Genomic DNA, 144,179 nt, shown 5'->3' with positions numbered 1-144,179 from the left:
GCATTAGCATTGGCTATGGCTATGGCAGGTTATATTGATTTTCCATCATGCCATCCAAATCTAATGCCAAAAATGGATAAAATGGTAAGAGTTAGCATCCTACCAGCTAACTTTGACAGCCCTAGTTTATAATATTGTAAATGCCAAAAATTGATAAAATGCAAATGATTAGCATACTTTCACACGGAAGTACCAAAAGCAGAAAGATAACACAAAGTACTAAAACTGCTACAGTTGTTTTACATCATTCCGTGTCATTTTACACCATTATAAACGCTGAATATATATATATATATATATATATATATATATATATAATAAACTTTCTGGAACGTGAAAGTGCTATGGTAGTTCTACAGTGATTTAACATCAGGTCATGTTGGTTTAAACCATTTCAAATGCTGAAAAAGTATGAAATGATGACATGCCAACAGTTAGCCTGCTACCACCTACAAGCTAAGCTAAGCTAAGCTAAGCTAGGCTAAGCATTGAAAGTGCTATGGCAGGACTGAGATTTTAGACTGACAATGCTATATAAAATGCTATCAAAAAGTATGCTACCACCTAGAAAAGTGCTCTAGCAGTTTTATAATAATTTCACGTCATGCTGTGTAGGTTTAAACCATTTCATTCATTCATTCATTTTCTACCGCTTTTACTCACAAGGGTCGCGGGGGTGCTGGAGCCTATCCTAGCTGTCTTTGGGCGAGAGGCGGTGTACACCCTGGACTGGTGGCCAGCCAATCACAGGGCACATATAGACAAACAACCATTCACACTCACATTCATACCTATGGACAATTTGGAGTGGCTAATTAACCTAGCATGTTTTTGGAATGTGGGAGGAAACCGGAGAAAACCCACGCATGCACGGGGAGAACATGCAAACTCCACACAGAAATGGCCGAGGGTGGGATTAAACCCTGGTCTCCTAGCTGTGAGGTCTGCGCGCTAACCACTCAACCGCCGTGCCGCCTTTTATACCATTTCAAACGGCCAAAATAGATTGAATGCTACGATGCTATAGCACTGCTCCTTAATCATACCTTGATCTCCCACGCAGCCCCAGCCTCCATGGTGAGCTCCATGCCATACACTCGGAGCTCCACACTCCGAGAGACGTTACCATCTTTTTGGGTTTGCTGCTGAAGCAACACGGAATAATCTGCCAGATCTTCTCCTTCCTCCACTTCCGACATTTGGAACAAGCAATTCCCCAGGAGAGGATAAGCCTGAAAAAAAACCCATAACCCACTAATTGGCTTTGTCACATAAACCTAGCATGTTTTGTTAGAAAAATGTGGAGTACCTGTCCGTCAAAGGATCGGACTGTTGAGAGTCCGTAGACAGAGCAGGAAGCAAAGCTTTTAGGAGCGCATGAGGCCGCCCCATCTGACAGGACGCACTCCTCGTTGTGCGAACAGTGGAACCGAGGGCTGCACTGGACTTGTCCGCTGTCGCCACACACACAGCGACTGTCACATGACCTTCCAGGATGGAACACCTGAGAGAGGAAGAGAGTGAGCGGCGACACATAAGCATCGCGTCCCGGTTGGTCTACGTACCTGTGAGTGCTGGTAATACTGTCCCTCGTACTGACAGCCGCACTCTGACAGTGGAACACACGTGTCGTGGCTCAGCATGAAGCCGTCGTCACACACACAGCCCTCCGTGCAGGGGGCGCTGTCATCACAGCCCTCGGGGGGGCCCAGACCGCTGCAGGTGGGCTGGCAGGACGGGGCGCACACCTCATAGTGACTGTTTGCACCACACGATGGTGCTGGTGGAGAAGCAGTGGAAAGGTTATTGTTCAACTCAACAATCATAGAAATACATATTATCTTCTTTTTAATTCAAGTTATTAAATACTTTATGTAAATTATGTTGTATTACATTTTATTTTGTAGTGCATTCATTCATTCATTCATTTTCTACCGCTTATCCTTACAAGAGTTGCGGGGGTTGCTGAAGCCTATCCCAGCTCTCTTTGGGCGAGAGGCGGGGTACACCCTGGACTGGTGGCCAGCCAATCACAGGGCACATATAGACAAACAACCATTCACACTCACATTCATACCTATGGACAATTAATGTGGGAGGAAAACCGGAGTACCCGGAGAAAACCCACGCATGCACGGGGAGAACATGCAAACTCCACACAGAGATGGCCGAGGGTGGAATTGAACCCTGGTCTGTGAGCTGTGAGGTCTGCGCACTAACCACTCGACCGCCGTGCAGCAAATGTATATTCATTCATTCATTCATTTTCTACCGCTTTTCCTCACGAGGGTCGCGGGGGGTGCTGGAGCCTATCCCAGCTGTCTTCGGGCGAGAGGCGGGGTACACCCTGGACTGGTGGCCAGCCAATCACAGGGCACATATAGACAAACAACCATTCACACTCACATTCATACCTATGGACAATTAATGTGGGAGGAAAACCGGAGTACCCGGAGAAAACCCACGCATGCACGGGGAGAACATGCAAACTCCACACAGAGATGGCCGAGGGTGGAATTGAACCCTGGTCTGTGAGCTGTGAGGTCTGTGCACTAACCACTTGACCGCCGTGCAGCAAATGTATATATTATACAAATTAAAACAAAATGTTTAATGTCTAGGGCGGCACGTTAGTCGAGTGGTTAGCGCGCAGACCTCACAGACAGGGTTCAATTTCTCCGGGTACTCCGGTTTCCTCCCACATTCCAAAAACATGCTAGGTTAATTAGCGACTCCAAATTGTCCATAGGTATGAATGTGAGTGTGAATGGTTGTTTGTCTATATGTGCCCTGTGATTGGCTGGCGACAGCTGGGATAGGCTCCAGCACCCCTGCGACCCTTGTGAGGAAAAAGCGGTAGAAAATGAATGAATGAATGTTTAATGTCTACAACAAAATAAATATAAATATCATTTTTATTTAGTCTAATTTCTCTGACACGATTTATTTGTATGTAGATAATATATTTTTAATTCATAATTGTTTAAAATGCTTCAAATGATTTAGTTTTAAATACGTGATAATTTAATTCCCTCGGTAACGCGTCTTGTATTTCTTAAATGGGTCTTACGACAAAGCTCTTGTGTTCTCCAGGTCTCCACAGTGGCTCCTGCCTCCTGGCAAGCGGTGCTGAAGGCTGAAAGGCTGTTACACAGGGCGGAGGCGTGGCCTTGGTACATGCACAAATCAAACACGCAGTCTGTCAGGAAACCAGCGTGGTCCAGTTTGCTGTGACAGCCGCTGTGTGGACAAATAAATACATTGGAGAGTTAAAAACACACCACTTCAAAATGAGCCGTGCATTAACTAAAAGGAAACTTAGCGTCCATAATACAAAGATGCTAACATAAGAGGGGTATAAAATGACGCTGGTACCTGAAAGGACCTGATTCGTCAGCAATGATGCCACAGTAGCTCCCCTGCTGGTAACGCAGGAGTAGTGCAGGGTCACACTCGGGACATTTACCACCAGGGCAGTCACTGGTGCAGCCGGGGTCTCCTCCTGCCTGCAGAAATTCACACAACACAAAGAAAACTCACAATGTGGAAAGGGAGAGTCGATAATAGAGAATAGAGAATAGCGTCGGGCCATTGTGAAAAATGAAAAGATGCAACTTTGCCACTTTGACAGTTTGTAAAGCAACACATGTAGATATGCAAATAAGTTTTTTACAAAAAACTTCTGCATCTCAGCTTTGTCATATACAGTAGATGAAAAGCCTATGATTAGTATCAACTTCACTCTTAGCTCTTTTGCCAACCCCGTCTTTGCAGGGTTTTTAAAATGTTCCAATTATTTAAACTTTCTTGTTAAAGGGGACCTAACAGCAACAGCAGAAAGGACACGCACCAGCAAATACAAATAGACGGTGTGGACATTGAAAGGGTGAAGGAAAATACATTTCTGGGGATCACAATAGATGAAAATATGAGCTGGAAACCTCATATTACAAATATACAACATAAGGTGGCCAGAAATATTTCAGTATTGAACAAAGCAAAATTTGTTCTCAATCAGAAATCACTCCACACTCTTTATTGCTCTCTGGTTCTACCATATCTTACTTATTGTGTGGAAATATGGGCTAATAACTATAAAAGCAATCTTCACTCGCTAAATGTACTGCAAAAAAGGTCAGTAAGGATAATTCATAATGCCGCCTACAGAGAACATACTAACTCCTTATTTCTAAAATCACAAATACTTCAACTTGCTGATATAGTTCATCTTCAAACAGCTAAAATAATGCATAAGGCTAAAAATAACCAATTAGCTAAAAATGTCATCCAATACTTCTCTACAAGAGAGGAGAAATATGATCTCAGGGACGAAGTACATGCTAGGACTATGTTAAAAAGCCATAGCAGTTCAGTATGTGGAATCAAACTTGTGTCATTGTATGGTCATATCACTTTGTACTTCAGTACAAGGTGCATTATTAAAAAAAATGTATTATGGAAAGCAGGAAGTGAACAAATGTAACAGTTAGTGATTGTAAAAGTACCAGATGGAGGGGTAGGATTTAATAAGCTTTGCTTCTTCCTACTCCTTTTGGACATGTGGAACTGTGAACTGATTATGGGATGCACTCAATTGTAATCTGATGCATGTTCAAATGAAATAAAACCATTAACATTACCATTACCTATTATGCAAATTTTTCAACCCATTGTATTTTGTGGACTCCTATAGAGCAGGTATATACAATAACCAGCACAGAAATCTTTGTCTTTTGTTGGTTGGTAATGAGGAACTCCAACCATGTGTGCCTTATGGTGGTATCTTTACAAATTGTAATCAAATGTAGCTTTCCCTTATACACGAAAAAACACTTTCTGGGAGACATTGCGAACAATGTTAAGAGAGAAGCAGAGAGCATATCTGGCCTACAGCGCATGCCCATATAAGGAAGCCTGCCCATATGTGACATCACAAACCACCAGTGTTAGAACGCCCTCTGAAAGCGAGCGTTTTGATCCATCCCAAACTTCTTTCAGGGCTCAATTCCAACTGCGGAAACCTCATTATCTGAAACTTTGGCATGGTTTAACACAAGAATGAAATATTCTAACTACATGTATAGGTCAGAAAAGTGGAAAAGGCATAATAGGTCCCCTTTAAAAACAAAATCATTCAATGAGCCTGAGAAATTTGTAGTAAAAAGTATCAGTATAATCAGTACAGACCGTGTATTGACTTATGTTTGTATTTTACTGATATAATGTATTGCTAAAAATATACAGTGCATAAGGCAGCCCTACTCCACATATAGATACCTTCCAGCTGTGACCAAATACGCTAGCGTGTTTAGCCTGAGTGCCATCAGGTTGCAACATGTCGTCACCCGCTTGTCCGTTGTAATTTCCACACAGTCCTGACAGAAAAACATGGAATCAATCAATCATGTTATGTCATCACTCGAGGAAGAAGAAAATGAAAATTATTTTGTAGGAAGAAAATGATTTGACTGGCTAAATGTACTGCAAAAAAGGTCAGTAAGGATAATTCATAATGCCGCCTACAGAGAACATACTAACTCCTTATTTCTAAAATCACAAATACAAATACTACATAAAATATGAACTGGAAACCTCATATTACAAATATACAACATAAGGTGGCCAGAAATATTTCAGTATTGAACAAAGCAAAATTTGTTCTCAATCAGAAATCACTCCACACTCTTTATTGCTCTCTGGTTCTACCATATCTTACTTATTGTGTGGAAATATGGGCTAATAACTATAAAAGCAATCTTCACTCGCTAAATGTACTGCAAAAAAGGTCAGTAAGGATAATTCATAATGCCGCCTACAGAGAACATACTAACTCCTTATTTCTAAAATCACAAATACTTTAACTTGCTGATATAGTTCATCTTCAAACAGCTAAAATAATGCATAAGGCTAAAAATAACCAATTAGCTAAAAATGGGAAGAACTAAATTTGAAACACTTCTATGCTAGGACTACGTTATGCTAGCCATAGCATTTCAGTATGTGGAATCAAACTATGGAATGGATTGAGTAAGGACCTCAAACAATGCACAACGATGAGCCAATTCAAGATGATCATATCACCTCGTACTTCGGTACGAGGTACATTATTAAAAAAACAAAACAAAACAAAAAAACCTTAAACTGTATTATGGAAAGCAGGAAGTGAACAAATGTAACAGTTAGTGATTGTAAAAGTACCAGATGGAGGGGTAGGATTTAATAAGCTTTGCTTCTTCCTACTCCTTTTGGACATGTGGAACTGTGAACTGATTATGTGATGCACTCAATTGTAATCTGATGCATGTTCAAATGAAATAAAACCATTACCATTACCATTACCAATTGAGCTTGAAACCTTTATTAGAATACCACCTCACAACCCATCGGAACTAGGGAAAGGTGATTTAATACAGTCGCAGTCTTTTGTGATTGGATGTGTATAATATGATAATCACACATATTAGTGGAAGTTGACAAAATCGCTTTTTCTCCCCCTAATTACAACAAATTAACTTGTCTTCCTTAATGATGCAGGACATTCTTAATGGCTGATCTCAACTGGTAGGAAATTTCTACTAGGATTCTGGCTTTTTGGTGATTTTGAAATGTAAATCTAAATACAAAAGTAAGCAACGGTGAGAAGACGGCCTTAAAGCAACAGCACTCTTCTTCAATCCTCTTCTTACCAGTCGTAGCAGAAGCGTAGGAACTAGGAAGGGTCAAGGCCACGTGGCTTTTCCAGTTGAACTTGAGAGTCAAGCCAAAGTATGTTGTCACGATTCCAAAGTAGCCTCTTCGGAAAAAGGACAGCTTGCCATCCTCAGATGTGTACGGTAGATTGATGGCTCTGCCGTTCATCTGGAGGAACGTGGTAATGAATAAAATATTCTTCATCTTTACACACACAGACGTAGATCTTTCATGCATTATTCACAGCCAGTCACCCAGAGGTTGTACCAAGTTCATGGAATAACGTCTTTACTACTTTGACATTGCCCCTCCTAAATAAAATATTTTTGGTGTAAATACTTTAAAATCTTAGGGTGAGGAGCTCAGCCATCCGGGAGGGGCTCAGAGTAGAGCCGCTTCTCCTTCACATCGAGAGGAGTCAGTTGAGGTGGCTCGGGCATCTAGTCCGGATGCCTCCCGGACGCCTCCCTGGTGAGGTGTTCCGGGCATGCCCAGCCGGGAAAAGGCCCCGGGGCAGACCTAGGACACGCTGGAGGGACTATGTCTCACAGCTGGCCTGGGAACGCCTTGGTGTCCTCCCGGTGGAGCTGGAGGAGGTGGCCGGGGATCGGGAAGTCTGGGCTTCCCTACTAAGACTGCTGCCCCCGCGACCCGGACCCGGATAAGCGGAGGAAAATGGATGGATGGATGGACTTTAAAATCTCAGATTAGTGAAAAGAAAAATGTTTTGTTGGCCAGTGCAGTGACGGCATCACTGCAGACGCTGCGCCGATCCGTCTTGAATTACTTGATCTTGAAGTACTTGAACGCTTTCACCTGGGTCAAGACCTCACTACCAACCCAGAGGCTGCAATCCACTCTTTTCTGACTGAGAACCATGGCCTCAGATTTGGAGGTGCGGAGTCTCATCCTAGAAGCTTCACACTCAGCTGCAAACCACCTGAGTAAACGCTGAAGGATGCAGCCTGATGAGGGCATCAGGGCCACTCGCAAGGCCCCCAAACTGGACCTTCTTGATGCCTTTCTGTCCATGAAAATTATGAACAGAAACGGTGACAAAGGGCACCTTGGAAGAGGCCAACGTTCATGAGAAAACCAGTTTTTCAAAGTCACATGCACATGTGACTGGTTGGGCAAACTCCCATGTACCCTCCAGCACCCTTGCAAAGGTGTAGAGGTGGTCCTGTGTTCCTCAACCGAGACCAAAACCACATTGCACGTTTAGTAGCCGAGGTCATACTCTTCTCTCCAACACCATTGAATAGACTTTCCGTAGTTGGAACACACCCTTGGGTCACCCTTCTTAAAAAGAGGGACCACCACCTTGGCCTACCAATCCAGAGGTACTGTTCCCGACGGTCCCTGAACATCCAGAGCCCTGAGAAATTCAAAGTGGAGCTCGTGCACCTCTGGAGCTTTGCCACTGTAGAGTGTTTTTGACTACCAAAGATACCTCAGCCACGGTCATGGAACTGTCCACATTTGTGTCCAGGTATGTCAGTGGGGTAGAGAAGGATCTCAAAGTATTCCTTCCACCGTCCAAGTATATCCTCAGTCGAGTCAACAGTGCAGACCGGGCACTGCTTCTCCTTTCTGAGGCGTCGATTGGTTTGCCAGAACCTCTTTGAGTTCTTCTCTATGGCCTCATCAAACTACCGCTAAGTCCATGTGCCACGTGGCTTTGCCGGTATCTGTCAGTTGTTTCAGGAGCCCCACAAATGCATAACTCTGTTATGTTACCCTGGGTAGTAACAAAAATACTCTCCTCATCCTGAAGTGAGCTGGAAGGTGCTAGCAAAGAAAGGCTTCTGGAGAGCAGTAAGTCAAATGCATAAAAGATATATTTATACGCTGCTGAATGAATAAATGAAGATAAATGAAGACGGAAGATTATATATCAAAGCTCACCAAGAGGGGATCAGACTTTTACAACAAAGTAGAGAAGATTTCATGTATTGGTCATGTATTTCAATCACAACAAACACCACAAATGTTTTTAAGTCAACAAAAAAAAATATGTAAATGGGACTAAGAAGTATTTGAAAACGGGCGGCACGGTGGATGAGTGGTTAGCGCGCATACCTCACAGCTAGGAGGCCAGGGTTCAATTCCACCCTCGGCCATCTCTGTGTGGAGTTTTCCTGTTCTCCCCGTGCATGTGTGGATTTTCTCTGGGTCTTCCCACATTCCAAAAACATGCTAGGTTAATTAGCAACTACAAATTGTCCATAGGTATGAATGTGAGTGTGCATGGTTGTTTGTCTATATGTGCCCTGTGATTGGCTGGCGACCAGACCAGGGTGTTCCCTCGCCTCTCGCCCAAAGACAGCTGGGATAGGCTCTTTGAAAACATTCTTTTTAAGAACCAATGTGAATTATTCTCTTCTTTTCTTGTTATCTTGTTAATGAGCAACCTGGATTAACATAAAAAAGCAGTCGGTGGCTCGCCAGCCATGAACCTCATCGCAGGTCACTGTCTGTTAGAACTCAAGGTAAAGTAAAGAAATACCAGACTTACCAGTATTCTGCCCGGGTTGGCACGGCTCATGCTGACAGTGTTTCCAAGTACAGTAAGGGAGACCGACTTGGTGTAGGAAACACGTTTGTTACGTCCTCTGTTGTCATTTTGGACAAGCACCTGAAAGGGTGTCAGACCCTGGTTTGCACCTTCACTGTGTTGAGACAGAATATAAGTACAAGTGCCCTGGAAATCAAATCTCCGTTTGTCAAAGCTTCGGTAGTGGGGGTCCCCGGTCGCCTGGCATGTGGCATAAGATACCGGGTAGCAGTCTCTCACGCCCCCCTTGAGGGCACAGTGCTCGTTCTTCTTACAGGTAACTGGGGTGCACTTTAGCAGAGAAACACAAAAGAGCAAACACGAGATCATGTAAACATTAAAGCTGGCAAGATGTATTCAACTGACCTTGACTTTGCCGCCGAGGCAGTGACACCTGGTTGTACAGGTGCTGTCAGCCCAAAAAGTGGAGTCAGATGGGTAATATTTGCCCTGATGCTGGCAACCACAGCTAGACTGAGGAACGCATCTACAGTGAAGAACAACAACATTTTAGACATGATATTGAATATCTGTCTCTTGAGGTTCTAATAAACCTGCCATGAAAGTGATGGCCTCGTCATATCTTTGTAAAAGGTACAGAATCTGCATTCAGGATTAAACACTCACTTTCCCTGTTCTGTAGTGTAATGGTAATGGTAATGGTAATGGTAATGGTTTTATTTCATTTGAACATGCATCAGATTACAATTGAGTGCATCCCATAATCAGTTCACAGTTCCACATGTCCAAAAGGAGTAAGAAGAAGCAAAGCTTATTAAATCCTACCCCTCCATCTGGTACTTTTACAATCACTAACTGTTACATTTGTTCACTTCCTGCTTTCCATAGTACAGTTTAAGGTTGTTGTTTTTTTTATAATGTACCTCGTACTGAAGTGTGAGGTGATATGAGCATCCAATGCCATAATGTGTACCATAGTGCGTGTCAATATAGTGATATATATAGCACATCATGACTGGTTCAAGACTCTTCATCCTTGTATTTAGCAAACATCAACTGCTTGTATTGTTTCTTGAATTGGCTCATCGTTGTGCATTGTTTGAGGTCCTTACTCAATCCATTCCATAGTTTGATTCCACATACTGAAATGCTATGGCTAGCATAACGTAGTCCTAGCATAGAAGTGTTTCAAATGTACTTCTTCCCTGAGATCATATTTCTCCTCTCTTGTAGAGAAGTATTGGATGACATTTTTAGCTAATTGGTTGTTTTTAGCCTTATGCATTATTTTAGCTGTTTGAAGATGAACTATATCAGCAAGTTGAAGTATTTGTGATTTTAGAAATAAGGAGTTAGTATGTTCTCTGTAGGCGGCATTATGAATTATCCTTACTGACCTTTTTTGCAGTACATTTAGCCAGTGAAGATTGCTTTTATAGTTATTAGCCCATATTTCCACACAATAAGTAAGATATGGTAGAACCAGAGAGCAATAAAGCAATAAAGTGTAGTGTCAAGTTTGATGAGCCAATTCAAGAAACAATACAAGCAGTTGATGTTTGCTAAATACAAGGATGAAGAGTCTTGAACCAGTCATGATGTGCTATATATATCACTATATTGACACTTACTATGGTACACATTATGGCATTGGATGCTCATATCACCTCCTACTTCGGTACGAGGTACATTATTAAAAACAAAACAAAACAAAAAAAAACCCTTAAACTGTATTATGGAAAGCAGGAAGTGAACAAATGTAACAATTGGTGATTGTAAAAGTACCAGATGAAGGGGTAGGATTTAATAAGCTTTGCTTCTTCCTACTCCTTTTGGACATGTGGAACTGTGAACTGATTATGGGATGCACTCAATTGTAATCTGATGCATGTTCAAATGAAATAAAACCATTACCATTACCAAGTTTGGAAAATTACATCTAAATGTGATGCTTTTGATACCCAAATACCTGTCTCCACTAAGTACAAGTCCTTCATTACACTGGCATCCCTCCTCACAAGGGGCATCACAATCCTCGCCACTATCTTTGGACCCACAGGAAGCAGGACAGGCAGTACCACACGCTTCATAGTGGCTCCCTGCTGGACAGGAAAAGGCTAGGGAAGGAAACATTGATAATTGTTAGGAAAACCATTGGGAAATATGAGGATTCTTGTCAGAACTCTGCTGAAATGAAGTCCAAACAGCGAACAAACATGCGAACATCACATCAGCGTTCATATTTCTGTATGTACAATGGTGTGGAAATGTGTGTGTCCCCTTCCTGATTTCTTATTATTTTGCACGTTGCTTGCTTATTGATATGCATGTTGTGGCCACATGGTGGAATTTTGGCCCACTCAATCATTCAGCCCCTTTTTAATAGGATCATCTCAATAGGATTCAGGTCAAGACTTGGACTAGGCCACTCCAAAGTCTTCATTTGGTTTTTCTTCAGCCATTCAGAGGTGGACTTGCTGGTGTGTTTTGGATCATTGTCCTGCTGCACAACCCAAGTTGCTTTCACCTTGAGGTCACCAACAGATGGCTGGACATTCTCCTTCAGAAGAATTCATGGTTCCTTGTCTTCCAGGTCCAGTAGCAGAAAAACAGTCCAAGACCATCACACTACCACCACTATATTTTACTGTTCGTTTGCGGCGTTACTTTTACGCCAGATTTAATGGGACACACACCTTTCAAAAAGTTTTGTATACTGTAGAGCAGGGGTGCTCACACTTCAGTCAAAATGATCTACCCACTACAAAAATGCAAAACATCTATTTATTTTCAAATGTATTGAGGATTATTTGTACGTACAATGTATGTTGATGTACCTTACATAACCAAATGAGCCAATATTGCAAAACACACATAATTAACTATTAACATTTTTTGTAATTACCTGAGTTTACTTTGATGACTTGCACTGAATTGAACCAGCCAGGGATGCATAGTCCGGACAGTAGCTGCTGATAGCCAGCCTCAAGCACACTTCCAAATGTTTATCAGTCATGGATAATATCCGTATCATAATATCCGTATAATATTCCATATCCGTATGGAAGTGATATGTTTTTGCCTTTTTACTTGGTCCAGTTTTTGCCTTTTTACTTGGTCCAGCTCCTTCACTCATTTTAGTGACCATAAACTTTAGCGAGGGCTTAAAATCTCGCAATTCGCCGACTAGCTTAGCACTTTGCATCATTGTTTACGCATGAGCGGTGACCTAAAGGTCAAAATTCAGTTGTCATCTGATTGGTTGTCCTGTATGTCAATCAAGTAACGGGGATGGATGATAGGCTGACATCGTAAGTTCTGCTGCACTTAGAGACGTTGTTTGATTTGATTGGTCGCCCGAAGGGCAACATTCAGTTGTCATCTGAATGGCTGCCCTGTATATCAATCAAGTGACGGCATTGATGCTGGGATGATATTCTTTTAATGTCACGCCGCGATCGACCAGCGATCGACCAGTACCACCTCCGCGATCGACCGGTAGCTCGCGATCGACTTAATGAGCACCCCTGCTGTAGAGTATTTTCCTAAAGTTCTTAGGGATCATCAAGATGTTGATGGCAAAATGGAGCCAAGCTGTAATGTTCTTTTTTTTCAACAGTGGTTTGGGTCTTGGGACTCTGCCATGGTGTCTTTCTTAACTAGAAACAAGCGAGGCCTGCAGTTCTTTGAATGTTGTTGTGGGGTCTTTTGTGACCTCTTGGATGAGTTGTCACTGTGCTCTTGGGGTCATTTTGGTCGGCCGGCCACTTCTGAGACTGTTCATCACTTTTCTATGTTTTTGCCATTTGTGGATATTGGCTCTCACTGTGGTTGGCTGGAGTCCGAAAGCTTTAGAAATAGTAATGGTTTTATTTCATTTGAACATGAATCAGATGAATCAGTAACTGTTACATTTGTTCACTTCCTGCTTTCCTAATATAATTTATGTTTTTTTTTCTTCACGTACTGAAGTATAAGGAGATATGAGCATCCAATGCCATAATGTGTACCATAGTGCGTGTCAATATAGTGATATATATAGCACATCATGACTGGTTCAAGACTCTTCATCCTTGTATTTAGCAAACATCAACTGCTTGTATTGTTTCTTGAATTGGCTCATCGTTGTGCATTGTTTGAGGTCCTTACTCAATCCATTCCATAGTTTGATTCCACATACTGAAATGCTATGGCTAGCATAACGTAGTCCTAGCATAGAAGTGTTTCAAATGTACTTCTTCCCTGAGATCATATTTCTCCTCTCTTGTAGAGAAGTATTGGATGACATTTTTAGCTAATTGGTTGTTTTTAGCCTTATGCATTATTTTAGCTGTTTGAAGATGAACTATATCAGCAAGTTGAAGTATTTGTGATTTTAGAAATAAGGAGTTAGTATGTTCTCTGTAACAAATGGCTTGATAACTTTTTAAAACCACACTGATACATCTCGGTTTTTTTCGAATTTGTTCCTGAATTTCGATTTAGATCTCGGCATGATGTTCAGATTTTGGGGATCTTGACTTTGTCCGGCAGGTCCTATTTAAGTGATTTCTTGATCGAGAACGGGTGTGGCAGTAATCAGGAAATTGAACTCAGGTGTGATAAACCACAGTTAAGTTATAATTTTAAAAGGGCCATGTAGCTTTGGAATTTTTTCTCCCTTAATAATAAAAGGTTTGAGTAAAAAACTGAAAACGATTGAAATGATCTTTCCATGCAGCGAGTAAGTTTTTCTTAAATTAAGAATGTCGTTACTTGGGGTATGACTTTTGGGATTTTTCAGGCATGTAAACATTGCCTGACAATTTGACATGGATATTTTTGTAACTTCCTGTTGCAAAAATGTTCTGTGGTCCAAACGATCCAGCAGAGATTGCGTTCAACCCATCGACTTACGGCACTTAGTGATCATCCTCCAATCGGGATTGATCTTCACTCCCTCTGCCAGACAGACGTCGCTATAACTCTTCAGGTTATCGCAGAGAAACTGTTTTGCGCCTGAAAAAGCACACAATCAAATCAACAGATTTCATCCAAACGTGCAGCACAGAGATGTCATGAAAAGGCCGATTCAGCAAATATGCAAAGACGACAAGGCAAAAATATTTCCAATAGTCTTTTTAAACCTGGGTTGCATGTGCCTGCATTGTTTTGCCTACCCTTATTGATGCATACGTCGTATAAACAGTCCGCCAGGTACAAAGAGGGGTTGAGAACTTTGTGGCAGGATGAAAATGGACCATCAGCCTTTGTGAGTATGCCGCATTTTGTGGTGAGGCTGAAGAAATAATGTCTCTCTGGTGGACACGTGGGGCAGCGTCCACCACAACCATCTTGGCAGAACGCATCTGAATCTTTCACTTTCCACTGCTGAATCATCTTTAGTACTGCTGAGCGGGGAGAGCCTGCAAGAGTTCAACAAAGAAACCAGAAAGCTTTAGTCTGGAAATGGTAATGGTAATGGTAATGGTAATGGTAATGGTAATGGTAATGGTAATGGTAATGGTTTTATTTCATTTGAACATGCATCAGATTACAATTGAGTGCATCCCATAATCAGTTCACAGTTCCACATGTCCAAAAGGAGTAGGAAGAAGCAAATCTTATTAAATCCTACCCCTCCATCTGGTACTTTTACAATCACTAACTGTTACATTTGTTCACTTCCTGCTTTCCTAATATAGTTTTTTTTTTTTTTTTTTTTTAAATTTTTTGTCAATACTTCAACTTGCTGATATGGTTCATCTTCAAACAGCTAAAATAATGCATAAGGCTAAAAATAACCAATTAGCTAAAAATGTCATCCAATGCTTCTCTACAAGAGAGGAGAAATATGATCTCAGGGAAGAAGTACATTTGAAACACTTCTATGCTAGGACTACGTTATGCTAGCCATAGCATTTCAGTATGTGGAATCAAACTATGGAATGGATTGAGTAAGGACCTCAAACAATGCACAACGATGAGCCAATTCAAGAAACAATACAAGCAGTTGATGTTTGCTAAATACAAGGATGAAGAGTCTTGAACCAGTCATGATGTGCTATATATATCACTATATTGACACGCACTATGGTACACATTATGGCATTGGATGTTCTTGTCACCTTGTACTTCGGTACAAGTTTTTTTAAATAATGTACCTCGTACCAAAGTACGAGGTACATTATTTAAAAAAACAAACAAAAAAAAAACTTTAAACTGTATTATGGAAAGCAGGAAGTGAACAAATGTAACAGTTAGTGATTGTAAAAGTACCAGATGGAGGGGTGGGATTTAATAAGCTTTGCTTCTTCCTACTCCTTTTGGACATGTGGAACTGTGAACTGATTATGGGATGCACTCAATTGTAATCTGATGCATGTTCAAATGAAATAAAACCATTACCATTACCATTACCATTACCATAACTTAATACTGTTATTTACAAATGGATGCCAAGCATGCTAGGTAGTCCAGCAGCAACAACAATAAGCTATGAACAACAAAACATTGGATATCAAAGAGTATGTTAACGTCCCTCCTTGCTTCCTATCCCGATGACCTCCTCAATGTTGGGAGAGAGTAGCACATGCCTACCCAACATGCCTTGCGACAGGACTATATGAGTGTAATTGTGGAAGAACTATATGAATTAGAATGCACACATGGTGCAGTATTGGATCATACGTATGTACCATGTTTTGTGTTCTTTGATTGTCTTTTTGATTGCATCAGATTTCCACAATAGCCCTGCAAGTCACGTTGCTGGATACAGCTTTGATGTGAAAGGTTTCAAAATAGGAATTTGGAAACGCCCTGTGGGATAGATAAAACCCTTGTCGGGCCTAATGCGGCCCACAGGCCACAGTCTGCCCACCGCTCGATGAGGATAACATATACTACCAGCACCGCTTGTGTACTTCCTGCTTACCTTTTGGCTCCGGCAGGTCATCTGCTTTGTCTCCATTGTAGTTTCCACAGAGGCCCCCGAGGTGTTTATAGTAAGAGGAGGGTACTGTGACGTAAAGCCGCATGTTCCAGTCGTATTTCACAGTCAGACCAAAGTGAGTTTTGAGGACGGCGTAGGTGCTACGATGCTTCACGGTGACTTTCCCGTCTAGCAAAGTGACTGGCAGGTACTGAAGTTCACCGTTGACCTGAGAATTGAACAATAAATGACAATTCTGTAGATTTTTTTCTGTGAATGTCATTTAGTGAGTTACCTGAACTTGTTTTTTATGCCTCCCGATGACAATGGTATGCCCATCAAGGTCTACGGTTACAGTCCTCACAAAGGAAACACGACGGTTGCCTCGATGGTCGTTCTTGGTGGTCACAGTGAACGGGAAGAGACCGGGTACCTTCTCTGCAAGTGTTGCCATAATATACGTGCAGGCACCCTGGGAGACATCCCGGACACACAAAAGCTTTAGAACTGGGAACAACTGAGAGAGGTATTTATAAAGTACCTGGGACCAGCAGTCCTTGGTGACCTGGTCTCTTGACATGAAAGGTTATCCCCAGTTCCCAGTGGCTCTCTTAAAATATCCTCGGCCACATAATGAGTCCTAAAGACTCAACTGAGTCTTTAACCTCCTCAACAGAACAGGCTTTGGAATGCGGTTTTTCAAAAAAAACTCCCAACGGGTTCTGATACTACAGACTCCAAGTGACGAAAAATGACCATTAAAGGTCCCCTTTAATAAGGAGACTTTGGATGTGAGAGCATATTGGTGGAGTCCAAGCAAGACTTCCACGGAGCCCGTAGGTGGACTCCAAGTGAAACAGCAGTCGGTGAACTTGGTTTCTGACAAAGGCTGCTCATCTCATGCAATGAATTCAGTTCTTTTTTCAATCCTTAAATGAAGGGACTGTAGATGAGTGATTTTCAACCACTGTCCCGCGGCACACTAGTGTACCTTGAGAAACCGTCAGGTGTGCCGTGAGGAATTATCCAATATCACTTTTTATAATTAACATTTATTAATCATCATTTGCAAATATTATGTTAATAGCCATTATGTCAATAGTATACATGGACCCAAATATTACAATTGCATTTGATTTATTTACTCAAACGGAAAGAATTGAACAGGGATGGAATATTCCTTTAACCCAGGGGTCTCAAACTCAATTTACCTGGGGGCCACCGGAGCTAGGTTCTGGGTGAAGCCGGGCCGCATCAGGTTTTCAAAAAAAACCCAAAACGCATTTATTAAAAACTGAAAAAAAAAATCAATAAAAAAAACTATCTTCAATGCTTTTGCCTCTGCTATACCCTACACTTTTTCAGGACTTTGGTTCCGGTTTTCCACACCAAAATATCTGATAAAACATTCCACTGTTCTCAAATATCTTAATTTTTATTTTTCTATACACAAAATAAGATAAAAAAAATAAACTAATTAAGAATAAATCAAATAAATCAATCAATCAGTAATAAATAAGTAAAATAATAATAAAACAGCAAATAAGAAAAACGTAAGAAACCACATACGGTTGGAAGAGAAATTATTTTTTCAGATTCAAATGTACAGTATTAACAGTTATTTAACCTTTAACATGAAAATTAATGAAACTTAATAATTTGACCCAATTAGCAAGTTAGCATCGTACTCAGTTCCATCTGGGAGCAGCGTCGTAACTTTAACATGTTTGATGAGATGCTTTATCTTGACGTGTATTTTCCCTTTTATTCCAAATCATTTCCTGCATTTATTTGTACCCAGCGTCATAAGCCTTTAGCTTCATTGCTAATCCAAAGCAAAACAGGGCGGGGTAACAGGGTAGGGTAACAGTATGGGCGGGGCAAAATCATGTTAATTGTGTCTGGTGTGCACACAGCTTTAAGCTGTAGTTTCAACATTAAACTTTGGTATCAAGGTGGGGGCCTCAAACTAGCGGGCCGCGAGTTTGAGACCCCTGCTTTAACCAATCCGATTGAGGTATCTTGTACCCGCTCAAATGGAAAGTTGTCAGGGTGCCTTCTTCTTCGTGGTGTTTTTCTTCTTCTGTCGTTTATTGGCGGTTGGCAAGTAGCTTTCGTGTGCATTAGCGCCATCTGTGAAACAGAATCTAAACCCTTCTATACTTTATTCACAAGTCCAGTTTTATTAAAAAAAAATATATATATCTATATAAAACATGTCCTGAGTTTAATTCTAAAATATTAGCAAGATTGAATTTGATCTTTTCCTGTTTAAATTGATCCCGGGTGCGTACTTTCAGCGCATGCTCAGATATGACGTAACACGCAGATCCAGACGTTCTTCACTTTTAAAAATGGAGGCCAGCAATCGGCACAGGACTAAGCAAAGTTTGTTTTTGATTCAAACTAAATTTCAAGACTGGACAGACGAAAAACTGGCAATACGGAGTTATTCCAACAAGTGAAAGAAAAACACGGGGAAGCCGGTATCACGTGATGTTGATGTTTACGTTTTACTGGGCATGCCCTATTGACTATTCTGTTTGATTTTCACGCCGCATGTAGACAAGAGATTGGAATATTCCTTTCCATGGATACCATTGTTTCCCAAATGAATAATCGATACATCGATGCGAGTGCATTGGCTCATTCACTTGGTACGCATGCAATTGACAGGTGAAATCGAGATTCATCGCGATGCGTTTGTGGGTATCGGTAAAATCCTATCCAAGTGCCGTTTTATTAATGTTCGACTTCACCCCATATGCTGTTCCCCAGGTGCAATGAATGCACCATCATTATTTGGCGTTTTGTATTGAATACGGACGGAAGCCGTGAGGCACATTCAACTACTAGTAAAACAGCATGGAGGAAGCAGCGAGGAAGTTTCTATATTCAACCCCCCCCCGCAACGTTTAAATGGTATGTTTGGAAACACTACGGATTCGCAAAGAACGTCGGAAAGCTCGACAAATTGTCTGTCATTTGCAAAGAATGCCGCGTTAAGAAGCCGTACAACGGCAGCACGACAAACCCCCTTAAAAAGGGGACAAGTCTACCGCGGCGGCTTTATGAATTATCCTTACTGACCTTTTTTGCAGTACATTTAGCGAGTGAAGATTGCTTTTATAGTTATTAGCCCATATTTCCACACTATGTTATATTCTGATTATAATCCTGATCAACAAACTAAGAGGAAAACCGCATTATGAACCACATTATGTATTTTTTCTGAGTCAGCGGCATGTCTCCACCTTACCTGGAAGTCGTAACGTCTTCCATCAAATGTCATGTAGTGAGGGTCACCAAGCGCGTGACAGGTCGCCGTGGACACATGAACACATCTTCCATCCACGCAGCGCTCCTTTTCTCTGCATTTGACATCTTCACAGGGATCCTTGGGTGGCGTAGGAGGAGGGGCGCCTGGAAAAGTACACACATACGTAAATCTACGTATAGCTACAAAGTTACGAAAGACTTAAAGCTGGTATTACATTTTTAGCTAATTGTTTATTTTTAGCCTTATGCATTATTTTAGCTGTTTGAAGATGAACTATATCAGCAAGTTGAAGTATTTGTGATTTTAGAAATAAGGAGTTAGTATGTTCTCTGTAGGCGGCATTATGAATTATCCTTACTGACCTTTTTTGCAGTACATTTAGCGAGTGAAGATTGCTTTTATAGTTATTATCCCATATTTCCACACAATAAGTAAGATATGGTAGAACCAGAGAGCAATAAAGAGTGTGGAGTGATTTCTGATTGAGAACAAATTCATTCATTCATTTTCTACCGCTTTTCCTCACGAAGGTCGCGGGGGTGCTGGAGCCTATCCCAGCTGTCTTTGGGCGAGAGGCAGGGTACACCCTGGAATGGTGGCCAGCCAATCACAGGGCACATATAGACAAACAACCATTCACACTCACATTCATACCTATGGACAATTTGGAGTGGCTAATTAACCTAGCATGTTTTTGGAATGTGGGAGGAAACCGGAGTACCCGGAGAAAACCCACGCATGCACGGGGAGAACATGCAAACTCCACACAGAGATGGCCGAGGGTGGTCTCCTAGCTGTGAGGTCTGCGCGCTAACCACTAGACCGCCGTGCCGCCCTTTGAGAACAAATTTTCATCTCCTAAAATGGACATCAGATCCAGACAGTGGATGCCCTCCGTGAAGGCATCTTCACCACCTGGATCAACATTCTTACTAGTCTCGTGGAAACTTTCGGGGAGTGTCAGGGTATTTTTGAGCTATGGTCTAAAACTTTTCATCTGATGAACTAAACTCCTATAAGCATGTTTTTGTCTCACTTCCATTTTTTGTTTGCATTTTGAACCTCTACGTGGCGGCACGGTGGTCGAGTGGTTAGCACGCAGACCTCACAGCTAGGAGACCAGGGTTCAATTCCACCCTCGGCCATCTCTGTGTGGAGTTTGCATGTTCTCCCCGTGCATGCGTGGGTTTTCTCCGGGTACTCCGGTTTCCTCCCACATTCCAAAAACATGCTAGGTTAATTGGCCACTCCAAATTGTCCATAGGTATGAATGTGAGTGTGAATGGTTGTTTGTCTATATGTGCCCTGTGATTGGCTGGCGACCAGTCCAGGGTGTAATCCTGCCTCTCGCCCATAGACAGCTGGGATAGGCTCCAGCACCCCCGCGACCCTCATGAGGAAAAAGCGGTAGAAAATGAATGAATGAATGAACCTCTACGTAGAACCTCCTTAAGGTCCAACAGTGCTAAATGTACACTGTTATGATGTTGATCAGGAGTGCATGTGGATCAGGAATACATGTGGATGTGTGGATGTGGATTCTACATGTGTGTGCACCTGAAGAGCAGACTCCAGCAGTTCCATATCCATGGCGACTTTTCCAACCGTAGCCGTAGACCAGCATACGTGCGTCGCCTTCCACTGTCACATGACTCTCATGCTTCCCCACCGCCACATTAGACCACACCCAGCGTTTATCTGAAATGAAGTCATTCCACCGAGGCGACAGGCAGCGTCCCCTCGTGCACACCTTGACGCTGGACGACCCCTCCCTCTCTGACAGAATGGCCACAGCGCTGGAGAACCCGTCCACCGTCTCCACCGTCCAGTCATTGGACATCTTGCAGGTGGGGGTCAGGGCGATTAAGAATGGGTCATGGGGTTTGTTGTTGCTTAGAAGGAGCACCATGACTCTCTTGTTGCTTTGGACGACTAGAGGATGTCTGCTGATCAGTTTCTGGACGGTCACCAGTCCAGCGGTCTTCAGCGTCCTGTTGGTGAAGGATTTGTTTCAATGTTAGACTAAATATACATAGACATTCCCTTTCCAAGGAAGCTAGTTGTACCAAATGCTCCATAAGGAGGGAAAACAATCCATGGAGAACACTAAAAACACCTGAAGTCACCTGAAACGCCCACACTGCCGTATTTCAAAGGTGCAAAAGATTTGCCAGAGACCTTTGTGGAGTCACACGGGCTGCTCGGAGCATGTATCTGAATACAGTGCACTTTGCTGGGCCATGCCAGGTGCTACACTCTGGTTCGTCTGATAGTAGTGATGTGGTAGTAGTACTATCATGATATTTGATCAGCTGGTGTAGTCCTACCTAATTTGTTTGAGTAATACATTTTAAAAAGTAAATATAAAAAACTGGGCGGCACGGGGGTTGAGTGGTTAGCGCGCAGACCTACCAGAATCTGGCAGCTTCGTCACAGTTTTTCATAATTATATGAATGAATTATGCTGTTTTGTGGTTGAATAAAGCTAATTACTAATTAAAAAAAAGATATGCAAGCTTAAAGAGCGGCACGGCGGTCTAGTGGTTAGCGCGGAGACCTCACAGCTAGGAGACCAGGGTTCAATTCCACTCTCAGCCATCTCTGTGTGGAGTTTGCATGTTCTCCCCGTGCATGCGTGGGTTTTCTCCGGGTACTCCGGTTTCCTCCCACATTCCAAAAACATGTTAGGTTAATTGGCGACTCCAAATTGTCCATAGGTATGAATGTGAGTGTGAATGGTTGTTTGTCTATATGTGCCCTGTGATTGGCTGGCCACCAGTACCCCGCCTATGTATATATAAATCAAATCAACTTTATTTGTAGAGCACTTTTCCTGCAAAGACATGCAACACAAAATAAAAATAAAAATAAAAATAAAAATAAAAATAAAAATAAAAATAAAAATAAAAATAAAAATAAAAATAAAAATAAAAATAAAAATAAAAATAAAAATAAAAATAAAAATAAAAATAAAAATAAAAATAAAAATAAAAAAATAAAAATAAAATAGAAGAGACAAGACAGCTGGAATAGGCTCCAGCACCCCCCACGACCCTCGTGAGGATAAGCGGTAGCAAATTAAGGAGTACATTTACAGCATTAAATTGAATTAAATAATTAACTACAAAATAAAATGTAATAAGAAAAATACAACATAATATACATAAACTATTTAAATGAATAACTTGAATTAAAAAGAAGATAATATGTATTTCTATGATTGGAAATCGGCCATCTCTGTGTGGAGTTTGCATGTTCTCCCCGTGCATGCGTGGGTTTTCTCCGGGTACTCCGGTTTCCTCCCACATTCCAAAAACATGCTAGGTTAATTAGCGACTCCAAATTGTCCATAGGTATGAATGTGAGTGTGAATGGTTGTTTGTCTATATGTGCCCTGTGATTGGCTGGCCACCAGTCCAGGGTGTACCCCGCCTCTCGCCCCAAGACAGCTGGGATAGGCTCCAGCACCCCCGCAACCCTCGAATGAATGAATGAATATAAAAAAGTGAGGTATAAAAAACTCAACTGTTTTCGTGTTGCACGATGACCGCCATTCAGTGTCAACTCAGTGTCGTCTTCGGCCGCAACGATCACCGCCAAGTTTGTGGCATGGCAGCTTCCTGTTGTGGGCACCATGTAGTTCTTACCCAAACTCGCCACAGGGGGGAGCTGTTCATAGATGTGTTCACAACCCAAACCCATGGCGAGACACTGGTGACCCGCTAGGACAGCCACAGGCAACTGGGACCTAACGAGCCCCGTCCAAGCGTTATGGCTGCGTACCAGGTAGGATGCGTGCGGGGCCAGGGTAAAGGTCACCGCCTTCCCGTGCCGCCACTGACCGCCACCTCGCAGCGACACGTCAGCGCTCGGTATGATGGTGATCTGGTTGGGGCGGTCGCCGTTAACAATAGCCAGTAGCTTGTCCATGCACTTTGTGCCTCCTTGTGGCGTGAACACCAGATACTCGGTTCCCAGTTGTCCTGTTGGGGAAACCACGGTGCCATCTCCTGTCCGGTCCCGCCGGTTAAAAGCGACCACTGAGATGTCAGCACTTGATGAAATCCGGACGGCTGACTTCTCTGTAAGAAACTGCTGCTGCAGTTCAGCTCCAACCGGCAGGGAAACCCAGCGGCTTTCTCCCGCCGAGAGACTCAACTTCATGGAGAAGTCCACTGACGCTATCTGTGGATCAACATCACGTCAAATTTAGTCAAAGCATTACCTGTGTTTGATTGAAATGCCAAATGACAACAGCACATTCATGAAGGCAGGGGTGGACAAACTCCGGCCATATTCAGGCAGTTCATTTTCATCCCGGTCCAGTCCGGTCCGGTCCAGTCTGGTAAGTCATGAATCAGTTGTTCAATCAAATTCATTCCAACAGTTGGTGAAACTAGAAAAGATGTGCTTTCCAGTGACGTACGTAACATCACAATAATCCAACGGAAGACAAAGCGTTGATTCAAAGCAGAGTGGGGGTTTGTTTACAAAGCAGAGCGAGACTGTGATGGACGGAAAAGCATTTTTTTATATGACAGATCTTATCTGCAGATAATTTGTATTTTACCAAATGTGGGAACATTTGGTAATGGTAATGGTAATGGTAATGGTGATGGTAATGGTAATGGTAATGGTTTTATTTCATTTGAACATGCATCAGATTACAATTGAGTGCATCCCATAATCAGTTCACAGTTCCACATGTCCAAAAGGAGTAGGAAGAAGCAAAGCTTATTAAATCCTACCCCTCCATCTGGTACTTTTACAATCACTAACTGTTACATTTGTTCACTTCCTGCTTTCCATAATACAGTTTAAGGTTTTTGGGTTTTTTTTTTTAATAATGCACCTCGTACCGAAGTAGGAGGTGATATGAGCATCCAATGCCATAATGTGTACCATAGTGCGTGTCAATATAGTGATATATATAGCACATCATGACTGGTTCAAGACTCTTCATCCTTGTATTTAGCAAACATCAACTGCTTGTATTGTTTCTTGAATTGGCTCATCGTTGTGCATTGTTTGAGGTCCTTACTCAATCCATTCCATAGTTTGATTCCACATACTGAAATGCTATGGCTAGCATAACGTAGTCCTAGCTTAGAAGTGTTTCAAATGTACTTCTTCCCTGAATTTGGGTGTATCTTATCTTCGGTTTTAGTGTTTCGCATTTTTGTTTACTATTTTATATTTCATATTTCCAACCCTTCTGTGACCCTTGCCACTTAGCGCTTCGAATCTGGCAGCTTCGTCACGGTTTTTTAAAAAATATATGAGAATTATGCTGTTTTGTGGTTGAATAAAGCTAATTATTAATAAAAAAAATATGCAAGCTTAAAGGCCGCATGGCGGTCGAGTGGTTAGCGCGCAGACCTCACACCTAGGAGACCATGGTTCAATTCCACCCTCAGCCATCTCGGCGTGGAGTTTGCATGTTCTCCCCGTGCATGCGTGGGTTTTCTCCGGGTACTCCGGTTTCCTCCCACATTCCAAAAACATGCTAGGTTAATTGGCCACTCCAAATTGTCCATAGGTATGAATGTGAGTGTGAATGGTTGTTTGTCTATATGTGCCCTGTGATTGGCTGGCCACCAGTCGAGGGTGTATCCCGCCTCTCGCCCCAAAGACAGCTGGGATAGGCTCCAGCACCCCCGCGACCCTCGTGAGGAAAAAGCGGTAGAAAATGAATGAATGAATGAATGAATGCAAGCTTAAAGGAAAACTGCACTTTTTTGGGCAATTTTGCCCATCATCCACAATCCTTATATAATACATGAACATGTACTATATAAGGGTATCTTTCCTGTGTGTTATAAAGCTATACAAATAGACAAAAAGAGGCAGCTGATCAATGCATGAATGGTACACAGCTATTCCGCCTAGAAAGACCACCATTAAACCATTAAACCACCATTAAACCTGTAAAAATCCAACAAGGTTTTATGGTTTTCTATGCATGCTGTGAGCAAGTAGTAACAGGTACATTCATGATAACATGTAATCATTCAATATTGCAATGGCAACAACTGTAGCGTGATGTAGCATCACCTTTCAATAGCTGAAAAGACAAAGACGTGTATTCATGTTTCGTTGTGAATGATGGGCAAAATAAAAAAGTGTAGTTTTCCAAATGTAACAGAATTTTTTTTGCCCAATATTTTCAGGCATAAATATTGCTAAACGATGCAAAATATAAATATAAGGCATTCAGAATACGCATTCAAAGATGTTTTGATGATATTGTATTACACACTGGTGTTGTAATACATTGTAGGAAGTACATTGTAGGACAGGGGTGGGCAAACTACGGCCCGGGGGCCACATCCGGCCCGCCAAGTGTTTGAATACGGCCCGCCCAATCTTTCAAAAGTATTTAATTTAAACTCAACATACAACCTGGCATCATGGCCTGAGCCAACCTTTTGATGGTTGTATCAATTTCGTTGTTTGACATGGTCTGTTGTTTACAAAGTGCTCCTGAAGAAAGAGACACAAGCACATAATAATAATACAAATTAAAATAATAATAATTATATTATTATTATAACTATTATGATTATTATATTTATTATATTAATGCTAATTATTATATTAATTATATATAATAATATTGTTATATTTGCATATTTTACATAATAATAATATAATAATTATTATTTTAATTTTATTTTAATTATTATAATATTTTATTATTTTTAAAATATTTAAATATAAATATAAAATAATAAATAATAATAGCAGATTGCATGACAATTTTACAGATACAATAATACCAGGTGGACTGTTACGTGTAAAATACATAGTCTGCCCCCCCCCCCCCCCCGGAAATTTTGTTATATCAATGCGGCCCGCGAGTCAAAAAGTTTGCCCACCCCTGTTGTAGGAAGTACTACTGCACAGAAACCAAACAACAACAAGGACTGCTTTCAGTGCTAACATATGAGTCTATATTATGTTTTCTCTTATATCTTATCTTATCTTGGGCAATAGGAGTGTAAAGGTGACTATAGGGTTGTTATTTCATTCTACAGGGTTCTAATAATGTTAAAAAGCATACTTAGAATCAGGGTCAGCAACCGGTTTCTATGCTATAACTACAAATTTATTACATTTGTTAAGAAGAACTACTTTGTAGGAATTCACGTATCACAATCGGGTCTGAAAACAATTAACCTTCCTCTTGTTTTAGCTTTCTGGTATCATCTCTTATGTTAACGGGTGGGTTTTGACCCATGTATTAAATCAGCTATAAAATACACTAAAAACAATAAGTTACCATCAAATTTGCTTCTCATGTCTTGGTTACCTTCTTAGGCTTCCTCATCCATGAAAATGTTGCTTTTAATACTTTTGGTGTGGGCATGTAGGCCTTTTTTTGTCACTATACCCCTCCATTTCTATTTCCAAAAATGGTCAAATGAACCTCAAAAGAATCATATTCATAAATTGAAGGTTCTTTTGTTACCTGGCTATTACTGAGGGCTATAGAACATATCTCTTAAATCAATTAGTTGTATTTATTTTCTCATTTTAGTATTAATCACTAAAGAAACATCTATGGTGTTGGGGTGAATTTTGACCCATATATATTCATGTCAAGAAAAGGTAGAAAAAGTGATTGTTTTCAGCAACAGAACTTTAGTATAAAGTGAAATGAAAAAGCAGAACAGGTCCAGATCTTGGTTCACTGTACTTCTTGCCATTCTTTCCATGATCCAAATTGTAAATGTGAAATCAGCCATCAGTCAAATGAGTGAATTCACCTCACATGTCTGGACCTTGTTTTTCTGCTGGTATACTGGAAAAGCGGTCAAAATGAGAATCCCCTGAAGCTTACATGATGAGAAGAGGAGCTGGTTGTCATTGTGTTGGCTAATTGGACACTTATGATTTCAGTTTTGGCTCAAAATATTGCTTTATAGTCATATTATTATAACCGGGTCCAAACCGACCCTAACAATACAGTGGTCATAATTTCAACCAGACCATTTTAAAATGTAGTAAAAATGATTTTTTTGGTTTTATTTTGTTGAAATAGAGTTTCCTGACAAAGTCAAAAAGCCTTGATGCAATAAACAAATGTTATGTGATTCTTTTTATGCATTAAAATGTAAAACGGGTCGGTGCCGACCCTAACACAAGAGGAGGGTTAAATGAGTTTCACGACAAGAGACAATAGTCATGAGTGAGGGGAAGATGAAGCGTGTCAGTCCGTTGTGGTGAAGAGAGAGCTGAGCCGAAATACAAAGCTCTCAATTTACAGAATTTATTAATTTATTATGGTCCCGGTCCTGGTCTGCCATCATAGCTAGCTTAGGGTCATTACGCTGGTTAGAGTCCCGCCACTTACCAACCATCGCGGCCTATGAGTCCAAAAGTTTGCCCACTACTGAACAAAAAATACCACACATGAACATTTTTTCCTACATGGTACCTAATAATATTTCTGACCTGAATGTGGACATTGGCCTCAGAGCCCGGAGCAGTGAGAACCACCTGGAGTTTATGGTCATTTCCAAGGAAAAGTACTCTCCATAAGGCATTCTGGTAGTTGGGGAGGAACGTCGTGATGAACTCCTTTCCTGTCGCACATCCGTGACTGACTGGAGAAGCAAAGGAATGATATCAAGATGACAACCCGGCGATGATGCTGACTGAATATACCTATATAAAATATATAAAATATATATATAATATATATATATGAAATACCTGACAATAGCGTAGCCGCAGTCAAGCTCACGAGAAGATATCTTTCCATGGCTGATCGAAAAATGGGACACATGGTAAATAATTACAAAACAAATGCACATAAAAACAAAAAGAAGTTACAGTTATGAGATCCACAAAGTGAATCTGTGGCTGGAGGCAACCTCCTACTGTAAAAAGTGTTTATGTAATTCATTTTCAATGCAAGTCATAACATGCCTCCAATGCAGGTTCTTGATAACAGACACAAGTTAAAGTTAAAATTATATTTATATTTGTTTGTTTCTTCCTGGGGCGGCACAGCGGTCAAGTGGTTAGCGCGCAGACCTCACACCTAGGAGACCAGGGTTCAATTCCACCCTCGGTCACCCTCTTGTGTGGAGTTTGCATGTTCGTTTTCATGGCTTAAAAGGGCACCAAACATCATCTCTTCTATTGTGCACTTGCATCATCTCCCCGTGCATGCGTGGGTTTTCTCCGGGTACTCCGGTTTCCTCCCACATTCCAAAAACATGCTAGGTTAATTAGCCACTCCAAATTGTCCATAGGTATGAATGTGAGTGTGAATGGTTGTTTGTCTATATGTGCCCTGTGATTGGCTGGCCACCAGTCCAGGGTGTACCCCGCCTCTCGCCCAAAGACAGCTGGGATAGGCTCCAGCACCGCCCGCGACCTTTCGTGAGGAAAAGCGGTAGAAAATGAATGAATGTTTCTTTCGGCTTTTTCCTGATTATGGAGTCGCCACAGCGGATCTGAAAACTGAAAAGAATCCAAAAGTCAAACCTTCATAATGCTCGCTCCAATGCCACAATAATTTCACAAAAGTGATCACTCCTCTCACAAGGAATTAACTAATTCACTGCCTACTACTAATTAATTTCTACGTCTTTTACATTTGTTTTTGCATTAGAGGCAAAAAAGGTGATGATGCAAGTGCACAATAGAAGAGATGATGTTTGGTTTCAAGCCGTGAAAACGGCCACAAGGCAGCAGAAATGCATTTTATAGGTGCTCGGCATGCGCTTTTATGTGCTCCAGGGCAAGCAGGAAGTCAAAAAGCATGGAGCTGTGTAGCATGCACAAGGTTTGCATTGAAGGGACATTTTTAAAGGGAACTGCACTTTTGGATTTGGAATTTTGCCCATCATTCCCAATCCTTATGTGAAACATGAACACATATTTCTTTCCCTTTTCTGTGCATTCTAGCACCAGAAAGTTAATATAAGCTTGTTAACAACGGACATCATGGGAAATACCTATTTTGACGCTAAAGTCCTCACAAAAAAACTAAAAAACAGTGTTCTATTTACATAACCGACTTATATGAACCAAGCTACAGCCATGTTATTATTGTAGCAGCTGGTGGACTAACATCACGCTTTGCTAGCCCGCTAGTCTCAGCGTCATTCACAGACGGAAGAGTGGATACCTAGCTCTCAATTTTGCTACCAAGACTCAACAAGATGCTGGTTTGGTGTCAGCATTTTTTACCTGACGACTGGAGCACACGTCTTGTGCTGGAAGATACAGCCATCCCAATGAGAGTGGACAGAACTAGCAAAAGTATGTGTATCAATATGCCATAAGAAAGAAGTTTGGGTAGCTTTTTAAATCATCAAAATAGGGCAAGATATTGCAACTATTAAATGTTATCATCAATGTACGTGTTCATGCATGATCACAGCATGGATATCAAACCATGCAACATTGTTAGATTTCCTAGTCTAAATAGGTGTATTCCAATTGTTAGCTAGCTCATATTAATTTGTGTTATAATGCACAAAAAAGCGAAATAATTGCGTGTTCATGTTTCACATAAGGATTGGAAATGATGGGCAAAGTGCAGTTCCCTTTTAATGAATGCAAACACACAGTTCACTTCCAAATGTCAAAATTGTAAATATTGTAAATAGTTCATGGTGTTATACAGTATGTTCCCTACGATTGGCTGGCGATCAATCCAGGGTGTACCCTGCCTCTCGCCCAAAGTCAGCTGGGATAGGCTCCAGCGACACTACTAAGGATAAGATGGATGACACGAATACTCATTACGGATAATGAATTTTGTCCAAAACGATCATGAAACGAGTACATTTCCTCATTACTTCACATGATCCATACATAAAATATTATATTTATTACTACACATTGCATTTTTTTTTCCAAGACAGAACGATCGTGCATCAGTCAGTGTTCTTTTTTTTGTTTGCTTGTTTCGGGTGGTGGCTGGTGATATAAAGTCTGTTTGTTGTACAAAACTGCTTGTTGTACTGAACAAGGTGCTTCTGAGAAAAATACAGCCAGCAAGGCTGACATATTATTATGTTTATTGCCATGTATGCATGAATCATCAACTTCACACAGCCCATTTCAATGAAATTAATGAATTATAATATATATGAATAATGAAATAATAAAGTGTCAAGGATCACTTACATATTTTTATATGTATAAGTATATATATTTCACATATATACTTACATGCACACTCATATAGCTGAATAATAAACAATACATATCGCAATTTCTGATCAATTTCAGACTTAAAATAAGGTACAGCTTTAGGCTCCGCCCATTCCTGGTTTAAACCCCAGCCACTTCAACTACGGATACAAATACAGGTAATTTAGATGGGGAACACATACACATACAGATGGTAATGGTAATGGTAATGGTAATGGTAATGGTAATGGTAATGGCAATGGTAATGGTAATGGTTTTATTTCATTTGAACATGCATCAGATTACAATTGAGTGCATCCCATAATCAGTTCACAGTTCCACATGTCCAAAAGGAGTAGGAAGAAGCAAAGCTTATTAAATCCTACCCCTCCATCTGGTACTTTTACAATCACTAACTGTTACATTTGTTCACTTCCTGCTTTCCATAATACAGTTTAAGTTTTTTTTTGTTTTTTTTTAAATAATGTACCTCATACCGAAGTGGTGTACATCCCGACTAATTGCTAAACAACCTTTTTTCCTGATGAAAGACGAGAGTCAAATTTTTCTTTTTGGTAGCTTCCATGTTGATGTAGCCCTAGAACACAATATTCTGCATACCTTGAACAATCAGTGAAAATGGTCGAAAATGAATGAGTTCATACCCGCTTCCACCTTCCATATGAGAAATAACCAGAATAAGTGGAAATACGACTGGAAATAAGCCACCAAGTCAGGGAAAGTGCGGTAAAACTACGAAGAATGAACAGGTGACCTTTTCATTGATTACATTACAGTCATATTGTACAGTCATATACATATGACAATATAATACAGACATATACTATAATAAAATAAATACTAGCATAACTCAGGGGCACCATGGTGGAAAAAGATTTCTGTAAAATTTTGGAAGTTTGATTCTATGAGTACTTGAATGCAACATTGATGCCGTCCATACAAAGATTCATCATCAATGACTTTCAATGCATTCAGGACATCACTGGTCCCATCAGCATAAAGAAGAGAAGATGCATCCTTACCGTGAAGCGTTCATCGGGGGAAGCAGCAGAAGACAAAAAGGAGGGAGGCTCATATCAAGGACGTTGTGAGGCAAAGATAAACAACACGACGTGATGCCTGAATGAAAAGCATATTGAATATTGGTGGCTTTGTTAGAGATGCGCTGTGCTTGGGATAACAGACCTTTCAGGGACGTCAGTCATCCAGTCAAATCATCACCGTGTCAACGTGTCCTTAAACACTGCAGAATGTACACACATTACACAAAAAATAAAATAATTATTGATAATAAATAAAATGTGTAAAAGAACACATCATATCATATCCCCAAGCATGTCGCTTATAAAAAATGTAATATACAGTTAGATGTCCCAGACTTTTTGCATGTTTTTGTAAGTAAAACTAAAATCATGCTGTTTGGTAACAGCAGAAAGGACACGCACCAGCAAATACAAATAGACGGTGTGGACATTGAAAGGGTGAAGGAAAATACATTTCTCACAATAGATCACAATAGATGAAAATATGAGCTGGAAACCTCATATTACAAATATACAACATAAGGTGGCCAGAAATATTTCAGTATTGAACAAAGCAAAATTTGTTCTCAATCAGAAATCACTCCACACTCTTTATTGCTCTCTGGTTCTACCATATCTTACTTATTGTGTGGAAATATGGGATAATAACTATAAAAGCAATCTTCACTCGCTAAATGTACTGCAAAAAAGGTCAGTAAGGATAATTCATAATGCCGCCTACAGAGAACATACTAACTCCTTATTTCAAATACTTCAACTTGCTGATATAGTTCATCTTCAAACAGCTAAAATAATGCATAAGGCTAAAAACAACCAATTAGCTAAAAATTTCATCCAATACTTCTCTACAAGAGAGGAGAAATATGATCTCAGGGAAGAAGTACATTTGAAAGGTGACATAAAAGTGCATGCCGAGCGCCTATAAAATGCATTTCTGCTGCCTTGTGGCCGTTTTCACGGCTTAAAAGGGCACCAAACATCATCTCTTCTATTGTGCACTTGCATCATCTCCCCGTGCATGCGTGGGTTTTCTCCGGGTACTCCGGTTTCCTCCCACATTCCAAAAACATGCTAGGTTAATTAGCGACTCCAAATTGTCCATAGGTATGAATGTGAGTGTGAATGGTTGTTTGTCTATATGTGCCCTGTGATTGGCTGGCCACCAGTTCAGGGTGTACCCCGCCTCTCGCCCGATGACAGCTGGATGGACTGTCAACTGGTCGCTCGTCTTGCGATGTCGCTACCATCGAGTCAGCTAAGAATTTATAGCTGGTTCTTATTGGTCCAGGAGGCTGCTACCAATGCAACTGCATCTCTCACTTATCAAACCGGATATCTTTATCTTTTATTTTTCACAACCCTAATAGAAACATATCAATCGTATTAAAAATAATGAAACGACAACCCTGACACTGCATGTATTGTACATGCATTCTGTTTCCCCAGAGCAGGATCAAGACAAACTACTGATGGGATGACACTTCATGAGGTAAACCCTTAAGGTAAACTTCACAGCAATGTGACATTGATATACAAGTGCAGTACTGGTAATCCTAGTTGATTTAACTACTATTTACCAAATAGAGGTTGAGTGAGGTGACATGCCTTTAACCATACACGGCTTCGTTCTGTGATTACACCTGGGAGTCATCACCTGTCAGTCACTGGGCTGATACAGCCACACAAACTTCAACCATAACAAGAAACATAATCTGCTGTCCATCCATCCATCCATCCACCACTTATCCAAGGTCAGGTCATCAGAGCTTAGCCAGGGAAGCCCAGACATCCATCTCCCCGGCTACTTCATCTAAGCCAGGGGTCTCAAACACGCGGCCCGCGGGCCAAATGTGCCCCAAAGGACACTAGTTTGAGGCCCCTGCCTTGATATAAAAGTTTAATGTTAGTGCGGCTCGCGCAAGTTTGATATGGATGCTGTATGGTATCATGTACCCAGAAAAAATTATTACGTTTGATTCATGTTCATGTTAAAGGTTAAATAACTGTTAATAGTTATCCTCCCTATCCGTGTGGAAGTGGTAAGTTTTTGGAAATTTAGTTTAAAGGAAATAACTTGAAGGCTACTGTTTAGGTCGCTAGCTCTCTAGTTTGCGAGTTAGCATGTGTCTCAAGACCCTGCAGTTGCGCAATATGTTGTAAATAAAAAGAGTATAAATGTGACTATAGTCGTGTTTTGTCATGTCTACAGGGCTCTAATAATGCTTTGTTCATTTTAATCTGAAAAAAATCATTTGTCTACCCACCAACTATATGTGGTTTCTTAAGTTTTTATTATTATATTTATTTATTTATTACTGATTGATTGATTTTCTTTATTCTTGATTTGTTTATTTTTCATCTTATTTTGTGCAGAAAAATAAAAATTAAGATATTTGAGAACAGTGGAATGTTTTATCAGAGCTTTTATTGTAGAAAATCGGAACCAAAGCACTGAAAAACTTTGTATATTTTTCCGTTTTTAATAAATGTGGCCCAGTCTCACCCAGACCATAGCTCCAGTGGCCCCCAAGTAAATTGAGTTTGAGACCCCTGAGCTAAGCTAAGCTAAAAGCTAAGTCAGCTGCGAGAGTCTCTCATCACAATGCAATGAGAGAAAGATTTATCATTGTGTAACATTGGGTAACGCTACACTACGTATTGTAAAGCTTAAGGGAATGAGAACACTGAGACCAACACAAGTGAAGCTGCATGTCTGCACAGGAAAAACAATACCTGATATGTAGGAGTGTGCAAGTAAACAGTCAAAAAAAAAAAAAAAAACAAGCCAGCAGTTCTTCTGGATGCTACACCAAAACTGGACCAAGATGCATGTGAGGACATCAACTATATCACCAAAAGTATTTGCTCAGCCATCCAAATGATCAGAATCAGCTAATCACTCGGTCACCGTGCGACCCTGAATTGTTTAAAGGGGAACTATACTCATTTTCATCCCTTTGTGGACTCCTATAGAGCAGCTACACACAATAACCAACACAGAAACTGTTGGCAAATAATGCAACACGAACACCTTTGCAGTTGTAGGAAAGGGTCCCCTTGTTTATTTAACACAGCACTTATATAGATCTCATGGACACTAACAATGACATGGATTTCCAGAATTCAGTCCTTATCTGGTCATGTCTCCTGAGCAGAATGTCTTGGACTCCAAACACATCCAAAAACATCTTGTGTAACAATCAGGTCACGTTGGCCTCCCCAAGTCACGTAGCCCTCTTAAGTTACTAACTAACTAGAGTTTACCAAAAAGAAAAGTCATATGCAATGTGCAAGAAAGTAGTCATTTTACAATATATTATATATATAACTGACAAATGAGGAATGCATAGCATGTGCAGCAGCGCCAACTGCCGTACCAATAGTAGTGCCTGAGAGGAACAGTTTCAAAACATGTGCGGATGAACAAAGGAAAAGATAGAAAAGAAAGAAAATTTAGGTCTAAAATTAGGCTTTTCTCGTTACCATTGTGCACCATACAATGTAGATTAATTTACGGCTCAAAAAAGATACACAACTTAATGAGTCCATTGCCTGCTCGTATTAAAAATAATGTGTGTACTGAGTTTAGACTCACAACGGCCCTAGATGGACCCCCTACAAAGTATAAAATAGATAGATCAGCAGAGTATGAATGTTTTGCAAATGGTGGTTTTAAGATTGATAACCAGCTTGGGAATTATGTAGGAAACACAACAGTGAATTGTAAGGTAACTTGGGTATTATCCTGGTTTCCACACTTTGTAGATTTTCCAGGATTTTTTGTTTTTTACATTTATTCCACCCACAGCCCACCTCCAGGCACGGACACTCCGCTGTGATTGGTCACACTCAGCTCTAACAGCTTGTACAACTTGTGACGCGACAGGAGCCAGTATTAGAAAAAACTTCAGAGCTCACTTCCAAATGTGCAACCCTCATTATCGGAAACATTTATAGGTCAGAAAAGTTAATAATTTCTCACGGGCCTATTGGCAACCACAAGTAAACAAGATACAGCCCAAAGTGCCCTTAATTTGAAGGTCGTGTTGTGTGAGTTGAGGTCCCTTGGACTATTGCGTACAGTGACGTACTGTGCACACGTACTGTACCGTGTCCATAGTTCGACTTCTTTATTTACATCGAACTTCCACACCAGCAAGCATCCTGAGACCCTGCTTACATTGGAATGTGACAGACGTCATGTATTGCTTAGCTTCCATGATTCTGGCTACTTAGAGGAGGTCCGATGTAGAGCATCAAAGACGAGGTACTGTGTTGTTTCTGCACCGCAAACACGTGAACATTTATCATGTTGATCATGTACATGATGTGATCATGGCTATTTATACATTTATACATACAAGATGTGTATGGAAACTAGGAATCAAAATAAAAACATTTGAACGAGCCCGGTTGAATCAGAATGTTAGTTCCGATTCCAGACAACACTGTCATCTACCAACTATTGAGGAGATCACCAGAAGACTCTAAAGAGTGAAATTCTTTACAATGTTGGGTGCAAGCCTAAGTACAAACGGGGCAGGAGTCTGGTTGGCATTGCCACTAGTAAGTCCAGCCTGTTTCCGTTGAACATTGGCCTCCGCCAAGGCTGACCTTTGTCACCGATTCTGTTCACAATCTTCATGGACAGAATTTGTAGGCGCAGCCAAGGTGTTGAGGGAGTCCGTACCTCCAGTACCTCCAAATCAGAGGCCATGGTTCTCAGTCGGAAAAGGGTGGAGTGCTCCCTCCGGGTTGGGAATGAGGTCCTGCCCCAGGTGGAGGAGTTTAAGTATCTCGGGGTCTTGTTCACGAGTGAGGGAAAGTGGGAGCGTGAGGTCGACAGACAGAACGGTGCAGCCTCGGCAGTAATGCGGTCGCTGTACCGGACCGTCGTGGTGAAAAGAGAGCTGAGCCGGAAGGCAAAGATCTCAATTTACCGGTGGATCTATGGTCCCACCCTCACCTATGGTCATGAGCTTTGGGTCATGACCCAAAGAATGAGATTGCGGATACAGGCGGCTGAAATGAGTTTCCTCCGTAGGGTAGCTGGACTCACCCTAAGAGATAGGGTGAGGAGCTCAGTCATCCGGGAGGGGCTCAGAGTAGAGCCACTTCTCCTCCACATCGAGAGGAGTCAGTTCAGGTGGCTCGGGCATCTCGTCCGGGATGCCTCCCGGACGCCTCCCTGGTGAGGTGTTCCGGGCATGCCCAGCCAGGAAAAGGCCCCGGGGCAGACCTAGGACACGCTGGAGGAATTATGTCTCACAGCTGACCTGGGAACGCCTTGGTGTCCTCCCGGTGGAGCTGGAGGAGGTGGCTGGGGACCGGGAAGTCTGGGCTTCCCTACTAAGACTGCTGCCTTCACGACACGGACCCGGATAAGCGGAGGAAAATGGATGGATGGATGGATGGTGCAAGCTCAAACTAGATGGCTCCTGTGTACGGTCAACACTCCTCTTGGCCGTTACCAATTTCTCTGATGGCTCAGCTCCACCAGTGTTTCACAGGACGGTGAAAGGACTGAGGTGTTGAGACCTACGTTGACCTACTAATCTGGAGGGGGTAAATGTGAGATCAACAGGACAGTAGAGAGGCCACAGACAGCCACAGCATAAAATCTCAATCTGGACAAAAATGAAGGCAAGACAGGTCTTGGCGAAGTAAAACACTTGGGTGCCTCCCCGTTTTACTTTTTGTTCTGTGTGGAAAACATCTCAAGTGTCCATTAAAGAAACTTTCTTCCACCTTTCAATGTCCCATGTTTGGTACTCTCCTGCAAATTCCAAAAAAGGCCAATTTTGTGTCTTTGAAGGAGACAAGGCCTTTAAAAGTCTTCCCTGGCAGATGGTGTCTGGTTATTGGACTGCACTTAGCACCAGTAACAACTTTCATTTGGGCAGCCAATGGGATTCTGGCTCAAGGTCGGTGACATTTTTTGGGTCTACCACTTAAATTCTTTGTTCCGTGACCCTCAGGATCTTGGAAGAAGTTTCAGATGTCTTAGTCCATCCAACCTCAGAGTAGGCTTTTTTGTCTTTGCCATCAAGTGATCATGACCGTGTGAATACCAAATCACTTTCAATCGACATTTTGCCAAGATCTTCCCTTTCAAAGGCTCTTGGACTTTTCATCTTTCAGTTTGTTTGTTTGCAATAAATCGCTTACTGAAAACAGTTTTTGTCTCACTTCCAGGTCTTTTTTTTTTGCATTTTGAAGCTGTACTTACAAGACCTAACAGTGCAAAATATACATTGTTGCAATTTTTCCAATATTGGAAGTAGAAGAGATGACCAAGGACTGGGAATCCCATGGATGGATGGATGGATGGATGGATGGATGGATTCCAGCGTTTGAATGATTGTTTTGTACTGACATGACGTGACATGGCGAGTGCTTCTTAAAGCAATATGTACTCAAGGTGGAGGTGGGTGTGCCTATTAATTGTGTACACAAGGATATCTAACGCATGTCTGAATGGTGCCTATTTTTTTAATGTACCTTTTTGCTTGGTTGATTGACTTTCAGGGCTCGACAATAACGATGTACCGATGGCCCGGGGCAAGTTAAAACAAAATTGGGGCAAGTAAATCCAATCAGTGATATTCCCGTCGGGCAAGTGTACTTTGGCATGCCATACTGCCAAGAGTTTTTTTAAAAGCGGTTCTTGTTGGGTGTTGGTAAAACACGGACTGCGTAATTCCGGTGCTAATTTGCAAACCAATCCTTGCAAATCTTGAAATGGACCAATCAGAATTGTTTATTTAGACCGCGGTCCGCAGTCCACAGTCGGCGTTTTACCCACGCCCATTCTTGTTGGCGATGACTTTATTGCTAAATTAAAGGTGATTTGATGAAAACCGCGTATTATGAAATTAAAAATAAACGAATTTATTTCGTGTTTAGTTACAAGACACAAATACAGTGTGCATCATGCTAGTTTTACTCCTGTACTTGGGCTTTACTTGATTGTTTCTATGTGCCAATGATGGTACTATTTACATACATTCAGCATAATATTTATCAACCTTACTCCACTGAACATTTGGATCTTTTTTTTGCTTTTTTTGATGATACAGCCAAAGTGTGTCAAGGTCCAGTATCTCAGGTCTTTCCTTCTTACATCTGTCAGACTCACTAAGATAAACTGCTCCAATAATCCTGAACGATAACCGTCCAATAATGGGAATTTTGGGATGTGGAATATTGATAAGCCGGAACTTTGATGGTGAACCTGGTCCTCACTATGGTTTTCTTGATGATAACCATATCCACCTTAATTCTTCCATCAATAGCAATGGCATTGTACGTGATCATTGGGTTCTTCAGGTAACAAACTTGTAGTGACCATTAAACCATTCACCATTAACATTAACAAGAAATTGAAGAAGTAATAATCCCATGGCTGTACATGTACAACTATGATTTTCTCTATAAATTCTTGAGTTTATAGAGAAAAAATCTCTATAAATTGGAAATGACGGTAAATACTGTACTTTCTACCCTTTCCTCTCCCCCTTTTATCACCTGTCTACACCCCCGTATGGTATCTACACCTTGTATGGTTTGTTGTATGTGTACTAGGGTGCATCACATTTGAATGGGAAATTCTAAATTCATAATATCAATTTGGATGGCATTCCATTTTTTTCTAATGAACATAAAAATGTCTTTTGCAAAGTTTTGAGGAAATCCATTGAGATTTAGGGGTGCCACCTCACACATAAACTTTTGTAAAATGTGCAATTTCTAGTCTAATTGCCAAAACATTGACCTGGAAATGTTGAGTACAATGAACTTGTATACAGCATCATTTTCTATTGGGTTATCAAAGGGGGCCCAGACCAAAGACCAAGCTGCGACTGCTAGTCTGAAAGGAACTAGTTGTTGAGGGCAGCATCTTAGGAGAGCTGCTGGGTTGTGCTGCACAGTGACTAAAATAATAAATGGACAAGTGTATATCACATTATGTAGGACTACAGTACCACTCTCAATAAATATGAAGTATCAGCAATACTGTCTACTCTATATTACTGTTATTGATGTTATGCTTGCTTAGCGATTAGCTAACTGTCATTAGCAAACTGTAGCTAGCTAATGTTAGCTACAGTAGAGACAATGAGCATTAAACAGTGACTAAAATAATAAATGGACAAGTGTATATCACATTATGTAGAACTACAGTACCACTCTCAATAAATATGAGGCATCAGTAATACTGTCTACTCTGTATTACTGTTGTTGATGTTATGCTTGCTCAGCTATTAGCTAACTGTCATTAGCAAACTGTAGCTAGCTAATGTTAGCTACAGTAGAGGCAATGAGCACTAAATACCTATAAATATGACTACAAATCATTCAAATTACAAAAACAAAACCACAAATTTGCTAGTAATATGTAATAGGAGTATAAATACCAACAAAAACAAAAATCACCTGAGAGTTCTTGAGCTGCATTCTTTGCTGACCTCAAATCTCCATGGCGACCATTGAACTGTTCACCACTTTATTCCACAAAAACAGATGTATGGTGGCACCCCTAAATAATCATGTATTGGAAAAATATTTGGTATGTGTTGTTTCTACATATATTGGAACACTTTTAATACCCAGACATATAAAAATTCAATAATTGTGTTTTTTCATGCACCCTAATGTGTACGGATGGGGCATTGCACAATTCGGCTTGTACCTAGTATGAGTGATAAGGAAGGCCATTTTGAAGAACATTTATGAAGATTTTTAAGAACATTGAATGATTTGCTTTGATATGCTTTGTCGCCAATATGACAAAACAGAGATGCAGCTTTAAAAAATAAAGGGTGACCCAAAAATAAATGGGAATTTTGGAAGTGCGAATTGACAGACAATAGCAAGTGGCTGCACAACGAGACAGTGCCCTTGACCAAGTTAACACTCCACCATTTTAGTAACCATGGATCAATGGAACAGGCAACAGCGTGCATTTGCGATAAAATGTTGGATAAAAACAATGATAGTTTGACAGCTGCGCAGAGGGAGTTCTGACGTTTTTACAACTTAGGATTCAACCAAGAACTCTACACGAGTTAAAAGAATTCAGGATGAAACTCACACTATCCCAGCTGAGATGCTGCAGCGGCCAATGAGGGATCTCCATGACAGATTTCAATAACAGGACGACACCATCTTCAGGATGGATTTTAAGATTCTCTTACTGGTTTTTAAATGTCTTAACGGCCTTGCACCTTCTTATTTATCTGATCTGCTTTTACCATATCAACCCCCCCGCGGACCCTGCGGTCCTCCGGCACTGGCCTTTTAACAATACCAAAACCCAGAACAAAAACCCACGGTGAGGCAGCATTTAGCCACTATGGCCCCCACCTGTGGAACAGCCTGCCGGAGAGCCTGTTGATATTTTTAAAAGAATATTAAAGACACACCTTTTTAATCAGGCTTTTAACTCATATTTTTAACTTTTCTTATGTTTTTATCTTTTTAGTCCTATTTTATGCTTTTAGTCTTTAGCTTTTAACTCCAGTGTTTCCTCAGGGGGGGGTCCTCCACACTGGGGGCTGTGTCGGGTCTGCTGAGGGGGTGCCATCCTTGGGTACCTTCGACCCGGCCGGTTGGGTTCCTCCCTTTAATGTGGGGGTCCACCCGTCTGTCAGAGTCGGGGGGCCCGGGTGCTAGTCCCCCAATGGCACGGCCTGTGGCGCTTCCCAGTGTGGACGGCCCCAAAGGTGGTGTTTCCTTGATTCCGTGCCATGCCATGTCTCCCTACTGTGTGTGATTGTGTGTGTGTGTGTCTAGTATGGAGGGTGTGAGGGAGGGGCTTTCTGACTAATTGTTTTTCCTTTTAATTGTGGTAATTGTTATTAATTCTGTAAAGCACTTTGTGTTGCATGTCTTTGCAGGAAAAGTACTATACAAATAAAGTTGATTTGATACAGGAAGCCATGTTTAAATACCCGGTAATGAAAATTCCAAAACTCATATCCTGATATATTTAGGTTGAATATCGATATAAGATATATATCCCCATATTTTTTTGTTGACAAAAGTCAAAGCCAAATACGCATGCTAAGTTTTACTAAAATGTAACCAATCTTATCGAACAATAGCCGCTGAAATAAAATACTACATTATTCATTCATTCATTCATTTTCTGCCGCTTTTCCTCACAAGGGTCGCGGGTGTTGCTGGAGCCTATCCCAGCTGTCTTCGGGCGAGAGGTGGGGTACACCCTGGACTGGTCGCCAGCCAATCACAGATACTACATTATCTTTAAATAAATATAGAAAAAAGTTAAATATACTGTTCAATCTTCAGTGCAATCATGCTACACTCACAGTAGTCGCGCTGTAGCCCGGCTAGCGCCATGACGACAGACGGTAAACATGGTTGATACCGTCTTTTTTGCCGCTCACTGCCGCTATGCAGCCTCTACGATGGCTCCGCGTAGCAAAATGTCAAAGCCAACAGCTGCTCCTGAGTGTAAATAATGGAAAAAAACGGTAAACTACAAATGTAACAAGATGAACATCCATAGCTGCACACTCGCAATGGCACAAAATCACCCAGCTCGACTCCCAACGCCCTACGCCCTTGACATCATCAACCAGCTCCTCCTTCGCCTTTACGGTCTACGATACTGTCCTTGAGGTCAGCTCTTTGGTGTCGCCCATGGTGGTGGAAGGTCTGATGACAGTCTGACTGTGTTGTGTTTTATGGACACATAAGCGCTCTGATTGGTTATTGGTAGGGGATCAAATACTAATTTCACTCCATCTGGTTGTTATGACGGGATTCTTCGATTGATTGCTTTTTTTTTTTTTTAACTGTGTACTAACCAATGAATGTTGTATTTTGGTGTGTCTTTTATTCTGTTTACTTGCTCTATTCAACTTCATTCTTTTGTAAAGTGTCTTTGAGTATCTTGAAAAGCGCTATACAAATAAAATGTATTATTATTATTATTATATTCTTTTTTGGGGGGATTCTTTTATGTTGATATTCTGTTGCTTTCTGTTCAACAAAGCTACAATAAAAGTGGAGAACTTTAAAAATCAGATTTTATCTGAAGTCACCAGAATTGACAATTCTTCTTTTAGAGTCAAATAAAAGAACAGATAGATGATGCAATCTTTCTGGTCATTTTAATGAAAAATTCTAATTGGGGATGCACAATGATTACCAGACCGATATGAGGGAATTATGATGTCCGATATACAATAACACTAAAGGGGACCTATCATGCTTTTTCCACTTTTTTGACCTATGAATGTTGTATTAAACAATGTTTATGTTAATGTTTATACGCATTTGGAAGTGAGCCCTGGAAGAAGTTTGGGATGGCTCTGCATGTTAGTTTTTTTTCTAACACAGAGTTCTACTGACGTCTGTGTGATCCGGACTTCCCTATAGGGGGTGCATTGAGCTACGTATCCGGAAGTCCTCAGGAGCACTTGGGAGTGTGACCACCGGCTGCTCGGAGTGTGTGCCTGAATACAGTGCACCTTGCTGGGCCATGGCAGGTGGCTCCCTCTGCTCTATACTCTGCTTCTCCTGATAGCAGTGATGTGCTAGTAGTAATTTCATTATATCTGATTGGGATAAATCAACGGCTACACTTGGTCATATCCTAATTAGTCCTTCTTATCTCCAGTTGTGCACAAACTATACTTTAAATAAAAAAATTTAAAAGTGGATCTAAAAAAAGTTAGCTGTATTTTTTTTTTTCAAGACTTCGTGCATCTCTAATCCTAATACTTAGTGGACCACATGGAGTCAAAGACTATTACAAGAAAGATGAGGTGCCGAGAAAATGTAAATCCTTATAGATGAATAACCGTAGCACTTGATACACAAATGCACACCGTGGTTATGCGTCAATATGTGCACATCCATACGTACGCTGAGAATTTTCAATACAGAAATTATGCACACAAAACGACACACAGCCTATGAATCATTTCTCTATGAATGTCCCATGATCCTCTTTGAAAACAACCAGTCAGTCCTCCTCTTCCTCGTCATCGCACCCAAATGACAGAAGGCTGTTGTTTTTCACCTTTTTCCCAGAATTCACCTCCTTCTTATCCTCTCTCTCGGCTTCATCACACTTCTTCTTGCGGGAGCTGGCAGTGATACCTTGAAATTTGTCTGAGGATGAGCGCTTGACTGGTTTCTTGAAGAGGATCTTCCCATCGGCAAGCGGCGGGTTTTCTGGCGACAGGGGTAAAATCCTACTTTTCTCCAAACCTTCTTTTGGTGGCGCTCCCTCTTTGAGATGTTTCACTTCCTCTGAGGTCAGGTCTCCGTCTTCAAGGACGACGATTTGAGGCGATTCATCCTCCCGATCACTCCCGCTATCGTCATCCGGCGCTGGCATCGTGTGTCGCTGCAGGGGCCATGCAAAACAATCATTCCAAAACTGGGTCAAGAATTTTGACAATCCTGCCTGTACAAAGATTACTTTTCACGTTTCAAGCTCACATACGTTACGAGATAAGTTTACCAAGTAACTTTTGATACAAACCGAAAGATAAGTTAGATATGTGGAAACATTATAGGGCGATATTTGAGTTTCAATTTTTTCACGCTATTTTCCATTTGTTTGGTTACATAAACATGCTTATGGAAGACCAATTAACCAACATCCATATATACCCAAATAACCCAATATTCACACCAATATGACATCCAAATGGTCCACATTAGGACAAATTATCCATCCATCTTCTATGTCGCTTATTCTCACTAGCGTGGCGGGTATGCTGGAGCCTATCCCAGCTGTCTTTGGGCGAGAGGTGGGGTACACCCTAGACTGGTCGCCAGCCAATGGCAGGACACATCCAGACAAACAACTATTCACACTCACATTCATACCTCAGAACAATTAACCTAACATGCATGTTTTTTTTTCACAGAGATACACAAGCAGAGATTCGAACCCAGGTCTTCCCCGTCTCCTGACTGTGTGGCCTACATGGTTAGGACAAACCATTACAGTGTAATACCTTTGTGTCAACAGTCGGTCCTTCTTTGTAACCAACATCTTTTTTAAACTTCTGCAGAAAAGATGGCTCCGCTGGTTTCACCCACGACACACCGCTGGCCTTGCCCTTATTCATCGCGAAGGAATATGACACGGCGACTCAAACAACGCTGTCTTTAAATTGCTACCTTGTTTGTTTCAGCTCTAGCTTCAGCCATAACCGGAATACGTCATTAAAATGCGCCCGGTACGTCACGTGACTACCAGGAGCGACTGCGATTGGTGTAATTTAGAGCGGGGCAACGGAACAAGGTTGTAGTGCAAGGTTTAGACAATAAAAGTAAATGGGCTAATTTTTACAGTAAATATTTAAAATCTCTTTCATGAAAACATCTTCTGCAAATATCAGAATAGTACATGTTATTAAACTAGAAGCAATAAATATATTTCAGCAGACGACTGTATTGAATTGAATTATTGGCGCTTTTACGTGGAAAAACCCCGATTTCCGGTTTAGAGATTTGCATTGCAACTTTCCACTCATCTATGGCGATAAGTCCAACAGCTCCAAAGTGAAAGGCATAATGTTGGGGTCCTTTTACGCGTTGTTGGCGGGCTGCTTGGGCAGTGCTGCGTCATTATCTGCTAAACTCACTCTCGGTGCAGACTACCTGGAGGAGATGTGTCAAGTTACACTGAGCAACTTTGAAACACACACTGGATCTACAGCCTGTCACTGGGTGGGTGAGAACCACTTTTACGAAAACAACCGTAACAGTTAAATCAGTACTTCAATGTGCCATTAAATAATAAACAATAACCAGCTCAGGAAGTAGAATAAGAAGGATCACTATTGACTGCTACAATTTATACGAAATGGTCCAATTGTGCATGAGAATGAATAAATGACAGAGTGTAAGCCAAGTAAAGAGAATGACTTTATGACGTCTGCAGCTCCACATCCCCTTGCGGCTGTTGTGCGTGGGCCTGATGCTGGCTTGCAATGCCGCCATGTGGACCTTCTTCTCCAAGGCCCTCCGCTACTGCTCTTCTTCAGCCAGAGCCAGCGTCACCACCACTGCAGGCAACTTTATTTCATCGGTAAGCCTTTGAAAAGAGTCTGTTTCCATTGTGTACGTTCATTTGTCTTCTTTGTTTGGGCATGGAGGCTGCACTAGGGAAGGTCATTTTTGGAGAAAGTCAAGCGGTTCTGTGGTGGGTGGGCATCTCTGTCACGCTGTGTGGGCTGCTGGTGCTTCATGGATCCACACCTCAGACACAGGACGACGGCAAGAAGGACTAGTTCATCTTTTTCAACAAGGTGCTGCTGCAAGGGGGTGCTGGAGCCTATCCCAGCTGTCTTTGGGCGAGAGGCGGGGTACACCCTGGACTGGTGGCCAGCCAATCACAGGGCACATATAGACAAACAACCATTCACACTCACATTCATACCTATGGACAATTTGGAGTCGCCAATTAACCTAGCATGTTTTTGGAATGTGGGAGGAAACCGGAGTACCCGGAGAAAACCCACGCATGCACGGGGAGAACATGCAAACTCCACACAGAGATGGCCGAGGGTGGAATTGAACCCTGGTCTCCTAGCTGTGAGGTCTGCGCGCTAACCACTCAACTGCTGTGCTGCCCAGTTTTTTATATTCATTCATTCATTCATTTTCTACCGCTTATCCTCACGAAGGTTGCGGGGGTGCTGGAGCCTATCCCAGCTGTCTTGGGGCAAGAGGCGGGGTACACCCTGGACTGGTGGCCAGCCAATCACAGGGCACATATAGACAAACAACCATTCACACTCACATTCATACCTATGGACAATTTGGAGTGGCCAATTAACCTAGCATGTTTTTGGAATGTGGGAGGAAACCGGAGTACCCGGAGAAAACCCACGCATGCACGGGGAGAACATGCAAACTCCACACAGAGATGGCCGAGGGTGGAATTTGAACCCTGGTCTCACCACTGGCTAACCACTCGACCGCCGTGCCGCCCTAGGTTAGCGTTATATATTCAGATTTTATATCACTTACATCTCGAGATCAACTTCAGATCTATCTGGATATATCAAATTTTTATACTTTTTAATGTGTTTTTTTATGTTTTATGCAGTTTTTGTCAAAAAACGTCATTACAAAAAATTATAAATATTTTCCCAATATGAGTTTTAAAGTAGAATATTTGATATGAGGTAATTGGAGCCTGTCTGGAATAGGTCAATCATTCCTAACGGCATTGATTATGATACATTATTATTTTTTGTGCAAAGACAGTAAAAAAAACCAAACACTAAAGGTCACATGGACCCAAAAACATCTGGCACATTTAAGGGGACTAGTGCTGTCCTATCTAGTCTGACTGATGTGTGTCCCACCTAGTCTTTGAGCAGGAACTGATGAAGCCTGGTTGGATGGGATGGGAGGCCAAGTGTCTTCTAAGACAACCCAACAGTCCAGTTGAGATTGATTGAATCAACTTCAGATCTGTCAAGAGAAACTTTTTTCATGTATTTAAAAAATAAAAATAGAATTCCAAAAACAGGAAATATGTAATATTTCCTGAACAAAGTAAAATACTTGATATGAAAACCACCTCAACTGGCTCCTCTCCATGTGCAGAAGCAGCGGTTGTACTCTGAACCCCTCCTGCATGACTGCTCTGTCACTCAGATGTCTACATGATTATTACATGCTGAGATTATCTGCATGTTTTGCTATTTTGACCAAAGTCTGTTTGAAATGTAATGAATGTAGTTTTTATCTCTTGGACTGCAAAATGCCCATTCCAGTAATGAATGGAGTCAAACTGCACTGAAGTCATCAGGGCTCTACATTAAAAACAAAAATGACTTGCCCATGGGGAATCCTTAAGGTGAGAACTACTTGCCTGAACTTGCCCCATGTAAAATGAAAAGACTGGCATATTGATATCATATATCAATATATGCTGATAATTCATCAGATAATAGTACTGATGCATTGTATTTGGAGGAATGTCTGAAACGTATGTTAACATGGCATGCCATACTACCTTACACATGGTAGTCGTAGTAAGCAGTGATATTTATAAGTTGTGCACCACAATGAAACATTATTGAATAGACACATTTGTGTACTAGTAAAGTGTTTTGAATCCAGAAAAAATGCTCAATTTGTCAAACAATAATTTGTGAAGCAAAGGTGAGAAAAATCCAGCGAGAAATGGAAGCGCTAGATTTTGTAGCTTGTGCAAAATCAGCACTTGGTATTGGATCTAATGGGTGGTGTTTCATTGTGACCACTTCAAATTGTCACAGCAATGTGATTCACTCACCTGTGCCATCATTTGATTTGCTAACCGCTAATAAAATACTTGTTTAGGAGGCACTGCTTCATCACTTTTTGCTCTTTTCCTTCACAAGGTGTTGAAGAATTAGACCATGTTGGCAGGGATGCCATGATAGATGTTTTCCTAGTCAAACCATCGCTCATTGGTTGATCGCCAACAAGAACGGGTGTGGGTAAAACGCGGACTGTGGACCGCGGTCTGAATAAAGGATTCTGATTGGTCCATTTCAAGATTTGCAAGGATTGGTTTGCAAATTAGCACCGGAATTACGCAGTCCGTGTTTTACCAACACCCAACAAGAACCACTTTTAAAAAAACTCTTGGCAGTATGGCATGCCAATGTGCACTTGCCCGACGGGAATATCACTGATTGGATTTACTTGCCCCAATTTTGTTTTTTTTTGTTCGGTACATCGTTATTGTCGAGCCCTGCTCATGTATATTCAAACTTGGAGCAACAGACAATGATAAACATGTTGTTTCCAAATGGTTAAAACGGTACACACACGACATGGACATGCTTTTGGTGTACCATCCACAAAGGTCCCACGATGAGACATACGTTGCCTCAGGAAAAATAAGGCACCATGTGACAAAAAGCCAGTTGGTGTGGTGGTCAAGACAACTACTGTTGGTGCTCACCTGAGACTGCAGGGTCCATCTTTGTCACACTTTTCTAAAACCAACCAAAACCACCAGAAGTCCATCCGATGCGGGCGATTCAAGTCTCTTGTACTTGGAAGCTTCACATACAGAGGATAGGAGTAGATATCGAAAAGTGCAACACCCGTGTCAGATGAGCTATAATACATAAAATGGAATCCATTGAAATCAAAGCACCTCGGATGATGTCTGACGTGGGAGATAAGTTTTGGATTTCTTTCTTCAACACATCATGCACACTCACACGTTTGAAGGCAATCACTTCATCAGGTTGAATTTTTTTTTTTGCTTCTGAAGACTGATACGTTACCAATGACTAATAACTTTTTTTTAAATGTAGATCTCAGAGTACCTGGAAGGTAAGAATGACTGGAAGAAATGATGATGTTCCCAAGTGCACCTGTAGTCCGGATCAAATATCATGACATGATATTTGATCCGGAGGGCCATTGTGCGGTGACGGAGTTGGAGATAGTTGGAGGAGCCACCAGGTGTGGCCTAGCAAGGCCTTGCACTGTATTCGGGCACATTCTGGACCACCTGGTGTGACACTACGGAGGTCTCCGGCAAACCTTTTGGAGCTGGCGTTTCAGGTGCCTGGTAAGGTTATTAGTGTGCTCCGTGTTTGTTTCCCCCCAGGACCCAAAATGTCTTCCACACAAAGTGAATGTTTCACTATGTGGCCCTTGTGATGATGATGATGATGATGATGTAGCCCTTTATTCTTGTCACTTATACGGAAGTACAAGCGAAATAGTGCAATGATCCGTCCATACATATACAACATACTATGCAGTCAGACAAGGGGTGACAGGACGGGATGATTGGGCGATGAAGGGGGCGAAGAAAGGGGGCAACACTCGGAGAGGAGAGGGAAAAAACCAACTCCAAACTAGACTCTTAAATGAAGGAGAACCTGCGACGCTTCCCCCGCCCACCTGGAGCTCAGTTCTCAGGGTGTCATTGCGATACATAGCAGTTGCCATGGAGAAGTTTGTGGTGGGCCCAGAGAAGAGAAACAACATTCTGTGAAGAAATAATGGAGAGTGAGAGCGTCCCGCTGTTGTTTTCACAACACGGCCTTGGTTAGCCTGTGGTGGGGACGCCGAAATCCAGATTAAGAATATTGTTTGGGTTAGTTGGGGCAGCCACAATCCAATAGACCAGGTCACTCTAGTGTCCATTCTGGTCTCCCAGTTGATCCAACTGCTTTTGCAAAGCCGAAAACTTCACCAAGATGGCATCCTTGTTGTGATTGGCAGTCACAGTCAGTGTGTGAACGGCTTTGTCCACCAGCTGTGGGCCAACTCGATCCGCTGCCTCCATCGTACGAATTCTGCAATACACCAGGAAAGTTCCCAATCCAATCAGCAACACACCTGGTATCATGGTCCCGAATAGGTAGACCTCCACGGAAAGAATCGCCAGGCACATGACCTTCCACTTTCCCCAACTGTCCATCACGTACCCGGCGGTGTACGTTCCGTCAGGGCAGGCAGGTTCCCCCGTACCTGAGCTTCTCATCGAAAAGATTGTGTCAATTTCGTGGAGAGACCAGTTGATCAATTCCATGGTTTAGGTTTTTGGAGAACAGTGCAGAGAGAGGGGGCGGCACGGCGGTCGAGTGGTTAGCGCGCAGACCTCACTGCTAGGGTTCAATTCCACCCTCGGCCATCTCTGTGTGGAGTTTGCATGTTCTCCCTGTGCATGCGTGGGTTTTCTCCGAGTATTCCGGTTTCCTCCCACATTCCAAAAACATGCTAGGTTAATTAGCGACTCCAAATTGTCTATAGGTATGAATGTGAGTGTGAATGGTTGTTTGTCTATATGTGCCCTGTGATTGGCTGGCCACCAGTCCAGGGTGTACCCCGCCTCCCGCCCGAAGACAGCTGGGATAGGCTCCAGCACCCCCGCGACCGCCTTCGTTGAGAGTCAAAGAGATGTTGGGATAAAGTTGGGACACCCAAGTTCTCGTTTCTAGAACGGCCGCCTCACAGAGCCTGGGCTCGGTTGAAGTTTTGTTCCCTCGAGAGAAAAGAACACAGTGGTCCAGGACTTGCTGAGTTGGTCGACTTCAACGGGTTTGCAATATAAACACTAAGAAGTAGACAAAGAAAAGCAAGGGTACTTTGTTGCAGGGACTCAAATGTGTTTTTTCACCAACATTTTCATCATATTCATAAAGACTAACATTTGAATATTCAGTGTCTCACACTGTTAGCGTTTGGCCAAAGCACATGCTGAACTGGAACGCTAGCAGCGACACAGGCGGGGTCCTGGCTGGTCCACAAACCAAGAAGGCAATAAAAAAATGGGCAGCGAGGAGGTAACTGGTACCGTCCACTTCGAGCAAGCCACTTCACCCACTTTGCCCCCAAAGTCGCCCACACAGGGTAGCCTACAACTTGGATCCGGTCTCTCCACGGCTCTTTGGGGGGGATCAGGGTGTCCACCGGCTAAGGAATCCCTTGTTTATGGTGGTTAATTGAGACCAGACCCCAACCCTTTTTTTTTTACATTATGTGATCCCCATAGACATGTAATAACACCCCTATAGTCACCTTCATATTCCTATTACCCAATATAGTAGATATGTCATCATATGGACTCACCCATGTTAGCATGTTACAGTTTCTGTACTGTACTTCCTGTGGAGGCTATTCTCTCATCAATGTAACATACTGACACCTAGTGACCAATTACATTTTAGTTCAATTAGTTATTTATATGCTTGAAAATCCTTTATTTCGTCCAAAAATAGTAAAAATGTTTAAATAGGCACATATGTGACTAATAATAAACTGATAAACTACAAAACAGGCATGATTTATTCATTAGTATAAAGCATGAAAGAGTGAAGTCCCGAAATTCAAACAGTGATGTGGTGAGGGACCAATGTCAAAAATTGCACTTTTTGGGGGAAATTTTTCCCATCATCCAAAATCCTTAAATGTAACATGAACACACACGTCTTTCTTTTTTCACATGATGGGAAACACCTATTCCTATTCCTCCGAGAAAACAGCAACAAGCTTTTGCTATAAAAGCAATCTTCACTCGCTAAATGTACTGCAAAAAAGGTCAGTAAGGATAATTCATAATGCCGCCTACAGAGAACATACTCACTCCTTTTTTTTTTTAAATCACAAATACTTCAACTTGCTGATATAGTTCATCTTCAAACAGCTAAAATAATGCATAAGGCTAAAAATAACCAATTAGCTAAAAATGTCATCCAATACTTCTCTACAAGAGAGGAGAAATATGATCTCAGGGAAGAAGTACATTTGAAACACTTCTATGCTAGGACTACGTTATGCTAGCCATAGCATTTCAGTATGTGGAATCAAACTATGGAATGGATTGAGTAAGGACCTCAAACAATGCACAACGATGAGCCAATTCAAGAAACAATACAAGCAGTTGATGTTTGCTAAATACAAGGATGAAGAGTCTTGAACCAGTCATGATGTGCTATATATATCACTATATTGACACGCACTATGGTACACATTATGGCATTGGATGCTCATATCACCTCATACTTCGGTATGAGGTACATTATTCAAAAAATTAAAAAAAAACTTAAACTGTATTATGGAAAGCAGGAAGTGAACAAATGTAACAGTTAGTGATTGTAAAAGTACCAGATGGAGGGGTAGGATTTAATAAGCTTTGCTTCTTCCTACTCCTTTTGGACATGTGGAACTGTGAACTGATTATGGGATGCATTCAATTGTAATCTGATGCATGTTCAAATTAAATAAAACCATTAGCATTAGCATTAACATTGGCATTAGCATTAGCATTACCATATCCATGCTGTGACCATTTAGCAACAGGTCCATTCATAATGTAACACATTCAGTATTTTAGCTCTGTTAAGCATTAGCGGAACTTCCGTCCTGGGTGCATTATAGAAAGGAATGCGGCACCCAGTGTTCATTTTTCCAAACTCAATGATGAAGTCAAGTGTTAGCGTTCAGTAGCGGCCTGAGGGATTGTGAGCGAGCGGCTGGTAAAGCCAGTCGCTAGCTGGCTAGTAGTAAGTCAGTGTGGTGTGTAAAGTAGTCCTCGGGTGTAACACTGTCACTGCAGCTTGATTGATATGCTGGTAACATGATGTAAATGAAGTGTTGGTGCTTTTTGAGATTTTTTTTCAGAAGGCTTGATAGGTAGAATAGGTGAGTTGTATTCTGTGCATTCTTCGTTGCCTCTGGTTTTTTAGCTGTTTTTATATCTTTAGAACACACAGAAAAGACAAAGACGTGTGTGTTCATGTCCCACATAAGGATTGTGGATGATGGACAGAATTCACAAAAAGGGGCACTTTTCCTTTAAAGGAGACCTATAATTCTTTTCCCACCTTGATACCAAAGTTTAATGTTGAAACGACAGCTTAAAGCTGTGTGCACACCGGACACAATTAACATGATTTTGCCCCGCCCATACTGTTACCCTACCCTGTTACCCCGCCCTGTTTTTCTTTGGATTAGCAATGAAGCTAAAGGCTTATGACGCTGGGTACAAATAAATGCAGGAAATGATTTGGAATAAAAGGGAAAATACACGTCAAGATAAAGCATCTCATCAAACATGTTGTTAAAGTTACGACGCTGCTCCCAGATGGAACTGAGTACGATGCTAACTTGCTAATTGGGTCAAATTATTAAGTTTAATTAATATTCATGTTAAAGGTTAAATAACTGTTAATACTGTACATTTGAATCTGAAAAAAATAATTTCTCTACCAACTGTATGTGGTTTCTTACGTTTTTCTTATTTGCTGTTTTATTATTATTTTACTTATTTATTACTGATTGATTGATTTATTGTCTTTATTCTTAATTAGTTTATTTATTTTTCATCTTATTTTGTGTATCGAAAAATAAAAATCAAGATATTTGAGAACAGTGGAATGTTTTATCAGATATTTTGGTGTGGAAAACCGGAACCAAAGTCCTGAAAAAGTGTAGGGTATAGCAGAGGCAAAAGCATTGAAGATAGTTTTTTTGTTGATTTTTTTTTCCAGTTTTTAATAAATGCGTTTTTTTTTTTTTTTGAAAACCTGATGCGGCCCGGCTTAACCCAGAACCTAGCTCGGGTGGCCCCCAGGTAAATTGAGTTTGAGACCCCTGATGTAGTTAGAATGTTGTATTTTCATGTTAAACGATGTCAACGTTTCAGATAATAATTGGTTAATGGTCATTTTTGGTCTGGAAAATGTGGAACTCTCGGAAAATTGGGAATTTTCCAAATGCGCATTTGGAAGTGAGCCCTGAAGACGTTGTTTGGGATGGCTCTGAACGCTTGAGTTTTTTCTAACACCAAGTCTTTGTGACAGTGAGCACAAGCTGTAGGCACGCCTCCCACCAGAACACCCACCGCCCTCAGTACCTCATGAGCTAACAGTATCTCCTACCCTCTTTTCAATTAGCTCTCCAAAAGTTTCATTAACTTTTTATCAAGTCCTATACCCACAGAAATTAGAAAGCAGGGTTCGGCAGTAGTCCTAAAGTCCTCGGGAACACTTGGGAAACTAACTGTTTTGGAAATCCAAAGAAACACAGCTGGAATAAGTGCAGATTCTGGAGGTTCTAGAAAGCTTTCTGTGCGGGTTTTGGTGTGTAGCTGCTCTATAGGAGTACACAACTCAATATATTAGGTCCCATTCAAAGCTCATAGTCTTCAATATGATTCAAAAAGGTCCTAAATTTGTATTAAGGCTGCTTTCATTTATGAAAAAAGCATATCATTCAGTCTTGCTTTTAAATGTTTACATTTTTGAGGACGCTATACAGAATCAGAAATAAAGTAGTAGTAGTGGTAAAGTAGTAGTAAAGAAGTAAAGTACCTGTGAGAATTTATGGAGCACAACCATCTAGCATGCTTTGAATGTGAGTGTGAATAGTTGTTTGTCTATATCTGCCATGTGATTGGCTGGTGACTAGTCCAGGGTTTCAGCTGGGATAGACTCCAGCATACCCCCACCACCTGAGTAAGAAGCGGCCCTTGAAAGAGTTGTTCAAAACCTCCAAGTTTTTTTACTGAATGGGGGACTCACTCATCACGGTGAAATGGTCCACTTGGGACGCAGGTATCATGGTCCATGAGTGAATCGACCGGACGACACACGCAACCTCCTGAGCCGCCAGACCGGCCTAGGTGAGCGGGATCTCGATGACGTCCTCCTCAATGATCTCCCCCTGTGGAACGGTGAACGGCTCCGGGGGGCTCTTCTTGCAGCTCAGCCCAGTGAAAGGGCTGCACCAGGAAAGGGAGAACGGGCCACCAAAAGCCACCCGCATGGCCTCCCAGCACGGCACCTTCTCCCACTTCCCCGTCTCTCTCTTCAGGCGTTCGATTCCCTGCAGAGGAAAGAGAAAAGGGTCCCGGCTCAAAGGAGTTGAGGTTTGTCATCCACATGCAGGACTACGAACTGGTGAGGCCGTTTGTAAAGCTCTCGTTGTCATGAAAGACATCTAAAATGGCATACACCCAGCAAATCAGTGCAGAGATCTCAAGCACAGGTTCTAAACTGGTGGGTGGGGACCCAAAAGTGGATCCATTCTGATTGAGTCCCAGACCATAAGTGAAAAATTCCAAAAAATGATATAACATTTAACTCATGTCTTGACTTCTGATCTCATTCTGTGGTCTTTTTGACATTGTAATACAAATACAATTCAATGAAGAAATGAAAGTATCTAATATTAAAAAAAAATATATACAAGTGTGTAATTTAAAACATTACTTAAATTAAAACAAATTATTAACTGACTTCAAACGTACTTAAGAGTAAATGATGAAATAAAAATGAATAAAAGTAAAAAAAAGTGTAATGAATAAATAACCATCCAAATGACTTAAATAAAAATTAAAAAAAAACAATAAAAAGTGAATAAAAGAATAAAAAAACAAATACAAGTAAATACGATTGTAAAAAAAAGACTTCAAATTAATAAATAGTAAAAAAAATGGTAAAAAATGAGTGTAAAATGTAACAAAAATGACTTCAAGTGTAAATACAATCAAAATGATAAATAAGTGCAAAAAATAAATGTAATAAAATGCAAATAAATTATAAAAATCAATGTCTTCACTGAAACAGTGCAGAATAATAATAACTTGAATAAGTTTAATATAACATTTAAATAAATAAATAAATGACTAAGGGTAAAAACATGTAAATGACTGGTATTAATAAAATAAATGAAAATGACTTAAATCAAAGTGCAAAAAATAACAATGACTTTAAAGAGAAAATATTAAATATTCACATGACTTAAAACTGTAAAAAGACTACAAATTTGAAAAATGACAAAGTGTAAAAAGTCTAAAAATAAATGAAAATGACTTAAGTGAAAGCGTACTTAATAAAATAAACATACATATATGATAAATATAAAGGAAAAAATACTATTATGTGTAAAGTATATATAAGTATGACTTAAATAGGTAAAAAAATAATTATTTAATTAAAGTGTAAATAATCAAAAAAAATAAAAAAAACTGTTAAAAAAACAAATGAAAATGAATTTTAAAAATGTCAAAAAAATAATAAAAATAGGAATAACACATAAAAGTGGGTCACCACTTAATTACCACTGGAAAATCCCAGGTTGAGCCCATTGAAAAACTGCTGGTCTAAAGCATTAACTTCAATGTTGTGACACCCTAAAGCAGGATGTGGCAACATACCCCACATGTTACATGATGGGGGACTCAGCGGTCCATTCCATACAGACTTTATACGCCTCCTAAAGGTATTCAATCAATTCTCTTGATTGAAAAAAATGCTTTCTCAATCTAAACACATCAGAAGTGGACCAGAGTTTTAGACTGTACTCCACTTTTGAGGTTCCACCATAAGAGAATTCACACCAAGTCTCATGGTGGTGCTTGGGACTTTTCGCCCTGGCGGTGGAATGGTCCACGCGGCACACATGGGAGGGTCGTGTCAGGGACTGACTTATTTAAGTAGCTTCATTTTGTCTGGTCCAGTCTGAGAGCCAAATTTCCAATGGTAGGATACATTTCACACAGTAGCGTTTGGCTGAATTGGGAAATCTGTGTAGACAAAACGTGTGAATGCTGAAGAGCGAAAATGCTGTACGGACAATGTGGAATTATGGGAAAATTGAAACGTTCTTATCCCAAATGTATTGATGCTGAGATGTTTTGAGAAATATGGAAAAATGACTATGATCAATGGTCATTTTTGGTCTGGAAAATGTTGAACTCTCGGAAAATTGGGAATTTTCCAAATGCCAAAAATAAATGAACTGAAGGTTGAAAACAAGGAAATTAGTTAGAATTCTTCATGTCAAAAGAAATTGAATGTGGAAAATGGTTTGTCCGAATTTCCTGAATGAGCAAATTATTTTCTTGTTGAAAAACTTTGAATTGTTTGAGAAATGTGGAAATTTAAAATTGTTCATTCATATTCAGTGGGAAGTCTGTCATGGAAAAATTGCAATGACAAAAAATGTGTGTATTTTTTTAGAATGTGCAAACAGCTAGCCATCACGTCCTGAATGAAAAAAAAAAATGCTGATGTTGGAATTGCTTGGTTGGAATATCGATGGCAATTTGTGTTTGAAAAATATGGACTTTCCAAAAAAGTGGGAACTTTGGGGGATTTGGAAAAACTCATGGAAAAAGTTTTATACCATTCTCTGCTTATTTCACGGTCTCGCGGGCAGCGGTCTGAGTAGGGCAGTCCAGACTTCACAGTCCCCTTGCCACCTCCTCCAGCTCCATCGGTAGGACACTAAGGCCTTCCCAGAGACATAATCCCTCCAGTATGTCCTAGGTCTGCCCTGGGGCCTTCTCCCAGCTGGGCATGCCCAGAACACCTCGTTCTGGAGGTATCTGGGCTAGATGCCCAAGTCACCTCACCTGGCTCCTCTGAGCCCCTCCTGGATGACTGAGCTCCTCACCCTATCTCTTAGGGTGAGTCCAGCTACCCTACGTTGGAAACTCATTTCAGCCGCTTGTACAGGTGAGGGTGGGAGATCGACCAGTAAATTAAGAGCTTTGCCATCACCATGACAATCTGGTACAGCGATCGCATTACAGATCCGCCTATCGAGTCTTCAACTCGACGAACGGGAGACTCTGCCAGACCTACATACATGTCGGGGTCTCCCAGGTCTGTCAGGTCTGCATCCTCCCCTGCCATCTAATCCACCAGGTGGTGATCAGTTGACAGCTCAGCCCCTCTCTTCACCCGCTTGCCCAGAACACAGGTCTGATGATACGACTACGACACCCCTCTGTTCGAACACGGTGTTAGTTATGGACCAACTGTCCAATAACATCACACCGCATTGGTTCAGATCAGGTAGGCTTTTCCTCCCAATCACGACCCCCCAAGTCATTGCCCACATGGGTTTCGAAGTATCCCAGTAGAACGACAGAGTCACCAACTGGGGTGCTCTCCAGCACCCGCCTGAAAGACTCCAAGTACTACTCTGAACTTCCGTTTGGCGCGTACACACAAACGACAGTCAGGACCCTTTCCCCATCCCGAAAGCGAAGGGAAATGACCGTCCCATTTACTGGGGATGAGTCCAACACAGAGGCACCAAGATGGAGGGTTATTAATAAGCCCACACCAGCTCGCCACCTCCCCCTGCAGCAACTGGAGTTTGGTTCCCGAACCCAAACCCCAAATTGTCCATGCATTTTCAGTGGGAATTTTGTCAGGGTAAAAGTGTAATGACAAAAAAATGTGTGCATTTTTTGGGGGACTGCTAAGAGCTTGCTATCACGTCCTGAACCAATGGAAATTTTGGATGTTGGATTGTTTTGGTTAAAATATAAATGGCAAATTGTGTTTGAAAAATTTGAAATTTCTGGAAAGGCGGGAAATTTGGGGATGTGGAAAGTGGTTAGTCCAAATTTCCTCAATGTTTTAATATTGGAATGGTTTGAATCAGTTGACAAACGAGGAACTTGAAAACTATTCATTTTCATTGAGAATTTTGTCATGGAAAAATGTGATATGTTTGGGTTTTTTTGGAATGTGCCATCATGTCCTGAATGAATGGAAACATTTGATATTGGAATGGTTTGGTTGGAATATTGACTGCAATATGGGATGTGGAAAATTGCCAGTCCAAATTCCCAGACCGTTTTCATATTGGAATGGTTTGAATGGGTTGGGAATGTGGAAGTAGTTGAGCGTGATTAAATGACAAGAGGACCTTTGGTGTGCATGAAGACCCTTCAACATTCACACAATGACATTGTTGGCTCTTGGAAGCTGAAAGTGAGACCTGCATGCTGAGGATCTGCGCATGACGATCGGCGAGTGAGAGTGACTTGGCCATCTTACCTCTGTCCCCATTAAAAGATGTCTGCTTCAGAAAGCTTCAGTTATCAAGACAAGAGAGAAGATTGCAGGGAAAGGAGGGGGCGGGCACACGACACAATCATTTGGGAACAGACTGACAGACGAGGACAAACGGAGATTTGTTGAATGCAGAAACATCCATTCTTCCATTTTCTATGCCGCTTGAATGCAGAAACACAAAAGCATTAACTTTGTACATTATACGAAAGGAGAAAACGTAGACAGCGTAGGCCCGCACTGACGACAAGATCCGCTTTATTACCTGCACATGCTGAAATAAATAGCAGTATTACTTTGAACTTCATGCCAGATGGGGTTCAAATTGGACACGATTGTGGTCTTCATCGATAGCATGCATTCACGAATACTGTGAGCAGTCTTGCTGCAAGTGAGGGCCTGAAGCATATCACTTCTATTTCCCCAAAGACTAACATCTAGACCAGGGGTCTCAAACACGCGGCCCGCGGGCCAAATGTGGCCCGCAGGACACGAGTTTGAGGCCCCCGCCTTGATATGAAAGTTTAATGTTAGTGCGGCCCGCGCAAGTTTGATATGGATGCTGTATGGTATCATGTACCCAGAAAAAAATATTACGTTTGATTAATGTTCATGTTAAAGGTTAAATAACTGTTAATAGTTATCCTCCCTATCCGTGTGGAAGTGGTAAGTTTTTGGCTATTTAAGTTTAAAGGAAATAACTTGAAGGCTACCGTTTAGGTCGCGAGCTCTCTAGTTTGCGAGTTAGCATGTGTCTCAAGACCCTGCAGTTGCGCAATATGTTGTAAATAAAAAGAGTATAAATGTGACTATAGTCGTGTTTTGTCATGTCTACAGGGCTCTAATAATGCTTTGTTCATTTTAATCTGAAAAAAAAATAATTTGTCTACCCACCAACTATATGTGGTTTCTTAAGTTTTTATTACTTGCCGTTTTATTATTATTATTATTATATTTATTTATTACTGATTGATTGATTTTCTTTATTCTTGATTTGTTTAATTATTTTTCATCTTATTTTGTGTCCAATTAGCCAACACAATGACAACCAGCTCCTCTTCTCATCATGTAAGCTTCAGGGGATTCTCATTTTGACCGCTTTTCCAGTATACCAGCAGAAAAACAAGGTCCAGACATGTGAGGTGAATTCACTCATTTGACTGATGGCTGATTTCACATTTACAATTTGGATCATGGAAAGAATGGCAAGAAGTACAGTGAACCAAGATCTGGACCTGTTCTGCTTTTTCATTTCACTTTATACTAAAGTTCTGTTGCTGAAAACAATCACTTTTTCTACCTTTTCTTGACATGAATATATATGGGTCAAAATTCACCCCAACACCATAGATGTTTCTTTAGTCATTAATACTAAAATGAGAAAATAAATAAAAGTAATTGATTTAAGAGATATGTTCTATATCCCTCAGTAATAGCCAGGTAACAAAAGAACCTTCAATTTATGAATATGATTCTTTTGAGGTTCATTTGACCATTTTTGGAAATAGAAATGGAGGGGTATAGTGACAAAAAAAGGCCTACATGCCCACACCAAAAGTATTAAAAGCAACATTTTCATGGATGAGGAAGCCTAAGAAGGTAACCAAGACATGAGAAGCAAATTTGATGGTAACTTATTGTTTTTAGTGTATTTTATAGCTGATTTAATACATGGGTCAAAACCCACCCGTTAACATAAGAGATGATACCAGAAAGCTAACACAAGAGGAAGGTTAAATAGATAAAAACAGCTTAAAAGATGCAGCTCATTAATGCACGTAATGGGACACACCAACTATTAAAACACCCCCAACAAGGTTGTATCCATGCTGTGAGCATGTAATACTTACAGCATTTTACCGTATTTTGGTCATTTTAAACATCCTTCCTGGGTGCATTAATGTCATATAGCAACATACAAAGGAACGCTACACTTAGCGTTAACTAAGCTGAAAAACAAAACACAGCAACATGTATCATTTCCTTTTGGTGGTAGTGAGCAAACTTATGGTGAAGCTAGTCGCTAGCTGGTGTGGCAAGGTGTCACTATGCCAGAAAGTTAGTTCTTTGGCTTAATAATAAAATACCGCTATGGTATGGAAATGGAGCATGTTGGCGCTTTTTGGAGGCATTTCAAAAGGATTTATAGGGAGAAGAGTTGCATCCCGTCCGCACGGTGGACAAGTGGTTAGTATGTTGGCCATACAGTCAGAATACAGAATGTCTGCTTGGGTTTTCTCCGGGTACTCCGGTTTCCTCCCACATTCCAAAAACATGCTAGGTTAATTAGCCACTCCAAATTGTCCATAGGTATGAATGTGAGTGTGAATGGTTGTTTGTCTATATGTGCCCTGCCTCTCAACCAAAGATAGCTGGGATAGGCTAAAGCATACCCCACAACCCTAATGAGCTTAAGTGGCATAGAAAATGAATGGATGGTTGCATCCCATTTCGTGCATTCTTAGCTGCCTTTTTTTTAGCTTTTCTGTGCATTTTTCCTTGAAGTTCTTGGTTGGGTTGTTTTAATGTAGAGGAAGAAAATGCAACAACCATTGCTCTGCTTTTCTGTAAAGACCTTTAATGGGTTTTAAATGAAACATGAAAAACTGGCACGTAATTCTCAAATAAATACAATTCTCAAAGAAAAAAATACAAATGGACACTTCCGCTCTACCCAACTGTTGGTTCCAAACAGAACAATATGACTCCTTCCATATATATACTACAGTGGAACCTTGTTTAGCATCATTCATTCGTTCCAGAAGGTTAGACTCTAACCGAAACACAAACCAAATCAAATGTTCCCATAAGAAATCACGTAAGGTTCATTGAAGACATGATTCCTGATGTGAGTGTTGGAAGCTTTCAAAGCATTGTGGTCGCTGGTGTTTCAGGTGGCTTGGATGTAGCCATGTTTATTTTTTGCCTCGGCGGAATGTTTGAAGAACATCAATTATCAGAACTATTTTTTAATGGTAGGGTTTTTAATTCATCGGTATGATGTCATAATTCCTCATCTTGGCCTGATTATTTTCATCATGCACCCCTAAAGTAAAACTATAAAAGATGTGTTGTGTGTCAACATTTCTGGGAGTCCACTGATGCCATCAGAGATGGGGCGACGTAGTGGACTTCTGGTTCCTTTGTTAGAAGCTAAGGACGTTTTGGGATGCAAACTGTTAACAAGAAATTGTATGTAAGCCGAGGCAAAAGTTGGGCGTACGCTAACCGAGGTTCCACTGGACATGTCTCAGTGGGGAAAAGAAATATTTGATCCCCCGGTTTTGCAATCAATTTCATCATTAATAACATCAGCTTATCTTTTGCCTGGATATGTTTACACTCTGTTAAAATAAAGCGACCATAAAAATGATGGAATGTTTATATTTTTGTCAGGGGTGTTTTTTTTTGGGGGGGGGGGGGGGGGGGGGGGGCTTCCGAAATCATCAGGGGGTCAAATACTTATTTCCCATAAAGATCATGCTGCCTTGTTGTTGATTTTTAGAATAGTTATGCTTGGCTATCTTCTGTAGCAAATAAAAAAAACACAAATAGATCATAGCCGATAACCAAATGTGGTTATTTCTTCCATATTTCCAATAGATCCGTGTTTTCAAAAACATTCACAGATAAAAATGTCACATAAAGTATCAGACAAAAAAAGTATTCCATACAGAATAAGCTGTCTGTGGTCACTATCAGGCGTCACACTCAGTACGTTTCCATGCACTCATCAGTGGGATTCCTGCTATACTATATACTATATAAAATATGCTATATGCCACTTTACATGCACTTGCAGGTTAGAAATTGTTTTGCACGCATGGAAGTGTCAAAGTGTTTATTCCCATGCCTGTGTCGTCAGTGTAGTGCAGTGACATTGTGAGTTCCTATTTGGTTGCACCGTGAGTAAGGAAGAATGGACTTCTGTTGGGTCTGTGTCAATAATAGACCTTTTTATGGGTGTTTCAATTACAGCTGCAACAATTAATCAAGAGTTAATCAATTACCCAATTACGGTATTTTCCACAAGCAAGCAATGAGATTTTAATTACTGTAACTGTATGGTTGCAATTGTGTTTACTATCATGGGTCATGTCCTCATTGTTACTATTGCTATTGGTAAGTTGGACTGTTTCATTCCACTGATATCATCTCCAGTGTGACCCATAGCCATCATTGACATTTAACTGTTCTGTTTGTCACTGTTGTTGTTTTGGGAATTCTTGTTGCTGCTGTTTTTGTCTCTCCCTCTACCCCCCCCCCCGCTCCGGTCCGGTCGTCCAAAATGGCATAACAAAGACATCAAATAACGGCAAATAAAATTTCATGGTACAGGGAAGTTGTAGCCAACACCTTTCCTGACACAGAGCAAATCTGTCTAGCATGTAAGGGCATTTAGATCAACAATACTATCTGCCCCAATGGCTGGACGGGACCAAAAAAAAAAAAAAAAAAAAAAAAAAAAGGTGGACCATATTAATTTTTTGTACTTATGACCACATTTTTGAATTTAATAAAATGGCATTACTTTTTCCTCACAATATTAAATGTTCATTGCAGCTTTTTTCTCTGTACATTAACACTTTTTGTCTCAGTATTTTGCCTTTATTCTCATAAAATGACAGCTCTCCCCCTTCCCATTGTTGGTGTTGCTGACTTTACTCCCATAATCCATCCGTCCATCTATTTTCTATGCTGCTTATCTTCACTAGTGTTATCGGGGTATGCTGGAGCCTATCCCAGCTGTCTTTGGGCGAGAGGCGGGGTACACCCTGGACTGGTGGCCAGCCAATCACAGGGCACATATAGACAAACAACCATTCACACTCACATTCATACCTATGGACAATTTGGAGTGGCCAATTAACCTAGCATGTTTTTGGAATGTGGGAGGAAACCGGAGTACCCGGAGAAAACCCACGCATGCACGGGGAGAACATGCAAACTCCACACAGAGATGCCAAGCTAAGAATCGAACCCAGGTCTTCCTGATCCCCTGACTGCAATACAGTAGATGCCCCGCCATTATACTCTGATACTTCACTCAAGCCTGGATTATGCTGCTGGCATCTGAGGCACCGCCGTAGACCTCCCCTTCTCTTTTTGATTGCCGTTGTTCACTCGCGACAAAGGAAGCTAACACGCTAAATAAACTAAAAGAATTTGAAAGTAAAAAAAAGGTATACACCACTAAGAAAGGATCCAAGAACAGATAGGTGGAATCAAGGGTCAAAGACTAGACTCTAGACTCTAGTCTGCGGGGCTGCCTCCGTCCGTCTCTCTTTCAGCCACTGGGTTGTGTCGGCTAGCAGTCGGAGAAGGCGTTTTCCTCAAGCCGCATTTACATAATCCACACTACTTGGCTGGTGTCATTCCAGTTATGCTACGTTCACACCGACGCCGAATGTCGCGCTTTGAATCGGCGACGAATTCGGCGTCATTTTTCAAAAAATCTCACAATCTCCTCAGATATGTTTATGCTCTGATAAGCTCTGATACGAAATTCGTTCCCGCTTTAGGCGACAAATTATTTCCCGAATCGCTACGGCTACTCACGCTTTGATGCCGATTGATCAGGCTTTGATACGCTTTAATACTCATTGATAAGCTTTGGTGCGCTTATCACGCTTTAAATAACGCTCTGATACGATTATCAAGCTCTCTTGTGCATTGATAGGCTCTGTTAAGCTCTGTTACGCAATGGAAAATTTCGAAATCCCGACTGCATCCCGCCTCTGATCCAGAGCATATTGTAGCGTCATTGCCGACGCTATGGAAATTACACGACTGCGATCGCTGACAAGCTTTTTATTGCACAACAATAACACTGGCGACTGTCGGCCGTAACCACGCCGTTGCAACCACCGCTAGCTACACAACAGTACTTCCTCCACCCGACACGCCCCCACCCCTGGTGCATTCACGGTCACCCGGAACAGTCGGACACCCAAGAGCACAACGTCAACATGAACACGTCAGGGTCGCTGCAATATATAAAGATGCAGCAGATCCATTGATCCTTTGAACCAAGCTCTGTTAAGCTTTCTTACGCTTTGAGCAAAACTTTGATAAGCTTTGTGACGCTTTGATAAGCTTTAATACGCTCTCCCCGCTTTACGCAATTCGTGACAGATCGCCTCAAATTTTTAAACAGTTTAAAAATTTTTGCCGCTCTTGCCGAATGTCCCGAATTGCTCAAACCTTTCTTACGCTGTATTACGGTCTTTACGCTTTCATTCAGCTTTGTTACGCTTTGCCGCCGCTTTGCTCGCCGATTTAATTCGCCATCGATTCGGCGTCGGTGTGAACGTAGCATTAGAATTTAGCAACCACCGCTGCAAATTTTGAGGCCGGATTATAACACCTGACAGTAGAAGCATGTTTGCTGTACTGTATATACAGCATGTACTACATATACTCTATACAGGCTATACTTTATATTTTGATAGTGATAACTTTCTGCTTCCCAAGAAATGGTACCAATAACCTACTTTAACATTTAGATTTAACATTCCTCTTGCGTTAGGGTCGACCCGTTTTACATTTTAATGCATAAAAAGAATCACATAACATTTGTTTATTGCATCAAGGCTTTTTGACTTTGTCAGGAAACTCTATTTCAACAAAATAAAATCAAAAAAATCATTTTTACTACATTTTAAAATGGTCTGGTTGAAATTATGACCACTGTATTGTTAGGGTCGGTTTGGACCCGGTCATAAAAATATGACTATAAAGCAATATTTGACCGCTTTTCCAGTATACCAGCAGAAAAACAAGGTCCAGACATGTGAGGTGAATTCACTCATTTGACTGATGGCTGATTTCACATTTACAATTTGGATCATGGAAAGAATGGCAAGAAGTACAGTGAACCAAGATCTGGACCTGTTCTGCTTTTTCATTTCACTTTATACTAAAGTTCTGTTGCTGAAAACAATCACTTTTTCTACCTTTTCTTGACATGAATATATATGGGTCAAAATTCACCCCAACACCATAGATGTTTCTTTAGTCATTAATACTAAAATAAGAAAATAAATACAACTAATTGATTTAAGAGATATGTTCTATAGCCCTCAGTAATAGCCAGCAGGTAACAAAAGAACCTTCAATTTATGAATATGATTCTTTTGAGGTTCATTTGACCATTTTTGGAAATAGAAATGGAGGGGTATAGTGACAAAAAAAGGCCTACATGCCCACACCAAAAGTATTAAAAGCAACATTTTCATGGATGAGGAAGCCTAAGAAGGTAACCAAGACATGAGAAGCAAATTTGATGGTAACTTATTGTTTTTAGTGTATTTTATAGCTGATTTAATACATGGGTCAAAACCGACCTGTTAACATAAGAGATGATACCAGAAAGCTAACACAAGAGGAAGGTTAATATAGTTTGTGCACACCTGAAGGTAAGAAGAACTTTGACCAACTGTACATGATCACAGTCCTAAATCAAGGAGAACCAGAGTCCAGAGAGAAGAGAGCCACCTGCTGTGGCACAGCAAGGTGCACTATAATCGGGTACGCATTCCGAGCAACCGATGTGACACCATGGAAGTCTCTGGCAAACCTTTTGGACTTTTCAAACACAGCAGCACAGGCGTTTCAGGTGGCTGATAAGGTTTTTTGTGTGCTTGATGTTTTTTTTTTCTCCTATCATGGCGGAGCATTTGGTACGACAGCATGCACAATGTCTTCCTCCGAATTTTTTTTTTTTTTTCACAAGCAAGGATGAAGACACTGGCAGGGGTATAAAGCAGCGTTTGATTTCCTCACCCACATAGAAAGAGTAATCTCGCTTCATTGGAAGGTTATAAGCGCTATTGTTAATGTTTTATCAGTTTGCTGTTATAATTGCACCCCTACTTTGCGATCACATATTTATAAATTGCAACCAACCTGGTGAAGAGATTCCTGATTCCTCCTGGAATAAAAACAAATTAAAATTTTCTTTTTTTTTTTTTTTTAAACCAAAAATCAACAATCTTGGGGACGCGAATATTGAACTACAAATATGCAGGTATCCACATTTAAAAAAAAAAATTATAAAAAAGTAGTGCATGTAAACGTAGTGACTGTCACATCCGCTGAAATGGTGTTGGATGGGATGCAGACTCATTCTCCCCTTTCACACCACATACTGGTATGACTCGGCCTTCCCATGGTCAGGGGTGGAAAAAGGGCTAAACCACAGTAAGGAGAAAGGGTGTCCAAACACCGCCCTCAAGTTCATCCACTTAGTTTTTTTAGCCCATCTTCTCTCTTCTTTTTTCAACTGCTCTATGCCCTGGAAACAAGAAATAGCCAAACTTCAGTTGGTGAGCTCCGTGTCAAACTGCCAGCCGCTGCCCCTGCTTGGATTTTCTTTCCAGCTGCAGAGAAACACCAAGACCAGGGGTGTCCCGCACAGGGAAAGAGTCCAGGGTGCGGCGGGGCCACTATGATATTCTACACATTTTCATTCATTAAACATCTTTATATCGATCCAATGTGAGTAAAGCTATGCTGAGCTATTAAACGGGTATTTACTAGGGATGCTCCGATCAATCAGCCACTGATTAGTATTGGCCGATTTCCGTAAACAATAAGTGATTGGCACATGCCGATAAATGCCTTTCAATGTCAATCAAACCAAACAATCAGCGTGCAACTGCAAACCCTACATGTCTGCTGTGTCACGTAGGGTTGCGACATTTTGTCCCATTTTGCCGCAAAGAATCAACGCTAGTCTGGAAAACCTCAATGGCTTCAGTTTGACAGCTTGACACAGGCTACACCAAACCTACCAAACCTAACCCATCAAACCTATTGCTGTTTGACTTTTCTTGCATCTTTCTTTACTCGCTTTGCTTCTCTGGTGAAAGCTAGCTAGCTAGCTTCTGATCTTTGGACTCCAAATGTGACTTTTTGCACAGTGGCAATTTGTATTTAAGACAAACAAGCAATGTGGTTAGTTGGGAGCTCGTTTTTGCCCCACGAGGAAGTGAATATCACGTTTATGGGGTATGTAGTCACTTTTTCAAGTGTCACTGAATAGTCTTGATACTGTCATGATGCTAATGATGTCTTATCGTCAAAAACACTATTAGCGTCTGGTTGTTAAATCAACATTAACACAGTGTGCCCAGCCTTATGATGTTGATACTATCTGATTGATTGGTAAATAAAGTAGTGTATAATTGAAATGTTATGTGTTAACTTTTATGTTAAAGAGGACCTATTATGCTTTTTTCACTTTTCTGACTAACAAATGTTGTTACAGTGTTGTATTATCGTGTTAAACAACACCAGAGTCGGATAAAGAGGTTCCCACATTTGGAAGTGAGCCCTGAAAGACGTTTTGGGTGACTCTGCATGCTTGGTTTTTCTTTGTGACATCACTGCAAGCCGGACTTCCTTATTTATTTATTATACAAATTTCCCCACTGAGGGACGAATAAAGGCATATCTTATCTTATCTTATCAGTGTCCGAACTGTGTTTATTTTGTGTACGCAATTGGGCAAAATGAGCTCGGCAGCTGTCCGGAAGTCCTGGGAGCACTTGGAAGTGTGACCGATCACAGCAGTAATGGGGCATACCTGGAGGAGGGCCGGGATGGAGTAAATTAAACAGACCCAAAACAGTTTGGGTAGGAGGCAGGAAATCCATGGAAATGGTGCAGAAAGAGATGCAGAATCTAAAGCTTTCTGTGCTGGTTATTGTGTGTCGCTGCTCTATAGGAGTCCACAACTCAATACAATAATACAAAGGGCCAGGAAATGAGCATAATAGGTCCCCTTTAAGCCGGACATATTTCTATTTCATAAAGATATTTGTTTCTATTATTTGATTCTGTTCATTTTGTTAACCTGAACAATTTTTCCCCTGTGTATTCATATTACTCCAAAAACATACAACAGATTAAATTCAAGTTTGTGTCAAATTGAACAAAAATGCATTCACACAAATTAAGGCAAAAAAGAAATACCCCCCCCCAAAGTTTATTTTGTAATAATTACCAATAATTATGATGGCCATTTGAACGGCAGCATAAAACCCTGACCATCCCTACTACCACTAACACTTTCAGGTCTTTAACTTGGTGTACTCAAACTTACCAGATCTTAAGCATGTGTAAACCGTGACAATTAGCATGACGACCATATGTGCAAATGCACAAAAGTTGGCAACAAACCTCTGCTGAAGACACATGGGTCTGTTTGAGGGTACTATTTCTCAGAGTTTTTCTTGTAATGTTCAAATGTGGGCCAAGCTATGGGCTGTCGGTGGCCCCCGGGACTTACTTTGGAGAACCATGACCAAGACAGTAATGTTTTTTGCTCCTGAAAAAGTTGTGGAAAAAAAAACAATAAACTAATCCCGGTGACTAAATGCATCAGTTGTGATAAGTGATTTGTTGCACAATAGGATTGCTTATTTATAGAGCCCACCGTGGTGTAGTGGATACTGTACTGGACTTTTGAGCGGACGCCTCCGGTTCGAATCTCCTCTAGTAAGCATCATCGGTATTCGTCAGGAAGGGCATCCGGAATATAAAGGGCTCAAGCCAAAAAGTCAGTATGAGGATCAAAAAAAAAAAAAAAAGACCCGCTGTGGTGCCTCAAACAAACAAACAAATTCCTTATTTATGAATGGAATATTCTTGCAGTTAGAAGGAAAACCCTTTTACAACCTTCTAAATATGCTTTTTAACATCATTAGAGCCCTCTAGACATAAAATAATACCCCTATAGTCCCCTTTAGACACAATTGTTTACCCAATATAGCAGACATAATAAGACATAAATAAGATATACTGTAGACTCACACGTTAGCAATGATTAGTTCCTTATTTTCCTATTTCCTGCTCTACAATACTTCCCGCAGTGGCTATTGTCCAGGGCTCCTACAGATTTTGGGTTGGATTGGATTTAAAAATGTAAATGTTCTCTCATTACAGCATCTCAAACGTGATTTGGTCCATCTAGGTCCTAACTCATTACTCCATTTATCCAAACAACTAGCTTTCAGATGAATCAATTAAGAAAATAAAATCAATAGCAGTCGTCGTATTGTGTAGGACTGCATCGAATGTTTGAATATTTTGGTAATTTATTCATTTTCTACCGATTGTCCTCACGAGAGTCACGGGGGTGCTGGAGCCTATCCCAGCTGTCTTCGGGCGAAAGGGGGGTACACCCTGGACTGGTCGCCAGCCAATCACAGGGCTATTTTGGCAATTATTATAATAATTAAGTATTCTCGCTGAATTTTTGTCTATTAATCGGGAAAAAATATTTTATTTGGTTAAAGAGCTAGAAAAAATTAAACATTTCACTAAATAATGAATGACCAATTGGTTTAATTTTTTAGATAATCAAGCATTTGATTTCTTAAATGGATATTATGTATAGTGTAACTGGTGGTTATTTTTAGGGCTATATATATAATATATACAATCTGACTGCACGCAGAACAAACAGTTCTTGAGGGAGTCTAACTGCTGTGAATGAAGTTGGCAAATGATGGCAAACTTAGCAGGCAAAGATTGGTATATTATAAATGTTTTGGAAAAGGGGTAAGTGGAACAAATATAACAATAGAAGCAATGAATTAATAAACAGAAGTTTTGCTTGGGATAAGGGTTTTTTGGGGAAAAAAGGAAACAAAATAGTAATCGTTTGGGTGCAAAACCAAGCTGAGCAAAACGAACAAACCAAAAACTGACCTGTAAAAACCAGAAAACATGCATCAATATTTAATATTGTCAAAAAGCTTACTGGTTTTGAATAATTCACACTTCAGCTCAATGTGGCAATAAAGAACATTATAGGATTCTTTCACATTTCTGTTCAACCATTAAAGATACAATAGAGAGATAATTAATTCAAAAAATAACAGCCAAAATCAAGGTACCAAAAACACAATAGATGGCAATAGATGGTGAAATGTGAATACCATCAGCCACAGCCAGTGGTTGCTTTCATGCAGGGATTTCATTGTTGCCGCATAGAGGCGACGACGAATCAGGATCGGTATTGGTATCGGACGATTTCACTAACGGATGATGGGGTTCAGTATCAGCAGCATAAAACCCTGATCGGAACATCCCCATCCCTGCGTTTTCTGAATGCCTTATAGTCAGATTTTATTTCATTTCGCCATTTGTATGCTTGAAAATGCTTCATTTAGGCAAAAAAAACAAAACAAAACATATTTGCTTAAATATACCAGTACATGTTTGACTAGTAATTCAACCACAAAACAGCAATGATTTATTCATTCATATATTTTTGCGAAAAAGCGCCAATTGGCGAGGGATGACTGTACTCCAGTGCAGTTATACCAACCCTGGTATGACAAGCTTGCAGGGTCTGATAGTACTCGTAGAAGGGAGGGGTATAACACAAAGTGTAAACCAAATCAATAAACTCCCCTGTCAGCGTACAAGAATCCAACATGGTGAAATACGTACGGCGAGCCATTGCAAGCAATCTAACTGTGACATCAGTACGCCCGCTTGGTTAGTGTTGATGTGCTTGGAATTGGTTTTGTGATGGCTATACGTTTGTCATTTCTTTGGAAGCCCGTTTCCACTGAAAGATTTTCCAATGGTAAGTGGTGAGATAAAAAGTCCAAATGAGCTAAACTACACATGCGTATGTGAGGAAGGTGGCACATGAGCAGTTTGTATCTCATCATTTGGACTTTTCATCACAGAATTATTTTAACTTTTTATTTAAAATGACTTTTTATCCCATAATTTCACATTTCTATCACATAATTATGACTCGTAATTATGCCTTTTAATCTCATTTCTGTTATGACTTCCTGTATCATGATGTTTTATCTTGTAATTTCAACTTTATCTCATCATTTTTACTTTTTATGTATTTTATTTTGACTTTTTATCTCATAATTTCAAATGATCCCATCATTCTGACTATTTATCTCATAGTTATGACTTCCTATACTATGATATAGTTCACAAGCTGTCAGTAAGCAACGGCATTTAAGCGCAAAATGGACTTCAAAATCCTGACACAGAAGTTGTTTTGCTAGCAAGTTGTCTGCATTTCAACAGAGGAGAGAAATGAGACATCCAGCTGTCCACCAAGGAGTAACATTGAGCAGAGAAAGGGTCTGGCAGGGGAAAAAGGCTGGAAGGTAAAAGGAGGAGGACTGCTAGTGAACTAAATGGGTTACTTACAGTTTCATCGGTACAGATGGAGTGGACTTGGGTGCCAAACATCACAGAGGTGAAGATAAGGAAGAGGAGGCCCTCAAAGCACAGGAGTATGAGGAGGATGACGGTTGCTGGTGGAGAGAAGGAACTGCACTCTGGGAAGCGGGGATATAACGGAAGAGGACCATATGAGACGCTGCTATGCTCTCTGGCGGCTTCTTATTACTGGATCGTCTGCAGGCCTGCAGATGCAGCTACATTGGCTTGTAGTGATTATAATTTAGGAGTGGCCGCAAATTACACATCACCCATCAGAACCATGCCCACTGTTGTCAAGGAGAAATTTGCCGTTGGCTCCAAGACAAGTGATTTGAGAACAATGCGCGCTACTAACGTGCATGCAAAGATGCTAATCAATACAACCAGAACATACGGTTTGTCTGACTATTCATGCTAAAATGTTAGTGACGGGAGAAGTGATCTCTTCCTCCTGTGAGACCAGAGGCCAGACTCACATGCCCAGACACCCGTAGCCATTTGAATCAGGTGATAAGCACGTGGAGGACTCGTTTTAGAGACAAGAAGCTTCTATTCCAGCGGGAGTCCATGAACCGGTTCGCATTAAAACCACAGCGGACCAGAGAGTGTGAGCTGATGTTATTTAGATATAAAATTGTCAAAAAGTTTAATTCATATACAGCCATTCCTCTCTACATAGCAGTTTGAACAATGTGGTTTTGCAAACAATTAATGAATAAATGATCATTATTGTGGTTGACTACAGCCTATGATTAGTCAAAACACACGCATATATAAGCAAATTGTAATGGTCATGGTAATGGTTTAATTTCATTTGAACATGCATCAGATTACAATTGAGTGCATTTCATACTCAGTTCATAGTTCCACATGCCCAAAAGGAGTAGGAAGAAGCAAAGCTTATTAAATCCTACCCCTCCATCTGGTACTTTTACAATCATTAACTGTTACATTTGTTCACTTCCTGCTTTCCATAATACAATTTAAGTCTTTTATTTGTTGTTTTTTTTTAATAATGTACCTCATACCGAAGTATGAGGTGATATGAGCATCCAATGCCATAATGTGTACCATAGTGCGTGTCAATATAGTGATATATATAGCACATCATGACTGGTTCAAGACTCTTCATCCTTGTATTTAGCAAACATCAACTGCTTGTATTGTTTCTTGAATTGGCTCATCGTTGTGCATTGTTTGAGGTCCTTACTCAATCCATTCCATAGTTTGATTCCACATACTGAAATGCTATGGCTAGCATAACGTAGTCCTAGCATAGAAGTGTTTCAAATGTACTTCTTCCCTGAGATCATATTTCTCCTCTCTTGTAGAGAAGTATTGGATGACATTTTTAGCTAATTGCTTGTTTTTAGCCTTATGCATTATTTTAGCTGTTTGAAGATGAACTATATCAGCAAGTTGAAGTATTTGTGATTTTAGAAATAAGGAGTTAGTATGTTCTCTGTAGGCGGCATTATGAATTATCCTTACTGACCTTTTTTGCAGTACATTTAGCGAGTAAAGATTGCTTTTATAGTTATTAGCCCATATTTCCACACAATAAGTAAGATATGGTAGAACCAGAGAGCAATAAAGAGTGTGGAGTGATTTCTGATTGAGAACAAGTTTTGCTCTGTTCAATACTGAAATATTTCTGGCCTTTCTATGTTGCTATGTGAAATCAATGCACCCAGGAAGGAAGTTCTGCTAATGCTTAAAATGGCCAAAATACTGTAACATGTGATGATGAATGTACCTGTTCCTACACGGTTATAGCTTGGACATACTGTAAAACCATAAACCCTTGTTGGACGTTAAATTAGCAGGGTTAATTGAATTAATAGCGGGCTTTGTAGGCGGAATGGGTGTGTCCCATTATGTATTTAGAACTTTAGAATGCACAAAAAAGAGAAAAAGACATAATTTCATGTGGGTGATGGGCAAAATTTGCCCAAAAATTCCTTTAAGCTCGGTTCATTTTGGGTACAGTCAGGGTAGTTTTGCTTCGTTGCTTTGAAGTCATAAGCGCCTTTCTTCAAACTCAAAGGCGAAGGAGATGAAAAGCTAATTTGGAGATGATATGAGGGTCACTGGAGTGAAGATTGGATGCGGGGAAGCAGAGAGGAGAAGCGGGACTGGTCTAAGGTTGGGCTTGGATTTTCAGTGTTTTGAGATGTGAAGAGTATGTGGGGGGGGGCGTAGAAGAGGTTGAGGTGGCAGGAGAGGCAGAGGATTTGAACATCCAGTCGTTGCTAGTGGATAGTGTGGACTTTTCTGCATCAGAGAATTATGAGCTGATTGTGAATGGAAAACACTTACTTGTCCAGTCATCTTCAAAGCAGTAGAGAAAATGAAAAACCACCATGACGAGAGCGTGGAGAGAAACCAGTGCAATGTACATCTGGGTGAAAAAAAGAAGGAAGGGTAATAGGACTCACTGTACATGCAGCAGAAAAGTCAACTGCAAATAAAGCATCTGCATTCTCAGTTCTTAAAAAAAAATGCAGCCCAACTTACGGTGAAGAGCACAAAGTACTTTTGATTGTTCTCCCCAACACAGTTGTTGACCCAGGGGCAGTGGTGGTCCATCTTCCGTATGCAGCGTTTGCAAACACTAGGCACAGAGGGACATGAGTTAGAACATCAAGCAGCCCTCAAACACTGTGCTATTTATGCTGGAAACATTTTTACTAGTAGAAACCCCAGGACAAATAAATACAAGTGAACCACAATTTCAGGAGTACGTTGCAGACTGACACAGGGTAATCCACAGTGCAGCCCAGGGGTCATTGTGGCTCATTTATTGGCCTGCAGCACATTCAAAAAATACAATTTAACACCGAAACTAAAAAAGGAAAAGGAAAAATCGGTAGTAGTTTTAGAAAAATAAAGCCAAATGTTGTAATATAACGACAAAAAGACAAAAAAGCCATAATTTCAATTTTAAAATAAGGTAATTTTAGGAAATAAGGTTGAAACATTAAAGAAAAAAAACTTTTTAAAAAGTTGTAATATTACAAGAACCAAACAAAAAGTTGTTTTGTTTTTTTTTTAAATTAGTGTGGGAAAGTTAGAATAAAATATAGAAAGGCCATTTCACCATATTTGGGAAATTTTTTTAAAAAAAAAGCAAAAATGGAAAAAAGAGCAAAGAGTGAATTTGATATTTCAATAAATATGATAAATAAGATTTTTGCTCAGACCATGACAAGTTTATTCTTGAAAAACTGCAACTTTTGCAACTTTTGAATACAACTTTTTTCTCTTAATATTTTAACCTTATTCTGCTAAAATCACAGCTGTTTTTTTTTTACAATTCTGCTAGCTTTTTTTTTTACATTTTCCCTCATAATATTATTTACTTTCATAAAATTACAACTTTTGATTATGAATATTTTTTTTTACTTTTTTACCTAAATATTCTGACTTAATTTTTTTTAAATGTTATTTAAATTAAAATTAAATTTAAAAACTTAATTTTTTTTTTAAATTAAGTATCATCCATATTACCACAACATTTTTTAAGACAATTTTTTCATTCTTAGTCGTCATGAGAGGTGTCATTTACATTTAGCAAGTGCCCTGTGTACCTGTGAGACATTAGCTTCACACAAGTTGCATGTGGGTATGTTTTATCAAAGCAGCCAGCAACACTGTCTACTCGATGGGCGTGCACCATTTTACACTGTTTTGTTTATATTTGCCGAGCAAACGCCTCAGGAAGCATTGACCGTCGGGACAAAGATGCCGCTGCCTGAGCACCTCCGTCAGTACTTCTTTCCCCACTTGAGAAAGCCGTCAGTGTCAGTCGTCTGTGTTAATGCTCTCACAGTGTCCATTCTGTTTAAAACTGGTATATTCCCACATTGTGACTGTGACATTCACCTTAAAATCGCTTTTGTGTAGTCAAGCATGTTAGCCAACTGCAGCTAGGGTAGGAGCTACCAAAGCTAGAGGCTGAATGATATAGAAGCTATGTGTACAGACAGGTGCAGAGTGAATCCTCTTGTCATCCAGCCTGTGTGTCACAGAGAGACGAACAGACACCCATACAGCCAGTGCATGCATAGCAATTTATCATTTGTTTGATACATGGATCTAGCCATTATCGTGACAGGCCTAGATTGCGTCGTGCCTTACCTGCAATGGTGGGCACGGTCAGGCTTGATGCTGCAGCACTTGGGACACTTGTAGACCACTTGTCCTGGTTTCAGCTGAAGGCTTTCTATGTATTCCTTTGTTGCATTGCCCTTGGGCACTGCCCCCTATGAGAAACAAAGACACTTTAGCATTAGGGCTGGGTTACATTATTATTTTTTTTTAATTATTATCGATTAATGTAGAAAATAGTTTTTCGATGCACTGATTAATCTAACGATTCATTTTTAAATCCGATTTGATTCGATTTAGATTATATCCCCATAATTTGACCTATATAGCAATTAATACTAATTTATCTCCATGAATAAAACACAAATTTCCTCTTTCCAATATATTTGTATTAACAACTTCAAAAACTGGGCGGCACGGCGGTCGAGTGGTTAGCGCGCAGACCTCACAGCTAGGAAACCAGGGTTCAATTCCACCCTTTGCCATCTCTGTGTGGAGTTTGCATGTTCTCCCCGTGCATGCGTGGGTTTTCTCCGGGTACTCCAGTTTCCTCCTAAGACCGCTAGGTTAGTTGGCGACTCCAAATTGTCCATATGAATGTGAGTGTGAATGGTTGTTTGTCTAAATGTGCCCTGTAATTGGCTGGCGACCAGTCCAGGGTGTACCCCGCCTCTTGCTCCAGCACCCCCCGCGACCCTCGTGAGGAAAAAGCGGTAGAAAATGAATGAATGGATGAATGAACTTCAAAAACTAATTGTATTGAACAATACAACAATAAAGTTCACGGTGGAATCCTATAACAAAAAAAATAATAAATTAAACTTTCTTTCAATAAATAAAACTATTGTGCAAAAAACACAATCTGAATCAAAATATAAACATAAAATAAATAAAAAATAACAGCAGTTGTGCGTGTGTATTACACTTTACCTTTCCCTCTTGCTTTCCACCACCACCCTCACTACGTGCGTATGTGCGTCTGCGCGTCTGCTCAGGTGTGTGCGTGAGGCTGGAGCACAAGTTACGTGGTGCGGTTTGGATTAATGATGGGGTTAATCTTTGCAAACAAGGAAAGAAAAAAAAGTTGAAAACCTACGATGTCTTCTCCCATCATTTTGACATCCTTTGACAGATATTTTCTTCTCCCCGCTGCTACTTGATGCTGCGGCTATCGCCGCCATTTTCGATTCTGAGTGACGACGCATCGACGTGCAGTTCTTGCGTCGACTTATTTTTTGCGTCATCCCAGCCCTATTTATCATACCGCATGATCATCTTTATGAATATGTTTATTTTAAATTCTTACCTGGTAATATTTATATCATTATTAATATTATATCTTACGTAAATGTTACCTGATTGCACTTTTTTAAAAATGGCACGTTGTGTAGAAACTACATGAATGCTGAAGAGCGAAAGCGGAACAGAAAATGTGGCGTTACGGGAAAAGTTGGAATTTTTGGGTTGTGTGGAATATTGTTATCCTGAATGTTTGCTTACAAGTAAGCTCCAGGGAAGTTACGAGAGGGTGTTAACGTCACAGGCAGGAAGAAAAAAAGGCCAGCTTGATTTGCTCATCAGCACAGTACGGATAATCTCGCCTCATTGGAGCGTTTTTTTCAAAAATTGGTTATCGGAAATATTTTTTTACTCATTTCAGACGGATAACGATTGTGCACCCCTAATTAATATACAATAGCCTACGTCTTCTTTCTCTTTCGGCTTTTCCTTTCAGCCACAGCAAATCAACCCCCTCCATCCAACCCTGTCTTCCATGTCCGTTTCTCTCACACCAACTACCCTCATGTCCTCCTTCACTACATCCATAAACCTCCTCTTTGGTCTTCCTCTACGCCTCCTACCTGGCAGCTCTAAACGCAGCATCCTTCTACCAATATATTCACTATCTCTCCTCTGGACATGTCCCAACCATCTCAGTCTGGCCGATAACTGACTTTATCTCCAAGGTCTCTAACATGTAAAGTCCCTCTGATGTACTCCTTCCGGATCCTATCTATCCTGGTCACTCCCAATGTGAACCTCAGCATCCTCGTCTCTGCTACCTCCAGTTCTGCTTTCTGTGGCACTGTCTCTAAGCTAAACAACATGGCTGGTCTCACCACAGTTTTGTATACCTTTCCTTTTAGCTGAAACTCTTCTATTACACATCACGCCTGACACTTTTCTCCACCCGTTCCATCCTGCCTGCACACGCTTCTTCATCTCCATTGTTCTGAATTGTTGACCCCAAGTACTTAAAATGATCCACCTTCTGTATCTCTTCTCCCTTCTCCCTCTCTTCCAGGTTAAACCTCCACTCTCCTAGCATGTCCTCCACGTGTTCCCGACTCTCACTGCTATGTCATCTGGAGATACCCCCATAGTCCATGGAGATACTTGTCTAACCTCATCTGTCAGCCTGTCCATCACCATAGCAAACAAGAAGGGGCTCAGTGCTGATCCCTGATGCAGTCCCACCTCCACCTTGAATTCTTCTGTCCCACCCACAGCACATCCTACCACTGTCTTACAGTCCTCATACGTGTCCTGCACCACTTGAACATACTTCTCTGTCACTCCAGACTTCCTCATACAACACCACTGTTCCGGGGCACCAACACACTTCTTCTCCATTCCTGAGGCATCTTCTCACCACCAAAGATCCTATTGAACAACCCAGTCAGGAACTCTACTGCTACCTCTCCTAGACACTTCCATACCTCCACAGGTGTACCATCAGGACACCTCTTCTACTCTTCCTTCTCTCTTGTATTACTCATTCATCAACTCTTTAAAGTAATCTTTCCATCTTCCCATCACACTACTGGCATCTGTCAGTACACTTCCATTCCTATCTTGACCACCCTAACCTGCTGCACGTCCTTCCCATCTCTGTCTCTCTGCCTTGCCAACCTGTATAGATCCATCTCTCCCTCCTTACTGTTCAACCTAGCGTACAAGTCATCATAGACCTCGTTTGGCCTTTGCCACCTCTACTTTCACCTTACCATTCATCTCTCTGTACTCCTGTCTACTCTCTTCAGTCCTCTCCATGTCCCGCTTCTTCTTAGCTAACCTTTTTCACTGTATACACTCCTGCACCTCCTCATTCCACCACCAAGTCTCTTTGTCTGATTTCTTTTCCAGATGACACACCAAGTACTCTCCTACCAGTCTCCCTGATCACATTTGCTGTAGTTGTCCAATCATCTGGAAGCACCTCCTGACCATCCAGAGCCTACAAATCCTACAACACTCTTCTTGTTTCAGCTTCCACTATTTTGTCCTCTGCTCTGCCTTTGCCCTCTTCATCTTCCTCACCATGAGGGTCATTCTGCACACCACCATCCTTTGCTGTCGGGCTACACTTTCACCGACCACTACTTTGCAGTCACTGATCTCCTTCAGTTTACAGCGTCGACACAAGATGTAGTTTGCCTGTGTACTCCTACCTCCACTCTTATAGTAGATCACCTTATGTTTCTCTCTCTTTTGGAAGAAAGTATTCACTACAGCCTTTCCCATCCTTTTGGCAAAATCGACCAACATCTGTTCTTCTGCATTCCTCTCCTGAATACCGAACCTGTCCATCACCTCTTCATCATCTCGATTTCCTGCACCAACATGCCCATTCAAGTCTGCCCCAATGACAACTCTTTCCCTTCCAGAGATGCTCTACATCACTTCAACGAGGTCCAGCCAGAAGCCAGAATTATATGATATTATATATAAACATACATATACAATAGCCTATAATACTATAGCCTACTATAAAATAAATATGGTCTTACAACCTGCGTCTTCCTCCACATTGAATAAATGCAGTCAAAAGCCTTCTCGCCAGCGCCTCACTAGCTTTCATTCCCAACAACAATGTGTGCTTTCTTCTTGTGAACGGACATCAGATTGTCCTTTTGTTTTATTTCTCCCAACCCTCCATGATTCTTCTTCAATGCTGAAGTGTTTGACTGCAGAATGCTACATTGTGTAGTTTTAATTGTTTGGGTTAAATGTTGTGATGGGGGGGATATACACCAAACAAGGTGGTACTGATGAAGCAAGATGTCTCTTACTTGGGATGTTGGTATCTGAAGAAATACAGTATTTTGGAAAGTATGTGACTGCTGATATCTGAGTAAGTGACTTACAGGATCGGTGCACATAGCCCTGAGGTGTGAGGCAAGGGCGAGGAAGGCCAGAGTGTTGAAAAGAATGCCGTTGACGACGCTGTACGTCAGGCTCTTGGAGGGTAGCAGCATGACAAACAGCACCACGAATTCTGCATACACAACCAACAGCCATGTGATGATGGCACAAATTATGCCGCAGGCGTCCCTGATGAACCACAGGGCAGAGGCGGAGGAGGCGGTGATGACGTCTTTGGAGACGGGGATGCGTTGCTCCGCTTGCAAGAAACTGGATCCGGCCCAGGCGTGGCTCCGGCCGTGCTCCACATCCCTGCATCTGTGTACTGGACTCTTCATGCTTCATCTATGCTAAAAACCCACTGCTGGTGCCACTGTGCTGTTTGGCTTCAGTCCATGCTGGGGGAGGAGCAAGAGGAACACACGTTTACTTACATTTGTTTTTCCAGAGACATTCACTTCATTGTCTGAGTGATAATTTGCTCATTCATTCATTCATTTTCTACCGCTTAACCTCACTATGGCACATATAGACAAGCAACCAATCACACTCACATTCATACCTATGGACAATTTGGAGTCGCCAATTAACCTAGCATGTTTTTGGAATGTGGGAGGAAACCGGAGTACCCGGAGAAAACCCACGCATGCACGGGGAGAACATGCAAACTCCACACAGAGATGGCCGAGGGTGGTCATTGTTTATTATGAATTCCTATACTGTTAGCTAGCGGCACAAACCGGAACTCCTTTTAAGTACTCCCTAGTGTGACCAACTACAGCAGAGTGGGTGTGCCTGGAAGAGGGCCATGAGTGGAATACATTAAAACAGACCGGGAACCACGAAATCTAAAGAAATACAGCTGAATAGCTGCAGATTCTGGAAGAACTAAAAAGCTTTGTTATTGTGTGTAGCTGTTCTATAGGAGTCCACCACACATTGCAAAGGGACGAAAAATTAGCATAATAGGTCCCTTTAAAGGTGCTGCAATGGTTTGCTAGCATTTCAAGGTAGTATATCCAACCCCTTTCTCCGGGTACTCCGGTTTCCTCCCACATTCCAAAAACATGCTAGGTTAATTGGTGACTCCAAATTGTCCATCGGTATGAATGTGAGTGTGAATGGTTGTTTGTCTATATGTGCCCTGTGATTGGCTGGCGACCAGTCCTGGGTGTACCCCGCCTCTCGCCCAAAGACAACTGGAATAGGCTCCAGCACCCCCCGCGACCCTCGTGAGGAAAAGCGGTAGAAAATGAATGAATGAATATCCAACTCCATTTCTGATCAGCCATAACCGCTCAATAGCTTCTCTGCGACCGCCTGTGTGTCTGTGCACGAGCCACGAGAGTGACAGCCATTAACGCCATACCCCCTTTTCGGCCGAAAGAAAAATGTCATTCAGTTAAACTGAAGAATATAGACATTTATTTGTACAATCTGTTCTCCGGTCGGACTGTTTGTATCTCATGCTAGTCAGTGGTACCGTTATTCCATTTTTGGGGTGAAAAGCGCAGTCATTTGGAGTCAAGGTGGGAAAGCACAATAAACACACACTACAACAACAACTCGTAAAGTTCCACGTAAAGTCGACACGTAACACACGTACAAACACGGTCATTTGGAATTAACACGCCCCGCCAGTTGTGCGACATTCCCCCCATCTGAAATAAACATGTGCCTTCGCGAGTCAAACAACCATCAGCAAACCTGCGCTTAGCTGCTAAAGCTAACGAGCTAGAGTATTGACTTACCTGTTAGCCATTTTGTGTCAACAGTCACAACACTTCAGCTGACACACAACTGCCACCCGGAAACATCGGTCCGCCTTCACATTGCGTTCAACTACCTAATTATTTTTGTCACCTCACGGGAACGTAGCGCCCTACACCATTCCTTGCAGTTTCCCTGCATCTATTTCTTCTTCTATGCTATTGAATAGCGTTAGCACACCAAGTACTGCGCATTAGCGCCCCCACTACAGTGGAGGACAAACTTAAGCTATGTACTGCAGTTATTTTAACCAATGTAGTTCAGTGGTTAATACTGTACAAGTCGTTTTTTAATATTTTCAATTGTCAGGGACGACTTTTATGTTGACAACCAAAAGAAAATTAATACCTTTGCCCCAGTACACATCCGATGAGCATCGTCGCGACTCGTTACATTTCGTTTGCTCTCGGCAGTCCATGGCTGAAAGAAGTACTGAGAAAAACTTTGTATGTTTGGTTGTTTCCGTAAAACAGGACGTTTTTTACTAGAAATTGAACATAATTGAAACATGATATGGTCATTAAATAAATATGAATTCATATTTTAATATTGTTTATATATGTAATAAATACATTATATCAGGGGTCTCAAACTCGCGGCCCGCGGGCTAAATGCGGCCCGCGAGACGCTAGTTTGAGGCCCCCACCTTGATACCAAAGTTTAATGTTGAAATGAAAGCTTAAAGCTGTGTGCACTCTGGACACAACATGATTTTGCCCCGCCCATACTGTTACCCTACCCTCTTACCCCGCCCTGTTTTGCTTTGGATTAGCAATGAAGCTAAAGGCTTATGACGCTGGGTACAAATAAACGCAGGAAATGATTTGGAATAAAAGGGAAAATACACGTCAAGATAAAGCATCTCATTAAACATGTTAAAGTTACGACGCTGCTCCCAGATGGAACTGAGTACGATGCTAACTTGCTAATTGGGTCAAATTATTAGGTTTCATTAATGTTCATGTTAAAGGTTAAATAACTGTTAATACTGTACATTTGAATCTGAAAAAAATTATTTCTCTACCAACTGTATGTGGTTTCTTACGTTTTTCTTATTTGCTGTTTTATTATTATTTTACTTATTTATTACTGATTGATTGATTTATTGTCTTTATTCTTAATTTGTTTATTTATTTTTTTATCTTATTTTGTGTATCGAAAAATAAAAATGAAGATATTTGAGAACAGTGGAATGTTTTATCAGATATTTTGGTGTGGAAAACCGGAACCAAAGTCCTGAAAAAGTGTAGGGTATAGCAGAAGCAAAAGCATTGAAGATAGTTTTTTTTATTGATTTTTTTTCCAGTTTTTAATAAATGCGTTTTGGGTATTTTTTTTGAAAACCTGGGCTTTACCCAGAACCTAGCTCCGGTGGCCCCCAGGTAAATTGAATTTGAGACCCCTGCATAATATTCTTGTACTTCGAGCAGTCCTTCTTATAATTTGTATGCCTCACTGTTGACCCCTGCAGGCAAATTGTAATACTGCAGTTTACATTCACTTACCTCCCTCCCTTGATAAATGGAGACAGCAATGTTTTTAGATGATGCGTTCCAATAGGTCTGATGGAAACCGGGTTCATTTCAAATTCATTTGTACCAAACACACATATATGTGAACAAACATAGAAATTAAGGACCATAGCTGCTTTCCAAGAGAGCCATCTTTGTGACACAGGTAAGCCCGGCTTTAAACTCAACATACATACGTATACTAACTCACTAAACACACTTCGCAGTACATCCCCTTTGAGATTTTGGGTTCAAATCTTTGGCGGACATCTATGTGTGGAGTTTGTATGTTCACTCCGGTTTCCTCCCACATTCCAAAAACATGCTAGGTTAATTGGTGACTCCAAATTGTCCATAGGTACATAAATAATTGCTGGAAATTTACAGCAGGATTTCAACAGTATTATGGTGTTTTAAAAAAAATACAGTACGTTACTGTTAATACTAAAGAAAATCTGTTAAATTACACCTCATTTACTGTTTTTAACAGAACTTGATGCACGTGTGAGGTCGTGGTGACATTTTGTAACATTTTTGGTTAGTGGTGTGCCACAAGATTTTTACAATGTAAAAAACGTGCTGTGGTTCAAAAAAGGTTGAAAAACACTGCAGTAGATGACTTTCAACTGATCATAGTAAGCAGCATACTTGCATGTTCATCACATGACACAATTGATCAGATATACAGAGTATTCATGATGGATTAAATTCTACATTTTAGGTGAAATGGCAGGACGTATTCAGCACTGGATGGTCAGCCTTGAGGGACACAAGATATGTGAGGGGATTCAGTCCATGTTCTTGACAGGGCTTGCTGCTGTAGGCCACTGGTTGTCCAAAGTCAGCTGGGAAATACTGCAACATACCTGTGACCCTATTGATGACAAGCAGCATAGAAAATTAATCACTAAAAAGTCATGAATCAACAAAACTGTCACTTTATTGCCATGCTCATTTAAGAAGATTGGGATGTTCATATGATGCCTTATAATTTATTATCCAGTTGGGATGAAAGGCTCATTATTCATTGCTTACTCAAGGGGAACTGCACATTTTGGGGAATTTTATTTTATTTTATTTTATTTTATTTATTTTTTTTTTTTTTTTTTTTTTTGTCCCGTCCAGCCATTGGGGCAGATAGTATTGTTGATCTAAATGCCCTTACATGCTAGACAGATTTGCTCTGTGTCAGGAAAGGTGTTGGCTACAACTTCCCTGTACCATGACATTTTATTTGCCGTTATTTGATGTCTTTGTTATGCGCATTTGGAGCGACCGGACCGGAGCAAGAAGAAGAGCAGAAAAGAAGAAGAGAGAAGAGAAAGGTGGGGTCGGGGGGGGGGCAGTAGAGGGAGAGACAAAACAGCAGCAACAAGAATTCCCAAAACAACAACAGTGACAAACAGAACAGTTAAATGTCAATGATGGCTAAGGGTCACAATGGAGATGATATCAGTGAAATGAAACAGTCCAACTTACCAGTAGCAATAGTAACAATGAGGACATGACCCATGATAGTAAACACAATTGCAACCATACAGTTGCAGTAATTAAAATCTCACTGCTTGACATCATTATTACTGTAATAATAGCATACCAATACTATATAAACATCAGGGATAAGATAGTAGATTGTATAGAGAAGCACCCATGTGCTGTGAGTGCCCATATGGAGGTGTGTTGTGTATGTGAATGCGAGTGTGTGAATGTGTAATTGTCACTGAGAATGACAAAAGGAGAGAGACTGCCTTCTACCACCCAGCAAACCCCGCCCCGCGCAGCCAGGTCAAGCCCCCACCGCCAGAGATCCTCCGGCCCCGTGGGTGTGGGCAAAGCCAGGGCCGACTCCCCAAGACCCGCCCCCGAAGCAACTCCCCGAAGAGACCAGCAAGAGGCCATGGAGGAGCAATCCCAACCGGCAACAGCAGGCCGGAGGAGAGCCGCACCCCCGAGACCAGCGGGAGACCATACCCTACTAGGGCAGAAGGGCATCGAAGGCCACACACCCGTGGGCACAAGGGCGCCCCCGCCGGCCGGAAGGGAGCCCGTCCACGGCCGGAGGCACCGCCTCCCGCCCCCCACACACCCCCAGGAAGCAGAACCAGGCCCGCCCCAGGTAACCCCAGGCCCGACCACCGACATAGGACCGCCCCGGCCAGGACAGAAGAGGCCCGGGCACACTGCCCCATGGAGGACCGGGCGGTTGAGATGGAACACCCTACGCCAGACCCCCGCAGAGCCCCCCCCCGTATATCTACATGGCCATATACCCACATACACATCCACACATATACATATATATATATATATATATATATATATATATATATATATATATATATATATATATATATATATATATATATATAATTATAATAAAACTAATCATTAATTATCTAAGTATTTAAATACACATAAATACATAAAATAAACTCAGACACATGCACACCCCATCCACTCAATACACACACATGCTGTGGACGTCCCCGGGTGGGGCGTCCGGGGCATCACAGGGCGGGGGACCCAGGGGTCCCAGACCCACAACCAGGCCCCGAGCCCAGGGAGGTACGGACCGCCAAGGCATAGCACCCCCAGACTCCCCTCGACCACGGCATCAGGGCTACTGCAGTGTGGCAAACAAAGGAGCGGGCGAGGGGAGGAGGCCCGCACATGAGCAAGCGGAGGGGGCGAGCAGGCGAGTGGTGAGGCGCTCCACTGCGCCGCCCGACATCCGCCGGGCAGCTCACCCCCGTGAGGGAGAGCCATAGCTCCAAGTCACGGGGAGGCCACGCACCAGAGCCGAGGAGTTAAGACCAGCGCAAGGCCCCCGACGGACCCCACCATCCACCGGGAGGGCCAGCCCCCCCCCCGCCCCCAGAACCAGCAGCGCTCTGCCCACGTACCGGAGAACCATCCCCGACGAGCCCTAAGGCAAGACTGGGGATGGGCAAAGACAGGGACAGCGATGCGGCAGAGCATAGGACCAGTGGCAGCAGACACCCAAACGCCCGAAAGAGCACCGCCCCCCCAGCAGGCCCCACCCCGAGGAGCATGCTCCCCATCCCCACACGCCACCCCGGCCCCCGTACCCACGAGCAGGATCAGGTCCCCTCCCAACACACAGCCCGGTCCCCGTAGCAGCCACCACAGCACAACAACCCCAAGCCACCACCGTAGACTTCAGGCCACCAGCAGCGCGGACCCCACTGCCTGGAGGCCGGTGAACGCCCCCCCAAGGGCACGTTGGCGCCCGCGACCCAGGACAGATCCAGGGAGGTAGCGCCAACCATGACACCAGGGCAAGCCCCGGCGTCAGCTGGTTCCAGCGGGACCCCCAGGACATTTTGGGGAATTTTAAATGATAACATAACATCTTGCTGTATTTTGATTGATACACATACTTAAGCTCGTTTCTTCAATAACAACACCAACACTTATTACACTTATGATGTCCACTCTCCTTGGGATGGCTGTGTTTTCCAGCTCAAGACGTGTACTCCAGTTGTCAGGTAAAATTGCTGACGGCAATCCAGCATCTTGTTGAGTCTTTGACCGTAGCGGCCAAATCTGGTTCTTCAATCATGGAACATCACCTCCATGGTGGGGAAGAAGTCTGAGCTTGTGCAAGAGGTCGTGACATTCCTACTCGACAGAGTCAGATTCACCTTAACCTGCAGTTCAGGTTCTGCGACTGAAGTCCTCGAGAGGGGCTGTACCTTGCTCGAATCGGGAGTTTTTGGTAATGGTAATGGTTTTATTTCATTTGAACATGCATCAGATTACAATTGAGTGCATCCCATAATCAGTTCACAGTTCCACATGTCCAAAAGGAGTAGGAAGAAGCAAAGCTTATTAAATCCTACCCCTCCATCTGGTACTTTTACAATCACTAACTGTTACATTTGTTCACTTCCTGCTTTCCATAATACAGTTTAAGTTTTGTTTTTGTTTTTTTGCAGGGGCAAGGCGGCAAGCTGGTGTAGGCTTCTTCAGCATAAAATTCAATATTATGAACATTACTGAAGTGAAATGCGAAATTACGGGAAAAGTGGGAATTTTTGGATTGTAGGAAACAGTGAAATGGTTCAATGGTCGGCATCGGTTGAGGAATGTGGAAGTAGTATGATTTTTTTTTTGAAAATTATCAAATGTTTCATTATATCATAATCCATTTATACATGACGGTATATGATATGTGGTATCTACTGGTCTGTTATGGTACAGTATATGATATATAGCACTCAATTTACCTGGGGGCCACTGGAGCTCGGGTCTGGGTGAGGCTGGGCCGCATCAGGTTTTCAAAAAAAAAAAAACCAAAAAAACGCATTTATTAAAAACAAAAATATTTAAAAAAACTTCGCTTTGGTTCCAATTTTCTACAAGAAAAGCTCTGATAAAACATTCCATTGTTCTCAAATATCTTACTTTTTATTTTTCTACACAAAATAAGATGAAAAATAAACTAAAAAAATAAATGAACAAAGCATTATTAGAGCCCTGTAGACATGACAAAACACGACTATAGTCACATTTATACTCTTTTTATTTACAACATATTGCGCAACTGCAGGGTCTTGAGACACATGCTAACTCGCAAACTAGAGAGCTAGCGACCTAAACGGTAGCCTTCAAGTTATTTCCTTTAAACTTAAATGGGCAAAAACTTACCACTTCCACACGGATAGGGAGGATAACTATTAACAGTTATTTAACCTTTAACATGAACATGAATCAAACGTAATAATTTTTTCTGGGTACATGATACCATACAGCATCCATATCAAACTTGCGCGGGCCGCACTAACATTAAACTTTCATATCAAGGCGGGGGCCTCAAACTAGGGTCCTGCGGGCCACATTTGGCCCGCGGGCCGCATGTTTGAGACCCCTGATATATAGTATCTACTCGTCTGCCATGGTACAATATATGATATATGGTATCTACTGGTCTGCTAAGGTACAGTACCCAGAGAAAAGACCAGGAAAGTCTTCCCGACACCAGCTAAGTGAGTATCACAAGTTTAACGTGCAGGTTTCAATAACAGAGCTGGCCCAGACCCTTATACTTAAGTACCCGAGGGCTCTAAACACCCTCAGAACCTTGGATTAACTTTGAGTTGAGCGGTCACTCGGATCTGCTGAAGCAGGAGTTGACGTCCAGTATGAATTTTTAAGCTCAAAGTAGTCATGTTTTCCCATGACATGTCCCGTTTTCACATGCTGTCCTGGTTGTCCTGGGTTTTTGTTTTGCTTTTCTGTGTTGCAGCCTTGGTGGGACAGGCTTTCAAGGCTACAACAACAGTGATGTGCTGTCACATAAACCTAAGCCACTCTTGTTCACGTCCACCCATGCAGCATTCATTCCAGCACTAAAGTACTTTGACCGGGAACACACGGAAGGTCTTCAAATAAGATCTTTTTGACAGCCTGTTGGACAAATGCGAAACAAGGTAGGTTTGAAATTGAGTTAGTTTTAAGACTTAATTAAGAGGCTAATTGGTTAATTCTGCATGTCGTTTTTGATTGAGAATCAGACTTTTTTTTTACCATTCCTTTCAGTGGAAATCAAGGACTGAACTCATTTTCATATGTCAGTCAATTATTGTTTGTTACACTATTGCAGGGGCTCGTATTGCAAACTCGTTTTCACCATGAACCGCCCGCGTCACAGTTATGGTTACACTCAGGGCCACTTACTGTAACTGTAAGCTATATATCATATACTGTACCTTAGCAGACCAGTAGATACCACATATCGTATACCATCATGGATAATTGCATTATGATATAATGAAACATTTGATAATTATTATTAATTATTAATTATAATTACTACTAATAATTAATAATAATAATCAATAATTATAATTAATAGGGTAAATATTAATAATAATTATTAATAATAATTAACACGCGGCCCGCGGGCCAAATGTGGCCCGCAGGACACTAGTTTGAGGCCCCCGCTTTGATATGAAAGCTTAATGTTAGTGCGGCCCGCGCAAGTTTGATATGGATGCTGTATGGTATCATGTACCCAGAAAAAATTATTACGTTTGATTAATGTTCATGTTAAAGGTTAAATAACTGTTAATAGTTATCCTCCCTATCCGTGTGGAAGTGGTAAGTTCTTGGCTATTTAAGTTTAAAGGAAATAACTTGAAGGCTACCGTTTAGGTCGCTAGCTCTCTAGTTTGCGAGTTAGCATGTGTCTCAAGACCCTGCAGTTGCGCAATATGTTGCGCAATATGCTTTGTTAATTTTAATCTGAAAAAAATCATTTGTCTACCCACCAACTGTCTGTGGTTTCTTAAGTTTTTATTATTTGCCGTTTTATTATTATTATTATATTTATTTATTACTGGTTGTTTGATTTTCTTTATTCTTGATTTGTTTATTTATTTTTCATCTTATTTTGTGTAGAAAAATAAAAAGTAAGATATTTGAGAACACTGGAATGTTTTATCAGAGCTTTTATTGTAGAAAATCGGAACCAAAGCACTGAAAAAGTTTGTATATTTTTCTGTTTTTAATAAATGCGTTTTGGTTTTTTTTGGAAAACCTAATGCGGCCCAGCCTTGCCCAGACCCTAGCTCCAGTGGCCCCCAGGTAAATTGAGTTTGAGACCCCTGGTATACAGTATATGTAAGCTGCGCCTCTTACCTGAAGTCAATGGGGTCACCTTCAACTGTGCTGTGACACAAATGAGGACTAACAGTGCCCTCATAAGACCTGGGTTCGATTCTTCACTTGGGCATCTATGTGTGGAGTTTGCATGTTCTCCCCATCCGTGGGTGGGTTTTCTCTGACTACTCCATGCATGTGATTGGCTGGCGACCAGTCCAGGGTGTACCCGACCTCTCGCCCAAAGACAGCTGGGATAGGCTCCAGTTCAACCAAAGCATTTATTCATTTTCTGTGCTGCTCGTCTTCACTTGGGTTGCAATGGTACGTATTGTAGGGCGGGGGCACATTACACCGGTTTTAAAGTGGCTACATTGGCTCCCCGTCCGCTTCAGGATGGATTTTAAGATTCTCTTACTGGTTTTTAAATGTCTTAACGGCCTTGCACCTTCTTATTTATCTGACCCTGCGGTCCTCCGGCACTGGCCTTTTAACAATACCAAAACCCAGAACAAAAACCCACGGTGAGGCAGCATGTAGCCACTATGGCAGTGTTTTTCAACCTTTTTTGAGCCACGGCACGTTTTTTAGATTGGAAAAATCTTGTGGCACACCACTAACCAAAAATGCGCCGTGAAAATCAAACAGAATAGTCAATAGGGCATGCCCAGTAAAACGTAAACATCAACATCACGTGATACCGGCTACCCCAAGTTTTTCTTTCACTTGTTGGAATAACTCCGTATTGCCAGTTTTTCGTCTGTCCAGTCTTGAAATTTAGTTTGAATCAAAAACAAACTTTGCTTGATATTTTTAAAAGAAGATTAAAGACACACCTTTTTAATCAGGCTTTTAACTCATATTTTAATCTTTTTAGTCCTATTTTATGCTCTTAGTCTTTAGCTTTTAACTCCAGTGTTTCCTCAGGGGGGTCCTCCACACTGGGGGCTGTGTCGGGTCTGCTGAGGGGGTGCCGTCCTTGGGTCCCTTCGACCCGGCCGGCTGGGGGTTCCTCCCTTTAATGTGGGGGTCCGTCCGTCTGTCAGAGTCAGGGGGCCCGGGTGCTGGTCCCCCGATGGCACGGCCTGCGGGTCCTCCCAGTGTGGACGGCCCCAAATGTGGTGGTTCCTTGATCCTCAGTGCCATGCCATGTCTCCCTACTGTGGGTGATTGTGTGTGTGTGTCTAGTATGGAGGGTGGGAGGGAGGGGCTTTCTTAGTAATTGTTTTTCCTTTTAATTGTGGTAATTGTTTTTAATTCTGTAAAGCACTTTGTGTTGCATGTGCTCTACAAATAAAGTTGATTTGATACAGGAAGCCATGTTTAAATACCCGGTAATGAAAATTCCAAACTCATATCCTGATATATTTAGGTTGAATATGGATATAAGATATATATCCCCATATTTTTTTGTTGACAAAAGTTGTTTAGACAAAAGTCAAAGTCAAATACGCATGCAAAGTTTTACTAAAATGTAACCAATCTTATCGAACAATCGACGCTGAAATAAAATACTACATTATCTTTAAATAAATATAGAAAAAAAGTTAAATATACAAATAAAATTGATTTGATTTGATATTGTAGGAACATGCATATTGTAGGAGTGTGGGAGGAAGCTATACTCCCCGAAAAAAAACATGCATGGGGGGAACATGCATATTCCACACAGAGATGCCCAAACGGCAATACAAACCCAGATCTTCCAGATCTCCTGACTGTGTGTCCAACATGCTAACCGCTAGTCCACACATGCAATTGAAACCCAAACACGTCACATGAGCAAACGTCAATAACAAGTAAGCAAACACCAAGAGGCTCCCTTCAACGCTGCTTGCGGCTTTCATTTATTTGCTCAAGCAAGAAGTTAAAAGGTGGCCATGAATGTCAGAAGAATGTTTAGCAAGTGTGACAACATCAACACGTTAGAAAGGAGATGTTTATGAACACATTTGAAAGTAAAACCTGCTATCTTGTCTTTCAGGACTTAAGAATTCTGAGACCAGCTTGTTGTGATGCTAACAGACTGGCATCAAACGCAGCAGCAATCCTCCTGAGAACAAACACATGTCTGGAAAGCCTTCTGGGAATGGCTTTTATAACTAGCGAGAAGGAATGAATGTTCCCTTGTGCCCCCAGGGGGCCATCAACTGACCAACGTCTTTGGGCTTTACTGAGTATTGACATTCCAACAAGGCTTTGCTAATTGTGTAAGCCGTTCACCTTCTCCAGAACATCAGAGGACAACAACAGTGTCCATCTTCGTAAACCAGATAGCCCCCATCTTGGCTGACCATGAACACAACAGCAAACATGTCGGACTGCCCAGAGTTGAAGGTCCCCATCCCGATCTTCTTTACCATCGGTGCAGTTGGTCTGGTGGAAAATCTCTTGGTTGGGGTGGCCGTCATATATAACCGGAACCTCCACTCCCCCATGTACTGCTTCATGTGTAGCCTGGCGGGCTTCAACACGGTCGCCAGCCTCACCAAAACCTGCGAGACTGCGCTGCTTGTGTTTGCCGATGAGGGGCAACTGAAGAAGGACGGTTTCTCTGAGACCAAGCTGGACGATGTGATGGACTCGCTGCTTTGTATGTCCTTTGTGGGTTCCATTTTCAGCTTCCTGGCCATTGCGGCAGACCGGTACGTACATGAACACAACGTCCACGCTTACAACCACGGTGGGGAGATTACAGTGGAACCTTCATAGTCCAACACGATCATCCCGCTTTCCGTGACAATAGTTGACCTTAACACTCAATCACCGAGCTGTACGCTGCCTCGCTCTTGCTGGGACCAGCACCGACTGTTGTTACTGGTTGTGTCCTGGTCTGGCTCTGCAGATCTGCATAGATGTGGGCTGGGTTGGACCCGCCTACGAGGCATAGGACTTCTGCATGGTAGGCAAGCCTCACTGAGACTCACAGATCCCAGCGGTCACTCGGATCTGCTGAAGCAGGAGTTGACGTCCAGATGGTGCGAGACCAGGAAAGTCTTTCCGACGCCAGTTAATAAGGGTTAACCCTCAATAACAGATCTGGCCCAGACCCTTACACGTAAGTAGCCTGGGCTCTAAACACCCTCGGAACCTTGGATTAACTTTGAGTTGAGTCTGTGATTTTTCTGTGGTCTCGCATTGATGTCTTGTATGTTGGCGTTTGAACTTATTTATGCAGACAATCTGGACTGCTGGACTCTGTGGGTTCCACAGTAATTAAAGCCCCACTGCATTGGGTTCTGTATCTTGTAGTATTCTAGTAGTTTTTGATGATGTAATCATTTATTATGGTTCCCTTGCAGCTATATCTCCATATTCCACGCACTCAGATACCACAACATCATGACAATGCGGCGGACAGCGGGCGTTTTAGGTATTATCTGGACAACATGCGGGGTGTCGGCGGTTCTCATGGTGAACTTCTACGAGTCCAAGTTCATCATGATCTGCTTCGTTGCGCTTTTCGTTCTCTCCTTTGGCGTCATCTGCTTCCTCTATGTGTACATGTTCATGCTGGCACGCATCCATGCCAGGAAGATCGCCTCTCTGGCTTCCTGCGGTGGTGAGAAGTACCATCAAAGATGGCGGGGTGGCGGCGTGAGAGGAGCCCTCACGCTGACCATCCTGTTTGGGGCATTTGTGGTGTGTTGGGCGCCGTTTTTCTTCCACTTGGTCATCATGGCAGCGTGCCCGACAGACCCGTACTGTGAGTGTTACAGATCGCTCTTCCAGCTCCACTTGGTGTTGATGATGAGCCACGCCCTTATTGATCCTGCGATCTACGCCTTCCGCAGCACCGAGCTGAGGCACACCTTCCGGAAGATGCTCCTTTGTTCCGAAGGCATGCAGCCTTTATTTCAACATTGACTCTCTTATAGAGGGTGTCTGGACATACGTAATGCACACATTACACAAAAAAGCTTAATTTAATCAATCATTCATCAACCATTCATTAAAAAATGATGAATCATTTAAAAAAAATAAAATAAATTAATATAAAATATATTATAAAATAAAATATATATTTTATATATATTTAATAATAATAAACATAAAATAAAATAAAAATATAGTATACACAGTAATATAAATTGAAATATATTAGAATTAATATATTAAGTCAAAGGGTCTCTTTTTTTATTAATTGTATAATATTGTATATGCATTTTAATGTATCCAGACTTAAATTTAAATTAATTATTAATTAAATTAAATTAAATTATTATTATTTATTCAATTAAATGTTTTTTTATTAAATAATTTGATAAATTAAAAAACACAATTCAATCCCCGGGCGGCATGGCGGTCGAGTGTTTAGCGCGCAGACCTCACAGCTAGGAGACCAGGGTTCAATTCCACCCTCGGCCATCTCTGTGTGGAGTTTGCATGTTCTCCCCGTGCATGCGTGGGTTTTCTCCGGGTACTCCGGTTTCCTCCCACATTCCAAAAACATGCTAGGTTAATTAGCCACTCCAAATTGTCCATAGGTATGAATGTGAGTGTGAATGGTTGTTTGTCTATATGTGCCCTGTGATTGGCTGGCGACCAGTCCAGGGTGTACCCCGCCTCTCGCCTGAAGACAGCACCCCCCACGACCCTCGTGAGGAAAAAGCGTTAGAAGATGAATGAATGAATTCAATCCCCAAATGATTACATGCACTTAAAAATAATTCACTATTATATTTAAATTCATGTTCATCACAACATTGAGCTCGCTAAAAGGACATCTGGCCAGAGGTGCTTCGGACTTGCTCCTGCACCCGCGTGAAAGACAAGACCCCGCAGCTGTGTAGCGTTCTTCTTGGTACATTTAACTGTTCAAATTGATCTAGCCAAGACTTATTTGGAAGCATTCACCATAATGAACCACGAGCAGCAAAAACTTCCGATTGATCTTTTGAGCCGGATCTTGTGCTTTCCGCTTGATCTGCCTTCAACACTTCAAGCAATTTAACCCTCCTGTTGTCCTCATGTTCTGTACACAGCCCGTGTCCCACCTTTGTTAAACCCCCAATATAAGCAGCTTATTTGAATTTGAAACACCAAGTCTTATTTTGCTTGAAGAAACAACTTGCCCATCCATCAATCCATCCATTCATCCATCCATACTTTTCCTTCTTCACTTGGCAGAAAAAGACTGCATTTATTCAAGACACGACTCCTTGCTGTTGACACTGTCAATTGTATTGTTTCCTCTATATCTGGTAAGCCGAATTTGGATAGTATTTCTATAGATTAGGAAAGAATAGAAATGTGCATTTTGAATGGGAGCCAAATGTCGTTGAGAGTCATGCTTGGTACCGTTGGAAAGCTTGCAGATGGGAATTAGTTCCAAGTCGATAGGACATACCGTTATTGGTGAAAAAAGCTTTTTCTAATGGCTTCATACTGTTTTAGACCAGTTCAACTGAAAAATAATTAAAAAACGCATATCTCGGGAACTGAAATTTGCAGGTGGGAATTGATTGTAAGTCGATAGGACTTACCATTTGGGAGTTATTGGTGAAAAACATTTTTTCCAGTGGCTTTAGACCAGTTTAGACCAGTTCAAAAAGCTTTTTTCTAATGGCTTCATACTGTTTTAGGCCAGTTCATAAAAAATAATTAAAAAACGCGTATCTGGGGAACTGAAATTTGCAGATGGGAATTGATTCTAAGTCAATAGAACTTACCATTTGGGAGTTATTGGTGAAAAACATTTTTTTCCAATGGCTTTAGACCAGTTTAGACCAGTTCAAAAAGTTTTTTCTAATGGCTTCATGTGGTTTTTGACCAGCTCATTAAAAAAATAATTAAAAAACGCGTATCTTGGGAACTGAAATTTGCAGGTGGGAATTGATTGTAAGTCGATAGGACTTACCATTTGGGAGTTATTGGTGAAAAACATTTTTTCCAGTGGCTTTAGACCAGTTTAGACCAGTTAAAAATTTTTTTTCTAATGGCTTCATATGGTTTTAGACCAGCTCATTAAAAAAATAATTAAAAAATGCGTATCTCTGAACTGAAATTTGCAGGTGGGAATTGATTGTAAGTCGATAGGACTTACCATTTGGGAGTTATTGGTGAAAAACATTTTTTCCAATGGCTTTAGACCAGTTTAGACCAGTTCAAAAAGCTTTTTCTAATGGCTTCATGTTGTTTTAGACCAGTTCATAAAAAATAATTAAAAAACGCGTATCTCGGGAACTGAAATTTGCAGGTGGGAATTGATTGTAAGTCGATAAGAACTCATAAAACAATAAAAGTAATCACTCTCACATATACACACACACGTAGACAAACAAATACAGCTTGTGCAATTGCCACGACCATGTAGTAGGGACCCCCCAAGAGAATAAAAAGAGAGGAGTGTGAACTGCATATTCAGAGTGGAGCGGCATGTCACTGGGTATGTGGTTTCACTCTCCTCGCTGCGAGTAACTTTGAACATTATTGTCTGTCTCTTCTGTATTTCTGTATTTAAGTGTTTTTAAAAGTGTCACAGGAGTTTGAACCTGACAGTGTCATTTCTTATTTGTATCTGCATTGAAGGTAATCAAGTTTTTATATACACTATTTTTATATTGTTTTTATAGCTTTTGTATAACTCATATATCCAGCAAAGTTGATGAAGCTCGGGGCAAATACAGACACATAGTCATACTGTTACAGGCCAAAAGCACACACACACAGACACAAGTACAGATTCACTTTAGTTTACTGATAAATCCACACACATGACACATAAAAGCCAAACTCAACACAGTGGAAAAGTACTCTCTGATAAGCGGGAAACCACCGAAAGTTCTAGATACAGAGGCGCCCCCCGGAAGATACAAACAACATCCATGTTCTGCAGCACACACGAAGGAGGGGGCAAAAGTGGGTTGGCCAGGAGTTGCTGAAGTTCCGGGGAGCGGCCGCAGGTGATTGGACGGCAACCGCCGCAACAGCACAATCTGAAAATGTATGAATAAGCCGGGCTAAGGCCCGCTACTGTAGGCTTCAGGGACTGCCATAAGCCCCGGACGTCTGTATTAGATTTGTTTGTCAGGATTAAACTTTGGGTTCATTCTACTTATTGGTTGTCTCATTTCACCCCATTCATCCTCCACTCGACACCCACAAGGGGATCACCTCGAAGTAAGGGAGATCGAGATTTCCTTCAGCATCAATCAGAAAGGGCAGTATTTTAGAAGAACAATCATTTACCCTGATGACTGCTTTAACGTGTTATCATCTGAAGCAACTTCTCCTATTCATCCCGTATGTAGTTTTGAAGCTGTTTTTCAGGAATTCTGTGTTGGATCCCTCATTGTCATCAAGTGTCCTTTCCTCAAAATGTTCTTCACCAAAGTGCATCTGCATGTCTTCAAATATCAAAATTCACATTGTCGACATTTACTTTAAGCAAAACCTACCCCCTCTTTAAACCCACAAAGTTCATGTTGTGCTAAAGTATCACACCAATTTGAAACTACTGCTTCATTCAGTTCCCTTTCACCACTTTCTGTTTGAATTTTTACTTGTTTGAATAAAATGTAAATACAACTAGAAAATTCCCGCGGAAATTTTGATGGGCTTGCCACCTGTGCTGTGAACCTCGGGCCCGGTGTGCCAATGTCTACCATGCTAGCACCTAACAAGAAAGCCTCAAGTACCGAAAAGGTTGATGCAGTCCCATAGTGTCCCCACATCATGCCATGTGTCTATTTGCCTTTAGACATTAGTAAATTAGCTTAAATGCTAACATGCTAACGGCTACCATGCTAGCACCTAGCAAGACAGCCTCAGGTCCCGAAAAGTTTGGGGCAGTCCCATAGTGTCCCCACATCAGGCCATGTGTCTATTTGCCTTTAGACATTAGTAAATTAGCTTAAATGCTAACTTGCTAACGGCTACCATGCTAGCACCTAACAAGACAGCCTCAGGTCCCGAAAAGTTTGGGGCAGTCCCATAATGTCCCCACATCATGCCATGGGTGTATTTGCCTTTAGACATGAGTACATTTGCTAAAATGCTACTATGCTAACAGTCATCATGCTAGCACCTAGCAAGACAGACTCAAGTCCAAAAAGTGTCCAGGCAGTCCGATAGTGTCCCCACATCATGCCATGTGTGTATTTGCCATTAAACATGAGTAAATTTGCTAAAATGCTAATATGCTAACAGTCATCATGCTAGCACCTAGCAAGACAGCCTCAAGTCCAAAAAGTGTCCAGGCAGTCCGATAGTGTCCCCACATCATGCCATGTGTGTATTTGCCATTAAACATGAGTAAATTAGCTAAAATGCTAATATGCTAACAGTCATCATGCTAGCACCTAGCAAGACAGCCTCAAGTCCAAAAAGTGTCCAGGCAGTCAGATAGTGTCCCAAACATCATGCCATGTGTGTATTTGCAATTAGACATGAGTAAATTAGCTAAAATGCTAACATGCTAACAGTCATCATGCTAGCACCTAGCAAGACAGCCTCAAGTCCAAAAAGTGTCCAGGCAGTCCGATAGTGTCCCCACATCATGCCATGTGTGTATTTGCCATTAGACATGAGTAAATTAGCTAAAATGCTAATATGCTAACAGTCATCATGCTAGCACCTAGCAAGACAGCCTCAAGTCCAAAAAGTGTCCAGGCAGTCCGATAGTGTCCCCGCATCATGCCATGTGTGTATTTGCCATTAGACATGAGTAAATTAGCTAAAATGCTAATATGCTAACAGTCATCATGCTAGCACCTAGTGAGAGAGCCTCAAGGTTAGAAAGTGCCAAGGTTGTCCTATAACATCCCTACATCATGCTGTGTGTATTTGCCTTTACACATGAGTAAATAAACTTAAATGCTAACATGCTAACGGCTAACATGCTAGCACCTAGCAAGAGGGCCTCAAGTTTAGAAACTGCTAAGGTTGTCCTATAACCTACCTGCATCATGCCATGTGTGTATTTGCCTTTAGACATGGGTAAATTAGCTTAAATGCTAACATGCTAACGTTTAAAGCAGGAACATTCCATGAAAAAAATGTAACTTTGAACATTATTGTCTGTCTCTTCTGTAATGAAGTGTTTTTAAAAGTGTCACAGGAGTTGTCAACAAATCTTCCTGAAGTCTCTAAAATTTTTGTCAACTCTGCATTCAGTGAGCTCATTTGTATTTGCTGTGGCAAGAAGTCCAATTGAAGCTCATTTAGATCTTTGTATATTTAGGATGAATATTTCCCAATGTATAATAAAACATGATCAATTTATTCTTGGTAGCATGAGACCCAAGAGGATTGCACATTTAATCACAATTAAGGATTGTTTGTAAAGAAGAAGGTCGAGCAATATTAAAGGGTGCGACAAGTCTTTTCGTTCCCTCCTTCCTCAGGCAAGCAGTATATCCCACAGTTATCTCATCTGAGCCTATAAAATGATTTGTAAATACACAGTCCTGTCTGTATGTTGTTGATACTGTAGAAAATGTATTAACCTGATCAAACACAGACTTTGCCTCCATTTCAAGTTCATTTCCTGGATGTTGCTGGCTCCTCAAGTCGGCCACCAACAGAGCTTGACATTGTTGCCACTAATTCATTGACTCCACTCTGAAAAAAGAAAAGATGACTTAATGGTAATGGTAATGGTAATGGTTTTATTTCATTTGAACATGCATCAGATTACAATTGAGTGCATCCCATAATCAGTTCACAGTTCCACATGTCCAAAAGGAGTAGGAAGAAGCAAAGCTTATTAAATCCTACCCCTCCATCTGGTACTTTTACAATCACTAACTGTTACATTTGTTCACTTCCTGCTTTCCATAACACAGTTTAAGCTTTTTTTGTTTTTTTTTCTACGAGGTGATATGAGCATCCAATGCCATAATGTGTACCATAGTGCGTGTCAATATAGTGATATATATAGCACATCATGACTGGTTCAAGACTCTTCATCCTTGTATTTAGCAAACATCAACTGCTTGTATTGTTTCTTGAATTGGCTCATCGTTGTGCATTGTTTGAGGTCCTTACTCAATCCATTCCATAGTTTGATTCCACATACTGAAATGCTATGGCTAGCATAACGTAGTCCTAGCATAGAAGTGTTTCAAATGTACTTCTTCCCTGAGATCATATTTCTCCTCTCTTGTAGAGAAGTATTGGATGACATTTTTAGCTAATTGGTTGTTTTTAGCCTTATGCATTATTTTAGCTGTTTGAAGATGAACTATATCAGCAAGTTGAAGTATTTGTGATTTTAGAAATAAGGAGTTAGTATGTTCTCTGTAGGCGGCATTATGAATTATCCTTACTGACCTTTTTTGCAGTACATTTAGCGAGTGAAGATTGCTTTTATAGTTATTATCCCATATTTCCACACAATAAGTAAGATATGGTAGAACCAGAGAGCAATAAAGAGTGTGGAGTGATTTCTGATTGAGAGCAAATTTTGCTTTGTTCAATACTGAAATATTTCTGGCCACCTTATGTTGTATATTTGTAATATGAGGTTTCCAGCTCATATTTTCATCTATTGTGATCCCCAGAAATGTATTTTCCTTCACCCTTTCAATGTCCACACCGTCTATTTGTATTTGCTGGTATGTGTTCAGCCTGTAAAATTCACAGCAAATGAATTTAGCACACGTAAAAGTACATTCACATCAGGGCTGTCAATTGATTCAAATATTTGATCATGATTAATCGCATTTTGTCCACAGTTAACTTGGAATTAATCACATTTAATCAGAGTTCGAAAATAAGTTTTTATCTATAATAAGTTGGGGATATCTCTTTGTGGGAAACACTTTGATGTGCAACTACAACAATAATTACGACAAATTCAATTTGTGTCAATGTCAATTTCGGAACTGTGGGCCATTATTTAAAACAATACAGTCAGCAAGCATATTTTTATTTTTAGCTTATATAAACTCTCCCACAAACATTCAGCAAATATAAAATGTGAGCGAGTGAGACCTCTCACTCTGACACAAGCATGTTTTTTTTATTACAGCGTCGGCTTAAAGTAATATTTTTTTCTTTATGATACTGGTTTTAAATTAATTAATTTTTAATTAATATGATCTCCGGGGAGAACTACATTTGAAACACTTCTATGCTAGGACTACGTTATGCTAGCCATAGCATTTCAGTATGTGGAATCAAACTATGGAATGGATTGAGTAAGGACCTCAAACAATGCACAACGATGAGCCAATTCAAGAAACAATACAAGCAGTTGATGTTTGCTAAATACAAGGATGAAGAGTCTTGAACCAGTCATGATGTGCTATATATATCACTATATTGACACGCACTATGGTACACATTATGGCATTGGATGCTCATATCACCTTGTACTTTGGTACGAGGTACATTATTAAACAAAACAAAAAAAAAACCTTAAACTGTACTATGGAAAGCAGGAAGTGAACAAATGTAACAGTTAGTGATTGTAAAAGTACCAGATGGAGGGGTAGGATTTAATAAGCTTTGCTTCTTCCTACTCCTTTTGGACATGTGGAACTGTGAACTGATTATGGGATGCACTCAATTGTAATCTGATGCATGTTCAAATTAAATAAAACCATTACCATTACCATATAAATTCTAAACATTTGTGAGTAAAAAAGCTTATTTAAGAACATACAGAAAGGATTATTATTAAAGATTTCTCACGAAAGAATCGGCTCTACGGCCGGCACAGGAGTCAGCTCCTGAGTCAGCTCCTGTCGTTGATTTCAAAGAGCCAGCTCAAAGAGCTGATTCGTTCAGGACCGACACATCACTAAACCGACTTAGTAGCTACAATATAAAGATGTTAGATTGCATTAGAACAGAGAAATATTAAATAGTTTGGAGATGATTATTATGAGCGGTGTGAGTTTATCAAAAAAAATCAGATGACATATTTGATGACAAGAGAGTTTGTTATAAAGCACTAATAAAGATAAAACATGTGCTTACCTGGTCCAGGTGGTCTACAGCTCCTTTGCACCTCTTGTAGTCAAGAATAATTTGAGTTTGACTTCCTCAGCTTGCGGTTCCCTGTGCTTTGTGCTAGGCATAAACACGTTCTTGCCTTTTTTTGGGCAGTAAGAGACCAAATACTTTGTCTTTGGTGAAAGCAAAGAGGCTTGAGAGGAGTGCTCGGCCTTGTTTTTCCTTAGTGTTCCAACCAAGGACATTTTGTTTTAGTTAATCAGCCAGGGTGAATGATGTAAAAGAATATCAGTTGTGAGGGTGTGACCCTCAAGAGAACCACACCACCATAACACTACCTGCATGGCCAGGTTTTTCTCCCGCCTGCGTAGACAACAAGTTTCTAGGGATGGAAAGGGCGATGTGTTGACATCCCATAATGCCCAGATTTTAAGGCTGTATTTGGCCGGCTTAGAGGCCATGTGCTGCCGGAAGGAGAAGCGGCCCTTGAATGAAATGAGCTGCTCATCAATCCAAAACCTCCCTGCCAAGATTGAACAAGCGGGCGGGGCAGAAGACTGTTCCACGTCCTCCACAGTTCCAGAATAGGCGACATCTTCGTTTCATGATGTCGCCGTGGCCTCCGTATCTTGTCATCATATCGCAACATCCTATTTATACGCACAAATCCGGTATGCCCCATTGCCTCTGCAAAAAATGTGGGACCTGTTTTCTTGTTCCACAGGTTCCTTGTTGTCTCATGTCTTGATTTATATAATCCAGATAGGATCAAAAGCCCTAAATAGGTCCTCATTTTTTGCGTGGTCATCGCCATCCACCCAGTCCTCGTACGGTTTTCTTGTAAATTTGTCATCTCAACAATAAGATTGATCATGTCCTCAGTAAAAAACAAATTGAAAGCCGACTCAGAGCTGCTGACCCTGGCTGTGGCGGAGCATGTTGGACCGGGCAGGAATAGGATTGAAGGAAACTCGCGGCCTACGTGTACTTCGAGACGAGTTCCTTGAGAATGTCGAGTGGAGGGTGGAAGAGATCAATACACCAACCAAGATAGAATATTCCCCAAGATTTATTCCTGACACCACAAACCTAATACAGACATCCGGGCTTATAACAGTCCCTGTCGGCCTACTAGTAAGCGGGTCTTAGAACAGCACAGCTGCAAAAAGCCCCTTCTCTCCCTGCCCGGCTCTTTTTACACATTTCAGATTGTGCAGACGCGGCCAATAAGAAGTTGCCACCGATCTGAACTGCGGCAGATGTTGTCCAGTGGTGTACCGGTTTGACGGTTTGCATCTGAGTGTGAAGCTTCTGGAATGATACTCAACACCTTCAAATCAGAGGCCATGGTTCAGTCTCAGTCGGAAAAGGGATTTCATTCACTTGGCAGCATAAAACAATGATGGGAGCATCCCTCGCTGAGAGCCTCACAGCAAGCAAACGACACCGATTCAGTGGAGGATAGAGGAACCAGATAAATCATGTATCACTTAGAACAGTCCAACAGTTTTCTATGATATCATAATATGATTTAATATCAGTACCTGCACAGTTTACTGCATCTAAGTACGTACCGTATGTATACAATCTCCAATGCCGGTCAACTACTGGACTCTGACGCTGACCACTCAGCGATCAGAGTGCAGATGTTGGTGTAGCAGGTCCGGAGGTTGAAACAACACAAGAGCTCCTTGAAAGTTTTGCGCATCTCCTGGCTCCTGAAGGCATAAATGAGCGGGTCGATGACGGAGTTGCACATGATGAGGATGAGGTACAGGTTGAAGTGGGACATGAAGCACAAGCAGTAGACGTTCTTTGGGCAGGATATCATGAGGATGAGGTGGAGGAAGAAGGGAGCCCAGCAGATGATGAAGATGCCCAGGAGAATGGTGAGGGTGATGGCGCCCTTCATGCTGGTCCGCTGGTGGACGCTGCTGTGGCCGGGCAGGGCTGCGATGCGCTTGACGTGTGAGCGTGCCAGCATGAACATGTGACTGTAAAGGGAGGCCATGATGAGAAGCATGCTGAAGAACATGGCCACCAGGCAGATGATGACAGAGGTGGTGTCCGAGTAGATGATGAAGATGATCCCGCAGCCCGTGCAGAAGGTCCAGATCCCCCCGATGATGCAGCCAGCTCGCCTCACTGTCATGATGTTGTGGTACCTCAGTGCGTAGAAGATGGTGATGTACCTGCAGATGATTCGCTTTTTCACGTCATTGGTCAAGACGGTGGAAAACAACAATCTAGACCAGGGGTGGGCAAACTACGGCCCGGGGGCCACATCCGGCCCGCCAAGTGTTTGAATACGGCCCGCCCAATCTTTCCAAAGTATTTAATTTAAACTCAACATACAACCTGGCATCATGGCCTGAGCCAACCTTTTGATGGTTTTATCAATTTTGTTTTTTGACATGGTCTGTTGTTTACAAAGTGCTCCTGAAAAAAGAGACACAAGCACATAATAATAATAAAAACTAAAATAATAATTATTATATTATTATTATAACTATTATGATTATTATATTTATTATATTAATGCTAATTATTATATTAATTATATATAATAATATTGTTATATTTGCATATTTTACATAATGATAATATAATAATTATTATTTTAATTTTATTTTAATTATTATAATATTTTATTATTTTTAAAATATTTAAATATAAAATAATAAATAATAATAGCAGATTGCATGACAATTTTACAGATACAATAATACCAGGTGGACTGTTACGTGTAAAATATATAGTCTGCCCCCCACGGAAATTTTGTTATATCAATGCGGCCCGCGAGTCAAAAAGTTTGCCCACCCCTGATCTAGACAATCTAGACCACTCTAGAAATCTACAGTGGTATGAAAGAGTTGGACACCCCTGATGCTTTTCAAGATTTTCCTTTATAAATGACTGGTTGTTGGGATCAGCCATTTCAGTTAAATATATCATATAGCAGACAAACACGGTGATGGATGAGAAGTGGAATGAAGTACAGACGAAATCATTAGAAAGGTCAGAGAAGAAATGGTCACACTAAAAAGATGGTTTGATGATAATAGATTGTCCTTGAACCTAAATAAAACTAAAATCATGCTGTTTGCTAACAGCAGAAAGGACACGGACCAGCAAATACAAATAGACGGTGTGGACATTGAAAGGGTGAAGGAAAATACATTTCTGGGGATCACAATAGATGAAAATATGAGCTGGAAACCTCATATTACAAATATACAACATAAGGTGGCCAGAAATATTTCAGTATTGAACAAAGCAAAATTTGTTCTCAATCAGAAATCACTCCACACTCTTTATTGCTCTCTGGTTCTACCATATCTTACTTATTGTGTGGAAATATGGGATAATAACTATAAAAGCAATCTTCACTCGCTAAATGTACTGCAAAAAAGGTCAGTAAGGATAATTCATAATGCCGCCTACAGAGAACATACTAACTCCTTATTTCTAAAATCACAAATACTTCAACTTGCTGATATAGTTCATCTTCAAACAGCTAAAATAATGCATAAGGCTAAAAACAACCAATTAGCTAAAAATGTCATCCAATACTTCTCTACAAGAGAGGAGAAATATGATCTCAGGGAAGAAGTACATTTGAAACACTTCTATGCTAGGACTACGTTATGCTAGCCATAGCATTTCAGTATGTGGAATCAAACTATGGAATGGATTGAGTAAGGACCTCAAACAATGCACAACGATGAGCCAATTCAAGAAACAATACAAGCAGTTGATGTTTGCTAAATACAAGGATGAAGAGTCTTGAACCAGTCATGATGTGCTATATATATCACTATATTGACACGCACTATGGTACACATTATGGCATTGGATGCTCATATCACCGCGTACTTCAGTACGAGGTACATTATTAAAAAATAAAAAAAAAAAGCTTAAACTGTATTATGGAAAGCAGGAAGTGAACAAATGTAACAGTTAGTGATTGTAAAAGTACCAGATGGAGGGGTAGGATTTAATAAGCTTTGCTTCTTCCTACTCCTTTTGGACATGTGGAACTGTGAACTGATTATGGGATGCATTCAATTGTAATCTGATGCATGTTCAAATGAAATTAAACCAATACCATTACCATTACCAAATATGATTTTAAATCAAATGGCAAATGGCAAATAATTTGCAGTGTATATGATATACTGAGGGACACTTTTTGACTAGTTCAGAAATGTTAAAATTTAGCAAATACCTATCCAAATAAGTTATTTTGTTTTTCCCAATAAATAAAAATAAATAAAAATAAATGTTATAAGATTCAACAACAATTCACATTGTGCTAAAGTGCTAAAGGGCAATGTTTGAACACACCAAACTGTGAATGGCTCACACTTAATCCGTCGCGGCTGGTTGAGGTTGAAATCCCTGTTGTAGGCTCCCACTCCAGCCGTGTGCGTTGCAGCTCTGTCTCCGGTGGTCGTATGGCAGAATGGTAAGAATCTGTTTGGGGTCTTAACTTTTTTTCATAGACCGGAGCATTGTTTGGTTAAGCTGCCACAGCCGGATCTGAGCTTGCTGCAGTCGGAGCGGAGCTCGTTTACTGGAGTCGTTGTAAGTAGCACTTTGGGGAAAACTGGACTGGATCAGGACCGGAGCAGATTCAGTGTGAGCCTGGGATAAACCATTTTTGATGACGAATATCGACCAATGACTAATTGACAGATTTTCTAGAGCAACGTGGTATTCTGTTTTAAGAAAATAAATATTGATGATGGGGCGGTAGAATGGTCGTCCACTAACATGAAAGTTGCGGGTTTGATCTTGCGGTAATAATGTGGAAGTACAGTATCTTTGGGCCAGATAGTGAAGCCCCAGTTGGTCCTGATGTTGCATCATCAGTAGCTAAATGTGTCAAAGTGCTTTGAGAGCCTTGGAGGTGGAACAGCATTTACCATCTTATCGAATGAGCACTTCTGGTTGGGATTTTACGAGCTTCAGTTAATATTTCCATATATTCCTGGAACCAGCAGACTTTTTGGCATACTTGTAAAATAAATTTGGGATTATTTCAAGATCAGTCAGTTTCAGAATACTGCTTGTTCATTTTTCACTAATATGTCATTTCATTTTTGCTTTTGATTTTTTATCAAGAAAAATTAACTAGCTGCACGAAAGATCATGTCACTAGTATTTTTTCCCAATAAATAATATAATATAATATAATATAATATAATATAATATAATATAATATAATATAATATAATATAATATAATATAATATAATATAATATAATATAATATAATATAATATAATATAATATAATATAATATAATATAATATAATATAATATAATATAATATATCCATCCATTCATCCATCCATTTTCCTCCGCTTATCCGGGTCGCGGGGGCAGCAGTCTTAGTAGGGAAGCCCAGACTTCCTGGTCCCCGGCCACCTCCTCCAGCTCCTGGGCCTTTTCCCGGCTGGGCATGCCCGGAACACCTCACCAGGGAGGCGTCCCAGAGGCATCCGGACTAGATGCCCAAGCCACCTCAACTGACTCCTCTCGATGTGAAGGAGAAGCAGCTCTACTCTGAGCCCCTCCCGGATGACTGAGCTCCTCACCCTATCTCTTAGGGTGAGTCCAGCTACCCTACGGAGGAAACTCATTTCAGCCGCCTGTATCCGCCATCTCATTCTTTGGGTCATGACCCAAAGCTCATGACCATAGGTGAGGGTGGGAACATAGATCCACCGGTAAATTGAGATCTTTGCCTTCCGGCTCAGCTCTCTTTTCACCACGACGGTCCGGTACAGCGACCGCATTACTGCCAAGGCTGCACCGATCCGTCTGTCGACCTCACGCTCCCACTTTCCCTCACTCGTGAACAAGACCCCGAGATACTTAAACTCCTCCACCTGGGGCAGGACCTCATTCCCAACCCGGAGGGAGCACTCCACCCTTTTCCGACTGAGAACCATGGCCTGTGATTGGGAGGTACTGAGTCTCATCCCAGACGCTTCACACTCCGATGCAAACCGTCCCAGTAAACGCTGAAGGTCGCAGCCCGAAGAGGCCATAAGAACCACATCATCTGCAAATAGCAGAGATGAGATTCTAAGGCCCCCGAACCGGACTCCCTCAACACCTTGGCTGCGCCTAGAAATTCTGTCCATGAAAATTGTGAACAGAATCGGTGACAAAGGGCAGCCTTGGCGGAGACCAACGTTTACCGGAAACAGGCTGGACTTACTACTGGCAATGCCAACCAGACTCCTGCCCCATTTGTACAAGGACCGGATAGCACGTAGTAACGCGCCACCAATGCCGTACTCCCGGAGCACCCCCCAAAGGACGCTACGAGTGACACGGTCGAATGCCTTTTCCAGATCCACAAAGCACATGTAGACTGGTTGGGCAAACTCCCATGCACCCTCAAACACCCTCGTGAGGGTGTAGAGCTGGTCCAGTGTTCCACGACCAGGACGAAAACCGCATTGGACCTCTTGTATCAGAGGTTCGACCAACGGTCGTACCCTTCTCTCCAGCACCCTGGAATAGACTTTCCCAGGGAGGCTGAGGAGTGTGATCCCCCTATAGTTGGAACACACCCTCCGGTCACCCTTCTTGAAAAGGGGGACCACCACCCCGGTCTGCCAATCCAAAGGTACTGTTCCCGACTTCCATGCAATGTTGAAGAGATGTGTCAGCCAAGACAGTCCCTCAACATCCAGAGCCTAATATAATATAATATAATATAATATAATATAATATAATATAATATAATATAATATAATATAATATAATATAATATAATATAATATAATATAATATAATATAATATAATATAATATAATATAATATAATATATAATTTTTTCCTGTATAATGTCTATCCATCCATCTTCTATGCTGCTTATCCTCGCTAGAGTCACGGGTGGTGGTGGTTCAATCCCCGACTTTATATTTATATTATATATTTTATATATTATTTATATATAAAATATTATATATTTATATGTACATATAAATTTATATTTATATGTATTTGCAGCTTAAAAGTATGTTTAGGTATGGAAAGCTTAATTCAAGAAATATTAATTTACAGATAATTTCACTAGTCTTAAGTTGTTTCTTCCCAAAATCTAGTCTTTTTTATCTTATATTTGTCCAGTCCTTTTTTGCAGTGTATATTTAACTCGAATTTCTGATCCCAACAACCAGTGATTTAAAAAGGAAAAATTAATTAATTATGAGAGCTTAATCATCAAAGGTGCCCAAATTTTTTGTACCAATATATAATGTATTAATATCTACTTAACCCGTTCATTCATCAATTAATTACCTCAATCTCCTTTACTGAATAAACAAGACCGTCTTTTTTCTCTATATACACATATCAAATATACCAAGGGTGTCCAAAGTGTGGGCCGGACAGGCCATTTACTGTTTTTCATTGGACAACAAAAACAACAACAGCAGCAAACATGGAAAAATCAGCACATTTTTAGGCATTTGGTTTAGGGAGAAAGTATAAATATGTCTTTGGTAGCGATTGAGTTAAAATACTTAATATTGTAAGAAACACAGAAAACAACAAATATATTTTCAGAAGATTAGGTTGCAGAAAAAGGTGGAATAAAAACCAAAAATAAAGTCAAAATATTATGTGAATAAAGTCACAATTGTCATGATCTGTGTTATCACTTTGTTGCTGCTTTTTGTCCTTTTGTTGCAGCCCACTTCTGGCTGGAAGGAGGCGGTCCACACATGCACACACCTGCTGCCTTGTTCGGCCTCTCAAGCATGGCAGCTGGTGTGACTTGTTGCCAGATTGTCCCTAATGCCATCCTTGCTTTCTAGCTTTTAGCATTACCTCTAAGTACCTGCCAGTCTTGTACCTGCCAGTTACTCCTCCGTGAATCACCACCGTGTCGTGGTGGAGGGGTTTCAGTGCCCGAGTATCCGAGGAGCTATGTTGTCTGGGGCTATATGACCCTGGTAGGGTCTCCCAAGGCAAACAGGTCCGAGGTGACGGGACAGACCAGAGGACCCTTATGAACAAAATCAAGAGGAGGAACTGTACCTCGCCCAGATGTGGGATACCGGGGCCTTACCCTGGAGCCAGGCCCGGGGGAGAGGCTCGCAGGCGAGCGCCTGGTGGTGGGGCCTTCACCTGTGGGGCCCGGCCAGGCCCAGCCCGAAGAAGCCACACGTGATCTCCCCCTCGTAGACCCACCACCTACGGCGGCAAGCAAAAGGGTCCGGTGCATTGTGTGTTGGTTGGCGGTCAAGACCGGGTGCCTGGGCGACCTGATCTTCGGCGGCCAAGTCTTGGGACATGGAATGTCACGTCTCTGGTGGGGAAAGAACCTGAACTTGTGCGAGAGGTTGAGATATTCCGACTACACATAGTCGAACTCACCTCGACCCACAGTTTGGGTTCTGGAACCAAACTCCTCAAGAGGGGCTGGACCTTGTTCTACTCTGGAGTTGCTGCAGGGGAGAGGCGGCGAGCTGGTGTGGGCTTATTAATAGCCCCCTGGCTTGGTGCCTCTGTGTTGGAGTCAGCCAACCGCGTACGCGCCAAACTGCAGTTTCTTGGAGTCCATCAGGGAGGTGCTGGAGAGCACCCCAGCTGGTGACGCCGTCGTTCTACTGGGAGACTTCAACGCCCATGTGGGTAATGACAGTGTGACCTGGAGGGGCGTGATTGGGAAGAAGGGCCTCCCTGATTTGAACCTGTGCGGTGTGATGTTACTGGACTTCTGTGCGAACCACTGTTTGGCCATAACTAACACCATGTTCGAACACTGGGATGTCCATAAGTGCACTTGGCACCAGGACACCCTAGGCCGCAGGTCTATGATCGACTTTGTAGTCGTATCATCAGACCGGCGTCCGCATGTTCTGGACACACGGGTGAAGAGGGGCTGAGCTGTCAACTGATCACCACCTGGTGATGAGTTGGATTGGGAGGATGCTGGAAAGACCTGGAAGACCCAAACGTTTAGTGAGGGTGTGCTGGGAACGTCTGGCAGAGTCTCCCGTTCGTCGAGTCTACAACTCTCACCTCCGGCAGACGTTCACCTGCATCCCGGGGGAGGACCGGGATATTGAGTCCAAATGGGTCATATTCCGTGCCTCCATTGCTGAGGCGGCTGACTGGAGTTGCGGCCGCAAGGCTGTCGGTGCTAATCATGGCAGAAGGCCCCGAACTCGATGGTGGACACCAGAGGTCAGGGCCGCCGTCAAGCTGAAGAAGGAGTCCTATCGATCATGGATGGCTTGTGGGGACTCCGGAAACAGCTGGCAAACCATCCGGCGCCTCAGAAAAGGGAAGCAGTGCCCTGTCCACACTGTTTACAGTGGAGACGGGGGCCTGCTGACCTGGAATGGGGATGTAGTCGGACGGTGGAAGGAATACTTTGAGGCCCTTCTCAATCCCACTGACATACCTTCCACAGAGGAAGCAGAGTCTGAGGACACATATGTGGACAGTGCCATCACCGTGGCTGAGGTGTATGGGGTGGTCAAAACGCTCCTCAGTGGCAAAGCTCCAGGGGTGGACGAGTTCCGCCCAGAATTCCTCAAGGCTCTGGATGCTGAGGGAATGTCTTGGCTGGCGGTCTCTTCAAAATTGCGTGGAAGTCGGGAACAGTACCTTTGGATTGGCAGACCGGGGTGGTGGTCCCCCTTTTTCAAGAAGGGTGACCGGAGGGACCGGAGGAGTACGGGATTGGTGGCGCGCTACTACGTGCTATCCGGTCCTTGTACAAACGGGGCAGGAGTCTGGTTCGCATTGCCAGTAGTAAGGTTTGGTACCCCCAAAAGGGGGGAATATATTGTAAAATGACTACTCTTTTGTACATTGCATATGAATTTTCTTTTTGGTAAACTCTAGTTGAACTTAAGAGGGCTACGTGATTTGGGGAGGCCAACGTGACCTGATTGTTACACAAGATGTTTTCGGATGTGTTTGGAGTAAGGATCGACTGATACATCGGCCGGCCGATATATCGGGCTGATATTTGCGTATTTTCCTTGTATCGGTCGATACGCGCGTGGGTTCGGCGATGTATTTTTCCACCGCATGATTTACAGTCAGGCAGCTTTGTGTTGCCCCGGCCGCAGAGGACCCCGCAACACACGTGGTCGCGGTACCCCGCCCCCACTGTTGAATCACAACACAAACAAACCATATCGGTCGATCCTTAGTTTGGAGTCCAAGATGTTCTGCCAAAATACTTAGGTCCAGTCAGGAGACATGACCAGATCGGGACTGAATTCTGGAAATCCACGTCATTGTTATTGTTCATGAGGTCTATATAAGTGCTGTATTAAAAAAACACAGGGACCCCCTTTCCTACAACTGCAGAGGTGTTCGTGTTGCATTATTTGCCAACAGGCCCTCTGTGGAAAAACATTTGGAACCCCTGTATTTACATATTTTACATTTTAAAAAGTTGACTTAAATAATTACATCCAATCATAAAAAAGGAACATTTATGGAAATCAAAATCTGAAATGTAAAAGTGTTGTTAATAATTGTATAACCTGTATTATCATTTTTGCATAGCTTAAATTCGTCACTGGACCAGCCAGGTCACCAGTCACCAGTAGCAAGCGGAGCACCAGACAAGTGCCCCCAAGATCACCCAGAGAGCCGATGATTCCCCACCCAACCTTTTCACCAACATTGAAAGTTAGTTTGAAAGTTCTGGCTACAGAAGCCCTGGATGGTAGCAATGATTGACATGGAAGGTTACCTGTCCACAGCAATGGCCACCAGACTGCACATGGATGCAACCACAGAGATGCAGATCATGGAGTCAAACACGTTGTCCATGTGTCGGATGAAGTGCTCCTCCACCACCAGCTGTTTGTTGTTGAGCAGGTAAATCACCACCGTTTCCCAGGCGTTGGACACGCTCACTAGCATGTCAGCTACAGCCAAACTGGAAAAACAACACAAGGAAAACTTTCACCATGAAGTGTTTTGTTCTCGGAATAGAAGTGTATGAAATACTGTATCAGGAAAACCTGTCCTTACCAGTTATTTACCGATATACGTGTGTCAACCTCGTGTAACAAAGGTTCGACCAACGGTCGTACCCTTCTCTCCAGCTCCCTGGAATAGACTTTCCCAGGGAGGCTGAGGAGTGTGATCCCCCTATAGTTGGAACACACCCTCCGGTCACCCTTCTTGAAAAAGGGGACCACCACCCCGGTCTGCCAATCCAAAGGTACTGTTCCTGACTTCCACGCAATGTTGAAGAGACGCGCCAGCCAAGTCATTCCCTCAACATCCAGAACCTTGAGGAATTCTGGGCGGAACTCGTCCACCCCCGGAGCTTTGCTACTGAGGAGCGTTTTGACCAACCCAGATACCTCAGCCACGGCAATGGCACTGTCCACATATGTGTCCTCAGACTCTGCTTGCTCTATGGAAGGTATGTCAGTGGGATTGAGAAGGGCCCAGTCGAGGTCAGCAGGCCCCCGTCTCCACTGTAAACAGTGTGGACAGGGCACTGCTTCCCTTTTCTGAGGCGCCGGATGGTTTGCCAAAACCTTTTTGAGGCCGACCGAAAGTCGTGCTCCATGGCCTCACTTGCGGCCACAGCTCCGGTCAGCTGCCTCAGCAATGGCGGCACGGAATATGGCCCATTCTGACTCAATATCCCGGTCCTCCCCCGTGATTGCAGGTGAAGCTCTGCCGGAGGTGAGAGTTGAAGACTCGACGAACAAAAGACTCTGCCAGACGTTCCCAGCACACCCTCACTAAACGTTTGGGTCTTCCAGGTCTGTCAGCATCCTCTCCCGCCATCTAATCACTGGCAGTCACCAGCTGGGGTGCTCTCTAGCACCCCCCTGATGGAGCCCAAAGGTGTAGGGAAATGACCCTCTCGTTCACCAGGGCTGACTCCAACACAGAGGCACCAAGCCGGGGGGCCATTAATAAGCCTACACCAGATCGCCGCCTCTCCCTTGCAGCAACTCCAGAGTAGAACAAGGTCCAGCCCCTCTCAAGGAGTTTGGTTCTGGAACCCAAACTGTGGGTCGAGGTGAGTCCGACTATGTCTAGTGGAATATCTCAACCTCTCGCACAAGTTAAGGTTCTTTCCCCACCAGAGAAGTGACATTCCATGTCCCAAGAACCAGATTTGGCTGCCGAAGACCAGGTCGCCCAGGCACCTGCCCTTGACTGCCATCCAACACACAATGCACCGGACCCTTATGCTTGCCCCCGTAGGTGGTGGGTTTATGAGGGAGGGTTGCGGGTATGCTATGCAAAAAGGCGGGGTACACCCTGGGCTGGTGGTGAGCCAATCACAGGGCACATATAGACAAACAACCATTCACACTCACATTCATACCTGGACAATTTGGAGTGGCTAATTAACCTAGCATGCAAACTCCACACAGAGATGCCCAAGCGGACTTGAGGGATGTCCCTTCATGACTGATGCAACATCTGCACATTTCATTTGCTATGTCTTTTGACGCCCCTGCACAATCTGACGCTCTTATGTCCCATTGAAGAATCATGATGGCGCCTCCTTCACTGTGCCATGTGGAAAACATCTCAGGTGGGATCTCTTTGTCATGCCAGTAACATGATAAACATTTCTTCCACCATGTCTGGTGGAATGGGTGATTTTGTGGCCTTGAAGAAGATGATGCCTTTGAAGACCTGAAGTTTCAAATGACTGTCTTACTGTGTCCATCCTCAGCTTGCTTATGCAGCTCACCAATCCCAGTGCGTTCAAAGAGAGCATGCTGTTTGCCTTTGCTATCAAAAGATCATGCCGGTGTGAACACTTGACACAATATCACATTTATGCCAAGATTGTGCCTTTTAAAGTGTGTGCTTTTAAACTTTTCATCAACAGTGTTTATTAGTGATGGCGACATGAAGCCCCATGAGGCTTCGGACCATTTCAGTCAACTGGTTGGAGAATGGATTCATTTCTTGAAGCTTCATGTGCACACGACACCACCTGCTGGCCTTGGATACAATTACAGGCGGCTGGATCTTCATGTGTGATGCATTGAATGCTGATCTGTTTTGGCTCTTGGAAATGATTATGTACTACAAAAATTTGTATAACCATATGATTAATCTACAAAGTGTAAGATAACATATACAGTACATATAAAATACTGAATGTTTTCTTGTCCATAAATGCCATGTATCATGTGCTATGGCTAGCTTCATCATGGTTATATGTCACCTAGCTGGCATGGGCTCAGGGAAAGTGCTTGTGTAACTAGGAAGATGGATGCTTGTGGAACTTGGACAGAATATGGGAGATTTCATTGATTTTTATTCAATAATAATTTTTTCTTAATTTTTGGTTTGAGGCGATTCCTCTTTTTTGATACATCTCCACTATGCTTTATCTTTGACATCCATGTCAACAAGGGCCTCATCGGCTCTTGTTTTCTTGTGGCTGATAAAAACGTGTGCTCTTTCATTTGCACAATGAACATAAGTTATGTTAGTATTACTGTAATATATTAATATTATAATGTAGTACTATTAACCTTACCATGGACGGGTGAAGGGCCAGTTTTATCTTCATGTTCGTGAACATGATGAGGTGTTATTATTGTATCCCAATAAGCACTTCTCCTCTCAATAACAATGAGAAACAGTACAAATACAGGTTTTGAAATGCAAACATACTGTAGGAGCTATTTATTAGTGTGTTCCTAGGTTTCTGATATCTGTTGATTTATTTTTTGTTGTTGTTGTTTTGTTTGGATTACTTGATAATATTTTCTTGTTATTTATTTATTTATTTGTTTATCTATCATATTTTGTTGGGGTTAATTAGTAGTTAATTTCTGGGTTTATTTCATTGGATAACACCCTGGGCACCTGCAATCTATTTAGGTAGGCAGTGCTCACAGGACCAGCATGCACCGGGGTGGGCCTATGGTTTTTGTACCAGCGCAAGAGAGGCAACAGGAAAAGGCCCTTGTTCCTTTTTTGTTTGTTTGTTTGCTTGCTCGGTAATAAAAGGAAAGAAGAAGAAACGGAACAAGATTGTTTGGACAATGACTCAGTGGCCTTTTGATTATAGTGTAAGTTACGTTTATTATTTTAGTGAAGGACAAATAGCCACTACACATACCATCTCTTAATAGTGTTGGATTTGGCTTCCTGATCAAGTCAAAATGTTCCCACACAGGAGAAATTTTCCTCTTTCTAGCTGGCTCCATATCTTCTCTCTCTGAACTCCAAACTAACGTAACCGTAGTAACCAAACCCTCCAAACTATCAACAAACACTATCCACACGCTCAACTGACTGACTCTCATCACAAAACCCCACATTTTAATTTAAGCCTGAGGGGTTTATATCGCTGAGTGACGGGCAAACTGAGTGACGGGCAAATTCTGAACCTTTTCCCGAATCCGTCACGTGGTACAGCCGGGCAGCGAGGCTTCGGATGTCGTAAATTCTGGCCCCTCCCCCAATGAATCACGCCTCGGTACACGCTTCGCGGAAGTGCCCACTCGATTACTCGACACACGCTTCGAAGCCCCGGCACCTCTTGGAACAACACTAGTGTTTAATATCAGATTGACTTAGAAAAAGACATACTTCATAAGCAAATGGCCACAAATGGCCCCCAGGCTGCACTTTGGACAGCTCTGGTGTCAGCAGTCATACTATGTAATATTGTGGTGTGTATTGTTGGATGTGTGTGAGTCCTTACCTGCAGACAAAGAAGTACATCGGCGAATGAAGGTTCTTGTTCTTAACAATGGCTGTGATGACCAGGATGTTCTCTAGCAGGGAGATGATCCCCAGAATCAGAAAGAGCTGAGAGAAAGCAGAGTGGAGTATGTTGGTTTTTCACATGGGCTATGAGTGATATCTCTGCTTTCCTTTGAAATCGCACCGATAAAGACCATCCATCCATCCATTCATCCATTTTCCTCCGCTTATCCGGGTCCGGGTCGCGGGGGCAGCAGTCTTGGTAGGGAAGCCCAAATTTCCCTGGCCCCGGCCACCTCCTCCAGCTCCACCGGGAGGACACCAAGGCGTTCCCAGGCCAGCTGTGAGACTATAATCCCTCCAGCGTGTCCTAGGTCTGCCCCGGGGCCTTTTCCCGGCTGGGCATGCCCGAAACACCTCACCAGGGAGGCGTCCCAGAGGCATCCGGACTAGATGCCCGAGCTACTTCAACTGACTCCTCTCGATGTGAAGGAGAAGCGGCTCTACTCTGAGCCCCTCCCGGATGACTGAGCTCCTCACCCTATCTCTTAGGGTGAGTCCAGCTACCCTACGGAGGAGACTCATTTCAGCCACCGGTATCCGCCATCTTGTTCTTTGGGTCATGACCCAAAGCTCATGACCATAGGTGAGGGTGGGAACATAGATCCACCGGTAAATTGAGATCTTTGCCTTCCGGCTCAGCTCTCTTTTCACCACGACGGTCCGGTACAGCGACCGCATTACTGCCGAGGCTGCACCGATCCGTCTGTCGACCTCACGCTCCCACTTTCCCTCACTCGTGAACAAGACCCAGAGATACTTAAACTCCTCCACCTGGGGCAGGACCTCATTCCCAACCCGCAGGGAGCACTCCACCCTTTTCCGACTGAGAACCATGGCCTCTGATTTGGAGGTACCGAGTCTCATCCCAGACGCTTCACATGCAAACCGTCCCAGTAAACGCTGAAGGTCACAGCCCGAAGAAGCCATAAAAACCACATCATCTGCAAATAGCAGAGATGAGATTCTAAGGCCCCCGAACCGGACTCCCTCAACACCTTGGCTACGCTTAGAAATTCTGTCCATGAAAATTGTGAACAGAATCGTTATTAGACCATAATATTCTCTCTTCTCTTTCTTTCTCTCTCTCGCTCTCTCTCACACACACACACACACACACACACACACACAAGATACACAACTGGCTGAATGGCGCGGCACGCCAGATAAGGAGACACCTTGCTGTGCACACATCAGAGGGTACCCCCACACAGCAACCCTGGCGAGCACATACCTCCACTGCAATGTGGACTTGCTCACAAGATGCAGGTTTCATGGTGCCGCTCTTGTCTGAAGGCAGGCTGGAGTTGGGGAGGTAAGCCAGAGTGGTGTTACCCAGGAACACCTCCTCTTGGTAGGACCTGGCAGACACGTTCATCCCTGCTGGGGCTCTGGTCCACCTCACTGTTTTTTCAGCTCCCAGGCCACTTCATTGCAGGCTGGCAGTACCAATGACAGAACAAGTCAAAGTCAGATACAAACCAAACCAGACATGACAATGAACATCAATGCTGTATAGAAAATGGAGAAAAGGTTGGAATCCTGGAATGTGAGCCTCAATGTTTTGATGCTGGGGTGGTTTGAACGGATTTAGAAATGGACCTAGTGGACCTATACATGCATTTTCAATGGTAATGGTAATGGTAATGGTAATGGTAATGGTAATGGTTTTATTTCATTTGAACATGCATCAGATTACAATTGAGTGCATCCCATAATCAGTTCACAGTTCCACATGTCCAAAAGGAGTAGGAAGAAGCAAAGCTTATTAAATCCTACCCCTCCATCTGGTACTTTTACAATCACTGTTACATTTGTTCACTTCCTGCTTTCTATAATACAGTTTAAGTTGTTTTTTTTTTAAATAATGTACCTCGTACCGAAGTACGAGGTGATATGAGCATCCAATGCCATAATGTGTACCATAGTGCGTGTCAATATAGTGATATATATAGCACATCATGACTGGTTCAAGACTCTTCATCCTTGTATTTAGCAAACATCAACTGCTTGTATTGTTTCTTGAATTGGCTCATCGTTGTGCATTGTTTGAGGTCCTTACTCAATCCATTCCATAGTTTGATTCCACATACTGAAATGCTATGGCTAGCATAACGTAGTCCTAGCATAGAAGTGTTTCAAATGTACTTCTTCCCTGAGATCATATTTCTCCTCTCTTGTAGAGAAGTATTGGATGACATTTTTAGCTAATTGGTTGTTTTTAGCCTTATGTATTATTTTAGCTGTTTGAAGATGAACTATATCAGCAAGTTGAAGTATTTGTGATTTTACAAATAAGGAGTTAGTATGTTCTCTGTAGGCGGCATTATGAATTGTCCTTACTGACCTTTTTTGCAGTACATTTAGCGAGTGAAGATTGCTTTTATAGTTAATACCGCATATTTCCACACAATATGGTAATTGAAAATGTGGGATTACATAAAATGGGGGAAATTACACAGCCATTGAGCCCTGAATGAATCACAACATTTTGATGCCAGAGGCAGGATTGGAAGCACACATTAAGTGCTTTATGCACCCTATAAACCTTACAATTCAACCTACCCTGCATGCAGCAAACCCATGTGATGTGCTTGTTCCACAGATGAACAAGTACTGAAGCAACAGGAATGGCAACTGCTGGCCATGGATTTCTTTAGGAACTGTCTTCGGGCGAGAGGTGGGTTACACCCTGGACTGGTCACTAGACAATCACAGGGCACATATAGACAAACAACCATTCACACTCACATTCATACCTATGGACAATTTGGAGTCACTAATTAACCTAGCATGTTTTTGGAATGTGGGAGGAAGCTGCACAGATTTGGCCAAGGGTGGAATCAAACACGGGTCTCCTAGCTGTGTTGCCTGCGTATCGTAGTATTGGTCATACAATATACCAATATATTATTGGTCACTGGGTGTCAGTAATTGTTTAGTGAGATAAGCACCAGGTTTGACCACTGGAGCAACAGGTGTGAGTCATTTCACAACAGGCACAAAAATAGTTTTTTCCAGAGACCTTTGTGGCAGCACACCAGCTGTTCGGAGCATGTGCCCAAATACAGTGCACCTTGCTGGGCCACATCAGGTGGCTTCTCTCCATCTATATTCTGGTTCTCCTGATAGTAGTAGCAAAGTGCTAGCAGTCATGTCATGATATTTGATTAGGACAAACCAACAGGTACACTTGGTCAAATCCTAATTTGTTACAGTCCTTCTTGCCGGTGTGCACAAACTATAAACTATAAATAAATAAATAAAAATAAAGGTTATCAGTAAAGGTTGAAATGACAAGCTGAAAGTCAACTCTGAACCCCCAACGTCACTTCCTGTCCTCTTATGGAACCCATTCATTATGACACACATGAGCCGTTTTTACTCCTATTATGCATACTGGGTAATAGGTGTGTAAAGGCGACTATAGGGGTGTTATTTCATGTCTAGAGGGCTCTCATAATGTTAAAAAACGTATTTATAAGGTTCAATTCATTCATATTGAATCCTACTTTGTAGAAAGGGACATATTGCGGTTGGGTCGGGAACCAAATAATCTGTTCTTTTAGACTGTTTGGGTTTTTAATTCTATTACAAAATCCATCCGGGCTGTCACACGGCTGTCCAATTGTGCCCACCTCACCCCGACAAAATGTGTGTTTGTCCAGTGAAGCAGAAAAAAGTGTATTTTAAAGATCAATGTCATTCTTGTAGCTTATACATATAAGTGGAATTATTTTATGAGAATTAAAAAATGTTACCCTTAGCCATCATTGACATTTAACTCATGCAGTCCTGTTGTCACTGTTGTTGTTATGGGAATTGTTGTTGCTGCTGTTTTTGTCTCTCGCTCTCCAGTTTCCCTTCTTCTTCTTTTCTATGTTTCTTCTTGCTCTGATTTTTGAATGGCCCAATCGATCTTCTGGTGTTTTGCCACGCTCCCACACAGGACGTGCTTTTGTTCTGGAGACAGCTGGGAAATGAAGCATGCTCCTGACAGGACACGGTGGCTATGGGAAAAGAAGGCGTCAAGTGTTCATGTCCTGGTCTCAGCTGATGAGAGGGAATGAGATGGTTCCTCTTCCCTGCAGGCAACCACCGACTCATGACTTGTCAAACAGATCATGCAGGAATGTCAGGTGACATTTGGGACTTTTTATAACCCCCTTCAGAGCCACGAAGATGGCGTATTTATATCCACCATAGCAGAGATTTTCCATATCCTTTTTGAGAGAGCTTTTAAATATAACTCAGTGAATGATCACTCATCCATCGTCTTGAGTCATGGGCTGACCATACTTACATGCTCACATGATGCTGGAGGATTCATCAGACATGCTTTATCATTTCTTGAGAACATTCAGAAAGGATGATTATTAAAGTACTGCCTCAATGCACCTTTCATTCATGAAATGTACAAATGGCAATACCAAAATACAGGGCAATTGTAATAAAACATTTAATCAAAATTGCAAACTCAATGTAATTTCTCTTTTAAAACACATTCAATTAATCATTATATTACGACAAATATTATTGTATTACAATACTGTAACTATTAATTGGAAATTCCCCAGTTTTTGAATGTTTCATGGGAGCTGCGATTTGTCGTACTTTCTTGACGGTCATTGAACGCACCGATACACTTTTCTCCGATGTACAGATGGACGTATGGATATATTTGGATGTATTTTCCCCCTTTGTCTTTCATCCTATATTTGCTCCTGAATGCTGATACTATGTGGGAATGCATAAAGGTAAGATTGGATGACTTTGAGTTCTAATGTGCATCATTGTGGTAGTTCCATGCTAAATCGCTAATGCTAGCTAAACACTGGACTTCAGCCACGGTCATCACATTGACAGCCCGTCAATAGCAGCTGGAACTCCAATTTAGCTGGCAGTTCGATGCAAAAATCATCAGAGAGATGTAAAAATGTGAAAACCAATGGTTAGTTGGGCCACTCTTATGCCAAGGTAGCACTGTATATGACAATAAAAACAATACCTGCACTGCTCCAGTCTCTGGCAGGCCATGTAATCCGTGATAAGTCAAACACAGCAACAGTAGATACAAATAACTTTGGTCTTACTACAAAAACCATCTGCCAGGGCTTTGAAGCTAACTTTACCAATCTAAATACTCTTTTCTTTCTCCATTTCCCATCAATATTTGTTCCAGCTTGTGGCTACGGAGTTACCGTGCTTCAATCAAACTACGGTGGGGGCCGAGGGTCAAACAGGAGGAGCGCACGTTAAAACATAGAAATAGTTGTTATTGTTGATAAACTGTGATAGACGTGATTGAGCTGTGAAGTGGCACATCAACTATTCATTCATTCATTCATTTTCTATACTGCTTTTCCTTTTTTGGCAACACTCGCTGCTCAATGTAATGAAAAACAACACTTTATAATAATCACAATAATAAACAGCCGGACGGTGGAGAGTGGTTAGCTAGCTGGCCACACAGTCAGGAGACCGGGATGACCTGGGTCTGATTTTCCGTTTTTCCATGCATGCGTGGGTTTTCTCCGGGGACTCCGGTTTCCTCCCACATTCCAAAAACATGCTAGGTGACTCCAAATAGTCCATATATAAGAATGTGAGTGTGAATGGTTGTTTGTCTAATTGGAAACATTAAAACATTTTTAAATACAACAGGATGCACGGCGCATGAGTGATTAGCGCGCAGGCCACACAGCTAGGAGACCCTAGTTTGATTCCACCCTTGGCCATGTCTGTGTGGAGTTTGCATGTTCTCCCCGTGCACGTGTGGGTTTTCTCCGGGTACTCCGGTTTCCTCCCACATTCCAAAAACATGCTAGGCTAATTGGCGACTCCAAAAAGTCCATAGGTAAGAATGTGAGTGTGAATGGTTGTTTGTCTAATTGGAAAAATTACAACATTTTTAAATACAACAGGATGCACGGCGGATGAGTGATTAGCGCGCAGGCCACACAGCTAGGAGACCCTAGTTTGATTCCACCCTTGGCCATGTCTGTGTGGAGTTTGCATGTTCTCCCCGTGCATGCGTGGGTTTTCTCCGGGTACTCCGGTTTCCTCCCACATTCCAAAAACATGCTAGGTTAATTGGCGACTCCAAATTGTCCATAGGTATGAATGTGAGTGTGAATGGTTGTTTGTCTATATGTGCCCTGTGATTGGCTGGCCACCAGTCCAGGGTGTACCCCGCCTCTTGCCCGGAGACAGCTGGGATAGGCTCCAGCATACCCCTGTGATCCCAGTGATATAAACCGTAGGAAATGAATAAAAAATGGATAGATGGAAGACAACCAGGACAAGATATAAAAAGAGGACATTTGCCACTTTTCCTGTAATTCGGAATCCACACGCAAATCTTCCAGCCATTGCGGTATATACGGTATATACTATACTATACTATACGGCGTTCAATCCGCCTCGGTCATGTTTGACTGTATGCTTGAATCCTCTCTGTGCCAATAAAAATGGAGCCGTGGGCTGCAAATGGCCGTGAAAGTCGTGTGTCATCATTTGGGATGATGACGACCACGGTACATCTCTACGGCACCAGCTGACAAACCAGCAGCACGGACTGTAATAAACGGATTCCAGATTCTTCCTTTGCTTTCCACAATGAATGGCGCCAAGACCAGAAGTAACATAACAGCCATATATGAGATGAGATGAGATGAGATGAGATGAGAACGCCAATAAAAACAAGCAATGCTTCAGTGGAATAAACAAAACACTCAAAGGACCAGAGCAGAAATACAGACTATGACATGCCAGTCAGGATCCATCAGCAATATTCTACGCTTGGAAAAGGCAATGTGACAATCACCAGTTACGCACAAAACTAAGAATGACAAACATTTCAGTGTGGGTGCAGAATTTCTACATATTGCACCTCAAACATAACTTCATCATCATATCTGTCAGAACAAGAAAACAACAATCAGTCATTTTACAACAATAGGGTCAAAGAAAGAAAGTCCTTGTTTATATCCGGATATATTTTCATAGCAAACCAGGGCTCTACATTAAAACCAAAAATGACTTGCCCATGGGGAATCCTTAAGGTGAGAACTACTTGCCCCAACTTGCCCCATGTAAAATGAAAAGACTGCCATAATGATATCATCTCATTTTTGTGGCATCACATGAGAACCTCAAATAAAGATTAAATGATTATCATGTCGTTGTTTTCCTACATAGATCATGACGTTGCATGGAAATCTGAATTGTCAAGAGACTTTTAGGCACTTTGCCTTGATGAATAAAAGTACATTCATGATTGAATAAACATTGTGCTTATTAAATAATAAATGACAACAAAAGTTATTGGGTAAACGTTCTTTACTATTGCAACCTGAGTCAGATCAAACTAACAGCTTTAATCACTGACATAAAGTAAAATAAACATCACATGATCTTAGATTGTGCCATCATTTGATTTGCTGCCGCTAATAAAATACTTGTTTAGGAGGCACTGCTTCATCACTTTTTGCTCTTTTCCTTCACAAGTTGTTGAAGAATTAGACCATGTTGGCAGGGACGCCATGATAGATGTTTTCCTAGTCAAACCATCGCTCATTGGTTGATCGCCAACAAGAACGGGTGTGGTTAAAACGCGGACTGTGGACTGCGGACCACGGTCTAAATAAACGATTCTGATTGGTCCATTTCAAGATTTGCAAGGATTGGTTTGCAAATTAGCACCGGATTTATGCAGTCCGTGTTTTACCAACACCCAACAAGAACCGCTTTTAAAAAAAACTCTTGGCAGTATGGCATGCCAAAGTGCACTTGCCCGACGGGAATATCACTGATTGGATTTACTTGCCCCAATTTTGTTTTAACTTGCCCCGGGCCATCGGTACATCGTTATTGTCGAGCCCTGCAAACAAATCATTTTGGAAAATTAGGTAGGGGAAGAAGTAAAAATATTATGTCAATAAAGTCTTAAATTTACAAGAGGAAACTTCACAAGAAGAAAGCTGAAATAGTCGGAAAATTAAAAAAAAATGTTAAAGGGGACCTATTATGCTTTTACTACTTTTGTGACCTATAAATATAGTTTCAATGTTGTATTCTCGTGTTAAACCATGCCAAAGTTTCAGTTAATGAGGTTTGCACATTTGGAAGTGAGCCCTGAAAGAAGTTTGGGATAACTGTTCCTTTGTGATGTCACAAAGACGCCACCATCAGGCACAAGTGGTTGGATTTCCTGATTCCCTACCAGCAAAAGAAAAATATTTTAATCTGACAATGGCATTTTACACTGCACTGCTTTGTGGTTGTGAGTGGCTAGTGCATAGGCCACACAGCTAGGAGATCTGAGTTTGATTCCACCCTCAACCATCTCAGTGTGGAGTTTGCATGTTCTCCCCGTGCATGCGTGGGTTTTCTCCGGATACTCTGACTTCCTCCTACATTCCAAAAACATGCTAGGTTAATTAGCGACTCCAAATTGTCTATAGGTATGAATGTGAGTGTGAATGGTTGTTTGTCTATATGTGCCCTGTGATTGGCTGGCCACCAGTCCAGGGTGTACCCTGCCTCTCGCCTGAAGACAGCTGGGATAGGCTCCAGCATCACCGCGACCCTCGTTTGTCTATGTTCCCTGTCTAGGCTTTGGTTTCCTTTTTGGACACTCTTATTTTGTATTGGACTTCCTGTTTTCCCATGTCTGCCTTGGTTGTTGTTATGTCCCACACCTGCCTCTCCCTGCGTGGGATCATTGTTGTTTGTCCGTCAGCTACTTGAGTTGCGTTTTCTTCTGCTGCTATTATAGCTAAAATAAATATTATTTACCTGCATTTGGTCCTGCTCTCTGCCTCCTGGGGTCGCACCGCAAAGCTCACAAGCCGAATCGTGACAGATGTCATAATATTAGAAGGGAAAATAATGTCATTATAATAGTAAACAAAACAAAATATAGTTTGGGAAAAAAAAGTATATTATGGGAATGAAGTCATAATATTACGAGACAAAAAATTACAAGAAGAATATTGACATAAATAAAAAAACACAGCTATAATTTTACAACAATAAACTTTAAATACTTACAATACCTACAGCCCTCTAGACATGAAATAACACGCCTATAGTCACCTTTCCATTCCTATCACCCAATATAGTAAACATAATAAGAGAGAAGAAGACATTGATAACCCATTTACCAGTTTCTAAATACGCTTTTTGACTTTACTAGAGCCCTCTAGACATGAAATAACACCCCTATAGTCACCTTTACACTCCTATTACCCAATATAGTAAACATAATAAGAGAGAATAAGATATTGATAATCAATTTACCAGTTTCTAAATACGCTTTTTGACTTTACTAGAGCCCTCTAGACATGAAATAACACCCCTATAGTCACATTTACACTCCTATTACACAATATAGTAGACATAATACGAGAAAATAAGTCATATCAGACATGGTCCTCTCCTCTACATCCTCCCACTCGGCAACATCATCCGTCGTCATGGCCTCAATTTCCACAGCTACGTCGATGATATTCAGCTTTACATCTCCTCCACCTCCATCAACTCCAATATCTACTCCACCCTTACCAACTGCTTAAACGACATCAAAACCTGGATGGAACACAACTTCCTCAAACCTAACAGTGACAAAACAGATATTATCATCATTGGCCCCAAAAACATCCGATCATCCACCCATAACTTCTGTCTCCAACTCGACAGTGCCACCCTCATTCAAACCCCGCTTATCCGCAACCTTGGTATCCTCCTGGACCCCACCCTTTCTTTTGAACCCCACATCAAACAATTAACCCGTGAACACATTACCCCTGTCCTTAAAAACCTCCACTGGCCTCCCGTCCCCCAACGTATCCATTTCAAAGTTCTTCTCATCACCTACAAAGCCCTCCACGATCTGACCCCTCCATATCTCACAGACCTGCTCCATCCACACAATCCCCCACGTCCCCTTTGCTCCTCAGACTCCAACCTCCTGGCACTCCCCTTTAAGACCAAGCTCCGAACCTGGGGAGACAGAGCCTTCTCCATCGCTGCCCCCAGCCTCTGGAACTCTTTGCCCCATTCACTCCGTGCTTGCCCTGACCTTCCCACCTTCAAAAAACCCACCTCTTTAAATCTGTTTTTAATGTCTAACTTTTTATACCTGACTGCTGTGCCCCGCCCCGCTTGGCCTTGTTTTAGCTCTGAATGAATGTTTGGATATTGTATTTTAATGTATCGTTTACTCTGTTTTTTACTCAACTCTACTTTTATTTCTTTTTTCTTCACTGTAAAGTGTCTTTGAGTACTCTGTACTCTTGAGAAGTATTGGATGACATTTTTAGCTCATTGATTATTTTTAGCCTTATGCATTATTTTAGCTGTTTGAAGATGAACTATATCAGCAAGTTGAAGTATTTGTGATTTTAGAAATAAGGAGTTAGTATGTTCTCTGTAGGCGGCATTATGAATTATCCTTACTGACCTTTTTTGCAGTACATTTAGCGAGAGAAGATTGCTTTTATAGTTATTAGCCCATATTTCCACACAATATATATATGATATATATATATATATATATATATATATATATATATATATATATATATATATATATATATATATATATATATATATATATATATATATATATATAATATTATATATATATATATATATATATATATATATATATATATATATATATATATATATATATATATATATATATATATATATATATATATATATATATATATAATATTATATATTATTATAGATATGGTAGAACCAGAGAGCAATAAAGAGTGTGTAGTGATTTCTGATTGAGAACAAATTTTGCTTTGTTCAATACTGAAATATTTCTGGCCACCTTATGTTGTATATTTGTAATATGAGGTTTCCAGCTCATATTTTCATCTATTGTGATCCCCAGAAATTTTAAATTATTTTAAATCTGAAGTACTAAAAGTTATGTATTGTTTATTATTCAATTTTGTGTGTATGTGTGTAAGTAATCATTGAGAATTTATTGTTGAATTATTTATATTTATGATATTTATTTCATAAATATGAGTTGTGTGAAGTTGCAAACACGGCAATAATGTGTCAGCCTTGCTGACTGTATTTTTCTCAAAAGCACCACGTTCAGTACTACAAGACGTTTTCCAACTGACTTTATATCACCAGGCAGACAAAAAAAAACACCCTCAGTGACTGATGCACGATCGTGTCTGCTGTCCTGTTAAAAACACCATCTATTTTATGAAATAAGTTTAAGATGTCAAGGTGAATACTGCAACTTATTAAGAGGGGGGTAATATTTTATGCCAGCCATGAACGCAGAATGCTTGATGCCACTATTGTGCGGCTTCAAGTGTACCTAATGTTGTGGCCAGTCAATGCCAGTAACTTTATATACAAACCAAAATAGAGACAAGCTGAAGAAAACGTGGAGGCATTGTGACAAACGCTGTGCCAATTGCACCTTGTGACTATATACAGTATAATATAACGAAGTCACCGGCTGAATGGTTGTGGCCACGTACAAGGTGTAGGCCTTTCCCCCCACCCCCTGCTGCACTGTTTTGTCGAAGATTTCACTGTGGCACGGAGCAATGGCTGCCAGGTTTGTTCATGTACGGGGAAAAGCTAACTTGCCTAAAGAGTTGAGCATCAGTCAGAAGTGATTGGAGTCGCAGATCATCGGTGAAAAGAAAAGTATGGGATATTTTGTGAACATGGGCAAAGCTGCCAAAACTATCCGCCAAACTGTTACTGAAGCCAGATGGCTTTCCAACGTTACTTAGTCATGTTGAAGAGTCAGACGCGCAAGCTGTCCAGGGCTCGACAATAACGATGTACCGATGGCCCGGGGCAAGCTAAAACAAAATTCAGGCAAGTAAATCCAATCAGTGATATTCCCGTCGGGCAAGTGCACTTTGGCATGCCATACTGCCAAGAGTTTTTTTAAAAGCGGTTCTTGTTGGGTGTTGGTAAAACACGGACTGTGTAATTCCGGTGCTAATTTGCAAACCAATCCTTGCAAATCTTGAAATGGACCAATCAGAATCGCGTTTTACCCACACCCGTTCTTGTTGGCGATCAACCAATGAGCGATGGTTTGACTAGGAAAACATCTATCATGGCGTCCCTGCCAACATGGTCTAATTCTTCAACAACTTGTGAAGGAAAAGAGCAAAAAGTGATGAACCAGTGCCTCCTAAACAAGTATTTTATTAGCGGCAGCGAATCAAATGATGGCACAGGTGAGTGAATCACATTGCTGTGACAATTTGAAGTGGTCACAATGAAACACCACCCATTAGATCCAATACCAAGTGCTGATTTTGCACAAGCTACAAAATCTAGCGCGTTCCATTTCTCGCTGGATTTTTCTCACCTTTGCTTCACAAATTATTGTTTGACAAATTGAGCATTTTTTTCTGGATTCAAAACACTTTACTAGTACACAAATGTGTCTATTCAATAATGTTTCATTGTGGTGCACAACTTATAAATATCACTGCTTACTACGACTACCATGTGTAAGGTAGTATGGCATGCCATGTTAACATACGTTTCAGACATTCCTCCAAATACAATGCATCAGTACTATTATCTGATGTATTATCAGCATATATTGATATATGATATCATTATGGCAGTCTTTTCATTTTACATGGGGCAAGTTCAGGCAAGTAGTTGTCACCTTAAGGATTCCCCATGGGCAAGTCATTTTTGTTTTTAATGTAGAGCCCTGCTGTCAGTAACAATTTATAATTTATCAGTGTCCTAACTGTGTTTATGTAGTATAAGGAAGTAGTTGTCTGTTGGCTGTGTAGCATTATAGACTGAAGTCCACAACTCAATAATTGAGCATAATAGATCCCCTTTAACATTGGGAGAGTTCTTTGTTTTTTTTTCTGGGTAGCACACTTCCTGCAGTGTTTCATCAATGTAATATTACTGGCACCTCGTGACCGGTGTAGAATACTACATATTATCACAACAAGGGGTGCTCCGATCGATCGGCCACTGATCGGTATCACCCGATACTTGCTTTAAAATGCCGATCATGCGCTCCCAGCTGTGATTAACAATTTATTCAATTTATGCATATCACTTATAGACAGGAGCAGAAAATACAGTCACATCTCACCACTCCACGCTTCTAATTACGTGGCTTCTCTCGATCCCGGAAAATGAATTTAGAAATGATTGCAGTTTTGTGGTTGACGCTACGGCAGATTATTAGTCAAATTAGTAGTATTTGGTTCTGGTTGTAGTGATTTGAATCATATATACAGTTTACATTGGATGCTTCATGTTCCAAATCTTATTTTTGATCCTACCCTTCCCCATGTAGACTTGTGTATTTGTTTATTTTTACAAGCATTTTTGCAACCGTTTTAACATCCACCTTTGATCTCACCTTTTTATATATGTATTTGAGCTTCTTCTCTGTCCTTAATTGATGGAACCTTCTGGAGCCAGTCCCACATTGTCAAGTCAGGTTGTCCATGAATCGCACCCTGTATTGTTCTCACCACTATTTGTGAATGTACTATCCATTCTATCCGTCCAGCAGTCACCTTTGCACCAACACTGACTGTATGCGTTACATCCATAAAGTCATCCGTCACCCTTCGCTCACTCATTTAGCATTTAAGCGGTTGGGGAAAAGAATATTAAGGGTGACACCTGGAAGCTAAGTGGTCACTTTTGACAAGTGCATGTCAAAGTATGTGGACGAACCGAGTGCAGTATGGATATCAGTATGGATATCAGTATGGATATATATATATATATATATATATATATATATATATATAATATTATATATATATATATATATATATATATATATATATATATATATATATATATATATATATATATATATATATATATATATATATATATATATAATATTATATATTATTATAGATATGGTAGAACCAGAGAGCAATAAAGAGTGTGTAGTGATTTCTGATTGAGAACAAATTTTGCTTTGTTCAATACTGAAATATTTCTGGCCACCTTATGTTGTATATTTGTAATATGAGGTTTCCAGCTCATATTTTCATCTATTGTGATCCCCAGAAATTTTAAATTATTTTAAATCTGAAGTACTAAAAGTTATGTATTGTTTATTATTCAATTTTGTGTGTATGTGTGTAAGTAATCATTGAGAATTTATTGTTGAATTATTTATATTTATGATATTTATTTCATAAATATGAGTTGTGTGAAGTTGCAAACACGGCAATAATGTGTCAGCCTTGCTGACTGTATTTTTCTCAAAAGCACCACGTTCAGTACTACAAGACGTTTTCCAACTGACTTTATATCACCAGGCAGACAAAAAAAAACACCCTCAGTGACTGATGCACGATCGTGTCTGCTGTCCTGTTAAAAACACCATCTATTTTATGAAATAAGTTTAAGATGTCAAGGTGAATACTGCAACTTATTAAGAGGGGGGTAATATTTTATGCCAGCCATGAACGCAGAATGCTTGATGCCACTATTGTGCGGCTTCAAGTGTACCTAATGTTGTGGCCAGTCAATGCCAGTAACTTTATATACAAACCAAAATAGAGACAAGCTGAAGAAAACGTGGAGGCATTGTGACAAACGCTGTGCCAATTGCACCTTGTGACTATATACAGTATAATATAACGAAGTCACCGGCTGAATGGTTGTGGCCACGTACAAGGTGTAGGCCTTTCCCCCCACCCCCTGCTGCACTGTTTTGTCGAAGATTTCACTGTGGCACGGAGCAATGGCTGCCAGGTTTGTTCATGTACGGGGAAAAGCTAACTTGCCTAAAGAGTTGAGCATCAGTCAGAAGTGATTGGAGTCGCAGATCATCGGTGAAAAGAAAAGTATGGGATATTTTGTGAACATGGGCAAAGCTGCCAAAACTATCCGCCAAACTGTTACTGAAGCCAGATGGCTTTCCAACGTTACTTAGTCATGTTGAAGAGTCAGACGCGCAAGCTGTCCAGGGCTCGACAATAACGATGTACCGATGGCCCGGGGCAAGCTAAAACAAAATTCAGGCAAGTAAATCCAATCAGTGATATTCCCGTCGGGCAAGTGCACTTTGGCATGCCATACTGCCAAGAGTTTTTTTAAAAGCGGTTCTTGTTGGGTGTTGGTAAAACACGGACTGTGTAATTCCGGTGCTAATTTGCAAACCAATCCTTGCAAATCTTGAAATGGACCAATCAGAATCGCGTTTTACCCACACCCGTTCTTGTTGGCGATCAACCAATGAGCGATGGTTTGACTAGGAAAACATCTATCATGGCGTCCCTGCCAACATGGTCTAATTCTTCAACAACTTGTGAAGGAAAAGAGCAAAAAGTGATGAACCAGTGCCTCCTAAACAAGTATTTTATTAGCGGCAGCGAATCAAATGATGGCACAGGTGAGTGAATCACATTGCTGTGACAATTTGAAGTGGTCACAATGAAACACCACCCATTAGATCCAATACCAAGTGCTGATTTTGCACAAGCTACAAAATCTAGCGCGTTCCATTTCTCGCTGGATTTTTCTCACCTTTGCTTCACAAATTATTGTTTGACAAATTGAGCATTTTTTTCTGGATTCAAAACACTTTACTAGTACACAAATGTGTCTATTCAATAATGTTTCATTGTGGTGCACAACTTATAAATATCACTGCTTACTACGACTACCATGTGTAAGGTAGTATGGCATGCCATGTTAACATACGTTTCAGACATTCCTCCAAATACAATGCATCAGTACTATTATCTGATGTATTATCAGCATATATTGATATATGATATCATTATGGCAGTCTTTTCATTTTACATGGGGCAAGTTCAGGCAAGTAGTTGTCACCTTAAGGATTCCCCATGGGCAAGTCATTTTTGTTTTTAATGTAGAGCCCTGCTGTCAGTAACAATTTATAATTTATCAGTGTCCTAACTGTGTTTATGTAGTATAAGGAAGTAGTTGTCTGTTGGCTGTGTAGCATTATAGACTGAAGTCCACAACTCAATAATTGAGCATAATAGATCCCCTTTAACATTGGGAGAGTTCTTTGTTTTTTTTTCTGGGTAGCACACTTCCTGCAGTGTTTCATCAATGTAATATTACTGGCACCTCGTGACCGGTGTAGAATACTACATATTATCACAACAAGGGGTGCTCCGATCGATCGGCCACTGATCGGTATCACCCGATACTTGCTTTAAAATGCCGATCATGCGCTCCCAGCTGTGATTAACAATTTATTCAATTTATGCATATCACTTATAGACAGGAGCAGAAAATACAGTCACATCTCACCACTCCACGCTTCTAATTACGTGGCTTCTCTCGATCCCGGAAAATGAATTTAGAAATGATTGCAGTTTTGTGGTTGACGCTACGGCAGATTATTAGTCAAATTAGTAGTATTTGGTTCTGGTTGTAGTGATTTGAATCATATATACAGTTTACATTGGATGCTTCATGTTCCAAATCTTATTTTTGATCCTACCCTTCCCCATGTAGACTTGTGTATTTGTTTATTTTTACAAGCATTTTTGCAACCGTTTTAACATCCACCTTTGATCTCACCTTTTTATATATGTATTTGAGCTTCTTCTCTGTCCTTAATTGATGGAACCTTCTGGAGCCAGTCCCACATTGTCAAGTCAGGTTGTCCATGAATCGCACCCTGTATTGTTCTCACCACTATTTGTGAATGTACTATCCATTCTATCCGTCCAGCAGTCACCTTTGCACCAACACTGACTGTATGCGTTACATCCATAAAGTCATCCGTCACCCTTCGCTCACTCATTTAGCATTTAAGCGGTTGGGGAAAAGAATATTAAGGGTGACACCTGGAAGCTAAGTGGTCACTTTTGACAAGTGCATGTCAAAGTATGTGGACGAACCGAGTGCAGTATGGATATCTATGGAAGAAGAAGTCACTCACCTCTCAAAGGAGCCCGGACTCAAATCCTGGGTGGTTTGGTGGATGTCTGGATGAGGAACATCACACTCATGGTTTTACCAATGAAAGTCAGGATGCTCCTGTCACACACTTTCACAGAGACACGGACAAGACAGAGGGCGGGGGGTTGTATGAGAGAGCTAGTGTGTGTGTGTGTGTGTGTGTGTGTAAGGGAGTTCGTGACAGAGGTTATGAATGTCATTGATTCATAGTGGGCAGTGCAGCACCACCAATCCACACTCCAGACACTATGGAAAAGATTAAGATTAAGAGATTAAGATATGCCTTTATTCGTCCCTCAGTGGGGAAATTTGTATTGCACAGCAGCAAGAGTACAGAATCAGTTAAGCAGTATAAAATACACAATATAGAAAAATAAACAATATAAACGACCCAAGTATTAACAAAAATCAACAGTTTTTCCCAGAGTTATATACAATACAGTATGTAGTAAAATGTACTGTATTTACAGGGAATCAGGGATTCACAAAAAATCTCAACCTGCGACCCACATTTTCCGATGGCCATTATTATTTAATGCTCGTCTTTCTCTTTCTGTGCGTTCTAAAGACATAACAACAGCTAACAAGAGCACACGTAAATAACCTATTAAATATGTTTCAATAAAATGGTAACATGGGAATATAAATGACTTACATGTAAGTGAGTGTAAAAAAGAATGTACATTTTTTTTAACTATAAGAATAATACAAATTAGGGAAGATATAGGCTTTTTTGTTGAAAACCGATATGCCGATATTGTCCAACTCAATTTCCAATACTGATATCATCCGATACTGATAGGTGTAACATGACATATGGACATATCTCCTGTGGTGGAATGTGTTTTCATTCATTTTCTACCGTTTTTCCTACCGGCGTCCAGGGGTGTACCCCGCCTCTCGTCTGAAGACAGCTGGGATAGGCTCCAGCATCCCGCGACCCTCGTAAGGATAAGCGGTAGAAAATGAATGAATGAATGAAATTACAACAATAAAGTGAAACAATTCCTCAAAAGGAAAAAAAATTGTCATTGTACAATGATGTCATAATATTAGCAGGGAAAATAATGTCATTATAATAGTAAACAAAACAAAATACAGTTTGGGGAAAAAAGTGTATTGTTAAAAAATTAATTAATTCATTTCTCCTGCTTTTCCTCACGAGGGTCACGGGGTTTGCTGGAGCCTATCCCAGCTGTCTTCGGGCGAGAGGCGGGGTACACCCTGGAATGGTCGCCAGCCAATCACAGGGCACATATAGACAAACAACCATTCACACTCACATTCATACCTATGGACAATTTGGAGTGGCCAATTAACCTAGCATGTTTTTGGAATGTGGGAGGAAACCGGAGTACCCGGAGAAAACCCACGCATGCACGGGGAGAACATGCAAACTCCACACAGAAATGGCCGAGGGTGGAATTGAACCCTGGTCTCCTAGCTGCAAGGTCTGTGCACTAACCACTAGACCGCCGTGGAATGTGTTATATACAAATATTGGTTTTCATGATCGGGAAAAATGATTCCCGGATGTGGGATACCGGGGCCTTACCCTGGATCCAGGCCCAGGTGAGGGGCTTGAAGGGGAGCGCCAAGTGGTCGGGCTTTCACCTGTGGGGCCCGGCTGGGCTCAGCCTGAAGAAGCCACATGGGATCTCTCCCTCGTAGACCCACCACCTGCGGGAGCAAGCCTAAGAGTCTGGTGCACTGTGTTTTGGGTGGCGGTTGAGGGTGGTTGCCTGGGCGACCAAAGCTCTCAATTTACTGGTCGATCTATGTTCTCACCCTCACCCATGGTCATGAGCTGCCTGCTGGGGAGGAGCCACTGGTACATTCCTGCCAGCAATCTCATTACCTGTGGCACTTGAGCCAGGTGCCTCGATGCATTCGGTGCCAGATTGTACCTTCATGCTGACTCGTGCTTCCATGCTGCCTTCCTTGTGTAGCTCTTACTTGTGTTGTATGCCTTCGGGTCCTTTTTGGCTGTACATTGGCCTTGCTTGGCAGTTCCAGCAGTGGCTTGATTGGTTACCTGGTTGTGGAGTAGTTCCCTGCTTGACTTTTTCCAGCAGAACTTTTTATTTTGCTACTCTGGTTTCCTACAAATGACAATTAGTAAAATGTCTTGACCTGGTAATGCTTTAAACAGCTATGGTAATGGTAATTGTTTCATTTGATTTGAACATGCATCAGGTAACAATGGAATACATCACAATTCATTTCACAGGAAATATGTATATGTATTTGTTATTGTTACATTGTAACAATTGCTAATGGTAATGGTTTTATGTCATTTGAACATGCATCAGATTAAAATTGAGTGCATCCCATAATCAGTTCCCAGTTCCACATGTCCAAAAGGAGTAGGAAGAAGCAAAGCTTATTAAATCCTACCCCTCCATCTGGTACTTTTACAATCACTAACTGTTACATTTGTTCACTTCCTGCTTTCCATAATACAGTTTAAGGTTTTTTTTTGTTTTTTTTAATAATGTACCTCGTACCGAAGTACGAGGTGATATGAGCATCCAATGCCATAATGTGTACCATAGTGCGTGTCAATATAGTGATATATATAGCACATCATGACTGGTTCAAGACTCTTCATCCTTGTATTTAGCAAACATCAACTGCTTGTATTGTTTCTTGAATTGGCTCATCGTTGTGCATTGTTTGAGGTCCTTACTCAATCCATTCCATAGTTTGATTCCACATACTGAAATGCTATGGCTAGCATAACGTAGTCCTAGCATAGAAGTGTTTCAAATGTACTTCTTCCCTGAGATCATATTTCTCCTCTCTTGTAGAGAAGTATTGGATGACATTTTTAGCTAATTGGTTGTTTTTAGCCTTATGCATTATTTTAGCTGTTTGAAGATGAACTATATCAGCAAGTTGAAGTATTTGTGATTTTAGAAATAAGGAGTTAGTATGTTCTCTGTAGGCGGCATTATGAATTATCCTTACTGACCTTTTTTGCAGTACATTTAGCGAGTGAAGATTGCTTTTATAGTTATTAGCCCATATTTCCACACAATAAGTAAGATATGGTAGAACCAGAGAGCAATAAAGAGTGTGGAGTGATTTCTGATTGAGAACAAATTTTGCTTTGTTCAATACTGAAATATTTCTGGCCACCTTATGTTGTATATTTGTAATATGAGGTTTCCAGCTCATATTTTCATCTATTGTGATCCCCAGAAATGTATTTTCCTTCACCCTTTCAATGTCCACACCGTCTATTTGTATTTGCTGGTGCGTGTCCTTTCTGCTGTTACCAAACAGCATGATTTTAGTTTTATTTAGGTTCAAGGACAATCTATTATCATCAAACCATCTTTTTAGTGTGACCATTTCTTCTCTGACCTTTCTAATGATTTTGTCTTTACTCCCTCCAGAACAAAAAGCAGTGGTATCATCCGCAAATAATACCAGCTTTAAGTTGTCAGTTGTAACATTATTGTTACATTTGTTCATTTCCTGTATTCCAGGTATGATTTTTCATTTTTATACACATAAAGAAGTGTAAGGTAATGTAACGTTTAAGTGACATCATGATGATTTTTACAATAATAACAAATAATGATCATTGATATAACAATCAAAATGGTGATATATAATAACGAATGAACACATCATGACTGGTTCAAGACTCTTCATCCTTGTATTTAGCAAACATCAACTGCTTGTATTGTTTTTTTAAATGTCTCATTGTTGTGCATTGTTTGAGGTCCTTACTCCTTTCCATGGTTCGAGTCCACATTCTGAAATGCTATGGCTTTTTAACCTTGAATGTTTCAAGTTTAGTTCATATTCATATTTAATCATATTTCACCTCTCTTGTAGAGAAGTATTGGATGACATTTTGGTGTTTTATGCATTATTTTAGCTGTTTGAAAATTAACTATATCAGCAAGTTTTAGTATTTGTGATTTTGGAGAAAATGTTGTCTATAGGCAGCGTTATGGATTATTTATTATTATGGATGTATTTGTATTTGTTCGTACGTGTCTTTTCCATTGTTACCAAACAGCATGATTTTAGTTTTACTTCGGTTCAAGCACAATTAATTATTATTAGGGTTGTCAAAGATAACACTTAAATGACACATTTACGGAAGTTTCCTTTAATGGCGGGAATTTGTTCACGCATCAAATTTTTTGAGGCCTGTTTGACCCTCGGCCCCCACCGTAGTTTGATTGAAGCATGGTAACTCTGTAGCCACAAGCTAAAACAAATATTGATGGGAAATGGAGAAAGAAAAGAGTATTTAGAATGGTAAAGTTAGCTTCAAAGCCCTGGCAGATGACTCTTGTAGCAAGACCAAAGTTATTTGTATCTACTGTCGCTGTGTTTGACTTATCACGGATTCCATGGCCTGCCAGAGACTGGAGCAGTGCAGGTATTGTTTTTATTGTCATATACAGTGCTACCTTGGCATAAGAGTGGCCCAACTAACCATTGGTTTCACATTTTTACATCTCTCTGCTGATTTTTGCATCAAACTGCCAGCTAAATTGGAGTTCCAGCTGCTATTGACGGGCTGTCAATGTGATGACCGTGGCTGAAGTCCAGTTTGTTGCTAGCGTTAGCAACTTAGCATGGAACTACCACAATGATGCACATTAGCACTCAAAGTCATCAAATCTTACCTTTATGCATTCCCACATAGTATCAGCATTCAGGAGCAAGTATGAGGTGAAAGAAAAAGGGGGGAAATACATCCAAATACATCCATACAGCCCTCTTTGCATCGTGCATCGGTGCATTCAATGACCGTTGAAAAAGTAGACAAATCACAAATCGCATTAAACATTCAAAAACTGTGGAAATAGTTAAAGTATTGTAATAAAATAATATTTACTGTAATATAATGACTCATTTCCATGTATTTCAATGTGTTTTAAAAGAGAAATGAAATGACATTAGGTTTGCAATTTGGATGAAATGTTTTATAATTATTGCCCTAAGTTTTAGGTGTGTTTTATGTGTCGTTGTTACGGCCCGGGAAATTTCTTCAAGAAGATTCAGAGTTGCTATGAAGTTCAGGCTTTGAGCTGCTACTCGCAAGGCTAGGTAGCATTGTAAGAGCTTACTGTTGGTTTGTTATGGCATCATCATCATCGCCACCGCCACCATCTTGCAAATATGGTCAGATCACTCGGAAAGGTGTGACTCACAATATGGGGAGGAACTATGGCACTTAGTTCTTCAGTTCCTTATTTGCTTCTGTTCTTAGTTCATACCCTTATTTTGTATTAACTTCCTGTGTTGCTCTGTTCTGTTTTCATTTGATTTCCATTATCTCCAGGACCTGTTTCCTATTATTTGTGATTCATATTTAGTTCAGGTGTGCTCTCCTTTCTTGGTCAGGTCATTGCCATGTTTGAGTTGGTCATGCTAGTGCGTCGTTCTGCTGCATAGCATCATTAAATATATTTTTACCTGAAATTGGGTCGTCATCTCTGCAACCTGGGGTCGAACCGTAAAGCTCTCAAGCCAGAACGTGACAGCCTGGCTCCCGTATAATACCAGAGACAAAAGAAGATAAATAATAATAAATAATCATAATAATGTGGGGAATAAATAGATGATAATAATAATAATTGAAGTTTTATGTGTGTGCGCAGGTAGAGGGGCTTATTTGGCATTGAGCAGTCTGATGGCCTGGGGGAAGAAGCTGTCTCTAAACCTGGTTGTTCTACAGCGGATGCTGCAGAGCCTTCTCTCCGACGCCAGGCCAGAAAACAGTCCATGCTGGGGGTGTGTGGGGTCAGAGTAGACCCGATGGGCTCTTGATACGCAGCGGCTGTTTGCTATGGCCTTAACCCTCCTCTTGTGTTAGGGTTTTACGTTTTACATTTTAATGCATAAAAAGAATCAACATTTGTTTATTGCATCAAGGCTTTTTGACTTTGTCAGGAAACTCTATTTCAACAAAATAAAACCAAAAAAATCATTTTTACTACATTTTAAAATGGTCCGGTTGAAATTATGACCACTGTATTGTTAGGGTCGGTTTGGACCCGGTTATAATAATATGACTATAAAGCAATATTTTGAGCCAAAACTGAAATCATAAGTGTCCAATTAGCCAACACAATGACAACCAGCTCCTCTTCTCATCATGTAAGCTTCAGGGGATTCTCATTTTGACCGCTTTTCCAGTATACCAGCAGAAAAACAAGGTCCAGACATGTGAGGTGAATTCACTCATTTGACTGATGGCTGATTTCACATTTACAATTTGGATCATGGAAAGAATGGCAAGAAGTACAGTGAACCAAGATCTGGACCTGTTCTGCTTTTTCATTTCACTTTATACTAAAGTTCTGTTGCTGAAAACAATCACTTTTTCTACCTTTTCTTGACATGAATATATATGGGTCAAAATTCACCCCAACACCATAGATGTTTCTTTAGTCATTAATACTAAAATGAGAAAATAAATACAACTAATTGATTTAAGAGATATGTTCTATATCCCTCAGTAATAGCCAGGTAACAAAAGAACCTTCAATTTATGAATATGATTCTTTTGAGGTTCATTTGACCATTTTTGGAAATAGAAATGGAGGGGTATAGTGACAAAAAAAGGCCTACATGCCCACACCAAAAGTATTAAAAGCAACATTTTCATGGATGAGGAAGCCTAAGAAGGTAACCAAGACATGAGAAGCAAATTTGATGGTAACTTATTGTTTTTAGTGTATTTTATAGCTGATTTAATACATGGGTCAAAACCCACCCGTTAACATAAGAGATGATACCAGAAAGCTAACACAAGAGGAAGGTTAATGGGGGGGTGCGGGGTACCAATGATCTTCTCCGCTGTCCTCACCACTCTCTGCAGTAACATCCAGTCCGAGGCCTTGCAACTGGTCAGCAGGTTCTCGATAGTCCCTCTGTAGAAAGTGGTAAGGATAGGAGGGGAGAGGGAAGCTCTTCTCATCCGCCGCAGGAAGTGCAGTCGCCGCTGTGCCTCCTTTGCCAGAGAGGAGGCGTGGAGTGACCAGTCGAGGTTGTCTGTGATATGCACCCCCAAGTACTTGGTTGCGCTCACAACTTTTACGGTTGTGTCGTTCATGCAGAGTGAAGTGTGGCTGGGTCTGGATCTCCTGAAGTCGACAATGATGTCTTTTGTTTTGTCAACATTCAGGACCAGGTTGTTCGTCTTGCACCAATCCACGAGGTGTTTCACTTCCTCCCTGTAAGCCAGTTCCTTGTTGTCCTGAATGAGGCCCACAACTGTTGTGTCGTCCGTGTACTTGAGGATATGGCCTGCGATTGGCTGGTGATCAGTCCAGGATGTACCTATAAAATAAAAGAGTGCATGACTTCTTCAAAATGTCGCAAAGATAAGAATTAGTCGATTTTTCTGAGCTGACAATAATGTAAACTGGATTTTACAACGGCTTTGATTTGTCTATTTGTTATGACACCAAGGCTGGTGGCTGTAGGATGTACAGAGTTGTGTGGGGGGGGGGAAATCCTTCATTGAGCTTTAAACCTTTTTGGGCAAACCAGACCTTGACGTGGAGAAGGGATGTCACAGGGGTATGGTCATTTTTCGTAAGTGGGAAGTAGATTAGGCAGTCATCTGCATAAAAGTCATAGGGAATGCCAGGTTTTCCGAATATTGCATATTGCAATAAGTGGGACCAGGTACACAGCAAAATAGGATGGGCCCAAGAATTGAGCCCTGGGGTACTCCACAATCAAAGAGGGCAGTGAATGAGGTGAAATCCCCAAGTCCCACAGTAACGGATCTCCCTGACAGGTAAGACCTAAATCATTCATGCCCAGTCTCCCTGAGACCCACACCCAAGTGAGCTAAAACGATAGCATGGTCCACTGTGTGGAAAGCAGCAGTCAAGGAAGTAAGAATAGATGAACCACCAGAATCAGTCATTAAAAGGGACCCATTATGCTCATTTTTGGTCCTTTTGAGTTGTGGACTCCTATAGAGCAGCTACACACAATAACCCACACAGAAAGCTTTCTAGATCTTCCAGAATCTGCACCTATTCCAGCTGTATTTCCTTGGATTTCATGTTTCTTGACAAAACTTGTCAATTTTAACGCTTGCCAAAATGCCAACCTCCAGGTTGATCACACTCCTAAGTGTTCCCGAGGACTTCCGGACTACTGCCGAACCCCACTTTTTAATTTAGTGGGTATAGGAGTTGATAAGAAATGAGTAAAGCCTTTGGAGAGCTACTTGAAAAGAGATTAGGAGCTACTAGTATGTCATGAGATACTGCATAACCTTGGCTTACTGTGTACAACTGTTGTGTTGTCATAGTATTACAATGCTACGTGTCTTTCAATATATTTGGACTAATCATAGGCCATAAGTCAACCGCAAAACAGTAATCTTTATTTATTCTTTAAATATTTTTTTGAAAAGCTGTGATCTACTGAGGAAACAATATTGGAATCTCAGGATAGCGAGGGACAATTGTACAGACACAGTATTGGAAATACAAATGAAATTTGAACAAAAAATGTATCATCATCAGTTGCATTCCTGTCGGCTGTAAAGCGACACTTTTATTTCCTGATGTCGATAAAGGAGCCTGATGAATTCATTTCAGCTGTTTAATTCCTAAGTTGTCTGCTGAGGCCTGCTGTTATTGACTGCAGGATGCCCTTCACCAAGACACACAACCGAAACCTTGTTTTATCACAACACACAACCGTTTTGGTGCCAAAAAGGCGCTTTGATTGACAAATCATCATCGTCCAGACTTGTTCCCACATATCAAGTTTGCCGAGTGTGTCTTGTGAGGGCATGCTTTGATAAACAAAGCTTTGCATTGTATTGACGTCATGCTGGAAAATCCTTTGTCTGCAGCTAAGTTGAGACCATGAAAGCGATGCTGCCGTCATGTGCTGTTTTCTTCCATGCACATGACCCCCGTTCACACCAAACACATCACATCACAAGATTGTTCTCCTTGCTGTTTGCCGCCATCGTTGCTACCTAACATGCTTGCTACAATACATTTGTATACTTTAAATCAGGACTTTTCATATTGACTTTTCCATATTGGCAACAATGTGAAGGCCATCAAATACCTCAGAAAAAATAAAAAGTAAATAAAAGCAGACAATATTGTTCTACAATATCTTTATAATTTGAATTTGAGTTAGATTACAGGGCTCGACGATAACGATGGCCTGGGGAAAGTTAAAACTAAATTTGGGCAAGTAAATCCAATCAGGGAGAACATGCAAACTCCGCACAGAGATGGCTGAGGGTGGAATCGAACTCAGATCTCCTAGCTGTGTGGCCTATGCACTAGCCACTCAAAACCACAAAACAGTACAGTGTAAAATGCCATTGTCAGATTAAAATATTTTTCTTTTGCTGGTAGGGAATCAGGAAATCCAACCACTTGTGCCTGATGGTGGCGTCTTTGTGACATCACAAAGGAACAGTTATCCCAAACTTCTTTCAGGGCTCACTTCCAAATGTGCAAACCTCATTAACTGAAACTTTGGCATGGTTTAACACGAGAATACAACATTGAAACTATATTTATAGGTCACAAAAGTAGTAAAAGCATAATAGGTCCCCTTTAACATTTTTTTTTTAATTTTCCGACTATTTCAGCTTTCTTCTTGTGAAGTTTCCTCTTGTAAATTGAAGACTTTATTGACATAATATTTTGACTTCTTCCCCTACCTAATTTTCCAAAATGATTTGTTTGCAGGGCTTGACAATAACGATGTACCGATGGCCCGGGGCAAGTTAAAACCAAATTGGGGCAAGTAAATCCAATCAGTGATATTCCCGTCGGGCAAGTGCACTTTGGCATGCCATACTGCCAAGAGTTTTTTTAAAAGCGGTTCTTGTTGGGTGTTGGTAAAACACGGATTGCGTAATTCCGGTGCTAATTTGCAAACCAATCCTTGCAAATCTTGAAATGGACCAATCAGAATCCTTTATTTAGACCGCGGGCCGCAATCCACAATCCGCGTTTTACCCACACCCGTTCTTGTTTGCGATCAACCAATGAGCGATGGTTTGACTAGGAAAACATCTATCATGGCGTCCCTGCCAACATGGTCTAATTCTTCAACAACTTGTGAAGGAAAAGAGCAAAAAGTGATGAAGCAGTGCCTCCTAAACAAGTATTTTATTAGCGGCAGCAAATCAAATGATGGCACAGGTGAGTGAATCACATTGCTGTG

The 144,179-nt window shown here is 41.3% G+C and overlaps 5 protein-coding genes across 9 annotated transcripts; 2 read left to right on the top strand and 3 right to left on the bottom strand.

The window, feature by feature from the left end:
- Positions 1-42,736: 42,736 nt before the first annotated feature.
- kiaa1143 (KIAA1143 ortholog) lies at positions 42,737-44,847 on the bottom strand. The gene is made up of 2 exons (XM_058053057.1): positions 44,624-44,847; positions 42,737-44,004 (listed from the first exon to the last, which is right to left on the bottom strand). Exons 1-2 carry the CDS (start codon positions 44,735-44,737, stop codon positions 43,618-43,620), a joined length of 501 nt encoding a protein of 166 aa, XP_057909040.1. The 5' UTR covers positions 44,738-44,847; the 3' UTR covers positions 42,737-43,617.
- A 278-nt stretch (positions 44,848-45,125) lies between these two features.
- Positions 45,126-62,312, top strand: LOC131105115 (transmembrane protein 42-like). The gene is made up of 3 exons (XM_058052891.1): positions 45,126-45,341; positions 45,556-45,702; positions 45,770-62,312. Exons 1-3 carry the CDS (start codon positions 45,186-45,188, stop codon positions 45,902-45,904), a joined length of 438 nt encoding a protein of 145 aa, XP_057908874.1. The 5' UTR covers positions 45,126-45,185; the 3' UTR covers positions 45,905-62,312.
- LOC131105114 (palmitoyltransferase ZDHHC3-like) lies at positions 54,450-82,417 on the bottom strand. 4 transcript variants are annotated; one of them, XR_009119878.1, is made up of 8 exons: positions 82,183-82,416; positions 80,434-80,829; positions 76,316-76,440; positions 74,693-74,789; positions 74,495-74,576; positions 72,161-72,291; positions 54,668-54,971; positions 54,450-54,597 (listed from the first exon to the last, which is right to left on the bottom strand). XR_009119878.1 is itself a non-coding variant. In XM_058052887.1 (7 exons), the coding sequence occupies exons 2-7, from the start codon at positions 80,767-80,769 to the stop codon at positions 54,765-54,767; spliced, it is 978 nt and encodes a 325-aa protein (XP_057908870.1). In that variant the 5' UTR covers positions 80,770-80,829; positions 82,183-82,416; the 3' UTR covers positions 54,450-54,764. The 4 variants fall into 4 exon arrangements, 3 of the variants coding, with proteins under 3 accessions (XP_057908870.1, XP_057908872.1, XP_057908873.1); XM_058052887.1 differs by having other exon boundaries at positions 54,450-54,971; XM_058052889.1 differs by lacking the exons at positions 54,450-54,597; positions 54,668-54,971 and adding an exon at positions 54,981-67,256 and having other exon boundaries at positions 82,183-82,417.
- A 10,214-nt stretch (positions 82,418-92,631) lies between these two features.
- Positions 92,632-94,203, top strand: mc2r (melanocortin 2 receptor). The gene is made up of 2 exons (XM_058054136.1): positions 92,632-92,981; positions 93,639-94,203. Exons 1-2 carry the CDS (start codon positions 92,632-92,634, stop codon positions 94,201-94,203), a joined length of 915 nt encoding a protein of 304 aa, XP_057910119.1.
- Positions 94,204-103,308: 9,105 nt separating this feature from the next.
- Positions 103,309-134,035, bottom strand: mc5ra (melanocortin 5a receptor). Of its 2 annotated transcripts, none has more exons than XM_058053880.1 (5): positions 133,957-134,035; positions 118,243-118,447; positions 116,947-117,053; positions 112,987-113,175; positions 103,309-104,432 (listed from the first exon to the last, which is right to left on the bottom strand). In XM_058053880.1, exons 2-5 carry the CDS (start codon positions 118,384-118,386, stop codon positions 103,841-103,843), a joined length of 1,032 nt encoding a protein of 343 aa, XP_057909863.1. In that variant the 5' UTR covers positions 118,387-118,447; positions 133,957-134,035; the 3' UTR covers positions 103,309-103,840. The 2 variants fall into 2 exon arrangements, with proteins under 2 accessions (XP_057909863.1, XP_057909861.1); XM_058053878.1 differs by lacking the exon at positions 133,957-134,035 and adding an exon at positions 122,017-122,243.
- Positions 134,036-144,179: the final 10,144 nt, after the last annotated feature.

The sequence above is a fragment of the Doryrhamphus excisus genome, chromosome 17, assembly GCF_030265055.1.
Source record: "Doryrhamphus excisus isolate RoL2022-K1 chromosome 17, RoL_Dexc_1.0, whole genome shotgun sequence".
Lineage (NCBI taxonomy): Eukaryota > Metazoa > Chordata > Actinopteri > Syngnathiformes > Syngnathidae > Doryrhamphus > Doryrhamphus excisus.
The sequence above is the reverse complement of the archived record's forward strand: the minus strand, read 5'-3'. Positions and strand labels throughout refer to the sequence as shown.

What these genes read in the sequence shown, in the direction of transcription:
- kiaa1143 (XM_058053057.1), bottom strand. Translation starts at nt 44,737, where the DNA reads ATGAATAAGGGCAAGGCCAGCGGTGTGTCGTGGGTGAAACCAGCGGAG. An exon ending in GACCGACTGTTGACACAAAG is followed by an intron (nt 44,005 to 44,623) that starts GTATTACACTGT and finishes TGGCCCCTGCAG; the next exon opens with CGACACACGATGCCAGCGCC.
- LOC131105115 (XM_058052891.1), top strand. Translation starts at nt 45,186, where the DNA reads ATGTTGGGGTCCTTTTACGCGTTGTTGGCGGGCTGCTTGGGCAGTGCT. An exon ending in GATCTACAGCCTGTCACTGG is followed by an intron (nt 45,342 to 45,555) that starts GTGGGTGAGAAC and finishes TGACGTCTGCAG; the next exon opens with CTCCACATCCCCTTGCGGCT. An exon ending in CAGGCAACTTTATTTCATCG is followed by an intron (nt 45,703 to 45,769) that starts GTAAGCCTTTGA and finishes TTGGGCATGGAG; the next exon opens with GCTGCACTAGGGAAGGTCAT.
- LOC131105114 (XM_058052887.1), bottom strand. Translation starts at nt 80,769, where the DNA reads ATGAAGAGTCCAGTACACAGATGCAGGGATGTGGAGCACGGCCGGAGC. An exon ending in GGGCTATGTGCACCGATCCT is followed by an intron (nt 76,441 to 80,433) that starts GTAAGTCACTTA and finishes TGTTTCTCATAG; the next exon opens with GGGGCAGTGCCCAAGGGCAA. An exon ending in AGTACTTTGTGCTCTTCACC is followed by an intron (nt 74,577 to 74,692) that starts GTAAGTTGGGCT and finishes TTTTTCACCCAG; the next exon opens with ATGTACATTGCACTGGTTTC.
- mc2r (XM_058054136.1), top strand. Translation starts at nt 92,632, where the DNA reads ATGAACACAACAGCAAACATGTCGGACTGCCCAGAGTTGAAGGTCCCC. An exon ending in CTGGCCATTGCGGCAGACCG is followed by an intron (nt 92,982 to 93,638) that starts GTACGTACATGA and finishes GTTCCCTTGCAG; the next exon opens with CTATATCTCCATATTCCACG.
- mc5ra (XM_058053880.1), bottom strand. Translation starts at nt 118,386, where the DNA reads ATGAACGTGTCTGCCAGGTCCTACCAAGAGGAGGTGTTCCTGGGTAAC. An exon ending in ATGTACTTCTTTGTCTGCAG is followed by an intron (nt 113,176 to 116,946) that starts GTAAGGACTCAC and finishes TTGTTTTTCCAG; the next exon opens with TTTGGCTGTAGCTGACATGC. An exon ending in GTGGCCATTGCTGTGGACAG is followed by an intron (nt 104,433 to 112,986) that starts GTAACCTTCCAT and finishes AATCATCTGCAG; the next exon opens with GTACATCACCATCTTCTACG.